The sequence below is a fragment of the Panthera onca genome, chromosome D2, assembly GCF_046562875.1.
Source record: "Panthera onca isolate mPanOnc1 chromosome D2, mPanOnc1 haplotype 2, whole genome shotgun sequence".
Classification (NCBI taxonomy): Eukaryota; Metazoa; Chordata; class Mammalia; order Carnivora; family Felidae; genus Panthera; species Panthera onca.
Window position 1 is genome coordinate 48,027,235 of NC_138349.1, and position 141,006 is coordinate 48,168,240.

At 48.2% G+C, this 141,006-nt stretch overlaps 5 protein-coding genes and 1 long non-coding RNA gene across 9 annotated transcripts in view; 4 read left to right on the forward strand and 2 right to left on the reverse strand.

The window, feature by feature from the left end:
- The window catches only part of DYDC1 (DPY30 domain containing 1), a 15,856-nt gene extending 12,185 nt beyond the window's left edge, over positions 1-3,671 (forward strand). For all 3 annotated transcript variants that reach the window (XM_078434475.2, XM_078434477.2, XM_078434476.2), the window contains 3 exons: positions 237-293; positions 945-1,049; positions 3,481-3,671. In XM_078434475.2, coding sequence (XP_078290601.1) covers positions 237-293; positions 945-1,049; positions 3,481-3,510 — 192 coding nt within the window. In that variant the 3' untranslated portion in view covers positions 3,511-3,671. The remainder of the gene's footprint in view (positions 1-236; positions 294-944; positions 1,050-3,480) is intronic.
- Positions 3,672-28,890: 25,219 nt separating this feature from the next.
- MAT1A (methionine adenosyltransferase 1A) lies at positions 28,891-47,146 on the forward strand. The gene is made up of 10 exons (XM_060642345.3): positions 28,891-29,190; positions 29,289-29,659; positions 33,422-33,499; positions 34,297-34,419; positions 37,235-37,347; positions 37,768-37,911; positions 42,172-42,390; positions 43,937-44,119; positions 44,467-44,600; positions 45,273-47,146. Exons 2-10 carry the CDS (start codon positions 29,566-29,568, stop codon positions 45,373-45,375), a joined length of 1,191 nt encoding a protein of 396 aa, XP_060498328.1. The 5' UTR covers positions 28,891-29,190; positions 29,289-29,565; the 3' UTR covers positions 45,376-47,146.
- An 18,220-nt stretch (positions 47,147-65,366) lies between these two features.
- On the forward strand, positions 65,367-68,900 carry LOC132685242 (pulmonary surfactant-associated protein A-like). The gene is made up of 5 exons (XM_060642350.3): positions 65,367-65,490; positions 66,270-66,464; positions 66,748-66,867; positions 67,589-67,666; positions 68,356-68,900. Exons 1-5 carry the CDS (start codon positions 65,487-65,489, stop codon positions 68,730-68,732), a joined length of 774 nt encoding a protein of 257 aa, XP_060498333.3. The 5' UTR covers positions 65,367-65,486; the 3' UTR covers positions 68,733-68,900.
- Positions 68,901-76,614: 7,714 nt separating this feature from the next.
- MBL2 (mannose binding lectin 2) lies at positions 76,615-81,986 on the forward strand. Of its 2 annotated transcripts, none has more exons than XM_078434473.2 (5): positions 76,615-76,742; positions 78,486-78,660; positions 79,073-79,189; positions 80,549-80,623; positions 81,534-81,986. In XM_078434473.2, the coding sequence occupies exons 2-5, from the start codon at positions 78,495-78,497 to the stop codon at positions 81,905-81,907; spliced, it is 732 nt and encodes a 243-aa protein (XP_078290599.2). In that variant the 5' UTR covers positions 76,615-76,742; positions 78,486-78,494; the 3' UTR covers positions 81,908-81,986. The 2 variants fall into 2 exon arrangements, with proteins under 2 accessions (XP_078290599.2, XP_078290600.2); XM_078434474.2 differs by having other exon boundaries at positions 76,640-76,766.
- A 14,187-nt stretch (positions 81,987-96,173) lies between these two features.
- On the reverse strand, positions 96,174-108,182 carry SFTPD (surfactant protein D). The gene is made up of 8 exons (XM_060642351.2): positions 108,075-108,182; positions 105,580-105,781; positions 100,822-100,938; positions 100,432-100,548; positions 100,020-100,136; positions 99,627-99,743; positions 98,925-99,008; positions 96,174-96,694 (listed from the first exon to the last, which is right to left on the reverse strand). The coding sequence occupies exons 2-8, from the start codon at positions 105,776-105,778 to the stop codon at positions 96,318-96,320; spliced, it is 1,128 nt and encodes a 375-aa protein (XP_060498334.1). The 5' UTR covers positions 105,779-105,781; positions 108,075-108,182; the 3' UTR covers positions 96,174-96,317.
- LOC132685244 (uncharacterized) lies at positions 101,564-104,889 on the reverse strand. The gene is made up of 2 exons (XR_009613006.3): positions 103,673-104,889; positions 101,564-102,016 (listed from the first exon to the last, which is right to left on the reverse strand). It is a non-coding gene; the product is annotated as an uncharacterized LOC132685244 (long non-coding RNA).
- Positions 108,183-141,006: the final 32,824 nt, after the last annotated feature.

Genomic DNA, 141,006 nt, shown 5'->3' on the forward strand with positions numbered 1-141,006 from the left:
AAAGAGTCGTGTTCAATTATAAATAAAACATGGTTTTCTATTAGTGTCAAGTGTTAAATGAGACTGTGAGCTGCAGTTTTGTACTAAATGTATTCAGGTCACCCTTTTAAAAGTGATGACATGTTTGCTGTTAAACTGATCATAGCACTATGTAAAATAAACCTTCTTGAACATTAAACATGGAATCAAAATGGAAAGTATATTCAAATATTTTTCTTCATTTTTATATATTGTAGGAGATGGGAATGAATATAGAAAACATACCTACGAGTGAAGATAGTTCACATTCAGAGGTGAGAAGGAAACATTATTCTGTGTCACGTGAAATGAATGAGTGTCCTGGGGGGCAAAGCTTAACTTTGATGCATTAGGAGCTAAACTTTTTAATAAGGAAATTATCAAACTTGATAGTCCAAGTATGTGTTCTAGTAACAACAGTTCACAAGTACAGTGTTCTTTAGAGCAAAATCTCAAAATGGATAAAAATTGGACTTTTGGTTTGCGTTTGTATTTTTTATTTTTTTTAAATCTAATTCATTGTCAAATTGGCTAACATACAGTGTGTGCAGTGTGCTCTTGGTTTTGGGGGTAGATTCCCATGATTTATGTCTTACATACAACACCCAGTGCTCATCCCAACAAGTGCCCTCCTCAATGCCCATCACCCATTTTTAAAAACCAGAATGTCGTGAGATATTTATTGACCATATGTTTACTTCCAATGATACATGTTAATTTTCTGTATTAAATTAAATTTCTTAAATTTAAGTAAGTTTTAGCATTTATCTCTAGAATTCTCTCTCCATTAACAGGTGTTGGTTCATTCCATTAATTAATGATGCTGAATTTTGATGTAATTCAGAAATCTCCTACCAAAATCAGAGAAAATTAACGTATTCATTTTGAACTCATCTAATGTTAGAAATGAATTTTAATGATTGTAGGATATAACACCAGACTCAGGCAAAACGCTAGCTGAAATTAGCGATCGGTACGGGGCACCTAACCTGAGCAGAGTGGAAGAACTTGATGAGCCAATGCTGTCTGATGTAAGTATCCTTAAGAAAGTGTTTTGTGAAAAACAGATTTGTTTGTTTGTTTTGTTTTACTCTGGGAAAGCCTAGCGCCTATGAGGCCTGGGTTGGATGGCAAATGGGCCCTTACTGTCATATAGAAAGAAACCAGTTCCCCGAGTGCGACCATATTCCCAATCGGCCTTCTGCCCTTTTGTGGACCTGTGCTGCTGGCCACCAGGGGCAGGCTGGGCACAGGTCTGGCTCCTTGCAAATGTGTCAGCACTGATGGGAAAGTAGCTGGAAGCTGGAGCTGAGGTCATGGTGTGCCATATGCAGAGGGTGATGTATATATATTTTGGAGTTAGGCTTTGAAAATCTCAAAATCTCTTCAAGATATATATTTAAAATCATTTGGTGAAATACATAATCTTTAAGTTAAATGTTGGGGGCCAGCTTATTGTTTCTCAGGAGCAAACACTAGAATGAAATAAATATCCTAATGAAAGTGCATGCTTTTACAGTATATAAGTACACATGCTTGTTTAATAAACACATGGTGTTTTCTAGGTACCAGGCATTGTGCCTGATGTTGTTGTGAATAAAACAGTTTTTTTTTTCTTTTTTTTTACCTTGTCTAGGGGAGAAACAGGCGATTGGACAAGCAATTAATAGTCATTGTTAGAGGGAACAAGTGGTTTATTGCCCAGAGCAGTAGGCTTTGAGAATGAACAAGGGAGCTATTAATCTAAGCCGGACCTGCGGGTATAGACCAGGACTGTCCTGGCAGAGGATGTATTTAGTGACCTAACCATGCGCACTGACAAAATGGGACAGCCAGCCCAGCGGAGGAGCCCTGTCAGGGAAGGCTTCCTGAAGGAAGTTGGTGACTGATTGCTGGGGGTGCGAGGGGGAGGATGTGAGAGTACAAGTCAGCTAGAGACCTGACAGGGGAGAGTTGGGGGTGTGAGGCAGGGAGGAGGAGAGACCACGCAGGGGAGGGAACAGGAACCAGGCTGTGAAAGGCCTGGTAATTTGTGCCCAGATGCCGTAGATTTTATCCTAAAGGCAATGGAGGCTGATGCTATCAGCACTGCATTTTAGAAAAGCTCTCTGGCAGCAGCACGGAGGGGAGGATGGAGAGAGAGAGGTGAGGACACCCATTAGGAGGCTAATGCAGTAATCGAGAGAGAGATGGCATTGGTGGCCTATTCACAAGGGGGAACTGGAAGGGCTTGGTGCTAATCAGTTAGTAGAGATGTTCCATTAAATGTCTGCTGTGTTTTGGGACCACGCAGGGAGGTAGCGAAGACAAATGCACAGAACAGATGTGGCTCCTGCCCTCGGGGCGGGTGGGGGGGGGCGGCGTGGGCCAAGGGCAGGTGCTCTAAGAGGACAGACCTAGCCTGAATGAGTCTTCCTGAGGAAATGAAACTTAAGGGGTTAGTCTGAGCTCAGCCCAGCAGACAGGGAGAGCAAGACACTCCCACAGAACGGAATGGCCCAGCTCTGACGCTGGCTGGGTTGTGCAGAGCTTGGAGATGGTGCAACTCCAAGCTGGAGAAGTGGCTAATGGCCACATCACACTGTGCTCTGTATGGCAAGTGCAGTGGGATTCACTGAAAGGGTTTATGTGAGGACTGGAGATGTGGCTTTAGAGGGGAGAGAGAGGATTTGAGTGGGCACGCGTGGAAAAGAGAGACCACTTAGGAGGTTTTATAATTGTCCAGATGCAGGATGACCAGGGCTAGGATCAGGGTGTAGACAGCAGAGATGGGGAGAACCCAGTGGATTTGATATTGGCTGGGAGGATAAGGGACAGAAGAAAGTCAAGGTGATGCCCAGGTTTCTGCCATGGGCAACCAACCGGACTCAGAGCTTAGCCATTTGTTGAGGTGAGGAACGTAAGAAGAGGAAGTAGGTTTTGTGAAAATGATGGCTTCCGTTGTGGACATGTTGAGTCTCAGGTGACCCTGACATACGCAGATGTAAGTGGCCAAAGACCAGTTGATGTGCGGCACAGGTTCAGAGGACAAGAGAGCTGTCCAGGCAGGAGATAGGAACGTAGCAGTCGTCGGCATATGAGCTAGGTGAAGCTAGGAGAGGGAGTCGGGTACCTAGGAGAATGTGCAGAATGTTCAGGACGGGGCTCAGGCACATCCATTACACATTCCATCATTTAAGGGGTGGACACAGGAGGAGGACCCCTACAAGAATGATAGGGATAACAGTAAGAAAGGGGGGAGGGGAGCAAGAGAAGGAGAAGAAAGGATGGGTTGATAAACACTGTGCTTGAGAACACCGTTATCATGCTGAGTTTGGATCTTACTTGAACTAATTCGAAAACTATCGAAAAGCTTCATTTACATAGTCACATAGAATTGACCCCAACTCTGATTTCTTTGGCTTGTACCTTTTCACAGTTCTGATTGTATTAAAGTATATTTACTTTTTATTCTGCTTTTAGGTTGCATTAAACATTGATCAAGATTTGTAAGATCAACCAACCCAAGAGCAATACATTTTTCTGCTTGTTTCAAGTTTCAAAACATGAGGTTCCCGACTGTATTTTTTTCCTCCAAACCTGAACTCTGCTTTTTTTTTTTTTTTTCTAAAGACAGCTGTATAAATGGGCTTTCAAGGGTAGCCTTAACAGGTTGTTTTGGATTCTCCGATGCAACTGGTTGTTTGTAGGATTCCTCAGAGAGCAAGAGCGAGAGTTTGCCCAAGCAACCGGAAGGCGCAAATGGGAGATGAGCTGAAAAGACTGTGTGCGTGTGTGTGTGTGTGCGCGTGCGTGAGAACAAGATTGCCCGAGGTGAAGGTTACGGTCTGTGAAGAGTGAAAGGGGCTGCCACTGTGCAGGACTTGGGAGTGTTCGACATGCCTTAGATCTGAGCTCCCCCCTTCAAGTGGACTGTGAGGATTTCTCCAGTTTGCTCGGCAGTGATACTTTGTAGGACCATTAATTCATGCTTACTGGTAGGGCTGGATGGGCAAGGATGCCAAGTTCTGGGGTACCAAGACCCAGCATTTCTTCTGGGTCAACCAGTGTGAGCAGACGTCCTGGTGATACTGTTGGAGAGACGCTCTCGCTGGACACAGGCCATGCAGGGGGCTTCCTCGGGTGGGCGCTGGGTGGTCCACGGGCCCTGACTGCTCTCCTGGCCCCTTGGAAGTTTCACACCCAACCTTGAACTTTAGGGAGAACTTTGCTTCCTTTTTAAAATTCTTCCAAATCTAAGTCTTTATTCTGAATCCTTTGTTATTTAAGGAAGGGTATAGGCATGGAAACATAAATGCCAGGAAGAGGATACTTAAATAAAATTTTAGGGGCTCCCTGGTGGCTCAGTAAGTTAAGCATCTGACTTCAGCTCAGGTCATGATCTCGTGGTTTGTGAGTTCAAGCCCCAGTGTCGGACTCTGTGCAGACAGCTCAGAGCCTGGAGCCTGCTTCAGCCTCTCTCTGCCCGCCCCCCCTTGCACTCTGTCTCTCTTTCTCAAATGTAAATAAACATTAAAACAATTATATAAAAAATAAATTAATTAAAAATTTAAAAGATCTGCTTTTGGTCATCATATATCTTTCCTGAGGCAATGAGAACAGAACAGCCTAGTTGCTTAAATGGGAAGAGAGAAAGGGGGAAAAATAATGGGGAAAGCACTGGTTTCATTAAAAAGAAATGTTAGGGGCGCCTGGGTGGCGCAGTCGGTTAGGCGTCCGACTTCAGCCAGGTCACGATCTCGCGGTCCGTGAGTTCGAGCCCCGCGTCAGGCTCTGGGCTGATGGCTCGGAGCCTGGAGCCTGTTTCCGATTCTGTGTCTCCCTCTCTCTCTGCCCCTCCCCCGTTCATGCTCTGTCTCTCTCTGTCCCAAAAATAAATAAAAAACGTTGACCAAAAAAATTAAAAAAAAAAAAAAAAAAAAGAAATGTTATCTCGTCGTATCAGTTCTGTATATTCTTTAGAAAGAAGTCCCAGGTGCCCTGGAGAGATGGTTTCTGGGTCAGTTGGGCCACCAGGCACTGTGTCCCCAGCATGGATGACCTGTCTCAGTCTGCCAGGCAGGTGTCTAAGGCAGCGGGAGAGCACGTGTCCCCCCGCCCCCCAGCCTGGGCCTGTGAGGGCACCCTTGTGGAGGGCTGGGGGTGGAAGGGTGGGCTCAGGGGGCCCTTGGGCTCAGCGCAGCCCAGGCAGTCTGGTGCTGGGGCTTGACAGCAAGAGTCTGTGAGTGCCGGTTAGTCGCGGGGTGAATCACTGTGGCTCTGGGACACAGGGTAGCCCTCTTGGAAGCATCCCCAGCCAGATCTGAGCATAAGAGGGAGGAGGTAGAACGGGGTGAAAAAGGAGATGACGCTTTTTCTCTCAACCTTCTTCTATGCCAAGTAATTTTGGATGAGATGTGAATTCTATCTTCTTGGGTGTTGGATATTTTTATCCCTGTAAATATTTGTGAGCTTTGTTTCTGGATGCCATTAAGGTACTCGGGAATAATTTGATCCTTTCTGGTCTTGCTTTCAAGAAGCTTTGTTAGGTGGGACCAGAGAAGAATTGAGTCTAGGGCAAGTTTTGTCCCACCATTAAGGGCACACACTCTAGGGACGCTGTCCCATGTTGAGTGAATTATGAGAACTGTCACTTTGGCTGTGGAAAGAGACACTATCTTCATTGTATTTTTAGACCACTTTACTGAGGTATGGTTGACAGAAAGGTAACTTACTCCCACCTCTCTTTGAGAGAGCTCGTGTGCCCTCCAGTCATCTGAGAGTTTCTTTCCTTGGCTTCTTATCACTTCTTCCTCCCCATGCATTTATTACTCAGCTGAGGACTCAGGGGGACCCTCTGGAGGTACCCCTGGACTCCGGGCTCTGAGACCACTGGGCTTCACCCACAAGGCAGAGCGCTGATGCGGTTGCAGGGAACACTGTTTCCCGTTCCTCAGAGGTCTTTGTCCTCTGCTGCCTCAGGTTCACTGTCCCAACAGCTGTTGTTTCGCACCAAACGGTGCTGGTTTTTCGTCATTTCACAGGTGAGGGCAAGGCCTGTCTCTGTTGGTCCACCTTCGCCTGAAACCAGAGTTCAGATGCCACAGACTTTTTCTCATGAAAATCCCTGTTCCTTCGCTTCTTCAACTTGCCTAATTTGGCGAAATTTAATGTGGTTACTTTCTGAGAAGAATTTAGGGGGTTTGGGAAGTATCAAATGACTTGTGTCTCTTAACCTGCTTGGAACCAGGCCGAAAGGGCCAAGCGGGAATCAAGGAATCAACTTTACAGATGCTAAAAGGCCACCAGAGAGTGCAGGACACCAGGCCAAAGCTGAGTATCCTGTTCCTCCTGGCTAGTTTAAGGAGAAGCCGCTGGAGAATGATAGTTCTCTCTGTGTCAGCTGAAGAGCCCGCCTGATCTGCTTCTCACGTGGAGGACCGAAGCACGGCGGGGCTGTGGCGGGTCCTGATCCCCGAGGCTTTCAGGAGCGAGAGCTCGAGAGGCCAGGTTGAGCGTGAGGCCTTTACCCCAGACCCATTCACCCATCTCCTGAAAGAAGGAAGAGGAGAGGGTGCAGAAATTGCCTGGCTCCCTGTTCTGCCACACGCTTCTCTCCTGGGAAATGACACTTCTCAGTATTATTTTGCCTGACGTAAGTGACCAAAAACCCTGACTTGGAAACAGGCTGACACCCTTGATGCAAGTGGCTTAATGGATCAAATGATCTCTTGTCTCCCACGAGAAGTCCAGAGAATGGGCAGGCCGCAGACGCGATGGGTCAGGGCTCTGGCACCCTCTCTCTTGGCTCTGCCTTTCTGGTCTCCACCGGTCTCATCCTTGGGCTCTTCCCAGTGTGGCTGCTGTCAGTAATTCCAGGTGCTATATTCAGCCATGACAGCATCTCATGGAAGAAGAGGGGAGAGTCCTCCTGGTGTTTTTATTTATATTCCTAGAAACTCCCCGGCAGACTTGCCTTTCTGTCTCACTGATTATGATTGCATTCTACATTTACTCTCTCCAATTTCATTCACAAGGAAGATAAGGAATCATTACACTGTCGTCTTACTGATTCATTGGTTTATAGATTCATTTATTTTCAATCTATGTCAAAGGGTCATAAGTAGTCACCAGGGTGGCATAAGTGTGGCCCCTAGAGAACCAAATCTAAGTGCCATCTCTGCAGTTAACATAAACCTGAGAATGAGCGCCTCTAAAATTTTGCTATGGGGGAACTCTGATTGCCCTGCCCTCCTCCTGGCCCTGCCATTTACTATGGGGAATAAGAGTAGGGCATGACCTTTGCCCTACAGCACTTTTGGGTCAAGTACAGCTTGTGTGCACATATAATAGGAACTAAGTACCTGGTGCAAATAGAAGCTAAGAATTTAGGGGTATAAGATTGGAGCCAGCTTCATGAAAGCGAGGACATTTCGAAAGGAACCTTAAAGGAGAGGTAAGTTTTCAGTGGGTGAAATTCATGGAAATGCGAAGGAAACTGGGCCAAAGACAGACGGGTAGGAACCTGACTGGGGAGGGTCTGAACACCAGCCTCCAAAGTCTACACTTGACCCCAGGGAGGGATGTGTGGGAAGACCCAGGATGGCCTTTGAGGACTTTTCACAGTTTCCTTTCAGGATGTGCAAGTGAAATTCAGATCATGTGGCTAAGGGCACGGATTTTGGTAAGGAAAGGAAAAAGACTGAGGTGATCTTTTGGAGAAGTTTGGTGACGAAGAGAGAGCGACTGGAGAATGTAGCAGGATTGAGCAGGGATGCCCTCCTTGGAAATGAGGCTTTGCTTGTACTCTGGCAATAGGAAATAGGAAAGTTGGTGAGCCCAGAAGTAGAGACTGAAGGTGTGGCTCAGGAGGGTTCGAGCAGGGATCCAGGAGTACTAAATGTGGGTCAAAACTGACAAGAGGGAGGAGAGCACTTCTGAAATTATGTTTTCCCCCTAGGAGGGGGAAAATGTAGAGAGAGAGACATTTTAAGTGAAGGGGATGAACATTTGAGGGTAGTGGAGCAGCACACACAGTCTAGGATTCTCTACTTCTGATCCTTTTGGTAAAGAAGGAGAGAAGGGCAGGGGCTGGTCAGGTACATGAGTGAGGATGCATTTAAAACATGTGCTGGGCGGGGTGGGGGGGCGCCTGGGTGGCTCAGTCGGTTAAGTGTCCGGCTTCGGCTCAGGTCATGATCTCGCGGTCCGTGGGTTCGAGCCCTGTGTCGGGCTCTGTGCTGACAGCTCAGAGCCTGGAGCCTGTTTCAGATTCTGTGTCTCCCTCTTTCACTGACCCTCCCCTGTTCATGCTCTCTCTCTGTCTCAAAAATAAATAAATGTTAAAAAAAATAAAAAAACAAAAAACATGTGCTGGGGACTACTGACAATAGCCAAATTGTGGAAAGAGCCCAAATGTCCATCAACTGATGAATGGATAAAGATGTGTTGTGTGTGTGTATATATATAAAGGAATATTACTCAGCTATCAAAAAGAGTGACATCTTGCCATTTGCAACAACATGGATGGAACTAGAGTGTATTTAATGCTAAGCAAAATAAGTCAGAGAAATATAAATATCGTATGATTTCACTCATATGGGGAATTAAGAAACAAAGCAGATGAACATAGGGGAAGGGAAGCAAAAATAAGATAAAAACAGAGAGGGAGACAAACCATAAGAGACTTAAATACAGAGAATGAACTGAGGGTTGCTGGTGGGGTGTTGGGTGGAGAGATGGGCTAAATGGATGATGGGCATTGAGGAGGGCACTTGGGGGATGAGCACTGGATGTTATTATGTAAGTGATGAATCACTACATTGTATTCCTGAAATCATTATAACCCTGTATGTTAACTAACTTGGATTTCAATTTAAGTAAAAAGGAAGAAAGAGAAATGAATAAACAGCATGAAGTGAGGAAGTGGGTACAGATTTATGAAAAAGATGCTCTAATGCGCGTTAAAATCATTTGGATGGAGTGGTGAAGCTGTTAAAATATAAACATTTCTGGGTCTCAGTCTTAGAAGTTCTAACTTAGTTTTAGTAAAAACCAGAAATGTGCATTTTAAAGAGCATCCCAGTTTTAATAAAGGCTGGACTATATTTAAAAAATTGGCAATGAAAAAGAGGAAAGGTAATGGGGGAGAAGCCTTTCGGCTGGGGGGTGGGGGGCAAACACCTTGTAATTTTAAACTTGCTTCCCCTAGAAAGCTTCTTCCCTGTGGCAATAACGTGTCACCCAGCCAATACGAAGACCAGCCTGCTTAATAGTTGTTCTTTTCATTGTAAATTGTATAATTGCCTTTTGGTATCATTGCCTTTTGGGCATCTTGACCTAATATATCCTAGGGCCTGATGACCCTTGGATAAACTCAACTTTGATATTTTAGCCTTTAATGAATATCTATTGTTTAATGCTTAAAAAAAAATAAATTAAAAAAAAATAAATAAAACATCTGCCGGGGGAATGGACCACAGAATGATTGTTGGACAACTCTTTGGGCCCAACGGAAGTTCATGCAGTCACAAAACACTTGATAGGGGCGCCTGGGTGGCTCAGTCAGCTAAACATCTGACTTTGGCTCAGCTCATGATCTCGCGGTCCATGTGTTCGAGCCCCGTGTCAGCCTCTGTGCCGAGAGCTCAGAGCCTGGAGCCTGCTTTGGATTCTGTGTCTCCCAATCTCTCTCTGCCCCTCCGCCCCTCTCAAAAATAAATAAACATTAAAAAAATAAATTAAAAAGCACTTAATAGATGCTTACTCTCTGCCTCAGTTTCCTCATCTGGATAATAAGTAATAGTGCCTGCCTCTTAGTATTGCTCTGAAGATGAAGTGACTCAATTCATGTGAAGTTTTCATAGGGGTGCCTAGCCCTTAGTAAGCACTCAACAGGTAGTGAAGTTATCTTACCTGCCAGGTACTGTGCTAGGTAAGTGGAGTCTGCATTAGAGCTCTTCAGTCCTATTCCCCAGTGCCCATAACAAACTCAACGGTAGAACAGCATCCATGGGTAATGGAGGCACGCTAGAATTGAGGATTGGCAGACTGTCACAAGACCGGCGGGATCTGAAGTCAAGTGCGAGCAGCAGTGGAGTGTGTGGCTACCATGTTCACCATTAGCTGGGTGTCGGCACTTGGCTCTAGGCCAGGAGGTAAGTGGCATTGTTCAAAGCAGATTCCCAGCCAGGGAATGGTGGTGATGGGGGGGGGGGGGGCGCGGTGCTCAAGGTAGGCGAGGAGACAAGAAGGGGCATAACTCACGGGAGGCGTCTGCAAGAGTTTGGCCCAGCCAAGCAGTCAGTGTTTAGGAAGGCTGTGGCCCTTACAAAGAACTTGACCATAAATTAGGAACAGCATCAATGCCCATTGTCCAGCTTTGATCCCAACTGGAAGGGCTGGGGCAAGACAGAAGGGGGCTTATGACTGGGTGAGAAGGCTTGAAAATGGTGGAGAGGGGAGAGGACTAACAGGGAGCACTTTTTAATGCCGGAGGCTCTATCAGGAGTTCGTGGGACTGTGGGTATGAGCTTGTGTTTGAATGTCTGGAGGAATGAAATTTCAGAAAGTAACTACGCAGAGTTGTTCACTAATGAGCCTTGGAGCTGGCCTTGCTGCCCCATGCGGTTTGACAGAGCTACTGAATGTGTGTGGGATACTAAGAGCGTTAGAAAATAGCTTTGTCTAAAATAGAGTTGACTCTAGTTTCTTAGTAGCTTTTTCCCTTCCTCATTTCTTCAGCACGATAGGTAGCTTTGTTACTAACCAAGTGCCCAATCTAGAAGGTGGGAGTCATCCTTGACCCTCCGTGCTGCTTATACTTCGAGCCCAATACAGGGATCCTGATACCGGCTCCTTTTTCTCTCATGTTCCACAGCCACAGGTGATCGGTTTCTTAGCCAAAATATAAGAGATCAGCTTGTATAACACATTGTTCAGAGTCCTGTGCCAGCTACCTCCAGATTAAAGATTGTAAGGGCTTATCCCAATTGCAATCAATGGCCATTCACCCTTTATCTAATTCTTCTCATTTCCACAGATCCCTCTGAGCTGGCTTCCTTCTGAGGACTATGCTAGTTTCCGAGAACACAAACCAGTGTGAGAGGCGGTCAGTGCCATTGAAACGCACTCTTCCAGATGGCGGGCAAAGGCACAAGCAAGCAGATAAATCAGGACACAAGCTCCAAAGGGCCAGTTTGGTAGGTGGTGCCATTAACTTTTTACATGGAGAGACGCCACCTAGAGCTGCATGGAAGTGAAAGACTCAGAGCAAACGACACCCACACAAGAACAAAGGTGCAGAATTGATGGTGGGTGGGCAGGAGGAACATGTGAGCAGAGCAGTGAAGATGGGAATGCCCTCAGGAAGCTTGAAGAATAGTAGGTCTGGGCAGGGTTCTGGGGGAGGGAGGTTGAGCAACGTCAGGTCTGGACCAGGTTGTGAAGCACATTACATCCCAAGCTAAGAAGTTTAAACCGTGTCTGCTGACAACGGGAGTGGAAATGAGATCTGCACGTGGACAAACTTCACTGGGAATGAGGGATGAGGATGTGGCCCTCTGTCACAGGGAGAAGTTTTAAGAGGTTTTAAAGGATGGTATTTAGGCTGCTGTTGTCCTAGTCTAGGCCTGAGGTAATGAGGGTCTGAGCCTGGGTCGTGGCAGTGGAAATGTACTCCATGAACATTTGTCTTGGGTTGACCACGCACGCGCCAAGAACTGAACTAGGTTCTTATGGGGAACATGAATGTGAGCGATTGATGGTCCTGCCTCCCGTCCCTCACAGGGAGAAAGTGAGTGATGGGTCTGACACATTCCAGAGGTGGACTTGGAAGCTGATTGAATGGACGTGGAGGGCACAGGAAAAACCTGGACCTGGAACCTTGACAGGGCCATTGAGGGCTCGGGGAGATGAGGCGGGGGCACTGGTGTGAGGTAGGGATGGACATCTGGCCAGCTGGGTGTGTAGCTCGGAGCTCCTCTCTGCTGCTCTCACTGACCCAGGGAGTGGGGTGGCAGGGCCGGGTGGGGGCGGGGGCGGGGCTTGTGTGGGAGACAGTGGAAGTGACATAATTGATGTTTTTTTAGGAGACCAGAGTCTGAGCCCCATGACTGATGTATACAAGACAATACCATATTCCAAAGTGTCATTAAAGATACTCAGGGGCGCCTGGGTGGCTCAGTCGGTTAAGCGTCCGACTTTGGCTCAGGTCGTGATCTCGCGGTTGGTGAGTTTGAGCCCCGTGTTGGGCTCTGTGCTGACAGCTCAAGAGTCTGGAGCCTGCTTCGGATTCTGTGTCTCCCTTTCTCTCTGTTGCTCACTCACTCTCTCTCTCTCAAAAATAAAGATTACAAATTTTTTTTTTAATATTCAAATGTGGTCCACTAAGAACACAAATCAAAACAAACAGCACAAGCTTTAAAAATTTTGTGAAAGGTTAATTAAACCAAGAATTCAGGTATCTGTGGTATGTTGAATCCAGTTTGTTTCTAAACGTGTATTAGATTGTAACCTTCTGCTGCCACTAGGTGTCACAAAGATTCAGTTTTTAAAAGCTCTACCTCTTGAGGCTGAGGCTTTACAAGATTTCTTTTTGTACAGATAAGGTTTTCCAGTATTCACAAATATAACGAACTTCAAATCTTAAAATCAGTATGATGAAATACTTAGAATATGCACAAGAGCACACACATTAATATAAGCCATATGTTTTACCCCAACTCAGGTTTAACAAATATTAACCCTTTACCCTATTTGACAGCTTAAAAAAAAATCTTACAGTTGATGTTCTGTTTGTACTCCTGTATCCCATCCCTCTCGTATCTTGCCCGCAGATAACCACTATCGTAATAAGATCAGCAGGCGTACTTTCCAGACATACATCCCTGATGTCTTCATACAAGGGTTTGTGTGTTTCTCAAAAGACAATGTAGATTTTTGGGTGAGATTTCAACTTAATGTTATGTGGTGTCCTGCTGTAAGTGCCATTCTGCAACTTGTTTTTTCTCGTTCAGCATTATATTTTCTTTTTTTTTTTTAATTTTTTTTTAACGTTTATTTATTTTTGAGACAGAGAGAGACAGAGCATGAAGGGGGGAGGGGCAGAGAGAGAAGGAGACACAGAATCGGAAGCAGGCTCCAGGCTCCAAGCCATCAGCCCAGAGCCTGACGCGGGGCTCGAACTCACAGACCACAAGATCGTGACCTGAGCTGAAGTCGGACGCTTAACCGACTGCACCACCCAGGTGCCCCTCAGCATTATATTTTCAAGATTTATCCCTGCTGATTCATGTAGATCTCATTAATTTTAACTGCTCTATAATGTCCCATAGTACCTACTCTTCTATTGGCCACTGTTTACACTGTTTTAAATGCTTCATTTTTTATACGTTCATCCTTGTACACATCTCTTTGTGCAAATGTGTACATTTGAGGAAACCTGGATTGCTTTCACAGTGTCCCTTTACTCTGTCCCAGTAAAGCCAAGATCTGTCAGACCACCTTTGTAGACAATGTATCCAGAACCATGACCCCAGTATTCTAGCAATGTCCTGTTGAAACAGGTGGGAGCTGAGGTGTGAGTTTCTCTGGGGCAGCGGTTCTGAACTTGGGCATGGGCCGCAATGTGCTGGAGGGCTTGCTTCTTAAAATGCACCCCCAGGAAGGAAGGCAGTCTTGGGCTGGGACTAGAGAATTCCATTTCTTTCTTTCTTTCTTTCTTTCTTTCTTTCTTTCTTTCTTTCTTTCTTTCTTCCTGTTTTGTTTTTTATTATTTTATTTTTTTAATTTTAATTTTATTTTTTAAATTTACATCCAAATTAGTTAGCATATAATGCAACACTGATTTCAGGAGTAGATTCCTTAGTGGCCCTTACCCATTTAGCCCATCCCTCCTCCCACAACCCCTCCAGTAACCCTCAGTTTGTTCTCCATATTTATGCGTCTCTTCTGTTTTGTCCCCCTCCCTATTTTTATATTATTTTTTTCCCTTCCCTTATGTTCATCTGTTTTTTTTCTCTTAAAGTCCTCATATGAGCGAAGTCATATGATTTTTGTCTTTCTCTGACTAATTTCACTTAGCATAATACCCTCCAGTTCCATCCACGTAGTTGTAAATGGCAAGATTTCATTCTTTTTGATTGCCGAGTAATACTCCATTGTAGATATATGCCACATCTTCTTTATCCATTCATCCATCGGTGGACATTTGGGCTCTTTCCATACTTTGGCTATTGTTGATAGTGCTGCTATAAACACGGGGGTGCATGTGTCCCTTCAAAACAGCACACCTGTATCCCATGGATAAATGCCTAAGTAGTGCAATTGCTGGGTCGTAGGGTAGTTCTATTTCTAGTTTTTTGAGGAACCTCCATACTGTTGTCCAGAGTGGCTGCACCAGCTTGCGTTCCCATAGAGAATTCCATTTCTTTTTTTTATGTATTTATGTATTTATTTATTTTTTAACATTTATTTATTTTTGAGACAGAGAGAGACAGAGCATGAACGGGGGAGGGGCAGAGAGAGAGGGAGACACAGAATCGGAAGCAGACTCCAGGCTCTGAGCCATCAGCCCAGAGCCTGACGCGGGGCTCGAACTCATGGACCGCGAGATCGTGACCTGAGCCGAAGTCAGACGCTCAACCGACTGAGCCACCCAGGCGCCCCGAGAATTCCATTTCTAACCAGCTCCCCAGCAGTGCTGCTGCCAGCAAGCATACATTGGAAAACACGCGCTGACGTAGCCATGGCCAGCCTGTGCTCTGCCCGGCGCCCACTTTCCAGCCACTAGACAAAGCTAGATTGCTTTCCAAAGGGGTCACGTGGGTTTCCTAGGTCCTCCTATTGGCAGGGCACGGGCGTTCCTAGTGTGCCATTTCCTTTCCAGTAGTGGGTAATGTCGCACTGGATATTTGATGGGCACTGGATATTGCCCATCACAGATGTCTAATGCGGTGGCTTCTTTAGGGTTAATTTGCATTTCCCCTGATTAGTAGCGAAGTTACAAATCTTTTTGTGTGCCTTGGACAATGGGTTTGCTCTTCTGGGAATTGTGTGTTTGTATTATTTGCTTACATTTGCTATCGATTTGCTTGTCTCCTTTCTTATTGACTTTCTTTGTCCATTATATGTGTTGGGAAATCTCCCAGGTGGTGGGTTGTCTTTTAACTTGGTTTATGGTGTTTATTGTTGGGCAAAAATGTTAAGTTTTGTTTCAGTTAAATGTACCTTTTTTCCCCCATTTACGCCTTGTGCTTTTTAAAACTATCTTAACAAATTCATGAAACGTTATTAGTTGTCAGTCTGATTTAAAGATTATCTTTATAACAATGATTTCACGTATTTTAGAGTTCTCAAATTAATTGCTTTCAAGTATAGTCAATAATCAAACTGACAATTTAAACATCAGGTAAAGCATGGGGTCCCTGGCTGGTCCAGTCAGTGGAGTGTGTGACTCAGTCTCAGGATTGTGTGTTGGAGCCCCACCTCAGGTGTGTAGAGATTAGCTAAAAATAAAATCTTAAAAAAAACCCCAGGGGGCGCCTGGGTGGCTTAGTTGGTTAAAAGCCCAACTTTGGCTCCAGGTTATGATCTCAGGGTTTGTGGGTTTGAGCCCTGCTGTGCTGACAGCTCAGAGCCTGGAGCCTGCTTTGGTTTCTGTCTCCCTCTCTCTGCCCCTCCCCAACTCATGCCTCTGTCTCTGTCTCTGTCTCTGTCTCTCTCTCTCAAAAGTAAACCAACATTTGGGGTGCCTGGGTGGCTCAGTCAGTTAAGCGCCCGGTTATGATCTCACGGTTTGTGGGTTCGAGCCCTGGTCGGGCTCTGTGCTGACAGTTTAGAGCCTGGAGCCTGCTTCGGATTCTGTGTCTCCCTCTCTCTGCCCCTCCCCTGCTCACGCTCTGTCTCTCTCTGTCTCTCAAAAATAAATAAAAATGTTCTAAAAAATTAAAAAAACCCAAACATTTAAAAAATCAGGTAAAGCATAATTAATCAGTTAGAATAATAAAAACAATTCTAGTTCATTGCTTGTACATCAGCGATAATGCTGGAATGATTTTTTAAGTGCTAAAAATGAATCTATTGCAGTCTAAACATCACAACCTATTTTTCCCCCCAGTTAATATTTTTGGCCTTTTAATTGAATGATTAACACTTTCTTCAAGGACACAGGAAGAAGAGCTTTTGGTCAGAAGTCTCCAAAGTCTAAGTTAGTGCAGGAGAAGTAAAAGGGGGAAGGGTACACAGGGAGTGACTTCCAGCATAGCTAGGCTGATGGTGGTCCGCAGATGCGATTTTATAAAGAGTCACGAGAAATGCTGACCCGTTTCAGGTTATCTCCCTGTGCTCACCCCGGCTGGGGCAACACCAGCTAGACATTTATTTGCATCAACACTATTTTGGAATTCAGTTAACTGTGACGTTATGGTTTATTTGTTCAAAAGGAAGAGACAGCACTTACCATGTGCCCTGCGTGGTATGCAAAAAATGCTTTGCATTACCTCTAATCCCTTTGTAAGGTAGATATTATCCCCATTTTACAGAAGCAGAAATGGAAGTTCAGAGAGCTATTTAAGCTTCTGAGATTCTCCAAGCTGATCATTGAGAGAGCTGATATGCAAACACAGATTTTTCTGGCTTTAAAATTGTCTTGTTACCTCTGTGTTCTCTCAGGATCATTTCTCCAGAGCCTACTCTTTGTAGGTATTATTAGTTACTCATATTTTAGTGTAAAGTATAGCCTAAGCTGTTTTGATAAACCATAAAACTAGTTGAATTGGATGTACGAGGGGAATAGCTGAGCAGGTGGGCTGGTGCTGGAGGGTTTGAACTTGGCCTTAACACCTGCTGAGAGCCTAAAGAACTGGTACCTGCAGACGGCACAGGGGGGGGGGGGAGGGGGTGGGCAACCAGACAAGAGGAAGTTCACTTGCTTTGCCCTTTTTCCTAGGGTGGTGCTTCCAAATTTTAGTTTCCCATAAGTTACTGGGGACTTCTGTTAAAGTATAGATTCTAATTCTCAGGTCTAGGGTGGACCCCCAATTCCCGGGTCTAGGGTGGACCCCCAGATTCTGCATTTCTGACAAGCAGGCAGGTGAGGCTGAAGCTGCTAGTTAGGGGACCACACTGAATACCAAGGGCCCGGGTCGTACTTGGCCATGTATGGTGGAGAATGTGCTGGACAGGGGTTGGGGGGGGAAGGAAAAGTGTTTAGACCCTTGGGTGGCTGGAGGAGTTTGAGGACAGAGCAGCTGTGCAGCAGTTCTAAGGAAGGTGGCTCCCATCTAAGGATGGTAGGGTCTATTTGGCCCCTGGGTGGTGGGGGTGGGTGGGTGGTGGGCACAGTGCTGGCAGTGCCTTTGGCTCACGCTGTAGATTCCAAGCACAGGCAAAAAGCGAGCAGCGTCACTTTCTCCTTTATGGCATCTGACGATTCACTGGGCGCAGAGCTGCAGGAGACAATCCCTCATGGCTCCAGAGCCAGCGGAAGCAGTTCGCACCGAACAGTGGAATTAGGGATGTGTTTGTCTCACCCTCTAAGGACCCTTTGGGTATAGTTCTGGAGCACTCGATAGCAAGCTTTCTGCAAATGAAGCTAGGAAAAGCTTCTTCTAAGCTCTGGTAGCAGGAAGCATTAGAGCGGCTGGCAGATAAATAAGTAACCACAATTGTTGGTAATTTTTGTTATTTTGAATTAGGAAAACATTGAAGCAGATTTAATAGGCATCTTAGTGTGGGAAAAGGAGAGGATCCTTGGAAGAGCCAAGTTTGAGTGTGGTGTCACTTAGCACTTATGACCCAAAATAAATCATTGAATCTCTCTGGGCCTCAGCTTCCTCCTCCGTTAAATGGGGACAGTACCCTGCCTGAGTCATTGTGAGAGCTGAATGACATTTGTAGAGGAGTGCTTTGTAAATGGCGACATTGTCTATACGTGTTTATCAACATGGAAAATTGGTATCGGAGACAGAGTAGGGATGGAAGGCAGCCCCTACATAGGTTTTTATTTAATGTTTAAAAATCTTTTTTTATTTTTTAATAGAGAGTACAAGCAGGGGAGAGGCAGAGAGAGGAAGACAGAGGATCCAACGTGGGCTCTGTGCTGACTGACAGCAGTGAGCCTGATGCGGGTCTCAAACTAACGAATCAGGAGATCATGACCTCAACCAAAGTCAGACGTTCACCCGACTGAGCCACCCAGGTGCCCCCATGTAGGCTCCAACCCCCAAATGAGACAATGTTATAGACACTTCCAAATGTGAAACACTTCTGGTTAAATTTTATTTTTGAATGGGAGGGTCTGTTTGGCCCAAATGACCTAAATAATTATTTTAGTTTCTTATTTCACTTAAAATATTTAGACCCCACTAACATCATTCGTGTGAAAATATTTTTCTAGGGCCAATAAGGGAAGGCAAAATATCAAGAGAAAACTAAAGCCAGCTTATTTTATGACTCTAGTTTTCTTTCTCTACGATTTTTGCCTCTAAAATGTTCTGCCTCCAGTTTACTTGTTTGGGACAGAGATTTGTTTAGTGAAGAAATTGTATTCTGGGGAAAAGACAACCTGACTTCTGTCTCTACCATAGCCTTTGTCTGTATTGTGAAACCTCAGGTCCGTGATTTAACCCCACTAAGTAAAGTGTGGACTGACGTCACATGGCTCTCTGTCAATCCCAAATCCCAGATTTCCTGCCTGTGCTGTTGAATTGATGACGATGTTGAATTGATGTGAGTTTAACAAAGTCGATTGAGACCACCTTCAGTTTTTAAAATAAAACGGATTCACACGGACTGGCTAAGGCCATTATGATTTCATTTCACAGTGGAAAGTGTGTGCATACATGTAGTCTTTAGGGGGGCTGACAAATGTCAAAGTGCATCCTAACCATGGTCTAAGTTTAGAGTTGAGGGGTGATGGATTCCTTGAAGCCCTATACGCTATATTTGACATTCGTGTTGTTGGCTACGAGTTGCCTCATATATTTGATTCAGGATCTTTCTACTTTAAAAATACTAAAAGTCATTGTACAGCAAAGCTCTTACCAGCCAAGTAGAGGATTCTGTAGTACTCACAGGTGGTGATTTCCCACCTAAGGACAACTGGGTTTGTGTAATCCACCCCTGCCTTCCCTGCCACCGGGGTTATCCTGCGTTGGGAGACCAACTGGCCAATCACACGCTGCCCTCCCATCCCACCCAACTTCCTGCTTTGTCCTCTGAGATTACTGGCTAATTTGAAACACACCCGTGTTGGCTCCATTTTTACTTCAGTTGGATATTTACCTTGGTGAGTGTGTTTGCTTATGTAAAATAAGTCCTGTTTACTTAGTGACGACAACCGTCAGAGTATTGCATATATAACAGAGAATCCCGTATGTATAGAAACCCTTACAGAAATCGCCGTATTTATCAGGGTATGGGATCCTTTTCATGTTTCTATATCTATAGGAATGTTTACTTTAAACTTCTTGGATGCTCATTGAATCCATCCTGACCTGTTGAGCAAGACGTTTACTTGGAAGAAGGCCTGGGGGTGCACGTAAAAGGCAGCACTAGTATTTGCTGGGTGGGGGACCAGAGTTCTCCCGAGGGCGCCGGCACCCACTCAGTTAGACTCAGCGTCTAACACACCCTGGGAACACATAGTGTTTGTGTTCCTTGTCATCATTACTCTACCCTGGCATCTCGAGTATTCACCTGGGGCCAGAAACATAGACGTCACCTGGGAGTCCTCCCACTGCTCTCTTCCTACATCCAGTGAGGTCTCAGGTCCCGCCTCCACCTTCTGACTGTGTCATGTACTCTGGGACTCCAGGGTGGATCTATCTAGTCCGGTCTCCACACGACAGCAGTACCTTGCAAAATGGTTTCGGTAAAAGTCTACATCTGATCACATGTCCCATCTGTGCACATCATTTGCTTTTGAAACTCTTCCTTGGCTTCCCTTTGCCATTAGCAAAAAGTCTAAACTCCTTGCAGGACCCTCCGAGCCCTTCATGATCTGGCCTCGGCCACCACCTCCAGTCTTCCCTCTTGCCGTCCTTCCACCCAGGCTCCGTGCCCCAGCCTCACTAACAACTTAAAGTATCATGAAGCGGGCCCCTGGGTGGCTCAGTCGATTAAGTGTCTGACTTCAGCTCAGGTCACGATCTCACTGTTCGTGGGTTCAAGCCCTGTGTCGGGCTCTGTGCTATCCGCTCAGAGCCCAGAGCCTGCTTCAGATTCCGTGTCTCCTTCTCTCTCTACCCTTCCCCTGCTTGCGCTCTGTCTCTCTTTCAAAAATACATAAACATTATAAAAAATTAAAGTGTCATGAAGGCTTCATGCCCTTGCTAGCTCGTGGGCCTCGGTAAATGTTCTTCCAGTTGCCTGGAACATTTTCTCCCCGTATCGCCTGGCATATTTGTTTTTGTCAACACTGCAGAGGGCCTTCCCTGTTCTCGGCCTACAGTAGGTGTTTAATTCGTGTCCAGACAATGAATGAGTGGAATGTGAGGATGGGAGGGTGGGTGGATGTGTGGAGCCCTGTGTGAGTGGGGCACAGCCTGTCCTACCTGTGCAGCTACCGCTGAGATAGCACCCAGCAGGGCACAGTGCTTTCCAGTCACATCTCTCTCCCGGCACTGCTCTGCCTTCCGGGGAGCCGACAGGTAACCTGGCTCTGTGGCATAAGCCTAGACTCAGGGTAGATATTCTTGCTCCCGCCAGGAAGCCCGGTCTCCTGCTAGGGATGGGCCTTATTTGGCTCCAGAGCCAAGCCTTTTGCCCCTCCTTGGATACCCTGCTCCTTGGTTGTCGAATTGCCAGACTGTATAGTCTTCAGCTCAGGTTTTTAACTTCTCAAAGATTGTTCTTCTATAATGATTCGAGAAGATAATTTTTAACTTTGAAAGTAGAGACTTCTTCCTTCAACCCCTTAATGTTGTTTGTTTCATTTTCCACTGCACTATAAGCTCCTTGATGGCAAGGAGCCTGGTGGGTTTTGTTTGCTGTTTGTATTTCCAGAGACTAGAGCAGTGCCTGGGACATGGTAGGTGCTCAGTCCATAGTTCAGTGAGTTACATGAATGAATACAGGAATGAATGAGCCAAGGCAAATATTTCGTTTTTTAAAAGAAAAAATTTAGGGGTGCCTGGGTGGCTCAGCCGGTTGAGTGTCCGACTTCAACTAAGGTCATGATCTCATGGGTCGTGGGTTCGAGCCTCCAGTTGGGATCTGTGTTGACAGCTCAGAGCCTGGAGCCTGCTTCTGATTCTGTGTCTCCCTCTCTCTCTGCCCCTCCCCTGCTCACTCTCTCTCTCTCTCAAAATAAACATTAAAAAAATTTTTTTTCAAATAAAAGAAAAAATTTAGAACAGTTTTAAATTTGCAGAATTATTGCAATGATAGCACAGAGTTTCTGTATACCCTGGACCCAGTTTCCCTTATTATTAACATCTTATGTTAGTATGGTATAACTATAGTCATGAGATCCTTTTCCTGAGCTCTATCTCTCTGTGGGCTTCCCACCTTTTTCCCACTCTGGGCCTCCCCTTTTTGGTCCTTTGTCCAGAGGCTGGGTTTCAGTTACTCTCCTCTGCTGCACACCTTCCACGACCATGCCTGCATCCGTGGCCAAGTGGCAGGAGACGCATGGAGAAGAGCGGTAGGGATTGTCACCACTTTCTTGAGAATCACAGCTCCTCTGATGAGAGAATTCCCCCTCCCTCAGAATTTTAGTTGCTTGCAGACCCCAACTGCCAATTTTGTCACCAAGGAATTGTCTGGGAGCTGGGGCTCAAGAGAATAGAAGAAAGAAAAAGAAATACAGAGGATTTCCCTCCACTCCCTGCGGTCAGAGAAAGGGAGCCTCTCCTGCAACTTTCTTTGTGTGGTCAGATGCCCACTTCTGGGGTGGCATGCCCTTGGATCCAGGATATGGGAGGAAAACAGTGGGACCCTCACTGCTTTTTCAGTGTCCCTTTGCATTTTTGGTCACCCCCCCCATTTGCTTACGACTGCTTACTTTTCAGAGTCTGCAAAGAGTTATTCCATGCATTCCGTCCAGGTTTTATGGCTGTATTCAGTGGCAGAGTCGAGGTGGAATATGTTGTGCTCATTCAATCCCACCTGGAACTGGAACTCTAAATGTTTAATTAACTTTAAAATTTTTATCTAAATAATACACACAGGGCCTATCCCTATATAAACATATGAATCCGTTTCCTTCAAGAGAAAAATACACCATGTTAATTATGCTTACCAATCTATGAATGGAAGGACCATAGTATTTTTTTTCTTCCATTTTCCAAATTTTTCCACAGTTACCACAGATTACACCAACATTAGACCCAATAAATGTTGTTTTTTAAAAGAAGCCCAATACAATTGAATGTTGTAGTTAGAAGCTCTCAGCACCAGTTAACACAAAACATTTTACTTTCATATTTATTTTAGAAACCAGCCTCAGGAAGCCCAGAGGTTTCGGGATGTTTAATTGCTTTCCCATTTGGATAACACTTTGCTTATGCCAGTATCCTACAGAGGTTTGTAGTAAGTTTTGAAGTTGGAAAATGTGAGTCCTCCAACTTTATTTTTCCTTTTCAAGATTGTTCTGGCTATTTGAGATCCTTTATAATTCCATATTAATTTTAGGATAAACTTCTACATATTTGGAAAAGAGGCCACTGAGATCTTCATAGAGATTGCACTGAGGGCGCCTGGATGGCGCAGTCGGTTAAGCGTCCGACTTCAGCCAGGTCACGATCTCGCGGTCCGTGAGTTCGAGCCCCGCGTCAGGCTCTGGGCTGATGGCTCGGAGCCTGGAGCCTGTTTCCGATTCTGTGTCTCCCTCTCTCTCTGCCCCTCCCCCGTTCATGCTCTGTCTCTCTCTGTCCCAAAAATAAAAATAAAAAAACGTTGAGATTGCACTGAATCTGTGGATCACTTTCAGTAATATGTAATTTTAGCAATATTGTCTTCTAATCCATGAATATGGAATGTCTTTTCATTTACTTTGGTTTTATTCATTTCAGCAGTGTTTTGTGGGGTCCAGTGTACAAGTCTTGAACCTCCTTAGTTAATTTTTTCTTAAGTATTTTACTCTTTCTGATACTATTATAAATGGAATTTTCCTAATTTCCTTCTCGAATTGTTCATTGATAGTGTATGGACATCAACTTATTTTTTTGTGTGTTAATTATGTACCCTGAAACTTTGCTGGATTAGTTTATAAGCTCTAATAGTTTATTTTGTGTGGATTCCTTAGGATTTTCTTTATACAAGATTATGTTATCTGCAAATAAATAGTTTTACTTCTTCCTTTCGAATTTCAGTGCTTTTTTTTTTTCTTTTCTTGCTGATTTGCTCTGGCTAGAATTTCCAGTACAGTATTGAATAAAAGTCATGAAAGTAGGCATACTTGTTTTGTTCCTGATCTTAGAGGGAAAGCTTTCCATTATTTACCATCGAGTATGATGTTAACTGTACATTTTTCATAAATGTCCTTTATCATGTTGAGCAAGTTTCCTTCTAGCCCAAGTTTGTTGAATATTTTTACCATATAAGAGAATCAGATTTTTCAAATGCTTTTTCAGCCTCAAATGAGAGGTGTGTTTTTCCCCCTTCATTTTATCACTATGGCATATTACATTGATTTTCTTATTTTTAACCAGCCTTGCATTCTTGGGATAAATCCTCTTTGGTCATGATGCATAATCCTTTTAATATATTCCTGAAATTTGTTTGCCAGCATTTCATGGAGGATTATTTCATCTATATTCATAAGGGATATGGGTCTATAGTTTTCTTCTGATATCTTTGTCTGACTTTGGTATCATTATAATGTTGGCCAAGTAGAATGAATTAGGAAATGTTGCCTCCTCTTATTTTTTGGAATTGTTTGATAAGACTGGTGTTAATTCTTCTTTAATTAAGTGTTTGGGAGAATGAATTGGTGAAGCCATCTGGTCCTGAGCTTTTTGTTAGAACGTATTTTAATTGCTGATTCAATCTCTTGACCTGTTATAGTTACATTTAGATTTTCTATTGCCACTTGAGTCAGTTGTAGTTCGTGTTCTTCTAGAAATTCATTCCATCTAGGTTATCTAATTGGCATGCAGTTATTCATCGTATAATCCTTTTTATTTCTGTAAGGTCTGTAGTAATGCCATCACCTCTATTTCTGGTTTTAATAATTTAATCTTCTTTCTTAATTCCCTGGTATCCATGGTAGCTTAAAAGAAAATCCTGTACTTTCCCCATGTATCTCTTTTCCAACCTCTTTCTTTCCAGGCTTTTTGGTCTTTTTATTACTTGTCCATGTATTATCCATTGCCTCAGTCGCTTGTGGCCAACACTTTTGCCTTGAAATGCTTTCTGCAGATGACAGCTGGGAAGCTGCCCCTCGCTTGGGAATGTTCTGGGTTGGAACAAAACAAAAGCCAGCCCTTATACCAGTCCTTTAGGGAGCTGCTAGACAGGTAAAAAGGCAAACAAACAGAAAACACAACCTCAGTTATTTGAGAATAAGGTTTGTTTTGCTCCCTTTGTACTAGCAACCTGCATTGGAGGTATGGGTTACCATCTTCATGGATACCATCAATCTGGGGAGTGAGGGACAAGGTGGGAAATTTAAAATATAACAGCATTCTCTTAACTACAGTGTGACAATACAAAGTATCACAGTAAGTGTGACAGCCTCTTTCTTTAGTAAGCTTCCTATAAATTCTTGACTGGATTCCAGAGTTTTGCAAAAGTTGATTCAAACAGTTTTTTTCCCCCACATTATTAGTTGATCTTTGTGGCAGGATGGAAGCTTTGGGTTCTCTTCTCCACCATTTTCAGTGATATCACTTCCTGCTTTTCCTTTTTGAATCCTTTATTGAACCTTTACCTATTCCTAAAAAGTAAATGTTACAAACCTTGTTTTATTTTTATTAAAAGGGATATTGTATATTCTCTTTTGGCCCCTGCTTCACTGAATATTATTTCAATTCATCCATATTTTTGCAGGTGACATCGTGGTTAATGTTTTGACAGCTGAGTGGTATCCTAGCATAGGAGTATTTCTGGGAGATTGTCTAGCTCTTCTTGTGTAAATATTTTGTTTGCACAGCTTAACTGAGGTGAGGTAGTGTACGAGACTGCTCATTTTTTCTAGGTACCAATTGGCAGGCTGCTTTAAGGCACCTACTATGTGTAGCATGGTACCACCACTGAAGGGTATGTTGGTACGGGAGGGTGGGCCCAGCTGGTGCCTAACTCAAATGTGAGATGTCAACAATGGGCGTAGAGGTGACTGTTTGTGGACATGAAAATGGAAGGGGAGAATTCCAAAAACACGACTGAGAAAGAATCGTTGGCAAGCTTTGTGGGAAATTGGATACAGATGATAAACGATCGGAAATTGAAATAAGCTGTCAGGATCACAAGTCTCAGAAGCTGGGGTGTATGTGTTTGGGGGAAGGGATGATTCCAGTTAGAAAAGCAACAGGGTTTTGAACAATGACAATGCATAGCAAGATTCACATTATATGAATATCTGAGCATTTGTTCCTCTTTAGTTTACTCCTGGATCCAGGCAGGAGTTTTACCTCTTCTCTCTGATCTTGGAATCCTTTTCCTCTATAATCTAGCTTTCATTCCTGTCAGATAGAAACTCCCGTTCTCTTGCCTCTCTGCATGGCTACTTCCTGCCCTGAACCCCAGCTCCTGCCTTTCCCGGCCCTCCCCTTCCCTGCCCAGTTACCCCACACCCCCCAGGTAAAGTTGGGGCAATGCCCCGCTGCACCAGCTCTAACCCACACTGTGGCTTCTTGGCTGGTAAAGCCCCCAGGTCCTCACTGCCTCCCTGCTGCCTTGGGGTCCAGCTCAAGTTCTGCTTTTTCCATGAAACCTTTCTACATTTCTTTCTTCCTTTTCAGAAGAGCTGTTGTATACGGAGTGCATATGTGGATTTTTTACTGAACCAAAGTCGTATAGTGTTGAAATTACCTAAAATTAAAAAAAATATATACAGTCTGAATCTATTTATCTCTCTTTCGTAAATAAGTTATTCACGTTCCGGATGATGTATGTGGGAAGACTTTGTGTTTAAATTAATGAGGGCAAAAGTAGTAAATCCTTTGAAAATATCCCATGTGGTTATTATGTCATTGATGTTTAAGGGAGTTTCTCACCAAAGGTCAGAAATGTTTGCACTTGGGTGGTTCAGTCGGTTAAATGTCCGAGTCTTGATTTTGGCTCAGGTCATGATCGCACAGTTCGTGGAATCGAGCCCTGCATCAGGCTCCGCACTGTGGCATAGCCATCAGGCATGACAGTGTAGGAGCTGGCCAAAGGCACTATCAGACCAGGTGCTCTCCACTAGTTACCTGGGGGTCGGGTGCCCTCCAAGCCCCTTCATGAAACTGGTCAGTGTGGCTTACACAGACTGCTCATTGGAAACACAGCCGTTTGCTTGGTATTTTATATTCATTTGGTATTTTATATTTTAGTATCAGGGGTAAATCTGACCAAAATGTTATTTGTTTTCAAAGCCAAGTTTCTTCATAGGCTTGTCAGCAAAGCTTCAGAGTTGAAGGTTGCTGCATAGAGGTGAAATCAACTGTGGGCCTTTGACACCTTGAATTGGACTTAGGTAATCAGTGGGGGTGGGGGGACATTAGGACAACTCATGCGTAAGGGAGAGCGGGACAGCCTGTGCGTCAGGGAGGTTTTAATTTGAGTTTATGACGGCAAATTAGGGATACAAAGTCCCCATAGATTCAGTTTTCTAAGTAATTAGATCTTGGCCAAGGTCTGCCAGTTCTCTCTAAAGGGAGCAGATTGAAACCACTATTTTAACTCTGGGTTCAAGTGCTATTTCTTTTAGTACATTTAGTACAAAATCAGGTAACATTTAGTACAAAAGGGATATCTTTCGACTGATTCAGCACTATTAGGGCCTTGCATTTTATCTTTTTACATAAGAAGATCATACATTGGGTCGCCTGGGTGGCTCAGTCAGTTAAGCGTCCAACTTTGGCTCAGGTCATGATCTCACGGTTTGTGGGTTTGAGCCCCACGTTGGGCTGTGTGCTGACGATTCAGAGCCTAAAGCCTGCTTCGGATTCTGTGTCTCCGTCTCTCTCTCTCTGCCCCTCCCCCATTCACCCTCTGTCTCTGTCTCTCTCAAAATAATAAATAAACATTAAAATTAAAAAAAAAAGAAGAGCACGTATTACGTACATGGAAGGTGCTTAAGGAATATTTTATCGAAGTCTTATCGTGCACCAGCTCTGTGCTCAATACTCATCCTACTGCAATGGCCACATCTGTTTCTCACAATGATGCCTACTTAACCTGCTTTACAGATGAGGGAGGTTAAGAAGCCTGCCCCACGGTGGACAGTGGGTTAGAGGTCACACAGGACTCCAGCCCTGAAGCCCACACTCTCATCCACGGTGTTCTGTGTGCTGCTTGTTAACTAACCTCTGTCTGCTGAAAGAATATAAGGTGGCCTAGATTTCGTGGGGATGTCATACGAGACTCACACATAAGATGGGGACTGAACTCCGTGCTTCCAGATCCTTCCCTCACTCTGAATTTGTGTCCAGGCTACAGAAGCCTCCTGCATATGTTTCTGGAAACACCACTTCTCTGTGTAGGACATGCCCCTCCACTCCATGCTTTTAGTCATTCTGGAATTCAGAGGGCAGTTGGGCTTTGCTCTCTGACTTACTGCCAGCTCTAGGACCCTGTTGAGTACTTGCTACTTAAACCCCATCTTGCTCTTAAAGCAGAGTTAGAACGTAATGGCTATAGTTCTAGCTGCTAGGCTAACCTAGGTCTACAGTTCACATTAAACATTAGCTCATATTGCCTCCAGGTTTGAAACCAGTGTACCCAGAAGAAATTTACAAAGGGACAGCGATGTTGAAATATTTTAAGTGCAAACAGGAGGACGCCTGTGTGCTGACAAGGACAAGGCTATGTTGTCTAAAGTCCTTGTTTGATCCTCATTTTTCCATCCCTTCCCAGTGGCTTTTTCTCTTCGAACCTTCAGCAGTCTTGTGCCTGAGCAGTCCAGCTCGCTGTTTGTTAAATGGTGAAATATGTGTATGTAAAACCTCTTACTTTATCCCGTGAGGAGGTCACTTTAATATAGTTTGAATTCCCTGGATAGTTGGTGCTGCTGCTACTGACCAGGTGGCAAAACTCAAAGTTTAGAGCACCAGGAAGAGAACTGTAATGCTCACATTCTAAGTAGAGAGGGGATTTGGGGCCACCGCATCCTACCTTTTGCTTCCCACGGTCCAGTATTTTTGATGCATGAGCTTTTGGCTGCTTACATTTTATTGCTTTCTAGTGGGAACTGGTTTCTCCACCCATTCTCACTGTCTGTGATCTCAGTTCCTCACTCTTCCTGCAGCCTGAGGTCTGAGAGTGGGAGGGAAGGAAGAGAGAGGCACTGTCATGTAGAGCATGAATTTGGCTACAGATGTAACCCAGTTCACTTCTTTTCTTGGTCAAAGCAAAAAAAAAAAAAAAAAAAAAAAAAGTGCGGGAATCATGTGATCAGAATGTTGATCAAGTGTATAGGACTGAATAGGTCGAAGTTTAATGTATCTTATGGAAGCTGGACTCAGATAATTTCCCTGTAATGAATCCATCTCTGAAGAGTCTTTTTCCAAAAACAAAAAACAAAAAGTAAAAAAGCATTGTCTTCTGTAACCTGTCCAGATACTTTTTAATGTGACCGCTGGTGTCTTAGAGAAGCCGACAGCTTAGGTGCTTTCTATCAGCAGAGAAATGTGGGCTCGAAAGCTTTTCCCCTAAACGAACATGTTGTGTAACGTCCACGCTGACTCAGAATACAGGTGCGTGCTCTAGCTCTGAGAAGGTAGAAGAAGGGGGAGAGCCCAGCCCAGACAAGGTGTGGGGGAGGAAAGGCAGCACCCAGTAGCAAAGGCCACCCTGTGCCGCAGCCTTAGCCGAAACTGCATCTCTGGGAAAGGGCTCCTTGCTGCCTGTTTGTATCCCTGAGTCACCACAGACCCCCACCCTCCAACGTGGGATGTTAACCTCGGCCCAATATGGAGATTAGCTGCAGAGCCGAAGCAGAGTCCCAAAGGAGCTTCGGTTCTGCAGAATCTGTACAGCCTTCTTCACCGTGCACTGACCAGACGTTGGGGCTCGGGAAATCCGAGCTGAGGACCGGAATTCCTCAAGGTAAGAAGACACCCCTCCCCCCCCCCCCCCCCCCAGGAAATGGACTCCTCCAATTTTCTCACATGATTATTCAGGCCCTTTCACTTTTCCATATATAGGAGTCACTCAGGAGCGAGCCATGACCAGCTGGAGAGAGTGACACGTCGGTACTCAGGCCCGCCCTCCTCACCATCCTCACCTTCCCCACCTTCCCTTCACGTGCGCACAGGCAGTTCCCCAGAATCGAGCCCTGTAGCTCTGCCAAAGACAAGCCTGTTGGGTTCCCGGGGGAGAAAAAAAAAAAAAAAAAAAGGCAACCACACAAAACCACTTCAGGCAAAGTCAACAGCGTTGAAATCGTTACCTTGAAGAAACCCAGTGGAGAAGCGTGCAAAGATGAATGGCCCGGTGGACGGCTTGTGTGACCACTCTCTAAGTGAAGAAGGAGCCTTCATGTTCACCTCGGAGTCTGTAGGAGAGGGACACCCGGGTAAGTAGGTGGCTGTGGACCGAGGACAGCCTGTGCCGGGGGAGCCATTTTCCCCGGGGCCTTAAAACCAATCCGTGTTCGTTACCGTGAGGGGTCTCTGGAGGCACCATAGGAGGCGTCTTTTAATTCTATTAATTTACTAATTTACTAGTTTTGGAAAACAGTCACTGATTAGGAAATGAGAAGTTGTCAGTTAATGAAGCCAAGCGTTCATGCTGCCACCCACAGCCAGCATCTCTGCACGATGAGGCCGCTACAGGGAACACACGTTGGGTTGACTAAACATATTACACGTCTAACATGTATCGGATATCAGCTTTATATATTGGGGGGCAAGACAAAGCTTTATCATTGAGCGACTTAAATCAACAGAGAATGTTCCAGTGTTCCCTCCAACAAGACTGTGGTCACTAAGTGTTGCACGTAAAGCATGTGTATAGTCTAGGAACGAACAGCACATTCCAGTAGTCGCTGAGACAGATCTCCCGGTCCTGAAAGCCTCAGGTATATTATCTATGAGCAGTACAGATGACCTCCTGAAGAGGAAGAACATTTGAGTATTTTCTGGTGCTGTGGGGAAATGGGAGAGTCTTATGTGCGAATGTGAGGACCATGATCAGCCTCAGGCCGCAGGTCAGTGGTTCTCAGACATCAGGGAGCATCAGCATCACCCAGTAGGCTTGTTGAGGCAGAGTGTCGGACCCTACCTCCAGACTTTTCTGATTTCGTAGATCTTGGGTGAGGCTCAAGGTTTGCATTTTTACTAAGTTCTCAGGAGATGCTTTTGCTGCTGCTGCTGTGGGAACCACACTTTGTGAACCACTGCTCAAGAAGAATCTTGGGGGCTGGGCACACTGACTTATTCTTTATGCACTTTTTCAAAATTCATCTGAGAAATTAAAGTTTTGGTAACTTATCACCAAGGCTACCTTCTTTTCATCTGCCTCATCCATGTTATTTCAGAGCTTGTAACTCAGCTGTAGACATCTCCTTCCATATGCTTTAGCTGGTGGTTCTCAACTGGGGGTGGTTTTGCCCCCTTTCTCCCAAGAACATTTTGTAATGTCTGAAAACATTTTTGGTTGTCTGTCATAACTCTGCTGTGAGGGGTTGGGGGTGCCACTGGCATTTAGTGGATAGAGGCCACGTGTGCTTCTAAACATCCTGAATGCACAAGACCATCCCCCCTGCAGCAAAGAATTTTCTGGCCCCCAATGTCAGTAACAGTTTCTTACCGCTGTTAAGAAACCTTGGTTTAAACTCAGTTTTGTATGTGACTTAGCTCAGTTCGAAACAAATAGCCCCTTTCATTGTGTGTAACTTTATAAAGTCTCCGGGTGCTTGGGCACTCGGTGGCCAGAGGTCCCATAGTACACACCGCGGTGTGCTCAGTGGACAGAAGAAAAATTCTAGCCAATCAAATGGCCGTGTTGTCTATTTAATGATAGCCTTTCAGTCTGTCTGACTCTCCTTTCAGTTGCCACAATCAATTAACTGTCCACTTAAGTCAGCTTCCTCTAAGCTTGAGGACTTGTTGCTTGTCATTCCAGTGCTGAATTCTTCCACCAGCAGGATAAAATGAATGCTTTTTCAACTTCCAAGAAAACCACCTATGAGCTATCTTACAGCCACTGAGTGATACTTATAGAAATTCTGAAAGCCTAAAGAAACAGTTCAGAAAGAGCCTCCTTACACGTTATTTCAGTCTGCGGAGCTGTCTCAACACCCTTGCTCATCTCGGCTTTATCCCTAATACCCCTTATCCCAGTCCCCCGTGTGGACTGGGGACATGTGACCTGCGTCCTTGAAACAAGCAGAGTCATCCGTGGTCAGCATGTGAGTAACCCTAGGAGTCCTGATGGAGATATTTTAGTAGCAGGCTTTCATTAGTAGGGGTGTGCAGAGGCCGTGGCATCAGACAAACCTGGATTTACAGCAGGGATCTGCCACTGGAGTGGGGTGCCTAGAAAGCCCGAAAGTTTAGTGGCAGTTTCTCAAGGAAAGGTTAGAGAATTCACCTTTAATGGCAGATTAACATTTTAAGTTACATTGACGTGAATGTTTTAAATGATGCGCTTAGGACAGCAGAGCGCTTGATTCTGGATCTAGATTCTTCATATAAAAACCAAAAAACAAAAACAAAATAGGAGGACACAAGGAAACTTTTGGAGGTGACAGATATGTTTCTTACCTTGTTTATGGTGATGATAACGTGAGAGTACTCACATGTCCAAACTCCTCAAATTATATACTTTAATTTTATGCAGATAAGTTTTGTACACCAATTATACCTCAATAAAACTGGGAAAAACTGTATTAATCTATTAAGAGCCAACTCTGGAGACGCCTGGGTGGCTCAGTTGGTTGAGTGTCTAACTTTGGCTCAGGTCACGATCTCATGGTTTGTGGGTTTGAGCCTCGTGCACTCTGTCAGTGCAGAGCCTGCTTGGGATTCTCTCTCTCCCTCTCTCTCTCAGCCCCTACCTTGCTCTCTCTCTCAAAAATAAGTAAATAAACATTAAAAAAAGTCAACTCTGCGGGTATTTTGAACATTAAATGAGATGTAATATGTATAAATAGGTGTCGCTTTTATTTCTGAATCTGTAAACATTGACTGTTTGCACAACCCCAAAGCAAGAGCGGACTTTTCCAGAGTGCCACTGAGGGGTCTGCATGCTCAGCCATGTGGAATTCTTAAGGCAAGTAGTGGAAAAATAAGGTCAAATCCCTGCTTCTGTTGAGCTGTGGTCAGCCCCCACCTTGACTGAGGTCAAACCCAGCTAGAACATCTAGCCTTCAGGGCTGAGTGGCAGTGGGGATGATCTGAGAGCTGCCTGTGGAAATGTTCAGTAGAACAGCAATGATGTGTAGAGGTTCTCTTATGGAGTTTCTACAGCTGGGGTGGTGGATTCGGGCTTGGTGTTGTGTACACAGTATATTTCAGCTCATGGAATCTGCAGAGAAATGTATCTGTTTGTCCCATCTGATTTTACGTGTTGGCACCTAATCTTACTGACATCATTAGCTATTTTAACTTCTTTTTTTTTATAATTATACATTTTAATGATCATATCCACTTGTTAAATATTTTGATATCTATCTATCTATCTATCTATCTATCTATGTATATATGTACATATTAATGTTTATTTATTTTTGAGAGAGAGAGAGAGTGTGCGAGTCAGGGGTGGAGCAGAGAGAGAGGGAGACAGAGGATCTGAAGCAGGCTCCTCACTGACAGCAGACAGCCCGATGTGGGGCTAGAACTCAGGAACCACGGGATCATGACCTGAGCTGAAGTCAGACACTCAACCACTGAGCCACCCAGTCCCCGCAGCTATTTTAACTTCTATTTCTAGGAGCTTTCTAGATTTTAGACTTAAAGGGAATATCTTAAAGAATGAGAGACTTTTTAGTAGGAGAATGTGTGTGTGTATGTGTGTGTGTGTGTGTGTGTGTGTGTGTGTGTGTGTGTATCTGTGTGTGTCTGTGTAAATTGCTATAGTCTTTTAGAACTGATTTTGGAACGTATGTCTTTTTTGGGGGAATGCTACGACTTCATGTAATATACATCATCCAAAATTAGGCAGAAATGGGATGAAATAAAAATTTCAAAATTTCCTAATTATGTATATTTAAAGAAGTGTCCTCTTTGGTAGATAGATTTCATATGTAAGCTTACCAAATACCTGATTATTTTGATACTTCAGTCTGTTAGACCCACTATCTCTGTGATTCTTATACATGTTCCTTCTCCTCCAGACAAGATCTGCGACCAGATCAGTGATGCCGTGCTGGATGCCCATCTGAGGCAGGACCCCAATGCCAAGGTGGCCTGTGGTAAGAGATGTCTACTCCCTGCTAAAGACCTCAGTGGGCTGGGCTCGAGGTCTTTGCCTGTGCTGAGGCCCTCGGAACAACAGAGAGCCAGGGGCTCCAGTGCCTGGAGGACCCCCGAGGTGATCACGGTTGCAGCCGAATCAGGGCCTTGGCCAAGGTCATGGGGCAGGGGTGCCCAGAAGGGAGACCAGAGCCCCTCTGTCCTCACTGTGTGCTGCACAGACGGCTCCTTCCCTCTCCAGTGCCTCCCTAGCCCCTGCGTTGAGCACCACTGGGACCTGTGCCTTCTGAGGGTACACTTCACCCTGAGATATATCTTTGTGAATGGCCAGTGAGGAGGTTGGCCCGCCCTGATCTCAGGACCTCAGCCTGCGGTGGAATATTAGCAACAAGGGGCGGGAGAGGCCTCCCGGAGGCATGTTGACAGCATTCTTTATGACAACCACCTGCCACCGTTGTCTCACTTTGAGCCACGCGGCAGTCGTAACGTCTTCATGTACAGTTGGGGAAGCCGAATTAGGCTAAATAAGTGGTCCAACACCACGTGAGAAGGACGGGGTCACTGTGAAAGCGAGGTGTGACCGGGTCTGTCCAAAGCGTAGTTCTCCGGGCAGCATTCACACACGGTCAGCACTTCTGCCGGGATTTACTCTGCTTGTCAGCATTGTTCCCTCATTTCCGGCACCCATGCCTCGTAAGACTCTTCGTGAGTCCCTTTATCAGTGCTGTGCGGGGGTCCAGGAGTGGCGCTCCCCTCGGCTGGCCCGTGGCCGCTGACCTTGCCCCCTCTCTCACAGAGACGGTGTGTAAGACGGGCATGGTGCTACTCTGCGGAGAGATCACCTCCACGGCCACAGTGGACTACCAGCGGGTGGTGAGAAGCACCATCAGGCACATCGGCTACGACGACTCCGCCAAGGGTGAGGCGGGCCCCCGGGTCTGAAATGTGTGGGTGCCCCCGCCGCCGTGTCAGATCCGAGGCTCTCTGTCCTCTGCCAGTGCAGATACCAACTGGGAGAAAAGAACATTCCTTGGCCTGCCTGGCAGGTCAGGAGTCACGGTCTCTGGCAATAGCATGGCGGCCCACGGGATGGCGCCCGGTTGAACTAGCCCGTGTCCATCTGTTGTCGCCTCTGGTCTTGGTGCTGGCAAAGGCTTTGGAAGAGAGAAGCACCGAGTGAAGGGAGCCGCCCTCCACTGGGGAGATGTTCTCTGCCGGGCGTGGGCGCTGGTCTTTGTATTTGTCCTCTTCATCGTTTGAGGCCCTCTGCCGTACTCCTGCAGACGAGGCAACTGAGGCTTGGAGTCGTAAATAATTTGCACGAGGTGACAGCCAGTAGTAGGCGGCCCTTTGGAGACTCCTGCACTTTCTGCTTCAAGATGCCGCTTCTCTTCTAGACCAGGAAAAACAAAGTGACTCAGTCCAGAACTGGTACTCGTGGCAGGTGGAAGGAGACAGGCTGGCCGAGGTTGGCCCCAGTGATAGGCAGTGTGGGAGCTTGTATCCCAGGGAAGGGACCCAGGCCCTGGCAGGAATCGAGGAGGAGCGCCGTGATCAGGCCGGGGTGACAGCTGGAAAGAATGGGGGATGGGGGGGACTCACAGCAGAGTCCAACATCTAAGACAAGGTAGGGTGGGAAAGGGTCCGGTTTGGAGAGGCACCAGAGGACAGGGTGCGAGAGTCAGATGCTGAGGGCCTGTGCACACGGGCTTGCCACTTATGGGTTCTTGAGGGTGACGTGTGCCACCTCTGTGGGTCGGGGCAGGCTGGAACGATGTGCTGCATGTGTGTGAGTGAGAGTCCCTCGCCGCTGAGGGTGCAGACACACAAGCTCCGTGCAGCCACCTTCTGACCCGCCTAGAGTACTCACTCAGCACACGGAAGTGGACACAGAACCAATGAGCACAGGCTCATTCTGCCAGTCAGCACAGTGTTCTGGAGGAAGCACACTGTCCCAGACCAGCAGCTTCCCAACATGTCACCATGCACAGCTACACCTGTTCTACCAGGAAAAGGCGGTTATTTAAGACGTGTAGACCTTATTCAAGAACAAGCCTTGTTCTGCACTAGGTAGAAGGGAAACGTCCCAGGAGGCAATGTGTGCTGGCAGGAGAGAGCGAGAGAGAGCCCAGCTCTGCTGCTGACTGCATCTCGGCACGCCCAGCTTGTCGCTGTGCCTGCACCCAGAGGACCCCACACAGCGACACAGTGCGGTGGCTGCACTAAGAGGGCCCCGGGCTAACCGCCCCGCACTGCTCTTGGCTGTACAGTCGCTGCTCCTCTCCCCTTGGTCCCCTGAATTCTGTTTTTCCAAATCGCTTGGAGCCCTTGATGGATTCTCAGGGCTGAGAAGCTTCACTGTCCAGAGAGCGATTAGGGAAAATGCAAAATATTTAATGCACAATCGGTGAGTCCTTGGCAGGCCTCTAAAGATGGCTCATTGGTTTGTGTGTTCAAAAACATTCGCTGGGAACAGGAACCTGCAGAGGACAAAGGCATCCTGGTGCTTCTGGAGTGGGGGCACTGCCTGGCATTAAATGGCGCAGTATGGGGTGCCCAGCGGCGAGTCGGTGGGAGGGAGGGAGGGGGGAAGGTCCAGGGACGTTTATTGAGAGCTGATCAGATTTGAGCGTGTGGGGATGGGGAGCTGGAGGAAGAGCATTCTAGACAGAGACCTAGCGGAGGTAGGAAAGTGTGCCGTGCAGAAGGCTAGCCCCGAGGGAGCGTGTGTTGGCTGGGGCAGTTCAGCCGGGAGGGGCTGGGTGGACCCGAGGCGTCTCAGTTCTTCACCGGGCAGCAGGCCCCACGTGAAGCATGGACATAAACAACAGCCTGGATCTGGGTCAGTTGGTTGGTTTTAGTAAAGCTCACACTGGCAGCGTAGGTAGAACAGACTGGAAAGAGAGTGACAGTTACTCGGCTTGTCACCAATACTTGGCCTGGTAGTAGAACCTCTGTGAGTTTCAGCCCCTCAGTCACGCAGTGCCCACGGCCGGGCCCGGCAAGGCCCGAGGGCCCACAGGGAGAAGATCGCGCTGTCGGTGCCCAGTGGCCCCTTCTGGGGCTCCGGGGGCGGGGCTGCCACTCACCAGCAACGAGTTCTTCCCAGGGGCTGGGAAGAACAGCTTCCATGTGTGTGCCTGAACTTTGGGGGTGGGCAGACGTGGCCGTGGCCTCCAGAGGTGTGGCTTTTCCATTTGGCTTCAGGCCCTGTGCAGAGCTTGGGATCAGAGGACTCTAGCTCTGGGAGCCTCTCTGGATAGTTCACGTGCACTGTCTTTGTTCAGTGTGTTTCATACGTGGATTACGCCTAGGCTTCCGAACAGCAGTGCTGGAAGGTGATTTTCAGCCTGGGTCTTGGAACGTGCCTCCAGAAGGGTAAGGGGGCAGGGCCACGAGTCACCCAGCGCAGCCGCAGCCGTTATCTGGTTTTCATCTTGCCGTTCTGTGTAGAATATAGATTTCTAATCTAGGTATAATTTAATGTAGTAAAATGCGCCGTGGAGGATTTTCTTCGACCAGCCTTCCAGATGATAACATGGGATGGACACATGGCCTTCCCCATCCTGGGCCTCAGCTCTGCCCAACAGGTCCCAGACAGATCCCAGCTGGTTAGAGACCGCCCACCCCCACACGAAATGCCGTGTCGGGAGCTGAGCAGTCTGCCAGGACGCTGGAAGCCACCCTCTGTCTGACATGTGTCCCCACGAAGGCCTGCTTTCCCTTCTGCTTAGGCTTTGACTTCAAGACCTGCAATGTGCTGGTAGCTCTGGAGCAGCAGTCCCCGGATATTGCCCAGTGTGTACATTTGGACAGAAACGAAGAAGACGTCGGGGCCGGAGACCAGGTGACCACACGTGGAGTGCAGGGTCAGGGGTCAGGATAGCATTGTCTGTGTCAGCCCTGGCTCTGACCTGCACTGAGTTGACAGCTGGGAAGTTCATGAGTAATGGATTGGACACGCTGTGGGGTAGACCCCCCTCATCCTAGCAGGAGCTCCCGGGGGGAGGGGTCCGTGCGCCTGGAATAAATTAGGACACCCCTGCTTCAGGGCAGCGACTTGAGGGCACGGCCTGCTTGTGGAAGACTGTGGTCGCCGATGCCCAATTTGGGCTTGTCCCCCTCTCCCAGAGCATTGTCTTGTCTTCCTGTCCACAAGTGCCCCCGCCTCCCCGTGCAGATGTTATACATGCACAGGGCACCCAATACAGCCACGCTTTAGATGAGAAGATAAAATGCGTATTGCTCCGTTGACGCTCTCCTCCAGGGTCTGATGTTCGGCTATGCCACCGACGAGACAGAAGAGTGTATGCCCCTCACTATTATCCTCGCCCACAAACTCAATGCCCGAATGGCAGAACTCAGACGCTCTGGGGTCCTCCCCTGGCTGAGGCCTGACTCCAAGACCCAGGTGAGCCTCCTCCTGCCCCCCTCCCGTGGAGCCCCAGACACACACTGGGGACCCAGACACCCCTCTGGGTCCTCTTGGTACTTGTCATTGTTGGCATCAAAATGGTCAGTCCGGGCACTCAAAATATTGTTGGTTGTGAAAAGAACTATTTATCTGAAAACTCTTCAGATCTACATGTTTTCTCCCCTAATGTTTATTGTGAAAAGTCTCAAAAATACAGAAAAATGGAAAGAACAGTTCTGGATTTTTTTTTTTTTTTTTTTTTTTTTTTTTTTTTTTTGCCTTCTTAGCATACGTTGACTCTGGCAATGTGGTTCCCTGGTTCCTGCCACACATTTACTTCTTAATTGGCTGCACACTTTTGGTCACTGCCCGTCCACACCCACAGGTCTCCACACCTTGAGCAAGGTCTGAACGCCGAGTTGACAAGGGCCATCCGTGCCTCGCTGTGACCCTTTATCACTGTTTCTCGCAAAAAGGCTTTCCCGTTGCTGTTTTGGACTCTCTGTTCCCATGGGCCCTGACCTCTCTGCTCTGGACCGTGGGGAAATCCTCACCGGAGTCCACATGTGAAGGCCGGCGATGATGCAAATGTTAGCGCATGTGGGTGGAGGCGCCCCGTCCACCTCCCCTCTCCACGTCCCTGCCCCGTGTCACCCTGGCGGCCCTGTTGGCCCCTTTCCCGGGGCTTCCTCCCCTGGCTCGTCTCCCACCCCCAACGGGTCCTTGGCACTTTTGCACACCCTATCCCCTTCCTGCACCCAATTCCTACTTTGTCACACTCAGCCAAAGCTTTCACCTGTAGGGTGTCTGGACCAGCAGCCCTGCTTCTCATTCCCCCTACACACATGTGTGCTGGAGAGCCTTCGTGTGCAGCCTCATGGTCACCTCCTCCTCGGCTCCAGGGAGGGCCATGGTGCCCCCCCCCATCCTACTCAGCACCCCCTCTGTCTCCACCCAGCCTCGCTCCATGTTTTGCCTAGAGAGCACCTCTTCTGCTCCAGCCTGGTTCCCAGGCCACAGCAGGGATCTGCGCCGTGCCCTCCCAAGGACTTTCCCTGTCTGGAAACTCCACTTAACTCCCTTTGGACTTTTAATTTCCTAATACTGGCTCAGAATCCTTTACAATTTTCTGCTTCCCGCAGGGGGAGAACCCCCCGCTTGTTATGTTGGCATCGAAGCCCCTTATGGTCTTCCAGTTTTACCTTCCTCTACCTCCCCACCCCAGTCCTTGCTTAGTCTGAGTTACTTCACTCCCTAGTGCTTTGTGCCTCTCCTCCCGCCCTTCGCCTCTCCTGGGATCTGCTCGGTTGCCTCCTGTCTGTCAGTGGCCAGGAAGCTCCCACCTCCCGTGGTTTCCCCGGTGGCCACCACCAGACGGGGCCTTCTCTTGCCCCCGGACTTGGAATTTGGCGCGTGCGGTTGTATAGCTCAGCATGGCTGACCGTGACCGTGACCGTCCCGTCGCCCCCGTTGCACAGAGGCGCGTCCACCCGACCGCAGGTGCGAGGCCACGCGGGGCACAGGTTGCAACTGTCTGAACCCGGGACAAGGACTTGCATGTGTGGCCTACAGCCGACCTTTCCTGGTGTTCTCCACATGCCTCCATCATCAGCATTCCTCGGCTGCTCTTCGAGGTCCCGGGGCGGGAGAGCTCAAATACGAAGACTGCAGTGGTATCAAAGGAACGGGCACACGGCGGCTGGCGCGCCCGGCTCCATCGGGAGGCAGGAGGCATATCTGCAGAAACCGGAAGCCTAGAACAGAGGCTGGAGGAAGGAGAGCGCTGGGGCTCCCCTTTTCCTTGTGTGGCAGTGAGACCCAGAGGCACCGCGGTGGGGCCGGCTGAAGAGGGAAGGCCCTTGTCATCCCGCTCAGCAGTGGAGGGGTGGGGGCGGGGGTGTGCTCCTCCGGGGTTTCTCCTCCTGCAGGGATACATGGAATTCTCTTAATGCTACTTTGGATACCAAAGTCCGCCTCACTCCCCTGCCGCGGGGGAGCCGAGCCCCGGGCATCTCAGGGGCAGGGGTGCGGGTCTGGCCCCACCGCCCGAGGGCCCCTGCACACAGCTGCCTGGAGGTGAGCGGCACCGTGCCAGGACGGGTTTCTAGGCCGGCTCCATGGCCTGTTTGTGAAGGACTCTCATCATCTGACCAGAGTGTGAACTGTGAACAGGACGAGTGTTTCCACCCGAGCAAATTCTGGCTGCTGATATTGAGAACCGAGCGGCAGTACAGACGGCTATTTTTGTACCTGGTCAGAGTTGTGTTTTCCGTGGTGTGTTCCCCACCCCGCCCCCCATCTTGCTGACATGATGAGCGAAGAGGCATGCTCGGAACCCTCGGCTCGGCCACAGCCCTGTGGTTCTGCGTGGAAGGAAGGCTGCCTGGGCTCATGGCTGGCAGCGGGGGAGCGGAGGAGGCGGGCCTTCTCCCAGGGCCTGATGCTGATGCAGTGGATCTGGTCCCAGAGCCGGTCACAGGGCCTCCCCTCCTGGGGGCCCCCGCCCCAACTCCAGCAGCCTGTCACAGCTGTGTGCACGTAGCCCAGGATTTAAAGGTTGGTCTCGGGACACAGATGTCACTGTGCACCTGCCCCTCGAACGAGGATCAGACATCACATGGGAAGGGCTCTCTCCCTTCCTTCTTCAGGATCCCACCCTCTTGCTCTTTGAACCAGGCAGGGCACAGAGTGGGAGTTTGATGCAGGCCCAGTGTTTGGCGGATATCTGAGGGGCCTCGGGCGGGCAGAGACCCTACTGCAGGCACGTCCCCGAGGAGGCACTGTTTGCTGTCCCGTGGTCCTCCCAAGGCCCTGGGGTAGGAAGTAAGGCTGCCTGCCAGGGACACCTGGCATAGCCGCGTTCCCACAGGCCCCACACACCCCAGGCCTCCTCTGGGCACTGCTCTTGTGGGTCCACAGTGCCCTGGGTGGCACTCGGGCCTGGGGCTCCCTCCCATGTGTCCCTCGGGATCTTGAGTGACAGCCTTCTGCTGGGCAGAGCCCCAGCTACCAGGCCACAGAGCTCCAGGTCAGAGCCCGGCTCTGCTGGCTGTGTGGTCTTGACCAAGGTTTTCATGTTCTGAAGCCCCAGCTCTCCCGTCTTTAACACAGGGCTGCCAGCAGCTTCTCACAGCTTCCGGCACGGCTTCCCGCATACAGAACACTGCAGTCCGAGCCGGTTTCCCTCCAGCCTCATCCGCCATCCTCACTGTCCCCTTCCCTTTCGTTCCGCAAGCCCGGGGTGCCCAGACCGCAGTCCTCTGTTACCAGTCAGACCAGGCTGTGGCATCGGGTTCTCACACTCACTGACGTGTCACTATAGCACAAGGTCTCTGAGGAAGGATTTTGTCTGTGCTGCTACGGGAACGACACCAGCTTTGGGATCAGGCAGAACCGAGTCTGGCTCTTTGGCTTTCCGCTGACTGCTGTGTAACTTCAGATGAATTGCTTCGATTCTCCCGGCCTGGTTTTTTTCTCATTTGTGAAGTGGAGATGATAATGCCTGTCTTGCCGGGATGGCCGAAATGTGAATTGATCATGCGCAGATGGCCCCACCGGGGTAGAAGCGAGCATTAGAACTGCCCCTGTGGCTCGACCTGCAAGGGCACCGCAGGCGGGTTCCTTCCCTCCAATGTGCTCTCAGCTTTTTTTCCTTTCTTTTGCTCAAACACCCGGAGGCTGGCCTTCCCAAGCTTGCTGCTCCATTTCTGCCAGCCTGACTTGAGCCCTTCTCACCCTGTCCCTACAGCAGACCAGTCCTCTGGCCCCACACACTTCCAGAGCTCCTCCACTGAGGGACTGGGGCAGCCGGCGTGGCTCACGGACACCTGTGCTCCTTGGCAGGAGCCAGGATACCTTGGCTCTGTGCCACGGAGGGTCAGAAAAGGGCTTTGGCCAGGGGGGATTCGTGGCACCCAGAACCCGCTGAGATAGAAGGGGAGGAGGCTAGTTGGGTGACAAATAAAGAGGAAACTCTGCAACCCTGAGTCTCTAAGTGGCACTAATTGTGGTCATAGCTGGGAATAGCTTATGCCTCATGCCCAGTCATCCCCTGGCACTGGGCAGCTACTCAAATACAAGAATGTGTCAGATTAACTTTTCTGGAGGTCCTTGGAGGACAGGAGGCACCCCCCCCCCCAACCTTCGTTTGGATCCTGGGAGCCCCACCTGCCGTCTGACTGTCTGTGCGTGGCCGCAGTGTGTCCTCAGTTCAGGGAAGGACCTCACAACGTCTCCCCTGCCCTTGTGACCCGACAGGTGACAGTTCAGTACATACAGGACAACGGCGCGGTCATCCCCGTGCGCATCCACACCATCGTCATCTCCGTGCAGCACAATGAAGACATAACGCTGGAGGACATGCGCCAGGCCCTGAAGGAGCAGGTGATCGAGGCCGTGGTGCCAGCCAAATACCTGGACGAAGACACCGTTTACCACCTGCAGCCCAGCGGGCGGTTTGTCATCGGAGGTCCCCAGGTGCGCCCTTGCCTCAGAGCAGATCTCTCCTGATTCGTCTTTGTTACTGGGGTTGCTCACCTCCCTGGGCGCAAAGGAGGAGGTGGCTTTGTGTGACTCAGCCACGCCCGGCCCTGGACACAACATGAGGTCAGCTCACACTCCCTGGGGCCTGCTGTCCATGTGTCAGTGCAGGAGGAATTGGGGACATGTCCCCAGGACTCTCCCACCTCGTGCAGCCTGGCCCTCCCTCTCCAGACATGTCATACTGCCCCATGCTGCCGCCTTGCCCTGCTGAGATGCCAGCTCACCTTTGCGGATGACTGGCCTTTCCCAGGTGCCATCACTGGGTCTTTGCCACAGGTTATGTTCAACTCGTGTTGGGGCAGGTTTTAGGCGGGGACCCCTACTGTCCCCTTTCTCCTGTACGGCAGGAGAGAGGACATAGAGATCGGCAGAGCACGTCTGAGAGGCTGCTGACCTCTGCCAGGGGCGCCTCAGAGGGGATGTGTTACTGCAAAGCGGAGCCCCCGTAACGGGTTCCGTGACCAAATGTAGTGCAGAAACACAGGGGGAAAGAAAGGCAAAGCTTACTGTCATTTCTTGCAGGACTTCCCAAAGCCTAGATGTGCTAGTGGGAAGTGTGGATCTCTAAGCAGGGGGATAGAGTACGTGGTCTTTCCCCAAAGTACTCGACACGGAGCCCCTGCCCTTTTAAAACATCATTACTGGGACCCCCAGGTGGCTCTGTTGGTTGAGTATCTGACTCTTGATTTCAGCTCAGGTCAAGGCCCCAGGTTCATGGGATCGAGCCCTGAGTCAGGCTCCAAGCCTGGGATTCTGTCTCTCCTGGGGCGTGGGTAGCTCAGTCTGTTAAGCAGCCGACTTTGGCTTAAGGTCATGACCTGGTGGTTCATGAGTTCAAGCCCCACATCAAGCTCTCTGCTGTCAGTGTGGAGCCTGCTTTGGATCCTCTGTACTCCCCGCTCCTCTCTGCCCTCCCCCACTCTCTCTCTCTCTCTTTCTGTCTGTCTCTTTGTCTCTTTGTCTCTTTCTCTCTTCTTCTTCCTCTGCCCCTCCCCCCTTCAAAAAAACAAAAAACAAATCATCATTACTGCCCAATGTCGCACAGAGTAGACACTCGAGGGAACGCCAGCCAGGGCCACGGCCCAGGGTGTGTGTGTCGAGGCTCAGGGCCCTCCTGCAGCTCGGATTTCCCCATCACAACTGACTCATAAAAACAGACTGAAGTAGGAGCTGGCTAGGATTCCAGAGAACCTCTGTCCCCTCGTTTGCACTTTCTGATGAGGCTCTGGCAGGTTACCTGGGTGCTGTAATGGGTCAGTGACTGAACTGGGGTGAGTGTGCAAGGTTTCTGGCTGACTCCCAGCTTTGGGGGCTGGGAGTGGGGGGAGGCGGGTCTTTGAAAAGTGCCCACGGGCAGCTTCAGGGCCCCCTTTCCCCGTTAGTGCGGTGGCCATCGCGGTGCTGCAGCCGCCCGTCCGCCCTGCCCTGTGGGGACCCTGGCTCTCATACCCCCCCTCCATTTCTTCCTTTCTGTCTGCAGGGGGATGCGGGCGTCACTGGCCGCAAAATTATCGTGGACACCTATGGCGGTTGGGGGGCGCACGGTGGAGGGGCCTTCTCCGGGAAGGACTACACCAAGGTGGACCGCTCGGCAGCTTATGCTGCCCGCTGGGTGGCCAAGTCCCTGGTGAAAGCGGGACTCTGCCGGAGAGTGCTCGTGCAGGTGGGTCAGCCCCACTCCGACCACCCCACCTCTGCCCCGGCTGAGGCCGTGCTGGCCTGCGGGGGGGGCCACACTCCTTGCCAAAGACTGTGACTGTGTGTTACATGGGGCATCGGGGCATGTACCCTGAAAACCTCAGGGAGGGAAAAAATGTTCAGGGAGAGAGGCACATACTGAATTTGCTCGCTGTGAAGATGGTGGAGATTCCTAGACAGGCGAGGTTGGGGAGCGGGTCGGGCCAGGGATGGGTGGTTCCAGCTGCCCCTTTCTGAGGGCATCGGGATCTCTCTGAAGGGCAGACCCCCTGCACAGAGGCTTTTGTCCCTGACCCTCGTCTCTTCTGGAAGGTTTCCTACGCCATCGGTGTGGCTGAGCCACTGTCCATTTCCATCTTCACCTATGGAACCTCTCAGAAGACAGAGAGAGAACTGCTAGATGTGGTCAACAAGAATTTCGACCTTCGGCCCGGGGTCATCGTCAGGTAAATCACTGCCCCATCGCTGCCAGACGGGCCCTTCCTCCCCCCCTCACCCAGATGTCTGGCTCCTCTGAAAGAGAAAGGGAAAAAAAGGACTTTCAGCCTCCCCGGAGCAGGAGGGCCTCCAAGCTCCTAGCCCAGCTCAATGCACACCCCAAGGGCAAGATGTCTGCTTTTCAGGTTGAAGGGGGTGTCTAAGGTCCCTGCTGGCCCAGAGACGCTGACCATCCAGGGGGGCCATCTTTGAGCAGGTGGGGGGTTGTAGGAAAGTAATCACAAGGCTGAATGCTGAGAATTGAGCTGGCGGGTCTGGTCCCATTGGCCCGTGTTTCTGAGGCCGCTCTTGCCTTGCGGAGCTTGGCCGTGTGGTTGGTCTGCACCAGGCCAGTAGAGTGGCAAGGAGAGAAAAGGAGGAAGGCACAGCAAGGCCAGAGTTCAGATTCTGAGTCCTGGGTGTGTCTGTGTAACCAGGCTGTCCCCGAACCTCTGAGCCTGTTTCCCAGGGGCCAGTGACAGTCACCTCATGAGATGTGGTGTGGCATAGACAGGAAATGTATGGGAAATTGCTCTGAGCAGTGACAGTCCACACTCTGTTTGTTACTCCTGTGCTCGAAATTCAGAGAAACTCTGCTCCTTTTCCACTGAAAATGACCCTTTCCTCTGCTGACTGTGCAGGGACTTGGATTTGAAGAAGCCCATCTACCAGAAGACGGCGTGCTACGGCCATTTTGGAAGAAACGAGTTCCCATGGGAAATTCCCAAGAAGCTCGTGTTTTAGAGCTGGTGGGCGCAGGGCCTGCCTCGCCCTGGAAGCTTCTGGATTGGCACCTCTTGTCCAGGACCCCAACTCTCAGATGTCCCAGACCCAGGGCCCTGACTGCTCCCCCCACCCCCCCGCCGCTGCAGGGAGTGCCTTCCCCACCCACTGCCCCCTCCTGGACCAAGCTGCACCCCTAGGGCTAGCCCTGTGCTGTCGTCACTGTGAATGGCAGGGGGCTTGCTGGTGCCTGGGGTCAGACCTCCTCATGGCGGTAGTCACACTGTCCCCCTGCTTTTCCCTCAGACTGAGGCGATGTTAATTTAGTGGAAAAACCACCCCTGTGAAGAGTAAATCCCCCCACGCCTCCCCCATGGCTGGTCCCCTCCTCCCTCACAGATCTCAGGGATCCTGGGTGTGCTGGCTGTGCCCTTCCCATCTGTGGCCTGTGCCCTGAGCCAAAGGCCTTCCCGGAGGCATCTCAGGCTAGGCATCCGGCAGGGACAGGAACAGGGGCTGACACCTGCTGAGCAGCTATGGTGTGCGAGGGCCCGAGCCAATTACCGACCTCGTTTCTTCTTCACCGCAACACGGTGAGGTGACACCTCATTCCCACTTTCCATATGGGGAAACTGAGTCGCAGACCGCCTAGGTAACTTTCCCAAGGTCCTACAGCCACATGTGTCAGGACCCACACGTGATCCAGGGGCTTTGACTCGAGAGCCCGTACGCAGCCCCCAACCCTGTTCCCATCTCATGCCGGACGGAGGCCTGAGCAATGAGCACGCGGATTGAAAAGCAGCTCTGTGGCCTCTGTCCTGAAGACCTGAGCTTGCTGCTCACCTCTTGGTGAGCCCTGGGCAGGGATATGTGAAGTCAGGACAGAGAAGCAGCTTGTCCCAGCTCAGGTGGCCAGCCCCTTAGATGGGTCCGGAACCCCGTAGCTTCCAGCCCTTCTCTCTTTGGCCTCTTGGTCTGAATGCTGTTGGAATAAGTATGTGAGCCCCTCAGACGCCCCTTCCAGAGAGGCCACTCGTAAGGGCCCAATATCTAATGTTAAGTAGTGACCCAGGTGGCGGAGCTGAACTCCTAGTGGTAGACAAGTTGGCTGAAGTGTCATGAGAAGATTCTGCCTTTGCCAGGTGGCTCCCAGGGCACAGCACTCAAGGGGCCTGAGTGGTCCTCGGTGCGCTAAGGTCTTGGAAGCTGCACGTTCACCTGCCTTTCCGTCCCTGGCCAGCCCTGCCTCCCCCACCTGTCAGCCTGGGCCGCTGACAGCAGTGTCTCTGCCTTCTCCCTAGCTGCCCAGACCACAGGCTCAGGTAGGGGCCCCCAAGGGTCCCATAGAGCACTAAGGCCTGGGCTTTGGTCCAGGGTCCATGGCGCTGGTTCTGGCTGAACCAGGCAGCCCAAGAACCCTCATCAGGGGAGCAGATGGCCTGCATCTGGGCTCTAGGCCTGACGCACAAAGACCCCAAGCTTTTCTCCTTACGTCAGGGAAAAGGCAGCTCTTCAGGGGAGAAAAAGAAGGCCGATTTACCACCGAAACCTAGAGCTCGTGTCCACTCCCAGCAAGTCTCAAGCTCCCTCCAGGAGAGGGAGGCACAAGCTTGCAGGCGGTCAATACCTCCCACCCAAGCCCTATTCAAAGTGAAAATTCAGAATTGCATGGTTGCCCCTCCCCCACTGGAGATAAAAGATCTTTTTTTGGACATTGTTGATATGAAACTCGAACCTTTATGTGTTGATAGTTCCCGCTGGGACAGTGAATAAACAACTACTCTGTGCTCGGTTTTTGTCTGCAAACCTTCAGACGTACCTCACAGGAGCATCTCTATCCCCCCCAGCATAGAGGTGCCCTCTGCTCTGTGCCCCCACCCCCCGCCCCCCACCACTGGAGCCCCCTGTTCCTGTCCAGGTGGGCTTCTCCAGCATGCACTAAGCTTTCCTCATCCACCAGCTACTGTGTTAAGTCACGGCATTTCCCTATTTATTCCCCACCGCACTCCGCTGAGTTTCACGGAGAAAACCTGAGGCCCAGAGGGTTAGGGATGTGACCGAGGGCACCTGTCTGGGAAGTGGCGCCCCGGTCTCCTGAGTGTGCTCTCTCCATCACCACGTGCTGCCGCCCAGGGCCTCGTCTGCCCTCCCTGCGTGGGAGTCAGCTGCAGTCAGACCGTCGTGAGGGGGGCACTGCGGCCATCGTTGTTCAATGACTGAATAACCGAAGTCAGAGGAAGTGAGTGAATGAGGGGTTTGGTCTGCAGAGAGACAAGCCAAGCCTTTAAGTGGGTGTAAATGGGCACATTTCCCTCTCACACGTTGTGTGAGGAGAATTCACAGATGGAATTTTTATTAGAAGACTGTCGGAGCAGAAGGAAGGCCCTGCAAAGGCAGTCCTGAGGGTTGGTGAGGGCAGGGGCAGGACTTCCTGCTCCAAGCAGGCCGCAGGGAAGGGAATCCGCTCTGGAGAGACATCCGGGTCCAGGCTGAGGGGACAGCCACGTGAGGAGGCTTTGAGACGGGCTGGTCCCGGGTGCCAGGAAGGGCAGAAGAGCAGCGGAGACCTCGGATGTGGCGGAGAGGAGAAAGTCAAAGTCACCGTCTTGTCTGAGACAGTCTGTGACGTGAGCAGTCACTACATGGGCCGTTCCGCGACATATTTTTCCTAGAACATCATCCACATTTTGTCAGAACACAAAAAGGCACGAGAAACTTCGGAATGCTTGCCTGAGAGGGGAGGTGGTGAAGGACTGGGCTTTATTGGCACCAGAGGTCGAATAGTGAGAGCAAGGAGAAGCCACTTCTGGGCCACAAAGCCCTCAAGTGTCATAGTGCCATGGAAACGTGGCAGTGGTGAATTGGGGGTGGGGAGGGGCGGCCAGTGGGTAGAAGGAAGGCAGGACAGTGTAGTGTTCTTGGAAGCCAAGTGAGGATGGTGGGTTTGGGACCAGGGAGGGCTCACCCGTGTGAAACACTGATGGGGTCGATGACAAGAGGCCTGGAGGGTCTGCAGACATCACCCTGTGGAGGTGGGTGGTGGCTGGGAAAAGGAAGGAGAGTCATTAGGAAGATGTAAATATGGCCGTATTCCCCACCTCAACTGTAAGCCTTTGGTACCCCTAATACATTCTGAATAAAGTTTAGAGTACTAACTAAGCTGTACTGCCCTACGTGCCTGCCCAGTGTCCGTCTGTCTGCTCTTGTTCTGGACTCCACTCCTCACCACCACACTCCAAGCTCCCTAGCTGGTATGGCTTCCCCAAACAGGCCCAGCTCTGTCTTGCCTCAGGCCCTTTGCACATGCCATTCTTTTATGACACTCTTCTGTCTTCGAATGGATGCTCTGTCTCATCCCGTAGGTTTCAGATGAAACTTCTGTCTTTCTGAAAAACCCCTTCCTTGATAACCTCCCATCTGTACTCCCATTTTTAGTTTCTTGTTCAGTGTTTAACACAATGTGCAAATATGTGTTTCCTTCTTTAACCTCCTTGGGGCCCACCCCCCCTCATGACTCCTTCCATACCTACCACCCTTCCTTCTCTTCCCATAGTGGTTCCTCTGAGTCCTTCCAACCTCAAGAAAGACACTCCAGAAAGACACTCTCAGGGCACCTGGGTGGCTCAGCCAGTTAAACATCCAACCTCGGCTCTGATCATGATCTCATGGTTTGTGAGTTTGAGCCCCGCATCGGGCTCTGTACTCACGGCTCAGAACCTAGAGCCTGCTTCGGATTCTGTGTCTCCCTCTCTCTCTGCCCCTCCCCCGCTCATGCTCTGTCTCTTCCTCATAAATAAACATTAAAAAAAAAGACACTCTCAAACATCCTCCATAAATTATGCCCAACACCATCTTTATCTGCCGCTGGGCTATGAAAAGCTATGATTCTTTATGGATGTTAGTGCTTGATTGTTCATGCCTGTTGTCCCCATAGGACTCAGAATTGTTGGGGTCTTACCTTGTCCGCTCTGTTTGCCATTTCATACCTGGGTCCCATGCAGGGCTTGGCCCAGGGTAGGTGTTCAATGTGATCATAGCAGAGAATGGATTCTAGATGTGTCCATCGCTCCTGCCCCCTGAGCTCCCCTTAGCAAAGAGGTTTTGTAAGAGATGAGGTTCCTACTTGCCCTCCGGCAGGGTCCGTGCCAGGCTCAGGTGCCCCGAGATAGAAATTACAATCATTCAACAGAATTTTTTCAAAGCATTCCTTATAAGAGTATAGCTCTGTGACTGTGACGACTTCTACAACAGTCACTCGGCATTTTAACATTTTGACACTAGATGTGGACGTGGGATGAAAACAAGATGACAAACCCCATTTCCCACGGAGATGCCAGAGGAAGGTGACATCAGGCGGGAGGCACTCGGGACACTCCTGTGGCAGGTATTGAGGATGGGGAGGAGGGAGCTTGGTCCGAAAGGTGTTTTGGAGTCGACAAAGGATGGAGGAGTGAGGAAATGAGAATTAGAAAGAATTTGCATCTCAGCAGTGGTAGGTTGGGGTGAGAGGCTTGGGGTGGGAACTTTAGAGGAAATTTCTGCCTGTGACAAATTCCCCAGAGTAGGCGTGACCCAGGCATAGTGTAAGAAGCAGTGGACATGACAGCCAAGGTATAGAAACAACCTAAGTGTTCATCAACAGACGACTGGATAAAGAAGATGGGGTACAGATGTGCAACGGGAATATTATTGAGCCATGAGAAAGGACATCCTACCATTTGCAACAATTGGGATGAATCTTGAGGGCATTATGCTAAGATAAGCCGGGCAGAGAGAGACAAATGCTCTACGATATCACTTTATGTGGAATCTTAAAAAACCAAACCCACAGGCACAGAACAGTCGCTACCAGGGGTTGTGGGGTGAGGGAAAAGGGGAGATCTTAGTCACATGGGACAAACTTCCCGTTAAAAAATGAATACGTTCCAGGGATCTATTGTGCAGCACGATGGTTATAGCTGGTGATACTGTATCATGTACTTGGAAGTGGCTAAGAGACTAAATCTTAAGTGTTGTCAACACAATCACGGAAACGGTAATTATGGATGTGTTAGAGGCGTCAATCATTTTGCAGTACGTAAGTGTATCAAATCAGCATGTTGCCCCCCTTAAACTTACACAATGATACCTGTCAATTATATCTGAATAAAGCTGGGGGGCAGGGGAAACGCAGTGTGACAGACACCTGGTCCCTGGGCTGTGAGGTCTTCTGCCTTCTTACCATGACACCTTCATGAGAGAGATTTAGAAGAAATAAGGAAAAGGCCCTGCGTTCTGGGTTTGGTTCATGGAGCCCCAGATGCAGAAAAATGTGAACAATTCACCATGGGAAACGGGAGACTTCACAGCCCCAACATCTGCATCAAGGAGGGTAGTGGACGTCCCCTAACAGAAGGAGGCTGCATTGGACCCATGTGATGTGGCTCTCACAGGACAGTATGAAACTCAGAAGTTGCAAAGGAAATAAACTCGCCAAATCTGATTTCATAAAAATGAAACTTCCCGTGCACTGGAGAAAAAACACGAAGGCAAAAGAAGGGACGAATGAAGAACTGTTTGCAATTTCCATTTAATGGAATCAGATCAATGAGACACAGCAGAATGCCCGGAGTAAATGGAAAAAGTACAAGGACAGGGGTACACAGATAGAAGGAAAGGGATGGGACAAACCGCAAGAAATGAAAACTGCTCAACTACCCGTCTCAAGAAATACACACTTTAAAAAATGCAATATTGTATTTTGGCAAACAGATGGCTGAACATTAAAAAGTTCTTAAAATCCAGAGCTGGCAATGAGGTAAGAGAGTGGGCATTCCCAAATACAGGTGACTTGGAATGAACTTTCTGGACGGAACTATGGTTCTTTGTTCTGAAAATTTAGGGGCCCCTGGGTGGCTCAGTCGGTTAAGTGTCCAATTGCGGCTCAGGTCATGATGTCATGGTTCGTGAGTTCAAATCCCGTGTTGGTCTCTGTGCTGACAGCTCAGATCCTGGAGCCTGCTTTGGATTCTGTGTCTCCCTCTTCCTCTGCCCCTCCCCCCCCCTCAAAAATAAATAAACATTAAAAAAATTTAAATGTCATGTTTGCCTGGTTTGGGTCAGAGGTTCCATCAAGATAGAGTGGGTCAGGTGTCATGCCCCGGCCTGAGGAGGGCAGGAGGTGAGGCCAGTGTGTGCCGAATTGAGGTAAAGAGGTGGAGGGGAGACTCTTGGGAAAGCTCAGGTCTGTTCTTGGCCACAGAAAAGCGGGGCTCCCCTCTTTTTGCCAAGGTTGAAGGCCTCCCTCTGGGGTGTTTGCAGGAGCCCCCACGGGATGGCCCTGGGAAGCAGGGGCTGCAAATGCAGAGGCAATCATGGCAGCCTGAGAGGCCCGTTGAGATCCCCAGGTTACAGAGCAGGAAGCTGAGGCCCAGGCAGGCGAGGCCACTTCTGAGGAGCCCCATTCAGGAAAGGGCAGACCCTTTCCCAGGGCAGGATGGGGACCTCAGGCGTGGCCGGCACAATTCCCTTCTACTTCACTGAGGGAAGCAGCTGGATTGAGCCCCACTCGGCACTGGGCCTCGCCTGCTGCTCCCGAGGGACGGTTCCCAGGGTTGTGACGATCCCGAGGTCCAGCCTCCCTTTCAGTTATGAGCTGCACTTGTTCTCCAGCAGCAGGACCAGCCTCGGGACCCCAGCAGAGTGTGAGCAGGGGCGGGGCAGAGAGGGAGGGAGACACAGAATCCGAAGCAGGCTCCAGGCTCCGAGCTGTCAGCACAGAGCCCGACGCGGGGCTCAAACTCACGAACCGCGAGATCATGACCTGAGCCAAAGTCGGACGCCCAACCGCCTGAGCCACCCAGGCGCCCCTCATGTCCCATTTCTAACTTTCTCAGCTGCACGTTGGGTCCAGTGGCTTCTAGATCCAAACTTTACTCAAGAGGGAGCTGTAAAAGTTCCACGTGGTTGGAACTTGTGTTTTTCAGTTTTTTCACTTGTGTCCAGAATAATCTCTGTCATTTGTACTTTTTCAAAAGAGTTTGAGGTTTTCATTGCAGGCCAAAGTGGTGAACTTTTATGTTGTCACCTGACGTTATCAGGATGTAGATTTTCATTTATTTCAATATGTTAAATATTTTTAAATTACAGAATGTATTTATATTTTACATTCTGTAATTTAGGTATTTCTATGGACACGAATTTTAAGCTTTCCTTAGGAGCGGCTGGCAAGAGAGGAGAAAAGTGCAATAGCAAATTATGGCTTTGTCTTTCCTTCCTGCCTGCCTTCCTGCCTTCCTGTCTTTCTGCCTTCCTGCCTTCTTCCTTCCCTTCCTCTTTTCCTTCCTTCTTGCCTTCCGGAGACAGTTTGTGGAGCACTGAGCCCCCTGCGGAGGCCGCCGGGGACATGGACCGAGGAGCCCAGCGGTGACGTGTGGGTAGGTGCTCACCACATGGCCAGTGAGAGGAAGGGCTTTCCAGGCAGAGGGAACAGTGTGGGCACAGGATGAGGTGGGTCCACTGGGGCCGTATACGGGGCGGGTTTGAGGGTGTGTGACTTTATTGTTGCTGTTCCCCCCCTCCCCCCGTAATGATGGTCTGCCCTGGTTGCCAGGTTCAGGGGTGGCTCTGGTGGAAGTCCTGTCTTCTCACTCTTGTGGCCCAGCCGGCCGTGGGGGCCACAGGGACTCTTCATCAGCCCCGGAACTGGGCTATTAGAGCAGTGGACCCGGGAGATGCTGTGGAGCTTTGTGGCAGGAGAACTTTATGATGTGAGACTAAATCTTGGTATCCATGGATTTCCGTGGGAGATGGCGGGGGGTGTTGTAGTAGGTGCCCCGCTAAGAGTTCTCTTGTTTTTGACAGACTTGTTCTACCAGTGAAAGAAAGACATTGTGTACAGAGGGACGAGGAACATGCCCATAGCAGTTCCGCATGAGTTCCAGAAAAATGTTTTGCCCTAGAAGAAGATGAGAGCCCAGAAGTACCTGGTGTCCTGGACGTGTCCCAAATAGGCCAGAGCTACCAAAAGTGATTCAAAGATCTTGAAGAAAACTGGAAAGAACTCTTTCTTCTTGTAAGAGTCAGATTCCGTCTCTTGCGCTGAAAACTCATGATGGTTTGGCTCGGAGAGCAGGAGGCTGAGAGAAACCACATCACCTCCAGACAGGAGGTGCGGACTTGAGACCAAGAACACCTTGGGAGCACCTGCTCCCTGTCACTTAGTCCTCTTTTGGCCACCAAGCGGTCCCCTGGCCCCTGTCCTTCCTCCATTCCTGAAGGCTGTGTTTCCGGTGAGCTCACATGTGGAGGTCATGGCAGAAGGGTGTTTTCTTCCATGCCTTGCCTCCAGGAACCCTGAGGGAATCCCGGAGCTGGCTTCCCACTGATGCAGGTTGTCGAGCAAGATAGTCAAGAGAGAATTCTTGAGACATTGCACGGTGCAAAAATATGCCTTTTATAACACAGGGACAGGACCCGTGGGCAGAAAGAGCTGCACTGGGCTGGTGAGGAGTGACTGATGATAAACTTTTTTGTTAGCAGGTGTTAGGGATGATGTACGTCTCTAAGGAATTTCTGGGTGCTGAAACGAGTGTCTATGGGACCTTGGAGGTCTGGCTGTTGTCAAGATAAGGTTGCCTTTAGTCTCTAAAGAAACATCAACACTAAGGCAGCCGTGAGGTCCTTAAGAATGTCATGTTCTGCACACCTCAGGGATTTATCAATGGGCTGCAAGTTGTAAGCTTTAATTTCAGCTGCCTTTCTCTTGACTTTGTTCTCCTCCTCACCAAGAGGGGTCGCCATCCTCCTCGCCCTCCCTCAGGGGCTTCCCGGGACACCTTCATCCAGAAAATGGAAATGAGTTACCTCTTGGCTTCCCTGGGCCCGCAACCCGAGTCTGCTGGTGCAAACCCCGAGTCACCATGAAATCTCTTTCTTTTGTTCAAATGCGGTTTAAAAAAAATTATCTGTATCTGTTTTTATTTTTTTTTAACTCTTGGGGCATCTGGGTGGCTCAGTCGATTAAGAGTACGGCTCTTGACTTTGGCTCAGGTCACAATCTCACACTTCATGAGATCGAGCCCCATGTCGGGGTCTAGGCTGGCAGTGGAGAGCCTGCTTGGGATTCTCTCTTTCTCGCTCTCTGCCCTTCCCCCACTCACACACATGCTCTCACACCCTCTCAAAATAAATAAGTGAACATTAAAAAAAAAAAAAAAAAAAAAAAAAGAATGGCCGGACCCTGCTGACTGCATGGAAGGCATGTGTGTGGAGTGAGGGGCCCAGGGGTGCTCCTGGTGGTCTGGGCCCAGCAGGGCTACTGCCTTCTTGATATCGGGGCCCTGGGCCAGGGTTGAACTGAGCTCAGCTACTCAAGGCAATAGAAGGTAAGTACAGGCTGGGATTCTCAGCTCTGTTCAGGTGGAGAGGCATCTGGGCCATTGGGGCCCTCAGTCTTTTCATTGAGACTGAAGAGCCTGCCCCAGTGTCACCACCACCTGTATAATGCATATGCCAGGGACGTTGGGGGCAGCCTGTGCCAAGCTCTGGGGCGTCTATAGCCTCGGGACTGGGGGTTGGGTGTGAGTTGCTGTGCCCGGCAGCCCGGCTGAGCCAGGATTAAGCGTGTCCAGGGCTGGATGCGGGTTATGGCCAAAGCAAAGCTGGAGCCTCTGGGTGATACAGTAAGCAGTCCTGGGACCCGAGGCTTGGACAAGATCCACCGTGCAGAGTGATAGTCCTGGCAGAGGCTGTCCAGGGCTTAATCCACGGCTGTGGGTATTGTGGGCAGAGAATGCACTGGGTTCTTCAGGGACACCATGCTTAAGATGCTCTGGGGTCAGCTGGAACAATGTTTGAACCAGGTTCTAGAACCTCCAAGCCGTGCCACTTGCGGTAAGTTATGGCCGGTCACTGGGCCCGCTTCCTCCCCTTATAAGGGAATCTTTAAAGACAGACCCTCTCCTGCCAGAGAGTCGATGTAAAGGGTCCAGCTAGCATCTGGTACCTGACAGTTGCTCAGGAAACAGCAGCAGTTGACGTTAGGCTTCTCCAGGGACAGAGTACTGAGTCAGCCTCTGTGGACAAATAGAGGTGGGACAATTAGCCAGGAGAACCCTGACACGGAGAGGCAACTCAGGGCAAATTCTCTGGATCTATCATACTAGGACATGAGAAAAGCGGGGGAAGCGGGGGAGGATTCTCAGGGATATAGCCTGGGAGAGTCAGAGCATTAAACTGTGTCTCCTGGTCTCTCACGGCACCTGAACAAAGTAGCCCTCTGTGAGGGTGGAATGAATGAACAGAGAGGGTGGGTGATGAGTGACGTTTGTCTGACCGTCCTTTCCATTGGCTGAAGTTCTTCATGCAGCCACCAGAGGGCAGAGCTGACTTGCACATACCCTGTGGGCTGGCAAACGGGCTTCCTGTTGGGAGTTCTGAGTGCTCCATGGGGGATGACGAGCCTCAGGGCTCAGGGACCTCCCTCCTTCACCATGGAACAAGAGGCCATTCAGAGCCCCTGAGAGGTCAGGACTCCCTCCCCAATATTCCATCTCTCTAGAACAGGACAGTCCAGATGAGACAGATATTCATATATCAGTCTGACCAGATCTCTCGGGGCTTTGGTGTGCCTGTGCCCCGTCTTTGCCCAGGGAGTGCTCCCCATTTCTTCTTTGTTAGGAAAGTACTTTTCTCAGGGGTGAAGGATCATGCGCGTGAATCCTATCCCACGCAGGGCTTGCAACCAGGGTCTCTCGGCCAGGAGGTGTCTTTATGCCCATTTTAAAGGTATAAAAACTGAGTCCCATTGCAAGGTCATCGTTATCAATGAGACCAGAGCCCCAGTTGAGCGTGGGGTGGAATTCATCGTGTGTGTGCATTCTCCACGCGCCCCCTCCCCACCCCACCTTGGTGTGATAATGGCCGATGACCTTGATGGGAGATGGGGAAGGATGGCCGGGCACTCAGGGGCAGGGAGAAGAGGCGGCTGGCATCAGGCTCTGCTGAACTGGGAAAGGTGATGGCTGGGTCTAAAATACTTCTTCCTCTTACTGGGGGAGGGCTGCAGGGTTGGAAAGCAATCCTTGCATGAAGCCCCCAGGACCCTGCTGCTTGAGGACACAAGCCCATGTCCCCACCGCGGCCTAGCCTGTCATTCGTGGAGCTCTATAATCCCCTGTTCAGGATTGACCTGTCCACCTTGACCACAGTGGGCATGTAGGTGGCCGTGGGCTCCGGGACACATCCACTGAGGTGACCGAGGCTCTCTACTCCTCCCGAGCAAGAGGGAGACTCAGAGGGAGCCGGTGGCATCCTTTTCTCCAGGGCTGGTGGCCCCTCCCTGGGGAATTGGCCATTTTACACACACACACACACACACACACACACACACACACAACCCGACCCAGACACTCCTGTACTGACACAGGCAGAGACACACGTGGACAAACACACAGTTGATATGACATGTGTGTTCCCCACGCAACCCCTAACTCCCCAGACACAAAAGTCACACAGACACCCACAGACATGTCCTCAGGACATGGCTTAGGGACAGTGCTGCTGAATTGCCTGGACAAGGCTTCTCGGTGGAAGCACACGTGGCTAGTGGTCGATGTCCCTGCAGTAGTCCCCAGCCATCGTTGTCCTGAAGGCCCACGTTGAAAGTCCCTCCAGGCCTGGCCCCCAGCCTCGGGCAGTGTGGGGCCCAGGGCCCAGCGCGTCCCCTCAGGTCTCAGGTGGGAGCACGGCCACGTAGCTCGGAATTAGAGTCCCGGCTGTAGCAGAGACCAGGCCTGCCCTCGGTGTGCAGGGGGGGCTCAGTTCCTCTGGCTCCGGCCACATGTGAAGCACAAATCCAGTTTTTTCTATTTATATTCTTACTCATACTTTTTATATTAACACCATTCCCCGGAAAACCAAGATGTCTTCGCTTAAAGTTGCTTCGGGTAAGTGCTGATCGGAGGCTGGAGTCTTTGTTTGTTTGTAGAACCCCTGGGTCACTGACTGCCTGCTCTGGCCCCGACCCCAAGGCCCTCTGGCGTGACACACAGCATGGTCTCCTCGTTAGGGATAATACAGACGCCAGGAAAGCCCTGCTTCCCCCGGCGGAAGGTGAACCCTGAGCCGGTGTGTGGGTCCCTGACACCCTGTACGTGCGGGCAGATGTCCCCACACCGGTCCTTCTGCCAGGCCTCGGTGTGAATTACCACCCCTGTCTCCTCCAGAGCCTGCCCTGCCCTGTTCACCTGCCTCCTGAGTCCTTGCCCATGTCCTGTTCTGCCGCCCCTTCCTCACCGTGGGCATTCGCACCCCGGCTGGTACCAGGCAGGCACTCGGGAAATACCGGTGAAGTCCATCTGGTCTAGGAGGAGGGGTGGCACGGGCCTGGGATGAGAATGGCGGAAATGGTCAAGCCTTCTCGAAATCCACTGTGTGGCCCTCGCTTGACTGTTTCCTACAGTTCCTTGAATTGCGAGTACAGCAAAAAGAGAGGTGATATCCTTGAAAGTAGGTCCTTGGGATGCGACCCCGAGGGTGTGGCCAGAGCAGCCATCTGTCACTGCGGCCAGCTAACCATCTGTCACTGTGGCCAGCGGGCTCCGGAGGGTGGCAGTGGAGGAGGGGCCTCCGGCCGGGCGTCAGACCCACCACCGTGAACATCCTGGGTGGCGGCCAGGTGGGGCTGTGAGTCTCTGTCCTCATTGCCTCGTTTCTCTCTTCACCTCACGGGGGAAAGGGGGCTTTGCCGGGGGGGACTCACGGTGCTGACGCTGCTGGTGGCCAGAGAGAAGCCGTGCCTGAGAGATGCCCACCTTCAGGCCTCCGATGCAGGCCTCCGACGGCACGTTGGTGCTCCCAGGTTGAAGAGTCCGGGGGATGAGGGAGAGCCAGACAAGGGGACGGGGAGAGAGCGAGGCACTGGCCAGAGGGCAGGAGGTGTGAGGAGTCTGTGCCCAGGAGTGAGGTGAGGGCAGAGCTTCCAGGAAAGGGGGCACGGCCCGACGTGAGGTGATGCCGAAGGCCCGCGACGGCAGGCAGGGGCATGGCCCCCTGATTCGTCCCCAGGAGGTCTCGGGTGAACTGGATAGAGGCAGAGTAATTTAAAATAAGCATGTAGGGGCGCCTGGGTGGCTCAGTCGGTTGAGCGTCCGACTTCGGCTCAGGTCACCATCTCACGGTTTGTGGGTTCGAGCCCCGCATCAGGCTCTGTGCTGACCTCTTGCTCAGAGCCTGGAGCCTGCTTCAGATTCTGTGTCTCCTTCTCTCTCTGCCCCTACCCCACTCACGCTTTGTCTCACTCTGTTTCTCAAAAATAAATAAATGTGAAAAAAATTTTTTTTAATTTTTTTAAACATTTATTTATTTTTGAGACAGAGAGAGACAGAGCATGAACGGGGGAGGGTCAGAGAGAGAGAGGGAGACACAGAATCTAAAACAGGTTCCAGGGTCTGCGCTGTCAGCACAAAGCCCGACGTGGGGCTCAAATTCACAGACCGCGAGATCATGCCCTGAGCTGAAGTCGGATGTGTAACTGACTGAGCCACCCAGGTGCACCCCCAAAAAATTTTTTTCTTAAATAAGCATGGAGGAGGGCACCTGGGTGGCTCAGTCGGTTAAGCGTCTGACTTCGGCTCAGGTCATGATCTCATGGTTCATGAGTTCAAGCCCCGCATTGGGCTCTGTGCTGACAGCTTAGAGCCTGGAGCCTGCTTCAGATTCTGTGTCTCCCTCTCTCTCGACCCCTCTGCCCCCCACTCGTATTCTGTCTCTCTCTCTCTCTAAAAAATAAATAAAACATTAAATTTTTTTAAATGAATAAAAATAAAATAAGCATGAATCTGATTGCTCTCATATCTGACATAGTAAACTCAGTTCTCCTTCTGAATAAAATCCAAGGCCCCCCTGCACTGGCCAGTGCCCATCTTTCTCTCTCTGCCTTCATTCTGGGTTCTTCTTCCCCTCTCCCACCACACCCCAGCCGCCTTGGTCTTCTTTTGTTTCCCCAATAGGCCATGCTTATTCCTGTTCTAGGTCCTTTGCATATATCATTCTCTTTCTTTCTTTCTTTCTTTCTTTCTTTCTTATTTATTTATTTATTTAGAGAGAATTCTAAGCAGGCTCCATGCTCAGTACAGAGCCCGATGTGGAGCTTGATCCCATGACCCTGGGATCATGACCTGAGCTGAAATCAAGTTGGCTGCTTAACGGACTGAGGCAGCCAGGCGCCCCTCACATGCCGTTGTTTTTTGCCAGGGATGCTCTTGCGCTCCATTCAAATGGCCACCTGCCTCTCGCCCCGCAGGCTTCAGCTGAAATGTCACCTGTTCTGAGGGGACTCCTTTCCAGACACCCCTCCTAAAGTGGGTCCCCTAATGCTATCTTCTTCCTCCGAACACTTAGCTTCCTCCTGTGTGGCCCACACACGTGTCGCATATCCGCCCGCTTAGCCTGCCCACAGCCGCCCCTCCTAAGACCCAGGCCTCTTTGCATGGGGCCCCTCGCCCTTCCAAGTCAGCCTAAAGTCACTTCTTAGACAGATCTTGAACACACTAATATATTAACCCCAGTCCCATCTCTTGCTGTTGACACAGTAGGGGTTTCCTTTCCAGCAGTTACAAAGGGTGGAATTCGTATGGGGCAGCCTGTGACCGTGTGTACCCTGCCCTCTCCAAGGGACCCCAAGCGTGCCCCTTTCTGTCCACTGCAGATGACGGTATTCAGTGCCAGACCTGGATCCCACGAGGGGCTCAGTTCATCGTTTAGAAGGAAAGAGTCAATCATCAGCATTTCTCCCTGTCTCTCTCTGTCTCTCTGTCTCTGTCTGGGTCTGGGTCTCTCTCTCTCTCTCTCTTTCAGCAGCAGACCCCTCTTGGCTGTGTGTCCTGGGGGATGATAAGGACTCTTTATCGCATGCTGAATCAGGACACGCCCACAGAAGGTGGATCACACCCAAGCTTCTACAGGTAGAGTTTGCCAGATACAACACAGGATGCCCAATTAAACGGAAACGTCAGATAAACACAAATAATTTCTTAGTCTAAGTCCCAAATGTTGCATGTGACACACTTATATTAAAAAGTTATATGTTTCCAGGGTGCCTGGGTGGCTCAGCTGGTTAAGCATTTGACTTCAGCTCAGGTCACGATCTCACGGTTCGTGGGTTCGAGCCACGCGTTGGGCTCTGTGCTGACAGCTCGGAGCCTGGAGCCTGCTTCAGATTCTGTGTTTCCCTCTCTCTCCGCCCCTCCCCTGTTCATGCTCTGTCTCTCTCTGTCTCTCAAAAATAAATAAATGTTTAAAAAAATGTTGTCACCACAAAAAAGAAATGGCGAATATGTGAGGGGATGAAGGTGTTAACCCAAGCTACAGGGGCAATCATTTCACAATATGTGAGTTTCTCAACACCTAAGCTCGCACAGGGTTATATGTCAAGTATATTCCAATAAAGGCCAAAAAAAAAAAAAAAAAAAAAAGAGCCTAAAACATGATGTGCTTCTCCAGAGTTCAGAAGGCACACAAAATTGTATTAAAAATGCTGATGGTGGAGAGGAGGATGAAAGGCTATGCTGACAGAGTGTGAAGAAAAAAAACAAGTAATGTGAATTTTTAAACAAATTGGACTTTTTAGGTAATAGAAATAGATTCATTTGTCACGTAAATTATTTTTTTAAATGAAATGACATTTATTGCCAAGGCACCAATGTGTGTGTGTGTGTGTGTGTGTGTGTGTGTGATGTGTTGACGATCTCGGGAAACAATAGCCTGAATTCTCTTTTCCTTCATGTTGTCGAGCTATCCCCTGGATTCCTGAGATTAGACCTTGACTATATGGTTAGCTAGTAAATTAGCTTCTCGATCTCTTTGTCTGTAGGTACAAGCAACATAAGCCCATCCCCCTGACTGTGAGAATATTATGGCAGAGGATTTAAAATGGATGAAAAGAGAGGTGGGTAATAAATAACGCTGCGCGGGTGCCCCAGGAAATTCAGGAAACCTCCTTCAGCCTCAGCTGACTTAATTCTCAAGTGAGGATTTACTTCCTGTAGATCTCAGAGACTTTTTGTGATGATCCAAACTGACTGCTAGGGGGCGCCTGGGTGGCTCAGTAAGTAAGCATCCGACTTTGGCTCAGGTCACCTTATGATGGTTCCCCTTGAGTTCAAACCCTGCATCAGACTCTCTGCTGTCAGTGCAGAGCCTGCCTTTGGATCCTCTGTCTCCCAATCTCTCTGCTCCTCCTCCACTCATGCTGTCTCTCTCTCTCTCTCTCAAAAATAAGTAAAACATTAAAAAAAAAAAAAAAAAAAACAGACCTAGAAAATTCACAAAACCTCCTTCAGCCTCAGCTGAAGGAATTCTCAAGTGAGGATTTACTTCTGTACATCTCAGAGAGCTTTAGGGATGGATGATCCAAAATGATAGCTGGCTCCAGGCAGCCCTACGGACTCCTTACTCAACTAGAACCCAGGCAGCGGGAGAGGACGGGGTGGTGAGGAGTTTCCTGAGCAGTAATTCAGTAGAGGTGTCACATCTGCCTGGAAGTGCTCACCCAGACCTCAAGGGTTGGCCCATCCTTCCGGAAGTGTTCGCTTTCTGGCTCCAACCACGGTGAGTGAGGAGATGACCGCACGGGAAGGTGTCCTGTCACGGGGAGGACAGGGTGGAGTGAAGGTGGCTTCGTATGGGCCGCCAGGCCCCGGCAGGGTGAAGAGAGTGTCCTCACAAAGAGGGTGTCCCGGAACAGGGCTCAGAACCAAGAGAAACAAATGTGTTTTAAGGGGGAGGACAGTTTGGGTGATGACCTCATTATTAGCAACGTGCTGGCACATTCTCTGTAAATCATGTTTTTAAATTCTCTACGGATAACGCACCCCCCATCACCTGTATCCTGAGGTGACAGCTGCCCCATCCTCCTCCGTCTGGCCTGTGTTTGGTGTGCCTCAAGCATGAATCCACGCTGAGATGAATACATACGTGAAATAAAAAGGGCAAGTTTGAGGAGAAGTGGGATCTTTATGCAGTACTGGAGTAGTTTCCACAGAAGGGGTATTAGTGCAAAAGACAGACAGAGCTAACGGTATGGGAGGAAAGTCTGGCCCACACCGTCTTAACCACATGATCCGAGTGACGTCGTCGTTACTGAGCTGAGTTGAAACCGGGGCACTGGCTAGAACACAGCATCGTTTTCGGATGTTCCTGCCGGTGTTGCAGGACCTGACTCTAATCCTGAGGCAATACATCAGAAAAACAGAAACCGAGAGACATCCTCAACTAACCTGTTATCACCAAAAAGTGTCAAGGTCCTGGAAGTGAAGGAAAGACTTTGGCACTGTTTCAGATTTCAGGAGATGAGACATGAATACTCAATGGAACACGCAATCTCAAACTGGAAGCTTTTGCCATAAAGGACACTACTGGGGGGCATTTGGCAAATTTTGTGCAGGGCCTGAAGGTTACGTGGAGTTATGGTATCAGTGTTAATTTTTCTTTTCCTTCTTCCCTCCCTCCCTCCCTCCCTTCCTCCCTGCCTCCCTTCTTCCCTCCCTCCCTCCCTCCCTTCCTCCCTTCCTCCCTCCCTTACTCCCTCCCTCCCTTCTTCCCTCCCTCCCTTCTTCCCTCCCTCCCTTCCTCCCTCCCTTCCTCCCTTCTTCCATTCCTCCCTCCCTCCCTCCCTTCTTCCCTTCCTCCCTCCCTCCCTCCCTCCCTCCCTTCTTCCCTTCCTCCCTCCCTCCCTCCCTCCCTTCCTCCCTCCCTCCCTCCCTTCCTCCCCCCCTTCCTCCCTTCCTCCCTTCTTCCCTTCCTCCCTCCCTTCTTCCCTCTCTCCCTCTCTCCCTTCCTCCCTCCCTCCCTCCTTTCCTCCCTCCCTCCCTCCCTCCCTTCCTCCTTTCTTCCCTCCCTCCCTTCCTCCCTCCCTTCCTCCCTTCCTCCCTTCTTCCCTTCCTCCCTCCCTTCTTCCCTCTCTCCCTCTCTCCCTTCCTCCCTCCCTCCCTCCCTTCCTCCCTTCTTCCCTCCCTCCCTCCCTTCCTCCCTCCCTTCCTCCCTTCTTCCCTCCTTCCCTCCCTCCCTCCCTTCTTCCCTCCCTCCCTCCTTTCTTCCCTCCCTTCCTCCCTTCTTCCCTTCCTCCCTCTCTCCCTCTCTCCCTTCCTCCCTCCCTCCCTCCCTTCCTCCCTTCCTCCCTTCTTCTCTCTCTCTGCCTCTCTCTCTTTTTTTGTGGCAGAAAGGCATTCAGAACGCTCCAGACAGGAGAGAAATCATGATCAAAGAGACACAGGAAAAGCACCTCCAGTTTGGGGAACTTGGAGCATTCTCTGTCAGAAAGTTGCAGAAGGGGAAGGGTCAGGGCCCAGGTAATGAGACGAAGAATGAGGTAACGACGGATCATTTTATGAGACTTTCGGATGCCACATTTTAAAATATCGGCATCAAGCGGCACAAATGACTTAAAGGATGAAATAATATTTAAATATTTTAAAAACAGTATTTGCATCCGTGTGGATTTCTTGACCTTGATGACTACATCGAGGTTGTAGAGGCAAACCTGTCCGTGTGAAAGACAAATTAAAGACCGGGATGACGGAGTGTCCTGTTGGCAACCTGGTCTCATGGGCTCAGGAAAAAAAAAAAAAAAATAGTACTGTGCCTGCAGTTTTTCTGTAAGCTTGCTATTGCGACAAAATAATAATTTAAGAAAGCAAATCAAGGCTCAAAGAGTTATATAACACGACCAAGGCCACGTGGATAAAGTTATATAACATGACCAAGGCCACATGGATGATACGTGGCTGGCCCAAACTGCAACGCAGGTGCGTCTGACTTGTAAATCCCCACCCTCCCCGACGTGGCCCTGGACAGCCCCGCTGCCTCCCCCAAGTCCTTCTATTTCTACCCAACAAGACCCCTGTCCCTGTTCCTTCACCTGCAGAACAGTCGTCCCTCACCCAAACCGCGTTGAGGTCCTCCCGACGGAACTGTTTTCCCCTACCCAGCCCTGTGCTGGCTCCAGCTCCCCCATCCCGCCAGCCAGCACGGCACCCACGGTGGGACCGCACAGCAGGCAGCCGCAGGGCTCCGGGGGAGCTCTGGCTGTTCTCGCACTCTTCCCAAAGACCCCGAGATTTCTCAAACCGCTTACAAGAAAGCACGGTGATTTTTTCTTGCCTTGGCTCCCATTGTTAGCACCCCTACAGGTAGAGATTCCCTGCTGATCGGGTGCCTTGAATCGGGGATCTCGTCACTTACGGCTTCATATGCTCCTCTGTCACTTAATCTCCATTGCAGCTTACCAGACATCACCCGTGGCCAAAACCAGAAACTGCTGCTCTCCTGTGACTTCCAGGCACGGCCCTGCCTCCCCACAGCTGAGCCTGCCAGGACAGAGGAAAGGGGAACATGGAAAGGGTTTTCCTGCGACTCCGATCCATGTGCCCACTGACTTAGCCACGGGCTCCAGAAGCAGGAGCTGTGAGGCTGGGGTGGGGAGTAGGGGATGTGTATGGGCCGCTCGGTGGTGAGGCATGTCCCATGACATACACTTTGTCCTAGTTCCACCTGACCACCCTCTTCTTAAGCCATGGCCTCTGTACTGCCTGGAACCAAATGGCCCCCTCCCAAGAGCTGAAGAGGCTCTGGAACCGGAATGGCCCCCGGAAGGAGTCACATGGAGACATTCCCGTAGGTCTTCGCTCCCCTGGGAACAGAGTACAACCCTGGTATGTCGTCTCCTGCTGGTGGGCATCTGGGGGATGGTGGTGGTGGTTCTACGAATGTGTCACCAGCCAGGACGGGGCCGAGGCCCAGGAGGGAGAAGGCTCCCTTTGCTGCGTGCCCCCGCCGGTGCCTATGTAAGTGTTCTCCCCTTTCACTGCTGGGGAAGTCAGAGTCCCACCCCATGAGACATTTCCCTGCTTACGGGCCTGGAGTTTCTCTTTAGCCGGTTTTCTAAGTGCCCCTCCAGCCTGAGTGCCCTGAGAGGGAATGTTGCTGTGTAAACAAGATGGCCGCTTCCTGACTGGCCCTTCCCCAAATAGAGGCCCTTGTGACAGGAGCCTCTCTGGGGTGGAGAGGAAGCCTGGTAGCCTGCATCCATATAAATGGTGCTGCCCACCTCTCCACTCTGACCTGAAGGCAGAGATCCCCGTGGGCTCTGTTGGATGGGTAAGTTTAGCCCCATCCTGTCTTACCCAGTGCACGGGTTACAGGCCATGAGAGCCAGCCCAGCAATCACAAACACAACTAAGGGTCAGCCTGGGAAGAAGGGGGCCTCCGCATGCACCACGGGGAGGTGTTCCCAGAATCATAACTATGGATGCAGGAAGATGGGCTTGAGAATATCCTTATACTCCGCCATGCTCCTCGGCCAGATCCACTGTCCCTGGAAACTCCCTGCCAGTGAAGGAGAGGACAGCCTGCCAAGGAGAAGGGGACTCCCCAGCAGCAGGGGTGGGGGGTGGGTGGGATGTCCTATCATCGACACTGGTCATCTATTGTTTATCCTCAGGAACATGGCCCCTGAGACCCCGCAAGAGGGTAGCTGAGAGTATAGGAACAGAGGGAGTGAACCCCAAAGCCTGAGAGGGACAGGTCAGGATTGTCTCCAGGGCGCAGAAGTTTTAGCAGAAGTCAGGACAGGTGACACGAGTTCCTGCGGTCACACAGCGAGGTATGACCAGAGATTGCATTAGAAGCCAGGCCCCCTGACAGCCCAGGCCCTCCCCACCAGCCCAGGTGCCACACGGCCTCCAGCCCGAGAGGTGAGGCATGAGACTGCAGAGGAGGCCGGGGGTTTCCAAGGATAGTTGGGGTCTTTCTCAAAGTCCTGTCTGTACCTGCCCGAGCCCTCGGGCCTGGCCCTGTGCCTGAATCTTGACAAAGCCCAGCAAGGGGGAAACCTTTGCAGATGCTTCAGATGGGCCGGTGGCCCTTTCTTTCCGCAGGAGGAACCACTGCAACAGAAGCCATGTTGCTGTCCTCTTTGGTCCTTACTCTGGCCTTGCTGATGGCTTCCGGCACGGAGTACAAGGTGAAGGAGGTCTGTATCGGAAATCCTGGCATCCCGGGCACTCCTGGATCCCACGGCCTGCCGGGCAGAGATGGGAGAGACGGCATCAAAGGAGACCCTGGGCCTCCAGGTACTGAGTGAGAGGCCCGAGCCTCAGCCGAGGGACAGTGACCTGCCTTCAGGAGGCCCACCCGTCCAGGGCTCTGGGCTGGTCCAACGGTCGGCCGGATGGTGGGCGCGGCGGGCGGTCCCTGGGGGGCCTTAGACTAGAGCAGCCCTGGAGAGTCTACCCTCAGAGTGCCCATGAGGTGACAGGTGAGTCAGCTCGGCTGATAAGGGAGGTCACTTCACATCAGCCCCAGCCCAGCTGTGGGTGGTGGATATGACAGATCAGTGTCCCCTTCTCTTTCCAGGCCCGATGGGCCCGCCTGGAGGAACACCAGCCTACTCCGGGCCTAATGGGCTGACGGGAGCCCCTGGCGTCGCTGGAGAGCGTGGAGTACAGGGGGAGCCTGGCGAGAGAGGCCCTCCAGGTGAGCGGGCCGCATCCACACGGGCACCGCGCCCACGTGACCAGCTACATGCGGGATGATGGGGATCAGACAGAACCGTGGAGGTCCCCGAAAGTCATGGCGCTCAACCTAAGTGAGAGAAGATGAGGCCGGGGAGAGGAGCCGGAGATGCCTAAGTAGTGCGCCACAGGGAGGGACTGTGGGTGCCGAGGGTGCTCCACACATCGGGATGGGCAGGGTGTCAGGGGTGGGGTGGGGACAGCATGGGAGGCAGGGAAGGCACTTCCTAGGGCTGAGGCACTGGGGGGCATTGTGAAAGGTGTAGGGAGCTAGGTGGGGTCCAGGCAGATGAGGTGAATGGGAGCCCCCCACACAGAGCGGAACTCCAAAGCTCAGAGCGGTGACCAAGGTCAATCAGGAGGCTGCAGAAAGAGCCAGGTTTGCTTTTGGTGGAGGGTGAGGGAAGGGAGCTTGCGTCCAAACCGGAAAAATCCATAGGAGTGGGCAGACAGAGCCATTAAAGGACAGGCAGGAAAGACGCGCAGGGAGGGGTCCAGCAGGTGCAGGGCTGCGTCAAAGGATGCAGCGCGTGTGGACACATACTCCAGGGCCTGAGTGGTGGGGACGGACAAGCAAAGGGCAGAATGCCAGGCTTGCAGCTGGCAGCATGCCTGCTTGGCAGCTAGTGGGGGGGGGGGTGTTTGTTGGCTCGCCCTCATCTTGGGTGGGAATCTCTTCACAGGGCTTCCAGCTTCTCTAGATGAGGAGCTCCAAACCACACTCCGTGACTTGAGACATCAGATCCAGCAGGCCATGGGAGGTAAGGGGGCTCCCCAGGGCCTCTAGCACAGAGGGTCTCCCATAAGTTCCTCTGCTGCCCAGCATCAGGCTCCAGAACCTAGAGCCTTTTTTTAAGTTTATTTATTTATTTTGAGAGAGAGAGGGACAGAGAGAGGATGCATGAGCAATCAAGGAAGAGGCAGAGAGAGAGAGAGGGAGAGAGAGAGAATCCCAAGCAGGCTCCATGTTGTCAGTGCAGAGCCCAACTCGGGGCTCGATCCCACGAACTGTGAGATCATGACCTGAGCCAAAATCAAGAGCTGGACGCTTAACAGAATGAACCACCCAGGTGCCCCCAGACCCTAGAGACTTGACAGACAGGTCTTGGGGGAAAAGAATGAAACTTTCCCTTTCCTGATGTCTTTGAATGACTCAGAAAGCCAGAGGTAGACACAGATCAGTTCCCTATGTCAGGGGAGTGCAAGGTCTCTGCCTATGTTGCTTTCTGTCGAGCCCCAGGAAAATGCAGTTGTTAAATGGGTGGAAAATAAGTAGGTGTTAAATGGGTGAACAAATGAATGGGATGACGAGAGCATGGAGGGGAATTTGGGAAGACTAGGGTTGGTAGAGGGAGGAGAGGCAGAGAGGGTGTGAAAGCCGAGAGCCCGAGTGAGGGAAGGGACTTAGATCTAGAGTGGTCTGTGGCCTGACTCGGTTCTTCTGCTCCAGTCCTAAGTTTGCAGGAGTCCATGCTGGTAGTGGGAGAAAAGGTCTTCTCCACCAATGGGCAGTCGGTTAATTTTGATGTCATTAGAGAGTCATGTGCCAGAGCAGGTGGCCGCATTGCTGTCCCGACGAGCCCAGAAGAGAACGAAGCCATCGCCAGCATCGTGAGGAAGCACAACACTTACGCCTACCTGGGCCTGGAGGAGGGCCCCAGCCCTGGAGACTTCTGCTACCTGGATGGGGCCCCCGTGAATTACACCAACTGGTACCCAGGGGAGCCCAGCAGTGGGGGCAAAGAGAAGTGCGTGGAGATGTACACAGACGGGCAGTGGAATAACAAAAACTGCCTGCAGTACCGCCTGGCCATCTGTGAGTTTTGAGCGGGCGCCCAGGCCACAGGATAGATAGGGCCCTGCCTTGCCTTTCGGCCTCCATCCTGAAGATGCACCTGATCTCTGAGATGCTCCTTTTCAACAAAATTGTATTTGTGGCTGTTAGGGCGGGAGGCATGCTTAGCCACTCCACTCCCCCGACAGGCCCTGAATCCCCACCCACATCATGAATCAGTCTGACACTCCCCCTGAGCCCTTCCCGGTAATGCATTCTGGGCCCCGCTCCTAACTTTGCCCTTTGGAAGAGACAGAGACTTCCTTCTTCCTCTTCTTGTCCAGTCCCTTCATTTCTAAATAATTTTTTTTTTTCAACGTTTTTTTATTTTTATTTTTGGGACAGAGAGAGACAGAGCATGAACAGGGGAGGGGCAGAGAGAGAGGGAGACACAGAATCGGAAACAGGCTCCAGGCTCCGAGCCATCAGCCCAGAGCCTGACGCGGGGCTCGAACTCACGGACCGCGAGATCGTGACCTGGCTGAAGTCGGACGCTTAACCGACTGCGCCATCCAGGCGCCCCAAGTCCCTTCATTTCTAGATGGCAACAGTGAGGCCCCGGGATGGAAGTTCCCTCCAAAATCACACAGAAGGTGGCTGCTTCCTGGCTTCCCCTACTCTTAACTCTGCAGACTACCACCTGCCCAGCCCCATCAAGATTTAGCAGTTCTGGTCAAGCATAATGATAGAGACAGGTGGAATTCTGGGGAATTCCAAATGCGGGAGCTAAGGACCCATTTGGGATTATCCGGTCTCTGTCTCCGTGAGGTCAGAGGGCAAGGTGGTGTCCCAGCGTGGTGGAGGCCAACCTAACCCTGACGATTGGCACGGATTATCCACTTCCTTGAGTCTTGGGTTGCCTGCTCAACTCCCTGACCTAAAAGCAGCCAGTTTACATCACTAGGGAAGATCTCATCCCTGACCCCAGACATAATCCAAGCTCCTTCCTGCCGATGGACATATCCCCACACCGTTTTGGGTCTCCGTAAGTTGCTCACACCATCCACACCACGAGCTATTTATCGAGCACGTAAATAGTGTATGTGCCGAGTCTGGGTACCCAGAAACTTGCCAAGCACTTCTAATACACCTTTTGGAGTATGATTTCATCTTTACCCAACACCATAGGCCCAGCCTTATTTTCCCCATTTTTATACAAGGACACTGAAACTTAGAGAAGTTAAGTGTTTTGAGTTTTATTACTTGGGGCAAGTGGCAGAGGCTGGATTCACACCTATCTACCTGGACCTGAGGTTTATGCTCACAACCACGTCACCTCTTGCCGGACAGAGGCGATTTCCGTGTAATAAATCATGACTGCGTTAACGTGAGTTTTCATTGCTTTGGTTTCAAGAAATAACACGTTCCCGGGTGCTTGGGTGGCTCAGTCATTAAGCATCTTACTTCAGCTCGGGTCATGATCCCACGGTTGGTGACTTAGAGTCCCTCACTGGGTGTGCTCGAGCCCTTAATTGGGTGAACATGAACCCCATTTCAGGTGAGCCCTGCTTCTCTCTCTCTCCTTCCTTCTCTCTCTCTGCCCCTCACTCACCTGTGCCCTCTCTCTCTCTCAAAAAAAAAAAAGAAAGAAAGAAAGAAAGAAAGAGAGAGAGAGAAAGAAAGAAAAGAAAGAAAGAAAGAAAGAAAGAAAGAAAGAAAGAAAGAAAAAAAGAAAAAGAAACAACACATTTCTGTATTTTTGTAAATCAAATGAACTCTGGTTCCAAGCCCCCACTTGCTGAAAAATGGACCGTTGGGGTCTCAGGTAAATGCCTTCTTTGTTGGATGGGAGAGGTGACCTGCTTCCAACTGGTGCAGCTGTATGTTGTACACACATATGGTACGAGCATATGGTGAGCTACAAAAAACACCTGGAAGAACATATGGGCGTCGTCATTGAGGGCTGGTGTTAAGATAATGCCTGATCTAAGTCCTCATGGTCCCTTGGTGGGTGGTAATATCACGCCTTCCATTTTCCGCTTAGCCACCTGGATGTTTTCCATAGCCCAAAGACGATGGCATTCGGGGCTCTGTCCCAGCCTCTGTGAGCCACCTCAGCCTCAGGTCTACATGAAAAGGGACCGAGTCCCCGTGCTCCAGGGATGTGTGGGAATCAGACTGCGTCTCTACTTGCTTGAGGGGGCAGGAGACACGTATGTGCCCCATCTCCAGAAAGGTCCCCCCTTCTCCTACCTTTACATCTTCAAATGCTCTCGCTCACTGCATCTTTTCTTGGGCAAAAGAGAGCTGTGGATCAAACCCCACCAGCCCAGGTGGAAATGAGTCGAAATATTTCTCATCTTTCTTAAATGTTAAGTTTTAATCGGGCCACCCTACCACGTGGGCTTAGGGCCCAGCATACGAATTATTGGGGCTTCCCCAAAATTCAAAAAAGCAAAAAAGGGAAGCATATTGTTGCTATTTTATAGACGAACAATCTAAGCCTCTGGCAATTGATGTCTTTCTTCTCCTTTCTTCTTAGTGTTATTTTTATTTACTTTATGGTTTTATTTGCTATGGTTACTGTATTATTTTTTACCACTTTAAAGTAAGTATCCCTGGTTTATAAGGAAGCTATTGATTTTTTGTTGATCTTATATACAAACATCTTTTTGGATTCTCATTTTGCCCTTAATATTTTTGATATAATTACCTTATATTTTGTAAATTCTATGAATGTTGTTACAGATGACAGAAATTCTGCCCGTTCCTTATAATATTTATATGTCTTAAACATCATTTTAATCTTCTGTATGGGCCAAGAGCCCCCATACATTGTTGAAGATGCTCAATGATAAATATCTTTTGGGGGCACTAAGGGTATACGGAAAACCATTAATAATAGCATGTGTTAACTTAATCTGTTAACATTGAAAGTCATTTATCGCGGTTAAGTCATTTCCCACACCTGGGTACTGGCATCTAGAGCCCACAGATGAAAATAAGAGGTTTTACGTGCCTCACCATTTAAGGTTGGAGAGACATCCCAGGAATGGCACCATGGAACCTGAGAGGGCTCACCATGGGTGGTTTGGTGATTCTCCTCCTTTTGGTCAGTATAAGAAGGACTAAAGAGGGGAAAGGAGGGCGACCCACCTTGGATGCCATACCTACTTCCATAGTGGAAACTATCCCTTCCATAGGCATGGGGAGGGGACTCTCCTAGCCTCCTAATCTTAGCGAGTAGGGATGCCCAAATTGCTTTGCCTTCCCTGGAATGCGAAGGGGGAAATTTTCCTGTTCTACAATCGCTGATGTGCTGACCCGGCTGGGGCACGGGGAGGTGGAGGGGAGAACGGACCCGTGAGCAGGAGTGTTCCAGGGCAATGTGGATTGCCACCACCTGGATAGGGTTTCCCAGGGCCTGTATGAATGTCAGTGTCATGGAAGCAAGCCAGGTTTAAACTCTACTTATGAGCAGGTTGCCCCTGGGAACACGAAGAACAAGAACCTCTGAAGTGAAATATCCACTGACCTGATGTTAAGGGTAGGGAGCACACAGCTGGAGGCTCTCACAGAATCCTTTCTTGAAGACCCAGCTTCTGAGAGGAACTGTCATTGGGAATCAGTCATACAAAGGGATCTAACAAGCAGTCAGGGGCGGGCTAAGAAGCAGCAGTGTCCCCACTGACATGTGGTTCCTCCCGCGAGTGGCTATTGCCCACCTTTGGCACCATCATTCTCTCCACCCCCTACCTGCTCAGGGAAGCAAGAGAGAAGGCCACTGCCCACCCTTCGCTTCAAGAAACCCCAGCCTCAAGCCTGGCCCACACCCTCTGGCCAGCATGGTGATGAATCACAGGTGAAATGGAGATCCCAGTGACAAAACTGGAGGCCGATCATCATTTGGACTGGGTCTTAAATCAGCCCTATAGGGGCACCTAGGTTGCTCAGTTGGTTGAGCATCTGACTCTTGATTTCAGCTCAGGTCATGATCCCCAAGTCGTGGGATCAAGCCCCACATCGGGCTCCACACTGAGTGTGGAGCCTGCTTGGGATTCTCTCTCTCTCTCTCTCTCTCTCTCTCTCTCTCTCTCTCCCCCCCAAAATAAAATAAAATAAAATAAATAAAGTAAAGTAAAATAAAATAAAATAAAATAAAATAAAATAAATCAGCCCTAGAAAGTTTGCATTGCCGGCATCTGGGGGAAAAAAAGTATGAAAAATTGTAAGACCATGTATTAGTTTTGAGAACAGGGTGAGCTTCAAGCTTCCAGATTGTGCACATCTGCATTAAGACTCTCAATCAAACTTGTTATATATTAAATTAGTTACATGGATTTGTTTTTTGATATTGAACCATCCTTCCATTCCTGGGATACACCTTACTTGGTCAAATTAGTGGCCGATACTCTCATCACACTTACTTGGTGCCAGATTCTACACTTGGGTTAACTCATGTAATCCTCATCGACCCTGCTATGGAGATGCTGTTATTATCCCCAACTTACAAATAAGAATATTGGGGCACACAGAGGTTAAAGTGCTTTGCCAAAGGTCATGCGGCCAGTTCAAGGAGGACTTGGGCCATGAATACAGGAAGTCAGATTCCAGAGACTGTGCTATTAACCAGGGATGCAGGGCTGGACTTTAATAGTTACTTCTGGCTTTCAGGTGGGTTTGTGTGTGCTCCACATCATCTAATTATTCTGATATTAGTGGTAGCGGGGACATATTCTTCCCATGATTGGAAAAGCCAAGAAGAGGCCGGATTCAACCTGCACGTGCATTTAAAGCACCGCTCCTTTGTGTCTGCTCACCCTCACACGGCCGAGCCAAATATCACAGGGGTTGGGATGTAGGGGACTCTACATATCCCAGTGGAGGCTCTGCAAAATACCATGGCCAAGGGCATGGATATAGAATTCTATGACACGGAGAAGTAAAATAGCAGGAACAATGATCCAAACTACCATGGTCAGATTTGCCAAGATTATTTATTGTGTTTTTGCAAAGAATCATTTTTAAAAATTGTATTATTAGCTTCAGAGTGATTTCTTTATTCTACTTCATTCATTTCATTATTTAAATCTTTCTTTCTCCTTCCTTCCTTCCTTGCTTCCTTCCTTCCTTCCTTCCTTCTTTCCTTCCTCTTCCTCCCTCTTCCTTCCTCCTTCCTTCCTTCCTTCCTTCCTTCCTTCCTTTCCTTCCTTCCTTTCTTTTCTTTTCTCTTCTCTTCTCTTCTCTTCTCTTCTTTTCTTTTCTTTTCTTTCTTTACCATCTTTTTAAAAATATCAATTCATCAGGGCACCTGGGTAGTGCGGATAGTTGAACGTCCGACTCTTGATTTCAGGTCAGGTCATGATCTCATGGTTCTTGGGTTCAAGCCCCACATCAGGCCCTGCGCCGACAATGCAGAGCCTGCTTGGGAATCTCTCTTTCTCTCTCTGTCCTTTCCTTGCTCGCTCTTTCTCTCAAAATAAATAAGTAAAACTTAAAAATAATAAAAAATGAAAAATATCAATTCATCTGTAACACAGAGTCAACCATACTTGGAGGACTAGCTTTGAGGCTTGTTGTACCAGGCAGCTTTCTTTCTGCTTATTTCCTGCTGTGTTGGGTGATTTTCACAAAATGAACTCAAGCTTACCTGATCTCCAACTGAGAAAATCCTGAGGTGCCCAGGATGCACGTCCCTATGGTGCACCAGGTTGTGATGAGCTGAAACTCATCTTGAAACTCAAGATGAAAAATCATGTTTCATCTTGACCTTAATAACAAAATTCAATAATAATCATGGGGGCACCTGGGTGGTTCAGTCAGTTAAGCGTCCGACTCTTGATTTCCGCTCAGGCTGTGAGATTGGAGCCCTTGAGTGGGGCTCTGCTTAGGATTCTCTCTCTACCTCTCTCTCCGCCCCTCCCGACTCATTCTGTTCCCCCCAAAATAAATAAACCTTAAAAAATCATCATCGTCATCATAGCAGAATAATAATAATAGCATACATTAAAACACAGACCTACAAGAGGACAGACGTAAGAATATGCATCTTCAAGGGAAGACCTTCCCCACCGGAGTTAAGGCTTTCTTATTGTCCCTCTGCTCATCCCTCCCTCCTCCAGTCGTGTTCTCTCCCCTACTTCCCAAGCCACCTTTCCTCCAGTCTGGAGCATGTAGGGTTCTGGTTTTATGTAATTCTCTCGGTTTTAAATTCCCACCTTTCTGGGAGGTCTGCCCATTTGCTGCATGGGTTGAAAAGTGTTTGTCCTCTGAGCTCGGGGCCCTTCAAAGTTGTGTCAATGGCACCAGGAAACACAGCCCTGAGAGGGGTCTTCTGTACGATGGGCCCCAGGAATCTGGGAGTCACAGCGCATAGTGACCTTGAGTACACAGAGCTGAAGACCCTTGAGAAGCCAGAACAGCAATCACAAGGCAGAGTCAAGAGGAAGTGGCCCCGCCCCGACTCCTCACCAGGGAAAAAGCAAACCTCTCGAGCTGTTTGGTAAGGCTAAGTGTTTCAAAGAGTGAGTGTAAGTTTGCGGGGAGGGCGGGAATCAAAGGTCAGGTCAGGGACTTGAAAAAGGCCACTTGATCAGGCTCGGGAGATAAGACGCTACTGGAAACCCAGGCACGGAGGAACCGTGGATTGGTCTGGTGCCTGCTCCTGCTCGGGGTCTCTGCTCCTCCCAGGGGACTCTCTCAGGGGACTCTTCCTGTGTGCCCAGCCCTGGGATGCGCCCTGGGATGCGCCCTCGGATGCGCCCTGGGAGACAAGCCAGGAAGGTATCTGGGAAAGTGGGCACTGACGTGAGCCATGGCTGGAGAGCAGTCGGGCAGGCTGCTTTGAGGAGGTGATGCGGAAGGACTCGTTCATCTGTAATTGTTTATCCAGCACTCTCTCTGCTTCCAGGCACCCTTCTGGGTGGGGCCACAACAGCTGAGAACCACACCCCCGTTCTGGAGAAGTTCTTGTTCTAAAGGAGTGCGGTGGTCAAGGAGTATACAATTAAGTAAACAAGACAGTTTTACGGGGAGAGAAATTATAGGCAGAGAATTAAACCAGGAAGACACGATAGAGTGGCCACTTAAAATTAAATGGTAAAGGAAAGCCCTTGCTCCAGAGATAATATTTAATCTGAAATGTGAATGACAACAAACAGTCATGCAGAGGTAGAGGGAAGTGTCCTAGGCTGGAACAGCAGTGCAAGTGCCCGCATTCAACTTTGAACTTGAGTGATTTACAAATACTTCCTCCCCTGTGGCTCCCTCTGTGACATGGGTGCCTCATCCAAAGATGACATTTTTTTTCTTAAATTTTTTTTTAACGTTTATTCAGACTTGAGAGAGAGTGTGAACAGGGGGAAGGGCAGAGAGAGAGGGAGACACAGAATCTGAAGCAGAATCCAGGCTCTGGGCTGTCAGCACAGAGCCCGACGCGGGGCTCGAACTCACAAACCGTGAGATCATGACCTGAGCCGAAGCTGGACCCTTAACCGACTGAACCACCTAGGCGCCCCCGAAGATGACATTTAAAGGGAGGCATGAGGGGACTCAGTGGTTAACCACCGCCCCCCCCCCCCCCCCCCCGCAGTAAACCTAACACAAATGGAAGGATGAACTAGTCAGAGCAGCTGACACAGAGGTGTGTGCCTGTTCACGTAGGTGTGTGTGTACGTGCGTGTGCATACGCGTGAGGTCACATGCTTGGTAGAGCGTCTAACGGTGTCTCTTCTAGAAATGAATATCTGGAGGAAACTAGTGGCTAGACTGTGAGTCTGGAGAGTCAGAGGGGTGGAGCTGTTGGGGTGGGAGCATGGGAGGGGGCAACGGAGGGAGGACTTTAGGGTATTAAAGTAGTGAGCTGTCCAGTGCTGAGCCTCCGACCCCACCAGCAGCCCTGGAGAGCTGCCCAGTGCACAGCGGCTCTAAGGACAGTTGTTTATTAATCTGGGGTTGAAGGCCAGTCCGGCACTGTCCCTGGTCACCAGGTTAATTGGGCCTGACGTTCCTGGGCTGGAGGACCTGCTTCCCTGCCATAGCCTCAGTGCTTTGAGGAGGCCCTAGTAAGTCATTCCTGGAGGACAGAGGTAAAGGCCCCGGGCCAGGGGTCTGGCCACTCGACTTGATCGTGTGAGGTCCGGGCAGGGACTTTGGTGGGGGGTTCAGGTCCACTCGGGGCCTCTATCTCCAGCTGACCTGGGGCATTTGAATCCTTCCAGGGTCCACTTGACCTTCTGTGAACTAAAGGGTGGTCTTTCCAGCCAAAGAGAAGAATGGAAGTGGGTGTGTCCGCCAGCAGCATGTTTAAGCCTTGACTTTGGCCTCCAGCGTAATTAGGGGAAGTTAAAAAAAAAAAGAAAAGAAAAAAGATAGAAAGTGGAAAGGAGGAGAAGAATGTGATCAAGAAATTTCTCCTCCAGGGGTGCCTGGGTGGCTCAGTCGGTTAAGCATCCAACTTCAGCTCAGGTCATGATCTCACCCTCCGTGAGTTCGAGACCCGCGTCAGGCTCTGTGCTGATGGCTCAGAGCCTGCAGCCTGCTTTGGGTTCTGTGTCTCCCTCTCTCTTCTGCCCCTCCCCTGCTCATGCTCTGTTTCTCTCTGTCTCAGAAATAAATAAAAACATCAAAAAATTTTAAAAAGAAAAAAAAGAAAGTTCTCCTCCAACTTATTACTTCTCACTGAGTCCTGGAGGAAGGGAAGGGTTAAGGCGGCTGACAGGCCAGGGAAGGCAAGGGCAGATTCAGGAGTTAGGGAGCAAGGCCCGGGGGCACTGGGATTAGAGCCTCGAGAGGCCCATGGTCAGCCCAGTGGCTGCCAAGGTTTCCTGGAAAGGGGGCCAGCTTGAGCAAAAGCTGGATGAGAATCTGGAGGTGGGTTTAGGGCACAGAGCTGGGGAGGCGTCTGGGCAGCATGCAGAGGACCCTGCCAGGAGAAGGAACAGAGCGGACAGCATGCCAGCTCCAGCGTGAACAGAAATTTTAGGAGCCTGGGTTCTGGCTGGCAAACGTGACCTCTCAGTGGAAAACCTCAAGCCAAAGGAAGGAGAAAATCCGTCTCATCTGGCCAGGATCGAGGACCGAAAGAGGTTCTGTTCTGAGGGTCAGAACCCTGCCTCAGGGCACTCTGGGTCCTGAGCCCCCACCAAGTGCCTGTCACAAAAGAGACACTTGCTACAAGATGATTGACAAGCTGTGGGGGAAACAGCTGTATACGATCCTGAGGGCGGATGGGGCCTGGAGTGAAAGACGGACTTTTTACATGAAATGAGAGAACAGATGTCATAAACTGGGTCCTGCCTCATGTCATCTGCTAGAGTTTGTCTACCTTTAGCGCCCATGGGAAGGGGAAGAAGAGGGAAAATGAGGTTCCCTTGGCCCTCAAGACTCCTCAAGGGAGTCAAGAAAGAGAGTCAAAGCTCACACAGGCGATCAGCTCTCTGCCTTTGCCAGGCCACTGGGAGCGGGGCTAATTTGTGATTTCCAGATCCCATGGGCCCTCATGCACAGGGTGGCCTAACCTACCCAGGCTTGAGCCCACAGGGGCACTGGAGCCCCAGGGAGAATGGGCCCCTGTTGTGTTACGCTTGTGTATATGACTCTGTTACATTACCTTTGTTTTAACACCTCTACGACTTTTTACTTGTGTGTTTCCCCTGTGGTGTGAGAGTAACTCAGAGCCGAGGGCTATAATAGTCCCCTCTGGGTCTGCTGCCCCCAACACAGGGTCCAGCGCACCAGAGGTGATAGCAAAGGTTGACTGAACAAGATGAGACAGAATTATTTTCCTTGACTTTCTCCACTCTAAGGTGAGGACCATGTTCCTGTCTTCATCACTTCCTGTCCTCCTTCTGTGCATGCTGACAGCATCCAGCTCAGAAATAAAAATCTCCGAGGATGCCCTGAAGACCTGCTCAGCGATCACCTGTGGCATCCCAGGCAGAGATGGACGAGATGGACCCAAGGGAGAAAAGGGGGAACCAGGTACAGGACAGGCTGCTTAAATCTTTACCCCCAACACCAGACTGTTCCCCGTAAGGGACCCAGCGGAGACAGGACGAGGCTCACCTGTCATCGTGCTGGGTAGTGACTCACTCAGAATCATTCCTGTGAAAGGTCATTCTCTCCAAAGCAAAGATGCTTCTCTGGTTCTCTAGGATTCCACGTTTCCACCCCAGAATCCGTGATGCATGGTTATTTGCAGTCAGCAGGTGTCCTGCCTGTTCAGGGAGCTGGCCCGGAGGACAGGCTGTCCCCTGGAATGCAGGAAGAGCTTTTTTCTTGGGTCACCACTGGTTCACTGGAGGTTTTCTGGGGTCATTGTAAATCGAACTGAACTTCTGGAAAAAGGGAATGAGCCACAGCCCTGGATCACTTTTCTTTCCTCTTACAACAGGGCAGGGGCTCAGAGGCTTGCAGGGCCCTCCGGGGAAAATGGGGCCTCCAGGAAACACAGGGCCTCCTGGGGCTCCAGGAATAAAGGGCACCAAAGGAGACCGTGGAGACAATTCAGGTAAGGAGCTCACCCCAGCACAGTGTGGGCCTAGGGAACCCGGGACCCTGGGGACTCCTGGGCCAGGTGGGAGGTGGCCCTTTTCCTGCTGCCCCATCGGAAGACGCTCGACTCCTGCCCATCCAGCACACGTGTTTCTGTGAACGTGCTGCCTGAGTGCAGCCTTCCCAATCCTGCCGGGTCACCCCCCCCAACCCCAGGCCTCTGTGAGACACGGGCCTGCCTCTTCCTCAGCGGATGTAGTCTGCAAGTGCCTCCAGGCTGACAGGCAGGAACGATGTCCTCTCGAGAGTGGGGTTTATGTCTATCGTCAAAAGCGTGGCGTGGAAACGGTGGGTATCCTAGGACCCCTGAATCCCGGGGAATGTCGTGGCAACCCCCGTTCAGGGTAAAATGAAGTAAATTCGGTGACAACAAAAGTAAAATGATGACCTCTTGTTAATATCTGCCAGCTGGCCCATCAAAATTGTAAAAGTATTAAGAGGTTTTCCTGGGGGTACCTGGGTAGCTCAGTCGGTTAAGTGTAGGACTTTGGCTCGGGTCACGATCTCACGGTTTGTCGGTTCGGGCCCTGCATGGGGCTCTGTGCTAACGGCTCAGAGCCTGGAACCTGCTTCGGATTCTGTGTCTCCCTCTGTCTCTGCCCGCCCCCCCCCCCCCGCCACTCATGCTCTGTCTTTCTCTTTCTCTCTCTCTCTCTCTCAGAAATAAACGTTTAAAAAAATTAAAAAAAAAAGAAGTTTGCCTAGAATAAGAAATGAAAGAGAATGATTAAGAAAAAGTTATCAAAAAGGAGAATAATGAGTTGGGCTTTTTCTTGTAAATAATGATAATATTGCAACATTTTAAGCAATATGTGAACAACAGGATCCAGAGCCATAATAATTTACAAGGTTTTTTAAATGTCTATTTATTTTTGAGAGACAGAGTATAAGTGGTGGAGGGGCAGAGAGTGAGGGAGATACAAAATCTGAAGCAAGCTCCAGGCTCCGAGCTGGCAGCACAGAGCCCAACGTGGGGCTCGAACCCACGAACCATGAGATCATGACCTGGGCCAAAGTCAGATGGCTTAACCAACTGAGCCACCCAGGCGCCCCTACAAGTTTTGATTATTATTATTATCGCTATTATTATTATTACTATTGTTAGTTCTGAGTCACAGTTTACAAGAGCTACTAAGAATATCTCAGAAGGCAGGAATGCAGGGGTTTTTTGCTTCTTTTTGTTTTCTTATTTTTTAGAATAAGCATACTCTTCAGTAAAGCTTTCTCCTCCCCCACTCTGCTTTGGCAAAATACTCTCCTCTCCAATTTAGGGTTCCTCTTCCCAATAAATACCCTTCTCCCTATTGCTTTGTAGTTGTGGAGACTAAGCTGGCCAACCTGGAGGCAGAGATGAGGAGACTGAAATCGGAACTGGACCATGTCAAAAAGTGTAAGCTTGTTTTCTGCCCCCAGTGTGTTCTTGGCTGTCACCTTTTTCTTCAGAATGCCCTAGGTTTCGGGGAGGGTAGACGAGAGCTACCATTTAAAAAAAAATTTTTTTTTAATGTTTTTATTTATATTTGAGAGAGAGACAGAGAGAGAGAGAGAGAAAAAGACAGAGCTTGAGCAGGGGAGGGGCAGAGAGAGAGAGGGAGACACAGAATCCGAAGCAGGCTCCAGGCTCCGAGCTGGCATCCCAGAGCCTGATATGGGGCTCGAACCCACAAACCATGACATCATGACCTGAGCTGAAGTTGGACAATTAACTGACTGAGCCACCCAGGTGCCCGAAAGCTAACATTTATGAACACTTATCACACACCGCGGCCTGCGCTAGGTTAGCATTATCTCGTAATATGGTTTCATTCAATCCTCCCAGTGGCCCTATTTGTGCATATTATACCCATTCTGTTTACAGGTGAGGAACAATAGGTCCGGGAAGTGTAGGTAATTCACTCGCTGTCACACAGCTAGGAAGTAACAGAGGAAGGATTGCATGTGAAGGTCTGCGCCTCCAGAATCCTGGCTCTTTGTCCAGCAATCCCTGGTCTCAGATGGCAGTCCATCCACGTCTGGTGCCCGAGCCTGGCAGGGTGGCCCAAGCACCCTTCCCTAAGTCCCCTGTACTGGGACGGTTTATACAGACGTTCCTCTCGAGGGCGGGATGTCCCAGGAGAGTGCAAGCTTTCTGCTGGGGGCTTGCTCTGCAGCTGAGGAGTGCTCCCTTACTAGGATCTGACCCCATGGTTGAACACGGGGCTATTTCTCGGAGTCCTGAGTTCCCAGGGAAGGGCTTTTCGCCTAGTTTCCTGGGCCGAGCTCCAAGCCCAGTCAACCTATCCCTTCCATTGTGATTTCAGTGCAAGCCTTCTCCTTGGGCAAAACACCTGGGAAGAAGTTCTACGTGACCAACGGTGAAAGAATGACTTTTTCCAAAGTGAAGGCCCAGTGCGCCGAGCTCCAGGCCACCGTGGCCACGCCGAAGAACGCTGAGGAGAATAAAGCCATCCAGGATATGGCCGGCAGCCCTGCCTTCCTGGGCATCACGGACGAAGTGACTGAAGGCCGGTTTATGTACGTGACGGGAGGGAGGCTTGCCTATAGCAACTGGAAGAGGGATGAGCCTAACGACCACGGCTCCGGGGAGGATTGTGTGATCCTCCTCCAGGACGGGCTCTGGAATGACATTTCCTGCTCTTCCTCCTTCCTGGCCGTCTGTGAATTCCCAGCCTGAGGAGGAGGTCGCCTCCTTGGCTTCCCACTGAGCTCTCTGCTGCTCTGAAAGAGAATTCATGGCCCATTTCCCCACCGCACACCACGGTGTTGACTCATTCCTTCAGGGGGATGGATTGACAGGAGGGAAATAAAGGGATATGCTTATGGGGATGAGGAAGTGACAAGAAATTGACAGCCGGGCTCGAGGGTTTCTGGTCCAGTCTGTAGTGAAGGACACCCTCTGTCCTGCCTAAGAGCACAGCATCGGGTCAGAGTCAGCCATGGAAAGGGCCAAATCACACCCTTCCTTCTGCAGTGAGGACACCGCAGCCTCCCAAGGCGGCCAGTGGAGGCCAGTCTGCATCAGAGCAGTAGACCTCAGCCTCCGGGAGACCCAGCTCCTTCTCCCCCACATGTTACCACTATGGCATGTTGCCAAGCTCTCCTGCCCTACGTGCCTTCCCATGGCTAGGCCAGCCCTGTCTGACGTGGGTGCTGTTTTTATTTTTATTTTTTAATGTTTATTTATTTTTGAGAGAGAGAGAGAGAGAGGGAGACACAGAATCTGAATCAGGCTCCAGGTTCTGAGGTGTCAGCACAGAGCCCGATGCGGGGCTCGAACCCACGAACCGCGAAATCATGACCTGAGCTGAAGTCGGACGCTCAACCGACTGAACCACCCAGGTGCCCCAGGTGCTGTTTTTAGTTGTCCGTGAGTTGCACCAGGAAATCTTTCACCACCAGAGTGTAATGTCCGGCGGTGTCCCGCATCGGTAACAAGGATTAGACCAGGAGTCCCTTCACCCTGCCCAACCGGCCGTGGCCTCCCTATCATCACTAGGGTGATCTTGAGGACAAAGGGAAGCCTTCCCTCCCTGCATACTTTTAGGACAATGATTTGACTTTGTGATGTATGCCAGCATCACGGAGGAGGCCAGGCAGGCTGTGTCCCTCTCCACAGGGCAGGTCTCAATCCCTTCATGTTCAGCACCCCCTTCCTTCTGTGACATCCTCGCCTTAACATGGGTCCACACCATCCATTATTATGGAGACAAGAGGAAAACTCCCCAAAGGTGAGTTTCACACCCTGTCAAACTATGCAGTGTCATCCAGATCACGGGTGCCACCCTGTCGGATTATGCAGAGGCACCCAGTCAGCAAGTAAAACCTCCCTCCGAGCAGGGTTCTGTTGCCCTGTTGGCCAGCAACGCTGCTCATGACCAGGACTGGTTTCCAGCAACCTCGGGGTAGGTGGAGCTGAGGTTATATGGAGCCCATGCAGCAAACTGGGGAAGGAAAGTGAATTCCAGCTTCAATGTATGCCATTCACAAAATGAGATCAGAAAATATTTCACGAACGGACCAAGGGCCACTTTAACCTACTGAAATATTTATGTAAAAATGAGCTTTCTTTGTATCTGAATTGCCAAGAGAGAGCACCTCATATTTAGTAAGTGTTGGATGAGTATTTGTTGAACGGGTACAGCAAAGAATTACCAAATAGATGAGAGGATTGGACACTGAGAAGTGAATAGAGGGTAGGGTTCTCTCCCAGGCGAGCAGGACCATCAGGGCAGGGGGGGATCGCTGGGAGGGGACTTACTGCCTCATTGGCACTGGCAGGGGGAGGGTGGCAGGATTGGGTCCTTGCCTCTAAGGATTAGCTCTTCACTGAATTTTTAGTAAGGCGCTTCTTCAGACACTGTACCTGGGGGCACCGAGAAGAATATTCTCGTGGTGTAGAGCAGACCAGGTCTCTATTTTCAGTGCAAATCCACACTGCTTACCAAAAGAACGGGAAGTGCTTACAGTTTAGAGGCACATGTGGAACCACAGGTATGGCAAATAGAAAAAGGAAAGACCAGAAACTTTTGAGAAGGAAAGAAGATACGCATAGAACAGCTCCAAACAAGAGAATTCCCATCAGCAGGCATGAAAGTCACACCCGGATTTTCTCATGGCTGAGACAAAAATGAGAAAACGGACAGGTAACCATTAGGTAATTCCTTCTATTTTACGTAAGGGGGTGGGGATCGTGTCTACCCTTTGTTTATACTGTGCATAAAGGCCAGTGGTGTCCAGCTGGAAAGTGGTAGAAGGTATAGTCATGTACTTCCCATGGATTGTTTCCCAGGGTCTACTGATTGCCTCCTTAGTTCAGGGAAAGGCAATAAAAATCTACAGGACAAGCTCAGATTCTTCCATCCCGTTTAGGATTCTTCCTCGCTTGTTCTTCCCTGATCTAGAAACTGGTCGTCTCTTCAGAGCTCCTCTCTAAAGGTAACCCCTTGCTGCCCTACTTCCCTTGATCTAGAACTGAGGCCCCAGCTCCCTGTACCTCATCAGCTGGCAGCGGGGTGCCGTGCAAGTTAGCTCAGAGGAGTTATCTAAAGATACAGGATTCTCAGGGCACCTGGGTGGCTCAGTCGGTTGAACATCCAACTTTGGCTCAGGTCATGATCTCACGGTTCGTCAGTTCGAGCCCCTGGTCAGGCCCTCTGCTGTCAGCACAGAGCCTGATTCTCAGATCCTCTGTTCCCCTCTCTCTCTGCCTCTCTCCCTCAAAAAGATATAAACGTTTAAACACTGATAAAAAAAAAAAAAAGATCTAGGATTCTCATGAGAGTCCAAAGATAGAAACCGCAATTCTCCAGGCTTCCCAGGACCTGGAACAAGAGGGAAATTATGGATTTGCGGTGACTCGCCAGACAGTCCCTCTCATTCAAGGGCTGAGGACAGGCAGTCTCCTTTACTAAGGAGCATGCAGTCGTTGATCTCTCTCACACGAGGGACAGACCTTACAGGCTTCAGGCAGCACATTCCTCTCGAGCCCTGTTGTCGGTTCTGATGTCTGTTCTCTGCCATCGCGTTTCCCAGGCTGGTTTTTTTTGGACCAGGGAACTGGGAGATTTCTCCAAGCTGCAATCTTCCTTTGCTGACTCATGCCAGGAGCACAAACCTGAAGGTCATACATCAGAGTGTTCCTGGAAACGAAGCTGGTATTCACACCTCTGGGGAGCCGGGGCCCTGACCCTGGGGTCACGCCTGGGGGAGGAAAGAGGCCTGACTCTCTGTGTGCCCTGTTAGGGCTAAAGGAGAGGCGCTTGGTGGGTGGGAGGTTCAGGATTTGGAACCGGGAGCTTGTGGTTTGAGGTCAGCTCCCTGACTAATGCACCGAGTGGCCCTCAGTCTTCCTATCTGTAAATTGGTCTGTAATGGCTTCTCCTCTGGAAAGTTGGATGAATCAAAGGTTACACAGAGGTTCAGATCTGCAGGGCCTATTTTGAGCGCAAAGTCGTAGGGCCTGAGAACTGTTTTCAGCTTTTGCTACCTGTCAATCAATTTTGTCCAAAGGAATTGTAGCCTAAACACTTACCACCCATCTCTCAAGTCCATTGAAAGCCAGTCTGAGTAAGTTAGAAGGACAAATACACCTTGCTTTCAGGACGGGAACTTTGAATTTAAATTACATCTGTAAGTCAATGGTCTCCTGTGGAAGACTGGACACAACCAACGTAACTGTGACTTGTTTCCTGGGCCAGAATGAAAACAACTACAAAAGTTCACAACATTCAAGGCCCAGGCTTCAGCCTGAGTTCCAGATCCAGGAATCGCAGGGCCTGTAGGACAGTCCTTCTTCAGAGTTCTACCGCTCTGCTGTTCTCACTTTTAGCCACGCCCAAGCCAAAGCTGGGGACTTGGGGTACCAGCCGAAGACCAGGCTTTCACATTCATCAAATCCCCTTCCTGCCTGGGACCAGCGTGCCTCCCTTCTCTGTGGCTGTCAGAGATCGACCAGCACCAGGGGTCAGTCGGACCACATGTCATGGAGACAGCCTCTGACCTGGAAGGTTATTTGCTCATGATTGTGTAACTGATCTGTGGTTTGGAGCCTGCCGGGAATCGGGTTTTTTTTTTGTTTTTTTGTTTTTCCTTTTTCTCATTAACCAGGAAGGATTGAATGTCACTGTGGGGCCTGACCTGGAGATGTTGGGAAGTGGATTTTGCAAAGCGATGCTGTCCTGTGACCCTGAGTGGCTGGTGAAGTGCTGGAAAGGTAGGAGGAGCTCCGGGCAAGGAGTTTGGGAAGGAGTGCTCCCCACCCCGGTAGCAGCCTGTGTGGGGGAGGAGACAGTGTCCCCAACTGTGGAACAGTGCTTTATCCAGCCAAACACAGGGGCCGTGCTCTAAAGAAGGGGGATGCAAGTAGCCATTTATTTGCTAAACCAATGCCTTGGGCTAGGCTGGCCTGCGCCAACCCAAGGTCCAGCGTGCCCTGTCCTGCAAGACAGAGTGTTCATGCCACTTCGTGCAGCTTTTCAGGGTAGTGACCAGCGGAACTGCCTGGAATGCTTGACAAAATCATGGGATCTCAGCTCCACTCTGGATCCGGTGAATCAAAGTTCCAGACATCTGTCATTTTCTCAAGATCCCTAGGTGATCTGGATGAAACTCACTGGCCCAAGAAGTATCATCACTACAGCGCTTTCTGCCTGTACCTCAACTTTGCACGGAGGCCTGGAGCCAGGAAGCCAGGGATTCTCCATTCCTTGCAGGCCCTTCATGAAGTGACAGACGTCCTGCTTAACTGCATATTGTCAGAGTCCAAATAATCTCCTTCAGTGATCGATGCCCCACTAGTGAAAAGCAACTTCTGACCCCAATCCTTCCCTATGCATTTCCAGGGTCTTACTTTCCAGGGTGTGACTTTAGGGAGTGGGTCTGGGCCTGGAACAGCTCTAGGGAGCTCAGAGAAGGCGAGGCACTGGGCAGGTGAGACTCTGAATGGGGAATTGTGTGCACATGGATTTGGGGGTGTTTATACATATTTTTGTGCCTGTGCGAGTGTGTGAATATCAAATAGAAGCCAACAGACCCAGTCCTTGAAAGACCCAGCATCCAGCTGTTAGGGGGCTCCCCCCAGCCTGCGTCCAGGCCTCTCTCTGCACACCCCTCACTGAGGAGCGTTGGCTCAGGGGGTCCCTAGGGCTCCGGTTGAGGCGTGTGGGTGCTTGGTCCCGGACAAAAATGGTCCACGAGTGGCCCTGAGCTATGCGCTGGGGCCCCTAGGACTCAGCAGAGATTGTCTACATGCTAATATGATCCTCCTCCCCTGCCAGGTCTTGGATCATTTGTCACCACTATCTCTCCGCCTAAGTCCTTATCTGACCACTGAATCTTAGATTGCCTCAACCCCCGTCACCATTACAATGCTCCCTTTTATTTTCTTGTTAGCAATCCTAGTCACTGAACTCACCTCAGCCATGTACTTGCTCAAGTTATATCTGTGCAACAAAGCCATTAGGAAGACTCTGGATCCAGATGGCCTGGATTCAAACCCTGGCTCTACCACTCTGTGGCCATGTGACCCTGGGCAAGTCACATACATGCTGTGCCTTTGGTCCTCCTCTTGGTGAAACCGGGATAATAATAGTATCCAGCTCACAGGGTTGTTGTGAGGGATAAATGACCTGATACAAGGAAGGCACTTTAGGGCGGCCCTGGCCTGCAGTCAGCACCGCGCAAACATTTCTTCTTGCCGCCGCTGTGACTGTCGCAATACCGTATCATCCACCCCTGCAGTCCCAGGGCCTGCGAAAGGGCTGGAAACCGCGTACACATTCAGTGGCTGTTGAATGAACGAATGAATGAACAGATGAATGACTGAATCTCAGTCCTCCCTGCAAATGTGTGGCCAGACTCCCTTCTCTGGAACTTGACTCAGCTCCAAGTTGAACCCAAGAGAGAAGCGGCCAGACTTATTTTGGAATGTGGATGTGGGCACGGCCTCCCTTGCCCAGTTTAGCGGCTTTGTGCTCCCCGGGGCTGTGGCATCACGCTGCCCTCTGCTGGCTGTCCCCAAGACGGGGCTAGCAAACCCGGAGAAATGGAGAAATCGTGTAGTAAGTTCTGGGAGCAGGGGCCTCATGAGCCTTTTGCCTGCAACTTCAGGACGCTCCTCCTTTCCTTCCCTCCCCTTTTGCCCTGGTTGCTACCCCCACCTTGAATGCCTTTCCTAAATGCCGCTAACCCTTTAGGGCCAGATCCAGATGGATCCAGAGGGCCATACTCCCTCTGGGTAACCACAGGTGTCCGGCAAGCCCTTAGTACTAGTGTAATTCTCTAATCCTTGTCTGTGCGTCTGTCTCATTTCCAAACCTAACTGTGAGTTCTTCGAGGCAGGACCCGGGGGCCACCCCCACCCTCCTCCTTGTCTGCGTCTCAGATCTCTGAGTCCAGGGCAATTTCAGAATCCCAACAAGGACGAGACTGTACTGCTAGCCCTTTGGAGGGTGGGTTTGTGGAGTTCTCACGGGGCTCCCTGTGGACTTTCTGGGTATCTCTCTCCAGTCCAATCAGAATCAAGCAAATGACATATTGGACAAAGGGCTAGTATCCAAAATCTACAAAGAACTCACCAAACTCCACACCCGAAAAACAAACAATCCAGTGAAGAAATGGGCAGAGGATGTGAATAGACACTTCTATTCATGAATAGACACTTCATTCAAAGAAGACATCCAGATGGCCAACAGGCACATGAAAAGATGCTCAACGTCACTCCGCATCAGGGAAATACAAATCAAAACCACCTCACGCCAGTCAGAGTGGCTAAAATGAACAAATCAGGAGACTACAGATGCTGGCAAGGATGTGGAGAAACGGGAACCCTCTTGCACTGTTGGTGGGAATGCAAACTGGTGCAGCCGCTCTGGAAAACAGTGTGGAGGTTCCTCAAAAAATTAAAAATAGGTCTATCCTATGACCCAGCAATAGCACCGCTAAGAATTTACCCAAGGGATACAGGAGTGCTAATGCATAGGAGCACTTGTACCCCAATGTTTATAGCAGCACTTTCAACAATAGCCAACTATGGAAGGAGCCTAAATGTCCATCAACTGACAAATGGGTAAAGAAGATGTGGTTTGCATATATAAAGGAATACTACTTGGCAATGAGAAAGAATGAAATATGGCCTTTTGTAGGCACGTGGATGGAACTGGAGAGTGTTATGCTAAGTGAAATAAGTCATAGAGAGAAAGACAGATACCATATGTTTTCACTCATCTGTGGATCCTGAGAAACTTCACAGAAGATCATGGGGGAGGGGAAGGGGGGAAAAAGTTACAGAGAGGGAGGCAGGCAAACCACAAGAGACTCTTAAAAACTGAGAACAAACTGAGGGTTGATGGGGGGTGGGGGAGAGGGGCAAGTGGGTGATGGGCATTGAGGAGGGCACCTGTTGGGATGAGCACTGGGTGTTGTATGGAAACCAATGTGACAATAAATTTCATATTAAAAAATAAAAAACAAAATAAACAAAATATTCCTTTCATAAAAAAAAAAAAAAAAAGAATCAAGCCCTAGGCTTTTTATTCCCCCATTTGCCTACCCCCCCCCATCCACTGTCAGCAGGGAGGTTTACTTGTGATTTTGGTGGTGACCCCACAAAATCAGGCTGAGGACCTGTAAGTCAGGAGGCTTGAGAAACTGCCCGGGGGGGGGGGGGGCCCTTGGGCACCAGCAGAGCACCCCAGCACACAGCGATGGGGGACCTCCTGCAGGTTTCAGACAGAGAAGACAGTGCCGTCCTGCTGCCTGTCAATCTGTATGGTAATGCTGTTCTCCCAAAGCTGGAAGCCCAGCTGATGGAGGCACCAGGATCCTTGCAGAGGTCCCAGGGGGGGCCCTTGCTTGGCTCGCTGTTGGGGCTCAGGGGCAGACTTCATGTGGGGCTCCCTCAGGGCCTGCAGAGCGCTGTTCTCTTAAGGCAAGAATGGCAACCATTAGCACGCAGGCTGCCCCTCTCCTCCCCCATGTTGGTGGCAGACAAAACTAATCAACTGCCTCCTCCTCGGCCTGGATGAGACCCTGAAAGCCGTTTAGCCCTGTGGTTGTTACCAAGGGATCTGAGACGGTGTGCGGAAAACGTCTACCCCTGCCTCGCGCTCCTGACATGTCCAGCTTCCTGCTCACATAAGAACCTATGGCCTTGGGGGGCGCCTGGGTGGCTCAGTTGAGCATCTGACTTCGGCACAGGTCATGATCTTGCAGTTCCTGAGTTCGAGCCTCGCACCGGGCTCTGTGCTGTCAGCTCAGAGCCTGGAGCCTGCTTCAGATTCTGTGTCTCCCCCTCTCTCTCCCCCTCCCTTGCCTGCGCTCTCTCTCTCTCTATCTCTCAAGAATAAATAAACTTTAAAAAAAATTAAAAAGATGAACACTTACGGGGCGCCTGGGTGGCTCAGTTGGTTAAAACGTCCAACTTTGGCTCAGGTCATGCTTTCACAGTTCTTGAGTTCGAGCCCCACATCGGGCTCTGTGCTGACAGCTTGGAGCCTGGAGCCTGTTTCAGATTCTGTGTCCCCTTCTCTCTCTGCCCCTCCCCTGCTCACACTCTGCCTGTCTCTCTCTCTGTCTCAAAAATAAACATTAAAAAATTTTTTTTAAATAAAAATAAAAAGATGAACACTTAGTTCAATTATTTTCAGTTCGTGCTTTAAAAATTTTTTTAAATAATGGAAGTGAAGTATATTGGCCTTTGAATATAGCTTTAATTCTAGTTCATAGATTTTTGGGCACTTACTGTTGTTGAATTTAGTTGTTTTAATTACTACTAAGATTGTGCATTTTAATACTATTGGACATTTCAATACCATTGGACATCAGTATTCCTTCTTTACTGGATTTTTGCTTCTCATTCTTATCCCATTTTTTTCCTACTTACTCATCAGTTTCTTATTGTTTTTCCTATTATGCGCTTTGCAAATAAATCAACATTTTTAATTTTCATGTATGTTGGGTTTGACTTTTTGGCAGAAAAGTTTTATGTAATTTTTTGTGTGGTCTGATGTATCAAAATTATTGTTTTGGGCTTTCTTTTCTGACATCATTCTTCTTTTTCAATTTTAATTTTATTTAAAAAAAAATTTTTTTTTAACGTTTATTTATTTTTGAGACAGAGAGAGACAGAGCATGAACGGGGGAGGGTCAGAGAGAGAGGGAGACACAGAATCCGAAGCAGGCTCCAGGCTCTGAGCCATCAGCCCAGAGCCCGACGCGGGGCTCGAACCCACGGACCACGAGATCGTGACCTGAGCTGAAGTCGGACGCTTAACTGACAGCCACCCAGGCGCCCCTCAATTTTAATTTTAGAGAGAAAGAGAGCACATAAACAGGGGAGTGGGGCAAAGGGAGAGAGGCAGAATCTTAAGCAGTCTCCACACTCAGCACAGAGCCCAACACGGGGCTCAATCCCATGACCCTGGGATCATGACCTGAGCCGAAATCAAGAGTTGGATGCCCAACGGACTGAGCCACCCAGGTGCCCCTCTGACGTCATTCTTAGGTAGCTCTTGTCCCCTCTAAGACTATATAAATCATCGCTTGCACTTTTTTCTGGTTTTGATTTTATATGTAACTAAAAGAATCTGATTTTATTTTTCATCTAAGTGTTAAACCATCTAACTCAGCATTATTCATTGAGTGTCACTATTTTCCTACTATTTCGGTCTTCTATTTTTATCATGTGTAGATGAAATACTCGTATACATGTGCATCCTCGGACCTGGGTTTGGACTTTGTGGGTTATTACATTGTTCTGTCTATCCCTCTGTCAGTATTATACAAATTAGCTTAGTTATACAACACCCTTTGACATAAGATGACCAGGTCCATTCTCATTATTTTTAAAAGTAATTTTTCTCACTGTTCTAGAATGTTTATACTTTCCTAACAGCCTGGGAATCACTTGATGAGCTCCTCAAAAGTCTTGGGATCGCGTCTTTGGAAAACTCACATCTCTCTGGGTGAGTGGGCGGGAGGTCAGGCATGTGGGCGGCCAGGCATTGGGCTTGCTCAAAACCCAGCTCAGGTGTTTCCTCCTCTTCTTGTGTTGACCCAGCCCTCCGGTCACAGAGTACCTTTGCTTGGCCTGAGGTTTCCACCTGACCTTCCGACCCTGGCCTGGGCCCAGTCACTCACACCCGAAATGCCATGTTCTGGGAAATCATAAAATGGCAGAAAGGCTGGTGGTGAAGGCACAGCACTATTTCCTCAGATCAAAGGGCCTGGAAACATCCTGAAAACACTTTATTCAGCCCTACAAACAGACTTACAAGTAGGAATTAAGGATTTCATTCACTCAACTCTTTCATTTACTTACTCCGTTCATTGTGTCAAGGTACTAAAATATATGAAAAGTACGATTTTGCTCAGGCAGGGCCCTCACGAGTCCCTCTGTGGCTCAGAGTCGTTCAAGCCAGGCAGTCTGAGAGAGACCACACTGCTTAAGTAAATGGGGGGCAAGGAGGTTAATATTCAAAGTGTCATGGATAAGGGTGGGCGACGAGCGCTGCAGTAACAACCCCCAAATCTCACTCAGAGTCCAAGTGGATCCAAGTGATCCCCTTGGGTCAACAAGGATAGTTGTTCTCTGTGCATTCGCTCAGGCTTCCAGAATGCTGGGTTGCACGACTTTACATCCGCCAATGCTTCTGTGATCATGGCGGCAGCAGAAGGGAGGCCATTTGGGAAATGGACACTGGTCCTCATCTGTGTCTACCCAGAAGTGACGCATGTCACAGACCTGCCTTCATAGAGCCTCTTGTATCGAAATATTGGTGAAAATCAGTAAAATCTACCACAAAATACCTGCTAGTAGCCATTGACAGGCCTAAGAATCGCAGACAACTCGCCTGAACGATGAGTGTCTGAGTAGCCTGGGGACTGCACAGAAGACGGCTCCCTATTGCCCCGGTTCACAGGTGTTATTATGGCCTATTCATTCTTAATCTACTTATAGAGCATCTCGATGGCCTGTTGCTGGGACACAATTCTACAGCTTATCTCTGATGTCATGGATGTGCAGGGCTGCAGCGTCTCTGAGGGCATAAGCAGCCATCTCCACCTCTGTACCCAGTGCCTGGACAAATATTTGACCTATAAATTCGTATTTTACTCCTCCTAATAGATACCTGGTTTCTCTGCTCTTGTGTCGAAGGCAGAGGCAACTGGAAAAGTCCAGCACACCATTCACCTTGGGTTGAGGACATCCAGAAGGTAAGAGTGATGGAGAATGCCCTGAACTTAAACAACTTCACTGTCAGGGTTTTATATCAAGGGGATTCCGAACAAAGATAGGATCCTGGAAAGGCAAACAGCAGAGGGCTCCCCACTGCCTGGCCGTTGGGGGATGGGGGCTGGTTTGGTGACAGGAGGGTTGAGAACCAGGCGGTAACCTGAGAATCTTCTGTCAAACCGAACAGGGGCTTCCCTAAGAAAATGTATGGTTGTCCCCTCTCCACACATGGAAGGGCCCAGCCTGCTCCCATGATGCGACCTGGCATTGGGAGGGTCACAACATATGAGAGCGTTAAGAGTCACACAGCCCTGGCTTTACTTGGCACCTAGGCTACCAAGCCAGGGACCATGGCTACTACGGTTGGGACGAGGCCGAGAATGGTTGACCTTTGCCCATGGCTGTGTTGACCTTTGCCCATGATGTAGGTGCAAGGGAGGCCTCTATGCTCAGGCATGGGTTAGGGCTTGAATTTTCTGAAAAACTTGCCTCAGTTCTCTGCCTTTTAGAGCCCAGCTGGACCTCCGTACTTGTTCTCTGTGCTGGAGAGCAAACCAGACCCCCGCAGCCCCACAGTGGATCTGAAGCCTCCTCCCATAGGGTGTGGGGTCTCAGCATCCCCGGCCTTCAACACCACAGGAGATTTCCCTCCTTCCTACTGAGTCACATAGTTCTGCACTCTTCTTTCCTTCCCTCTTGTCAAGAAACAGGCTGGGCTTAAGTGTTGGGATGGGTAGTGATTACTTTTAGAAGGTCTGCCCACACCACCGTGACCTTGCATGGATCCCGGGGGCCATATTGCCCTGTGCGGTCCCACCTTCCGGGATTAGGTCATTGGACTGGAGGTGGGCATCTGAGACAGACTCATTTTTATAGGAGTTTTGAACTGATATCAAGCAAGAGTTTCTAATCTCCGTGTGGCGATTTGTGTGACACACGTTTCCTCACGCTTGGGCAGTCAAGAGACTGGGAAGAAGAGGAAGCTGGTGTGTAAAGGAGGACGAAGCAAGGATGCAGAGAGGGGTAGAAGCCAAGGAGACAGCTCGATGTTGCCTGCGCTCCCCCCGACTCCCCTCCCCCATCCTCCCTGGGCCAATTTAGAGCTCTCTGCTCTTAAAAAAAATACTTCTGGAGCGCCTGGATGGCTCAGTCGGTTCAGCATCCGACTTCGGCTCAGGTCATGATCTCATGGTGTGTGAGTTCGAGCCCCACACCGGGCTCACTGCTGTCAGTGCAGAGCCTGCCTCAGATCCTCTGTCCCCCTCCCCCGCTTGCACTCTCCCCCCCAAATAAAATAAACATTTTTCAAAAAAATAAACAACAAGAAAAAAATGCTTCTCCTTCGCTGAAGCTGGATCCAGTTGTTCTTATTTGCAATCATAGTAATAATAAGAATAATTAATAAAAGGCCTTTCTAAGCTCCCTCGGTGAGTGTGTCCGGTGTGGCCTTCCTGTGGAACTGACGTATCGCAGAAGCCGCCAGAAGTGGGGGAGAAAGATCTTGGCAGAGAGCCTGACCCGCCTGCTTTTGTTTTTAGGCATCCTGTCCTATCTACCAGATGAGGCTGCGGGGGTGGTGGGCAGAGGACTGGGGGATCCATTCAGGAAGGGCCAGTCAGGGCAGATCTCATGGTCCCAGAAACAAGGGAGAGAGTGGTTGGCTTCCTGTGTAGGGGAGGGGCGTCTGCTGCCCTCCCCTAGGAGCCTGTGCTCCACCCCAGATGTCATTCCAGTTTCTTTACACGTTTTTACGGTACCTGTCACGATGAGCACAGGGTGATGTATGGAACTGTTAAATTACTTACTATACTATATACCTGAAACTAATATAACACTGCACATTAACTAATTGGAATTAAAATAAATACTTCATTAAAAAAAAAGAAAAGAAAAGAAGGGGCACCTGGGTGGCCCAGTCGCTTAAGCGTCCGACTCTCGATACAGGCTCAGGTCGTGATCTCGTGGTTCGTGGGATGGAGCCCCAAGTTGGGCTCTGCTGACAGTGCAGAGGCTGCTTGGGATTCTCTCTCTCTCTCCTCTCTCTGCCCCTCCCCCGTTCTCATTCTCTCTCTCTCTCTCTCTCTCTCTCTCTCAAAATCAATAAACAAACATTAAAACAACGAAAATAACAAAAAAAAATTTTTTTGCCGTTACTGTGTCAGAAAAATCAAACTAAGCTTCGACCTAAAAATGTACAGGCCAAAAGCATAAGCTTTGAGGTCAGTGTCCTTTGTCATGACCGGGCTGTAGCATTGATACTGACTGTGCCCATGTGTAAGTCCCTGCTCACTCTGTGTCCTGATTTTCACGTCTGCAAAATGAGGAGGCTCTGACTGGATTACCTCTGGTGCAAAGCAGGGAAAGGACATTCCTGCAACCGCCAGGCAAGAGGAGGGTTGGGGATAAATGTGAGCATGGTTGGACACCCTCCATGCCTGAGACCTCAGATGGAACCAGGTGGTGCGGGTGGAACTCCCTCCTGTGAACCAAGAGGTGGTCGTATGACGCAGAGAGAGAGAGATTGAGATCCTGGGCCGTGCAAGGATGAGGACCAGTCTACTGGGCATAAGGCTGGGCAGCCAGGGGAGGCAGATGCTCCCTGCCAGGCGTCCATCCCACTGCTGCTTCCCCAGCCCCGGGCTTGAAGCCAGAGGCAGCCACTGAGGCCTGTCAGCCCAGGGGCTCCAGCTTGCGTTTGGCTAGAGGAGCCTGGAGTTCAGGGAGGGGTCCGGAAGAGGGATGTGCATGGGGGAGCTGTCAGGAGAAGGAATTCGAAGCCTTGGACAGAATGAGCTCCACTTGGAGTGAGAGTCCGGCCTGAAGAGAATGGAGAGCAGAGGCCAGCCCTGCACCATTAAGTGGTCAAGTGGGAGGAGGGAGGAGGAAAAGAGGTAGCTAGTTGGGTGAGACCAAGGCAAGCAAGAGTGCTGCCCTGGAAGCCCAGAGGAGGAAGAGTGAAGGTCCGGGGTTGGTCAGCTGGTCAAACAAGGCTGACAGTTGGGGAAAGGGAGGAGGGGGGAAGGGAGAGGAGGAGGGAGGGGGAGGGGCCTAGAGGGAGCCACCTGATTTTGCCACGGGGAGGTCTTGGGGACCCAAGTTTATCCCTTGCGACTGGGAAAGCAGCTGGCCCCTTCTTCCTCTGACAAGTCTCCCACGTGTGAAGCCATTTGACTCTGAGAGAGGCTTTCCGCAGGGACCTCCCCGACTGCTCTGTGGAGAAGCCCTGGCCAGCAGAGGCGGCGCCATTTTATTGGGGCATCGGCAGCACACAGGTCTGGGCCCCCACTCGTTGGCCAGGCCCCCACTCGCTGGCCAGGCTCCCGGGTGGAGCACGGCCCCCCACCCCGGTGGCTCAGAACTCGCAGACCACCAGGCGCTGCTCTCCGCAGGCCTTGTCGTTCCACTTGCCATTGGTAAAGATCTCCACACAGTTCTCTGCGCCGCCATTGTTGTTGGGCTCCCCTGGGGCCCAGTTGGAATAGACCAGGGGCTCCCCGGTGGGGTAGATGAACTTGCCTTCCGTCTTGATGTCGGTTATACTCAGGAAAGCAGCCTTGTTCTCAACGGTGACCAGCTGCTGCAGGGCGTCGTTCTCGGCCGCAGAGCGTGGGGAGGCCATCTGTCCCCCGGCCTGTATACACACCTGCTGTGCGTCCTCAAAACTCTTTTCAATACCTCCTGTCTTGAAGATCTTCTCCCCGACACCTCGGCCATTGGGGAAGAGCTCCACTAGGAGAAGAAGACAGTCAGGTTGGGGTTATGGCAGCACCAGGCCAGAGCTCCGGGGCTCTGTGACCTTTGTGCGACAGCCCCCACCCGCCCCGCCCAGCATCCATGTAGGATATCAGGGCACCCGATAGGACAAAACTGAGGCACTTGGTTCCAGTGCACTGGCTTCACAATGCAGCCTGGGAGGAACTCCTGTGGTCCGTAGTTATAGATGAGGACACTAGAGCCCAGAGAGGTTAAGTAAGGGGCCCGGAGTCACCCAGCAAATGTACGTTTAGGACTGAACCTTGTTTGCTGGGACGCTAGAGCTGGAACGTGCTCTTTCTGTTTCACCCCACGTTGTGTGCTGGGGTCAGTGGGAATTGCAATGACTTTGGTGAGTGATGGCTGGGGCAGTTTCTGATGTGCGTGTGCTGGGGGTGGGGCAGGGGCATCTGAGAGCCTCACTGTGCTAATCTCTGCACTCACTGCAGCCCGATGTTGGCCCCTCGGGATGCATGTGGGTGATGCCCCAGCCAGTCAGCCTCTCCAGGGTGCTGGGTGAGGGGATGAAGGCACCTGAGAGGTGGCAGGGGACAGAGGGGATCAATTCTGGGAGAGCCCTGTTTGGGAATCGGAAGCCAGGTGTTCCGATTGCCACCCCATCCTGGCAATGACTGCCTAGGTGGAAAAAGGAAAGTTACTTCCCTTTTCAGGGTTTCTAATTCCTCATTTCCGAAGCGGGGGTACGCTTCATAAAAACATCAACTATGTGACATATCACGTGTCTAATCTTCCATCCCATCCCCATCCCTTTGGCTTTTGGGCTCAGGCACGGAAATCTTCAGGGCCGCCGAGAGGGCTGTGCCCTGGCCTCACTGGGCTGGTTAGACCTCAGGGTGCACCCCGAACCCCTGTCCTTCTCTGAGTAGCTTCAACTAGGGCTCGGGGGCAGATTCTCCACAGGCTCAGGACGGACGGCACTCGGGGCAGCCCTGGACAAGGTCAGTGCAAGAGTTCATGTGCCGCTACTGGCTTCTATGTTCCATGCATCTGGGTGGGCACACGTGTGCATACATGAACACATCCCTGTATTCTTCTGGAGGTACATGGGAGTACTTACCGTCTGGACGTGTGCGTGTACGTATGTGTGTGCTCATGTATGTCATGGTGTGGGGTGAGTGATGGTATTTGAGTACACACATGTGGCCGGCATCTCTGGACATGTTCCACTTCGCAGCGGTGTGCAAAGGAGTGAGTGAACACATGTGCAAATTTGTTGTGGAGGGAGTGAGACATACCCAATACCTGAAACTCCCATCCTTGGTTCTTAGGTACTTGGTACTTAGGAGCCAAACCTGTGTCTTACCCAGTGAGGCCCCTTTAGGATCTACTCCTTTGGAAATCGCTTCTTTTTTTGGATCAGGGAGATTTGATGAATGATGGAGACCCAAAGCTGACGTCAGGGAGAGCTGATGAGGAGGGCCAGTCAAGGACCAAGGTGGAGATTCCAAAAGGCACAGGGTACTCTGCAGGATTCCCGGATTAGGAAGAATCCCTGATTTAAACACCCAGCAGGGTGCAGGGAGAGCTCAGCACTGGCTGGAGCCTAGAGGTGGTCAGTCCCCTTCCAGAGCCATGGGCATGTCCAAGGTGACATACTTGATGGCCACATAGCAAGGCTAGGCCCCCACCAGCCTTGAACCCCGAGAGCAGCATCCCAGCCCCAGCCCTCAGGACAGTGTCCAGATTCTCTGCTGCCTTGGGCTGTGAAACAATATCTGGACACTCACACGCCGGGTCCCACAGAGGTAAGAAATGCATCCTGGGTTGGATGTCCCCTGTCTATCACAGGGAGCAGCACAGGGCAGGCAGGAGTGAAGGTCTGTTGAACTGCACAGGTCTCAGGGCACTGATCGGGTCATAGGTGGCTGTGATGTTGGGGGTGGGGGGGCATCCCGGAGCCTGATAACCTCCACCAGGCTTCCATCACCCCCATTGAACTGGTGATATGGCCACACCCTCCTCTCTGTCTCTTGCATCTACTTCCAGATCCTGGAGTATAGGGCTGCCTGCTCTGTCTCAGCACTACTCTCAGCCCCAGACCCTGCCCCAGAGCCAGATCCGGCTCTAAATATGGTCCCAACCTGTTCCAATCCCAGACCCAGACCCAGCCAACTCCAAACCAAGGCCCAGGCCCAGTCGGAGGCCTAGCCTTGGTGCCTGGCTCGATTCGGATCCAGGAACGTACCTTTCCTATACTGAGAGAAGGCATTCTGGAGGTGTTGGACCTGTCCACATAAGGCCTCCACCTGCTGCCTCAGAGCAGTGATGTCTGCAGAAGAGAGAGGTCGAGTGAAGGCAAGCCCAGCATAGCCTGGGATCAGCTCAGAGCTTGGGCCTTAAGGGAAAGGTACCCAGCTGCAGGCACATATAGGGGACGGGATAAGGAGCTGGGACCAGGCCCTAGCAAGCCCACATCCACTAACACAACTAGCCCCTGTTGCCCCCAGATTTCCTATACTTCTATGAACAAACTGTCCCCGGAGCAGGTGCCTGCACATCACTGACACTGAACCTGTGAAAATTTAACTCCCAATTCTGGGGATCTCATAGCACCTTCTTTGGGGGGACAGGAATATACTTTCATCAGTACTTCCCGTCCACTGGGTTATTTGATAGTCAAAGCTATCTTTTGAATTGGGAAGGGAGCTGTGTTTTCTCTGGTGATCGGATGGAAAAGCTGCTCAGGGCTGCCCTCCTGTGAGTAAGAGTCTAAAACCAGAGCCTCATTCCCCTGCCTTCCTTCCCGCTAGCGCTAGCGTTCCTGCTTCCCACCCGCTCCCTGTGGTTAATGGGGCCGAAGATAGGCTGTCCTGAGATAAAGAAGGCCACCTCCCTCCCCCTGTCCCCACCCCGTGGCGGCTCCCAGATCTAGCAGATGCTGCCTTACCAGGAAGCCCGCTCTCTCCCTTTGCTCCTTTGTCCCCAGGAGCACCTCTGTCCCCCTTCGGTCCTGAGGGCCCTTTGGCACCTGGAGGTCCTGGCGGACCCGTGGCTCCAGCAGGCCCTGGGATCAGAGAAGAACTGGGTGAGCTCTGTATCCACTTTCCAGCATTGTCACCCTCCCAAGACATGGTCTGTCCACCTGGCCTGCGGTCCCCCCTCCCCGATACAGACTCCTCCCCGAACCCAGCCATGCACCCTCCTTGGACATAGACTTTCCCTACCACCCAGTAACACCAGCTCCAACTTGATGAGTGGCGGTGGGGGAGGGGTGGCCATCACCAGCATCAGGGATGCACAAGGGAACCGGAGCCCCGTCCTAACTCCTTCCGTCACTCACCCACTGCCCCAGCATTTCCAGTGGCTCCACGCTCACCAGGGGCACCTCTCTCTCCTTTAACCCCTGGGGGGCCTCTCGGCCCTGCAGAGCCCTGCATGCCAGGCACACCCACATCTCCTGAGGAAGGAACAAATTGGAGCAAAAGCTGCCGAGAGTGGACTTTTCACCCTTCGCTCCAAGGGGAGAGAGAACCGGTGAGAAGGTGCTGCTTACTGGCCGGGGTTCCTCCACGGAGGCGAGCAGGAAAACGCCATCAATGTGGGAATGTGGGGGAGAAGGGGCCACGACAAGGCCTGCCCAGCGCTGATGGTCTGGGCATTTCCCGGCACTCGAGCCGGCCTTGGGTCACACCCTGGACTGTGCCGTACTCCTCCCTTCTCCCTCCCAGACCGGCCACCTACCAACCACCTACCTTTGGGCCCAGCCTCTCCTTTGGGGCCTGGTGTGCCTTGAGGTCCTACATTTCCCTGCTTCCCTGAGGCACCCTCTCTGCCAGCTGGACCAGGCGTACCTCGAGGTCCCGGAGGTCCTGGGGAAAAGGACCAGCATGGTCAGTGACACTAAATCCTGCTGGAAGTGGGAGCGTCCGAAGAGAGGAGAGCAGTGATAGAAGTCAAGAGAGGCAGCATCGTCATAAAAGGTGAGGTCAACAGGAGTTCAGTCTCCCCTGCAATAACCCGGTACCACCTTCAGAACAACCTTCTTCCTTCTTCCTGGGGTGGGATCTGTGCATATCTACTGGCATGTTCTAGAGGCTGCAGCACCACCTGCAGACATCTGCATTCCATGCCCAGCTGCTCACCAGATGGTCCAGAGTCTCCCTTTGGTCCAGGCTCTCCAGCAGAGCCATTCTCCCCTTTGGGCCCAACTGGGCCAGCCGGTCCAGGCGTCCCCGCTCTCCCTACAGCTCCTGGCGAACCTGTAGCAGCAGAAGAAATGGGCACAAACCTTAGGCCCAGAGATGAGCCAGCTGCGTGCACGGTCAGGCCCCTTGCATTCCTTCAGGGTTCTACAGGGTGTAGACGTCCCACTTCCACACTTCTTGGTACAGTGGTGGTCCAGGAAATGGGTGTCCACACCCCTATCTTACAGGTGAGAAAACAGGCTTGCTGGAGCTGGCTGTGAACTCAAGCCAAGACCCATCTGACTTTCCACGCAGGGCACCTCCCCCTGCCCCAAGACCACGGTATATACAGCAGGCAGTCTGTCAGCATTTAGCCTTGATCATGGACTCCTTGTTCTCCCCTTCCCAGAACCAGAGTTTATGTCAGAAATGACACCTGGCACCGATCATCAGGGAAATGCAGATCAAGACCACGATGAGATGTCACCTTACCCCTGTTAGAATGGTTATTAGCAAAAAGACAAGAGATAACAAGTGTTGATTAGGATGTGGAGAAAAGGGAACCCCTCATGCGCTATTGATGGGAACGTAAATCGGTGCAGCCACTGTGGAAAACAGAATGAAGGGTCCTCAAAAAATTAAAAATAGAGTTTTACACTCAGTTCTGTTCATTTGGTTATTCTTTTTTTTGTTGTTGTTGTTGTTTGTTTTTTGTGTTTTTACTGAGGTGAAATTCATGTAATATAACATTAGCCTGTTGTAAAGTATACCATTGATTGGCAGTTAGCACGTCCACAGTGGTGTGCAATTACCTCCTGTATTTAGTTCAAAATCACTTCGTCACCCAAAAAAAAACCCATAGCCACTAAGCCATCACCCCCAACCTCCCCTTTCCCCAGCCTCTGGATAGCACTACTCTGCTGTCTCTATTTCCTATTTTGGACATTTCATATAAATGGAATCAGACAATAGATGACCATTTATGTCTGGCTGTTTTAACTCAGAGTGACATTTTTGAGGTCCATCCACTTGGCAGTGTGTCTCAGGGTTTCATTCCTTTGTGTGGCTGAGTAGTATTCCACTGTGTGGACAGAACCCGTCTTGTTCATCCACTCATCAGTTAATGGACACCTGGGCTCTTCCCATCTCTGGGCTGTTGGGAATAAAGCTGTTATGAACATTCACGTGCAAAAAGAGAAAGAATGACACCTGACAGGTGCCGCTGACTTGTTCATTCACTCATCTGTTCACTGAGAAACCATCTGTGGAATATAACCGGGCAAGATGCAAATGTTAGCACCAGAACCCGGTCTGCAAGAGATTTGCAATAGGATTTTAAACGGTGAGGCACAAGTAATGAGTGAGGAAGAAGATTCGCAAGATGCCCCTTGTCCTACCACATCATCACCCCACCCCAGGACACACACATATGGCCAGAGCTGTCTTCCTGAGGGAGCAAATGGGACTTCAGGGTGAGGAGGATTTAGAGAGACTCGCAGAGGGAAGAGGACATGTCAGACTTGGAGACTTGTGCTCCAGGAGGGGCCAGGCCTGCCTGGGTAACACTGTGCTGGTGGTGGGGGTGGGTGCCTGTGATGGGTGACTGAGAGGCTCTGCGCTGGGCATTGTATCCTGCCTCTAGTTATGATCCTCACCAGGAATGAAATGGAAGCATGGAGGGTTACAGGATGGGCCCCTCACCGCATATCCAATAGGGCACCATGCTGGGCAGAGATGTCCTATCCCTAGGCTGAGGTCCCCTTGGGCTCCACCCTGGCTGGGATGGCAGCCGGTAGAAAGAGTGTTAGAGGTCTCCCATCCATGGTGTAGAAGTCCTGGAGACCATGAAGGGACTCCCTCTTCAACAGCAAGCACCCATGCCTCCCAAAGCACTAATTTTGCATCCCAGTGTCCCCCAAAGGCCAGCCCTGTGCCTTAACGCCACCTGAAGTGAAGCTTTGTGGACCCGCGGTCTGGCCAGTCTGAACTGCACTAAATTCCTCCTTTCCTTACATCTTACAGTCATTCATTCCACAAGTACTCACTCGAAACTTCTACTGTGCACAAGACACCATCGGCAATGCGGGGACACAACAGTGAAAAAAGCAGACACAACATCAGATCCCTCTTTCTCTTGGGGCTGAAACCCAACTGCACAGAGACAGATCATAAAAATAAAAATGTACAACATACGGTTTATTAGAGCAGAATAAGTGCCATTGAGGAAAAATATAGCACAGAGAGTGTCAGAAGGCAGGGGTAGTGTCTTCCAAGTAGTGTGGTCAGGGACAGACTCGTGGAGAAGGTGGTCTGTAAGTAAGGCCGTGAAGGAGCCGAGGAGTGACCCACAGGGACAGCTATGGGAAGAGCAGTGATAGGGCCCTGGGGTGGCAGGAGGCTGGATGTGGTTAGGGACCAGCAAGGAGCCAGTGTGGCCAGAGGAGGTGAGGTCAGAGGAGTATGCAAGGGTGAAGAGTGTCCTTGTGAGCTGCTGAGGGGTGTGTGGTTTTACTCCGGGAGATACATGCCTATATACACTAAATCCTTCTGGGCAGGAATCTTGGAGATGCTGAGGAATAAGAGGACTGTCCCTGGAAATACAGGCTGCAAAGCAGTGTGGGGTCTTACTGGACCTCCATGATACACCTGAGGCATTACCGCATTGAGCCCTCTCCACCCCCTACCTCTGCTCAAGGCTCTCTTCTCTCAGGCTTATCTTGTCCTTTACAGCAGGTTCTTGGAACCCTGTGCATCAAAATCTGCAGGGGACATTGTCACAAGGGCAGACTCTGGCCCCAGTCAGACTTACATGGGTCAGGATTTTGAGATGCTCCAAGCTCGGTAGGAAATTCTCAGACCCATAATGGTTGAGTGACTAACATGCCTGCAATTCAGGAGCCAGAGTGCAGCCTGGTCCCCTGGCCCATCTGTGCATGGTTCTCTCTCCAAGCACCAACCCAAGGCCGGGCTTGGAATGTGCATGGGGCGAACCACCTGCAGAAGAGAGGGAGGTCTCAGCCACACTCTATGCTTAGGCTCACAGTGTGACCATAGGAAAGGGCCCCCCAGGATTCAATTCAGGGCCCCTTTGAGAGCTAGAGAGAGCGGGGATTCTCCAAGATGCTGACACCTTGAATACGCCTTCCGAGTTCACTTCCAGGGGCTTTCCCTGAGTCCCGGGCCATTCATGTCGGTAGCCACTTTCTGTCTGTAAAGGACAGATAGGTACTCACTTGTCCCTTATCCTACAAAGCCTGGGGATGCTACCTATTCTTTCCAACTTAAATGTTGTTAGTTTCCTTCCTCCCCAACCAAAATGCCAACTCCCAAAAGATAAAGACCACGGTTGATAGCTCCATAGCCCTAGCCCAGAACCTGGGGGTCCCTTGTCCTAGATGCTGGCTCACTGAATTCTGACTCCTTGCCACTGGACTCAGATCCTCCCCTACGGGACAGTACTTCTCAGATGATTCCCTTAAATAATCAGTACCTGTGGAAACCTCACGAGAATTCACCCAATTGGTCCAGCAGAAAGATGTAACTTTATCCTAACAACCTGACAAAAAAGAAAGCCTTGGCTCCGTTATTTGTCACTATGTAGTAGATATTATTCCCATTTATAGATGAGCAAACTGAGACTCAGGGGCACTGGCTTGTCCCAGGGTGGGTCCCTGCTGTAGAAATGGAGCTGGTAGTCAAGCACAGATCTGTCTGATGCAGAAGCTCGTGTCCTTTCCCCTCCAGACTGGGTGTCATTTAGCCTCTCCGTGTCACAATTTTCTTACCTGTCAAATGAGATTCATATGTTCCCTGTAAGACTTCTGGTAGGATTAAATGAATTACTCAGTGAACGCCCAAGCACAAGGCTGGACACAGGAATGTGAGCTCCCTTTCACTCTCTCTGTAATGTATTAGGACAGATCCTTGTGATCAGATCTGAGTATGGGGTCACAGAACCTCTTTCTTTCCTGTCCTTCATGACTATTGAAAAAAATATATATTTTAAAATTTGAATTCAAGTTACTTAACATAACTGGAGTTATGTTACTTACTCCATAAGTGGAGTCTGGGCTTGGGGAGCAGAACCCAATAATTCATCTGTTACGTAGAACCCCCAGTGCTCATCCCAACAAGTGCCCTCCTTAATGCCCGTCACCCATTTAACCCATCCCTCCACACACCTCCCCTCCAGCAACCCTCAGTTTCTTCTTTGTATTCAAGAGTCTCTTGTGGTTTGCCTCCCTCTCAGTTTTTATCTTATTTTTCCTTTCCTTCTCCTGTGTTCATCTGTTGTGTTTCTCAAATTCCACATATGAGTCAAGGCATATGATACTGAAAATATTTGACACCCTGCACCGACCCTATTTAATCTAGGTGACCAACTGTTAAGTCCTAGAGCAGGGTTCTGGAGAGCCACAGATTCGATTTACCCACCATTTCCTCATTTTTGGAGTGGGAGGAAGGAGAAGGTGCCAAAGAAGGAGACAAGTCAGCTGGCAATGGAGGGAGGCACCTGGGGGCTCAGAGCAGCAGTCATTTTCCAATCGGTAAGGCAGTGTTTCAGATGGACCAAACATCTAGGGGAAACCCATCCGCTCAGGAAGAAGAAGTCCACCTCTGAGCCTTCCGTAGCAGAACATCCCAGTACTTCTGGGTTGGTTACAATTCCAATGCCCACCCCTTTCCACTAGGACAAGCCAGTGGTCCCAGCTCTACCTGGATCCCCCTTCTCGCCCCGGGGGCCCTCTCTCCCATCCCGTCCATCGCGACCAGGCAGGCCGTTCTCCATGGGGCTACACATGACCAAGGTGCAGGCGCTGGCAGCTGTTCTCTGGAAATAGGTCTTCATTTCTGTTCCCAGTGACCTCAGGGGCTGTGTGAACAGCATCAGCACGGAGAGAGGGATGAGAAGCATGGCCTAGGCAGGTGAACAGAACGAGAAAGGACATGCTCTTGGTCCCAGGACATGGGTTAGGGCTTGGCCCAGCTCCTGAAGGTCAGGAGAAGCACCTCCCCACCTGCCCTCCCTCCATGGGGCTGAGAGAAGCAAGTCTCCCAAAGCAGTTTAGGGACCAGGTGGGCATATGGTCTGGTCTGGGAAAGCATGAGTTACCCAGCTGGAACTCAACTATAAGTTCGCAGGAGAATCCACCTATTCTCAGATGCCCGTGTTGTCCTTTCTTGTGACTTCCCTTGGGGACTGCCGTCGGCACAGGGGTAGGATGTAGAAATCCTCACTGAGGCCACATGTCACATCAGGAAGGATTCACTGGGTGCTTCCGGGAAGGACCTTTCCCATCTTTGGACCTCCAGCTCCCTGTCTATACCGTCAAGGTGGTTGGCTTAGCTCTGACAGGGCAACCCCTTTTCCTCTCACTTGCTGCCTTGGATGGACCAACACTCTTGGTGTCTGCAGTGTGGTTCTGGAAAGGAGCTAGGATCCTGAACGCTTAGTGATGTCTGTCCTGAGCACAGGCTGGGTGTGTGGTTGCGTGTTTTCCAAGCGATTTGCCATCCCTGGACTGGACACCATCTCCATGAGGAAATTCACACGCAGAACCCAAGTGAAAGTTCTCAGAGAAGCTAACTTAGCAGCTGGAGAGCCCCTGGGGCATGCAGCATTCTGCTCTGACCACCTAAAAGAACTTGAGAGAAAGGCCTCATGGAGGAAAGGGCCACGTGAGGTGGGTTCAGTCAAGGGAAGGCTAGTTCGGGGATAGGGAGAGCAGATGTCCAATAGGGCTTCCAGGCACCATCTGATTAGCACTTAGGGACTAAGTGAGACCGGGGGCAGGTACAGGGCCTCGGTCACCTCCACTCTTGGACTTCTTTCCTCTCTCAGAGAGAAACGGTAAGGTTATGAGCATGGGAAGAGCTTGTGGGAGTTGCAGAGGCTAGGAACAAAGCCTGGGGGACACGTGCAAAGGAGAAGGGGGTCACCAGGCAGGCTGAGGTGGTGGCAGGGGAGGGGCTTTCCTGGCCAGAGAAGTGCCTTCTCCAGGTTGCTGGTGACCCTGGGCTGGACGATCCCTATTTTGCAGGAGCCTCTTTCAGTTGTGAATTCGCCACTTGCCTGGGCTTCCTGGGAATCTCTAGAAATACCCAGGTGAGCTCCCTTATTGCGGCAGAAGCTCAGTCATGAGCACTGAAGGACCCAGGCCAGAACGAGGGCATTGTCCCCTGGTCCGCAGCTACAGCACCTCTGGGGCTCTGCGCCCCGAATCGGAGGAAGAATGAAAACCAATCGACATTCTGCCCAGCAGCTCAAGGCACCAGCACCCACTGTAGCCGGAAGGAGCCGTGAAGAGAGGTGACTCACAGGTTTTCAGACCCACGATTCAGATGCGGCATCTTAGCTGGGGCTATGGAGGGAGTGGGCAGAGCTGCAGCCCCCTCAGCCCACGGTGTCCGCGCCAAGCTTTCTGATTCAGATTTTATTGAGAAAAAAAAAAATGACTCCTCTGAAAACTGGTTGGAAAATTAGTGACTTAGCCCAGTCAGTCTCTTTTTTAAAGTAAAGATGTGAGACTAAGGGAGAAGCATGAATGTCCACATCCTACAGGCAGTTGGTACCCGGCTGGGCTTAAAAGGCAGGCCTGTGGAGACCTGGTCTGTTTCTCCTCTACCACCCTCCTTTCTAAATAGATCAGGAATTGGGGCACCTGGGTGGCTCAGTCGGTTAAACGTCCGACTTTGGCTCAGGTCACGATCTCGCGGTCCGTGAGTTCGAGCCCCACGTCGGGCTCTGGGCTGATGGCTCGGAGCCTGGAGCCTGCTTCCAATTCTGTGTCTCCCTCTCTCTCTCCCCCTCCCCCGTTCATGCTCTGTCTCTCTCTGTCTCAAAAATAAATAAAACGTTAAAAAAATTTTTTTAATAAATAGATCAGGAATGGAGGGGAACAAGAGAGAAGTTGAAATTGCCTGTTCCCCTGGGGCTTCCAGACAATGGCATCTGGCATCTGGGTGGGTATCATCCAACTGACCGCCCTCCACAGCCCAGAGAGCAAATCTCCCACTGAGCATAGGGAGCAGTGAGGGGCGAAAGAGCACTCCTCATCGCCTCACCCCGTCCCCCACCTTTCACACTTCCTAGACCAGAACAGACCAGACCCTGCCTCCACAGCACCAGTTGGATAAACCAGCCATATGGGCAGAGAGATATTCATCGGGCATTGAAAAAAAACAAAATGAAGGCAAGGATAGAGACTCACAGATGCTGCCTCTCGGACTCCAGGATCTCCAGGCAAATTAGCCTTTCCTTGGCAGGCACTGGCTATTTATGCCTGCCCTGTCACCTGAGCTGCCCAGCCCTGGTCTTTGAAGAGCTCTTTTCAAGAAGTGGGGCCATTTCTTCCTTGTTGACTCACTCTCACCCCACTTGGGTTCTGGAAACCTGCCACTGATATTCATAACACTGCACACATATCACCTTAAATGTTATACGGCACTCTCAGTCCGTGATCTCACCTGTACCTCCCTAGAGCCCTGTGAGTTAAATGGCATTATTCGTGTCTGTATTTTACAGATGTCCGAAAATCTGAGCTCCAGAGAAGACCGGCAAGCGGCACAATGATCTACGTCTATTGTCAATGCGCCCCGCGTCTGCAGATTCCAAGATCCAGGACCTGCTGTGCCCCTTCTCTTCCTCCTTCACCTCAACTTTACTGCCCAGATATTGGGAAAGAGCTGGCAGTTCCTTGGCATATCCGGGCAGGGGTGGGGCAAGTAGAGGGGCTGTGGAGGCTGCAGCCTGTGGGGCCACTCTTGCAGGGTCACTCTTTTGCTTCCTACTTTAGATCTTGGAGACACCCCCACTTGCCTTTTAGGGGGTGGCCTTCCCTTAACTTCCTTGACCTTATCTCCCACCTTCTTGGCTGGAGCTTGCCCTGTGCATTGCTCAGGTGACCAGTTTGGATTCCTGAGTTGCTGATACACTGTTGTAGCCATGTCCAAAGAAACTCTAATGTCCAGTTGCCCACCCTCCTGCCTTTGATAGCAAAGGAAGTCTCTGCTTGCTTCTAGATTCTTGTGTCTTTATCTCTTGCATGGATTCTTTTCCTAGATCCACATGCCAGCATCCCCATGTGTCCAAGCTTCTCTTTTAGCCCCTCCATTGGGGGTGCTGATTTGTTTTCAGCTTCTGATGCTCCTGTGGCATCCCCTTGTGTACTGCTGAATCTATAATGCTTCAATTCATAGGGAAAGGTCTTCTGTTTCCTATGCTGAATTTTTTTTTTGAGGCGGGATCCATAATAGAGCTACCTGAGCCCCTAAAGACAGAACTCTTTCATTTTTAACCCACAGCCCTCTCCATTCTAGGATGTTCATGTGCTCCTAGAGATCTAGATCAGCATGGGATTCCATTTCTCTCCCCAAACTTGGCAAGGTTTTTTTTTTCCATCACTATTTCTTTAAATAGACTTTGTTTCTCCATCTAGCTCTCTTTCTTAGGATTCCCCCAATGCATATATTATTTCTTTTGATGATGTCCCATAAATCCTATAGGCTTACTTACTTACACTTTTTTTTCCCTTCTCTGACTGGGTAATTTCAAAAGATCTACCTTCAAGTTCACTGATTTATTCTTGTACTTGGCCAAGTTTTTTGTTGACTCTCTTGAATTTTTCAGGTCAGCCATTGTATTCTTCAGCACTAGGATTTGGTTGTTTTTTTTGTTAGTTTTTTTTGTTTTGTTTTGTTTCGTTTTTTGGGTCTGACTCCATATCAAGGGCAACAAAAGCAAAAATAAACAATTGGGACTGCATCAAACTAAAAAGGTTCTGCATCGTGAAAGAAACCATCGACAAAACTAAAAGACAAACTACTAAATGGGAGAGGATATTTGCATATGATATATCTGATAAGGAGTTCATATCCAAAATATATAAAGAACTCATGCAACTCAATAACAAAAAAAACCCCACAATCCAATTAAAAAATGGGCAGAGGATCTGAATAGACATTTTCCCAAAGATGACATACAGGTAACCGACAAGTACATGAAAAGATGCTCAACATCACTCATCGTTAGGGAAATGCAAATCCAAACCACAATGAGATACCACCCGACACCTGTTAGAAAGGTTAGTGTCACAAAGACAAGAAATAACAAGTACCAGTGGGGATGTGGAGAAAAAAGAACCCTCGAGTATTGTTGGTGGGAATGTAAATTGGTGCAACCACTATGGAAAACAGTATGAGGATTCCTCAAAAAATTAAAAATAGTTCTACCATATGATCCAGCAATTCCCCTTCCGGGTATCTCTCTGAAGAAAACAAAACACTAATTTGAAAACATATATACACTCCTATGTTCAATGTAGCATTATTAACTATAGCCAAGACATTAAAACAGCCAGATGAATGAATGAATGAATGAATGAAGATGTGGTATATATACATACAGTGGAATACTACTGGGCCATTAAAAAATAGTGAAATCTTGCCATTTGCAGCAACAAGAATGGAACTTGACAATATTATGCTAAGTGAAATAAGTCAGACAAAGACAAATGCTGCAAGATTTTACTTACAAGTGGAATCTAAAAAAAAACAAGTAAACAATACAAAACAAAACCCAAGCTCATAAATTCAGAGAACAGAGGATGGTTGCCAGAGGGGTAGGGAATGGAGGGTGAAATGGGTAAAGAGAATCAAGAGGTACAAACTTGCAGTTATAAAATAAATAAGTCACAGGAGGTAAAGTATAACATGGGGAGTCTAGTCAATAATATTGTAATAACTTTGTATGATGACCGATGATAACTAAACATGGTGGTGATCAGTTTGTAATGTACACAAATGTCAAATCACTATGTTGTGCACATGAAACTAATATAATATTGTATGTCAATTATAGTTCAATAAAATAGGAAACAAAACTGAGTGGAAAACACAATTGTTGATTACTATTATTTAAGAGAATTTACATTCAAGAAAAGTGATGTCAGCATTATGGTGGCAAGAGTTGCTCTCTTTTTTTTTTAATTTTTTTAAAATGTTCTTATTTATTTTTGAGACAGAGAGAGACAGAGCATGAGCAGGGGAGGAGCAGAGAGAGAGGGAGATACAGACTCTGAAGCAGGCTCCAGGCTCTGAGCTGTCAGCACAGAGCCTGACGCGGGGCTCGAACTCACGGACTGTGAGATCATGACCTGAGCCGAAGTCGGACGCCCAACAGACTGAGCCACCCAGGCGCCCCATCTTTTTTTTTTTTTTTTTTTTTGATTAACAACTAACTGAACATCCATAACCAAACAAAAGTGCCCCTGCTCATTACAGCAGGACCCCTGAGAGGTTTCTACCCACCCGTGCATCTGAAAGTGGATGGGTAAGACCTGGGTGGGGGCGGTGGGTCCAAAGGAGTCCTTGAGCCTGCCCCACCCCACTCACTGCAATTGGGGAAGAAAAGGGGCATCTGGAGAGTACTAAAATGAGCACCCATTAGAGAAAGAGTTTGTGGAGGTCCAGCCTGACTGATGGGAGAGTCTTGTATGCCAACAGAGTCAAACAGGAGGCAGAGGAGAGGGAGGAACTCACCAAGGTAGCCCCCCCACCTCCCTGCCCTCCCCAGTGCAACACTACAAGGCTTTTACCAGCATAGCAGCCACCTCACTCAGGAGGGGAGGGGAGGAAAGCACTGACCTCTCCCATAGAGGAAGTGGAGAGCAAAAGTAGCGAGTGACTGCCTGGCTGTTCCAGGTGTGTGGGTTGTGGCTGGAAAGATCCGCTTTTCTCCACCAGCACTCAGATTTCGGAGGAGGGACCTCTGAAATGGAGAGAGAGGACAGGGGAGGAAGCAGGTGAGAATATCAAAGAACACTGAAGGAATGCATTTCCTGCCGTCTGCTTTGAGACAGGAGCAGGAGGTCCATTCACAAGCACACGGGTGGGGATGGGGGGGTGAGTGTGTGGCCACTCAAGGATCCTCCCACCAGGCCCACGGCACCCTCAAAGCCCCAAGGGCTGATCTCTGTGTATGCAGAACTCATGCGTGAGCACCTTCTCTGGTAGGAAGAACGCACCAACTTAAGCTATAGAGCCACCTTCTGGAATTCAGAGGAAAGGCTTCTAAAAGTCAGCTTGTTGAATTGTGTGAACAGCAATAATAAAAGTATAAAACCTTAAGTAAGAAAGGCGTCTGCTACTTCAAGTACAAACGCAGAAGCACCTATCTTCAAACACTGAAAAATTCAGGGAAATATAGTATCACACACACACAAAATAATAATTCTCCAGCAGCCAAACTCAAAGGCATGGAATATTGCAATCTAATTGATAAACAATTCAAAATAGCTGTTATGAAGAGATTCGATGAGCTACAGGGAAACGCAGAAAGACAATTCAATGAACTCAAGAATAAAATTAATGAACAGAAGGAGTTATTTACTAAAGAGATTGAGATTATAAAAAAAGAACCAAATGTGGTGCCTGGGTGGCTCAGTCGCTGAAGCACCCAACTTCGGCTCAGGTCATGTTCTCACATTGTGTGGGTTCGAGTCCCGCATCAGGCTCTGTGCTGACAGCTCAGAGCCTGGAGGCTGCTTCGGATTCTGTGTCTCCCTCTCTCTCTCTCTCTGCCCCTCCCCTACTCACACTCTGTCCCTCTTTCTGTTGAAAATAAATAAACATTACAAAAAAATTTTTATAAAAGACAAATATATTAAATAATCATCATAAAATAAGTAAATGAACACACAATGTATAAAGATGTAATTTACGAAATGAACATAAATAAGGAGGGATGGGACTGTATAGGAGCAGAGTTTTGGTGTGCAATTGAAAACTACCTTGGTATCACTTCAAACTAGGTTGTTATAATTTCAACATGTTAATGTATTTACAGGACAAAGGACAAAAACTGCATGATCGCTCAATGGACAGACAACAGGCATTTGATAAAGACCAACATCCCTTGATCATAAAAAAACAGGGACTGCAATATATTACTTTTCACTTGTACAAGATACACCATTTTTAGAACACAAACTTTGTTTTTTTAGAACAGTTTTGGATTTAGAGAAAATTTGCAAAGTTAGTACAGAGAATGCTCATCTATTCCTCAGCAGTCTACCCTATTATTAATATCTTGCGTTCACACGGTACATTTGTTACCGTTAATGAACCAATTTGATACATTATTAACTAAAGTCCACACTCTTAGATTTTCCCTAGGTTTTAAGTAATTTTATTTTTGTATCCCTAGGGCTCACCATGGATACGTCATTATTTTCATAGTCATGCCTAGGTTTGTTAGTCTCCTCTTGGTTGTGAGAGTTTCTCAGACCTTCCTTGTTTTTGATGAGTGTGACAGTTTTCAGAGTTCCTAGCCAGGTTTTTCGTAGAACGTCCCTTTATTGCATATTTTTATATTTTTCTCAGGATTAGACTTGGGCTAATGACTTTTGGGGAGGGATACTGTAGAGGCAAATACTTTTTTCATCATATTGTTTCCAAGGTACTTACTATGAACAGGATTTTTCACTGTTGGTGGTGATTCTGATCACCCCGCTAAAGTCAGGTTTCTCAGGTTTCTTAACTGAAAAGTAACTATTGTTTCCATTCTTTACTGTATTCTTTTGAAGAATATCACTATGAGCAGCCCATACTTACGAAGTGGAGGGTTACAGAGGTGCCTGGGTGGCTCAGTCAGTTAAGTGTCCGACTCCTGACTTCAACTCAGGTCTTGATCTCACGATTCGTGAGCTCGACCCCTGTGTCGCGCTCTATGCATGAGCACAGAGTTCCTGCTTGCAATTCTTTCTCTCCCTCTCTCTCTGCCCCGCCCCTGCTCCTGCTCTCTCTCTCTCTCTCAAAATAATAAACATTAAAAAAAAAACTTAAAAAAAAAGATGTAGAGGGTTATGATTCACCTCCTTGAGGATGGAGTATCTACATAAATTGTTTATAATTCTTCTGCATGGTCTATTCTCCATTTATTTACTCAATCATTTATTTACATCAATATGGACTCATGTATATTTATTGTGTACTTTGAGTTGTAGTCCAACTACTTTCTTTACTTTGTTGCTCAGATTTTTCCAGCCTTCCCTTTTGAAAGCTTTTTTCTTGATTCCTCAATTAAAAGCATTCATAATGGAAAGAAAGAGTTAAAGTGTCTCTACTTTGCAGATGCTGTGATCTAATGTACAGACGATCCTAAGGAACAACAACAGCAGCAAAAAACCATGTAATAAACTAGTTCAGCAAGGATGCAGGTTACAAGATCAATATACAAATATTGGTGTATTTCTATACACTAGCAATAAATAATTTGAAAATGAAATCAAGCAATAGTCCATTTATATTAGTATCAAAGTGATTAAAGTACTTAGAAAAATATCAGTAATTTTTGATAGGTAGCTATTGATGTGTGTGCATGTGTGGTTTGTTGTCTTTAAGAAAAAAATTAAGGTCAGTAATTCTATGAACAGCCTTCCCACATGCATCCTCACTAAAATGGAAATTGTTTTTGTCATAAATCTGTGGCTTGATTTCTTTTGTTAGTTCTGAAAAATTCTTAGTATCTCCTTAAAAATTGTGTCTACCTCGAGGCATCTGGGTGGCTCAGTCGGTTAAGCATCTGATTCTTGATTTTGGTTCAGGGCATGATCTCATGGTTTGTGAGTTCAAGCCCCACATTGGGCTCTGCGCTGCCAGCGTGGGTCCTGCTTGGGTTTCTGTCTCCCTTTCTCTCTTCCTGTCCCCTGTTTGCTCTCTATCTCTCTCTTAAAATAACTAAAAATTAAAAATTATGTATATATATGTATATATATATATATATATATACACACTCTGACACATATTTATGTGGTAAGATTAGAGAACACTAAATTAGTCCTTTATCACCATAACTAAATAATGATGCAACAATTTATCTAAGGTGATCTTCCACTGACATAAAATAAAAAAACCTTTAAATACTTCGCTCAATTGCTTCAAAGAGTCTACCCAGACAATATTGCTTGTACCATTCCCCAAATTTACCTTTAATTCTGTCGGTGAGTGAAAAATATAATAACCTCATAAAAACATCTCTATTGGAATTAAACAGAGACATTAGGGAAAGGGCTATGCATTAAAATTCTGTGTACAGAACTTTTCCTTACCATGACAAAGAAGAATTTTGCTCCCGACCCATTAAGTGTAACATATTTCGGGTATCATCCATCAATCATCTGCTTTTGAGGTCGTTCCTCTCTTTGGAAGAGCACAAAGCACTTTGAAAACCCTACAGTCACTATTGATCAGCACCAAAGGGCAGGTCATTGGGTAACAGGATGAGAAAAACTCACCAGTGTTCTGTTGATTAAAATCTTTGTAATGTGAAAAGGATAGGGGCGCGATGAGGAAGGAATTGCCTAAATAAAAGAAAACAAACCATGTCACCAGCCAAAGGATGGTTTGGGTGGCTTTATTCTCTGGGGACGGTTTCTTGGCTTTCTTGCTCTCGTGCCAGCCCTGAACGTTCTTCTGAAGTCTGTGTAGGACAATCACCACGTAAATACTGGTCGAGACCATAAGGAACACAAAGAGAAGGTCACAGGTGGATATGATACTTATAAATGTAACATGGAGTCCTCTGTTATGCAGCATTTCAGAGAAAATCCATGTCCGAGAAAAGTGACATTTTTTTTGGTGCCACACTACCTCTTATGACCTTGATGTTGAGCCACATGTTGAAGAAGAAAGAAGACACAATCAAACTGGATATTTCACATTTGAGCCATACCAAAATGCACGTGCTGGGACTGACAGCGCTGGCCTGGGATATACTCAGGAGACATGTGAAGCGGATGGAAAATCCACGTGTGACTCTGTACGTGAACATCCCTGCCTTACATCCAACATCATCTAGAGCACACTTAACTCCAAAAGCAAACAGCACTTCTGGGGTGCCTCTACAAATTACGATAACCATATTACAAAAAGTCATATGGGTGAGAATATCATCTGTGGTCTTCTTCTGGCATCTGTCAATTAGGGAAATATGAACATAAACCATGAGCGGCATTGAGTTCCCTGAAATCCCAATGCAAGTTTGGGAAAGGAACAAAATTCCAAAGACCACGTTACTCGCAAACATCTTTTGAGTCTTTGTTAGAGTTAGAAACAACGCCTAGGGAGGCCCACAAATACCTAGAAGTAGAATTAGAAATCAGCTGATAAAATCGATTGGTGCACAGAAAATTAAATAACAGTGGAAAATTCTACCAGAGGCAAAGAAAAAACCACCCCCACTCTTCAAACACTATATGGTACATATAAGGGAACATTGTTTTTGGCATTTATGAGATTTCAACAGAGACAGATTATAAAATAATCAGAAAGAATTATATCTGCAAATATCACACGATTTCATTTGCTTCCTCAAGAGAGTAGGCTGCAGAGAAAAGCAAAATTTCATGACCAACGCACGGATGAAGATGGTGTTAGGTAGGCTATGCTTTAAAAATAGGAGTGTCTTGGGGCGCCTGGGTGGCCCAGTCGGTTAAGCATCTGACTCTTGATTTCAGCTCAGGTGGCGATCTCACGGTCTGTGAGTTCGAGCCCCACACTGAGCTCTGCGCTAACAGTGCGGAGCCTGCTTAGGATTCTTTGTCTCCTTCTCTCTCTGCCCCTCCCCCACCCACTCATTCCCAGAAATAAATAAACATTAAAAAAAAAAAGAGGAAAAAACAGTGGTATGGTGGTTACCAAAGACTGGGGGCAGGGAGAGGACAGGAAAGAGGAGTGTTTAAGGGTACATATTGGAAACTACTAGATACATAAGCCCTGAAGATCTAATTCACAGTGCAGGGAATACAGACAGCAAAACTCTACTGTAAGCCTTAAACTTGGTAAGAGATTAGAATTCAATCGTTCCTACCACTAGGAGAAATGATAATTATGTGACACGACAGAGGCGTTATCTACTGCTACAAGGGCAATCTTACCGCAGTACAAATGTATCACCTCAATGCCTTATACCTTGACACTTACGCAATGCTGCATGTCAATTATATCTCAACTTATTTTATTTTCTTAAATGTTTATTTATTTTTGAGAGAGAGGGAGAGAGTGGCGGAGGGGGAGAGAGAGACAGGGGGACAGAGGATTTGTCCGAATCAGGCTCTGTGCTGACAGCGGAGAGCCTGATGCAGGGCTCGAACCCGTGAGCCGAAGTCAGACGCTTAACCTTTTGCACAACAAAAATATCCTTGAAAGATAAATATTACTTCGTGTTCTCAAATTGCATCGTGCCCACTGTTCAACCTTTTCAGTCTTTTGCTTTCTCTTTTTTGCAGCTGAAGACATGAGAATGAGGCCAGTACATACAGAACTAGCTCATCGCTTATATCTGCAAACATACCAGTTTCACACCATTGCAAACAGCGTGCAGCGGATATCGTTTACGGTCCATCTGTGCGCACCTGTGTGCAAGCATTTATACGCTAAAACACAAGCGGCGGGATATCCCAACTGTAGTATTTATTGTCCAAGTCCAATCGGCAATAGTTATTATGCCTAATGTAAACCTCACGTTCGTCAATCATCTAGGAAATGAAAACATTCATGTGCTGATGTGCATGCACACCCAGATGTTAATGGTACAGATTTACCTGAAAAGATTCTGATGTGATTATCTGACCCCATGGATACCGTGCCATTAGTCTTATTTTTAAGTTGTTTCCTGGGATGATTCTGTTCCCCGGGGGGTGATTCTCAAGATAGGTCAGAGGTGGGAGCTCTTAGCATATCACTCACAAGACACCTTCCCGGATTTGCAGCATATATGTAGAAAGAGTTCTACAAGTTACGAAAACGAATCTGATATTTGCCAATTGGAATAATTTAATTTTTAATTTTTGTATAGAGGGTGAGACAAGTGTCCTTTTATTCTTTTCCATGTGGATATCCAAGTTCCCCTAACGCCCTTTCTTTTTAAGTCTATACTTTTTTTTTTTTAAGTTTATTTTGAGAGAGAGAGAGAGAGCATGAGTAGGGTAGGGGAAGAGAGAGGGGGGAGAGAGAGAATCCCAAGCAGGCTCTATACTGTCAGCACAGAGCCCAAAGTGGGGCTCACAGATCATGAGATCATGACCTGAGCCAAAACCAAGAGTCCAACCCTTAACTGACTGAGCCACCCAGGTGCCCCTAAAGTCTACATTCTTCAGTTGAACTATCTTGCACTGGCATCAAACTCTATAGACCATAGATAAGTGGGTTTATTTCTAGATTCAAAATTCTGTTCAGTTGATTTATGTAAGAACCGTGTCAGGACCACACCGTCTTGACTAATGTAGCTTTGTAGTAAGTTTTGAAATCGGGAAGTGTAAGTCTTCCAACATTGTGCTTTTTCAAGATTGTTTTGGCTAATCCGGATTCCTTGACTTTCCAAATGAATCTAAGGATCAGCTTGTCAGTTTCTGCCAAAAAAAGGCAATTGAAATTTTGATATAGAATCCACTGAATCTGTAGATTTCTTTTGGGAGTGTTGCCGTCTTGGCAGTATGAAGTGTCCCCTTACAGGGACACATGATGTTTCTCCATTTATTTATAGCTTCTATACTTTCTTTTAATAACGTTTTGTAGTTTTCGTTGTGCAAGTTAAATCGGCTGTTAAGTATTTTTCATACAACTGCGTATAGATTTGTTTTCTTAATTCCATTTTGCATTGCTCATTGCTCATGTATAGAAATATAATAGATTTTAAATTTCTGGATAAAACCTTTGACGTGACAAAAGACCAGGAAGTGGCACTACTTAGCAAGAGCAGAAACAGAAAATCCAAAGCCTTCTTGCTAAGAACCTACCTTTCCCAGCAAACAGTGGGACAATGTTATATACTTCTGACACTAGGAAGCCCGAAATATGTTATTATTGGTTCCTATGCTAAGCATTCTTCACAGAAAATTGGAAAACATGCAGAACTGTTTACCCTCTCGAGGAGCGCTGTTGCTGAACTGCATTTCAACTGAAGAGTTCTTACAGTGAGTCCTAAGATGAGGCCGTCCTGTCCCTGGGGTTTTCAAACCAAATCTAAGTGGAAAAGAATGTGAATCACTCGGTCTATGTCACTCCAAACATCCAGCCAATCGGACAAAACTGGTTTGGCATCTCCTGGTGGGATAGTATCCATAAGAGATAGGCACTTTAGGGATGATATTCCTTTAGGAATATCACTTTAGGAATCCTTTAGGAATGTCGCTTTAGGAATGATATTATCATCTCTCTTCTTGTCTTTAAGCTTATTTATTTATTTTGAGAGAGAGAGTGTGTGCAGTGGGGAAGGGGCAGAGAGAGAGAGAGAGGGAGAGAAGAGAGAGAATTGCAAGCATTACAAAAAGGTTTTTTTAAGTACTTTTATTCAAAATAATTCAGTATAGAATTTTATTTCAAACACTCTTGTGAATCATGTTTGAAACATTAACTACAAAAAAGACTAGCCTATCAACTGGGAATTCTCATGAGTTCTTACTGCCTGGTTTTCTCAAAACTATAATGTTAATTATTTTGCTACATATAATCATTAAAGACATCGCATCATCATCGTGCTGATGCAATAATCTATATTCTATAATTCTATAATCTCTATGATTTCATTCTCTCCTATGGGGAAAGCTTGAGCCAGTCTGTTATCCCTCCCCCATCAGTGAATACACACAAGCAATGTTTCCACTGTTAGTAAAAATTATAAGCAGAATTCTTGGTTTTGTATGCTATTTTTTCATTAGACAACTGGAAAAAAAAACTTGTTGGCAAAGAGTTGACCTAAAAGAATTGCTCAAATATTTTTAGCATAGCTTTCTCGTTACCTTGACTCTGAGGGAGAATGAAATAGCAATTAATGCCAACCTGAATTCTAGACCCCAGAATGCCAGTTTCTTTAACCAGTTGTCCCCAGGTAGCTATTCTGGGTTCTGTTCAAACCGTGACTGGAGAGTATCCTATTGTCTCGGGTTCAAAACGATCCTCCTGGGCTGGGCTCCCTTTGTAATGAGTCTGATGAAGAAAAAAGTGATAAAGGAGAATGAAGGATATGTTTACAGTTTAAAAACTGCAGTGTGAGGGGTGCCTGGGTGGCTCAGTCAGTTGAGCTTCCGACTTCGGCTCAGGTCGTGATCTCACAGTCCGTGAGTTCGAGCCCCACATCCGGCTTTGTGCTGACAGCTCGGAGCCTGGAGCCTGCTTCAGATTCTGTGTGTGTCTCTCTCTCTCTGCCCCTCCCCCGTTCATGCTCTGCCTCTCTCTGTCTCAAAAATAAATAAACATTAAAAAAAAAATTAAAAACTGGTGTGAGCACATACTTTGTTTATTCCAGGTTGAAAGTCTGCACATCTAATAACGACTATCTATTTTTACTTTAGGGATACAGATTAAGCCATGTTAACATGGACATATTAGTACAAACATATGTTTGGAAAGGATGGTAATCAATAATATAAGTGTGCAAAGCAAGAGAGTACAGCAAATCCACAGTATTACCTGCAAAGAAAAGAGGAAGCGATAGAAACTAGGAAAATTCACGAAACTAAATGAAACAAGTAAATATCATGAAAAAACTTAAATGTTAATGTAACAAAAGATGGTACTTTGGAATAAATAACGCAGTTTAAGAAAATTAAATATAAAACACGAGGAACTCCATTTATTCCTCCAACTAAAATAACACTTCAGGTTAAAGACTCATTCATATAGGGGACCCTTAACTGTCATCTTACATTTGAAATTCCAGTATCTAGTTTCAAAACACTCATCATTCGCCACTCCCAGTTTACCATTTAAAAACCTGTCCCTCCGATCATGTCTGTGATTTAAACTGTCACAAATTCTGGGAAGTAATTAAGGCCTTTGGCATCATGAAGGAAAACAGCAGAGAGGCTGAGGGGAACTTAATCATTTGATGTGCTGAACAAAAGAGAGTCATCTACGTTCCAGAGACTGCTGGCCCATTAAGCATCTCCCAAGACACAGTATTAATAAAACCTAGGATGCCCCACCCATTTCTTAAATACCTTTCTATTTAATTGTGTCATTAATTGTTTAATGTCTTTAGAAAGAATTTTGAAGAAATCAGATTAAGGGGAAGTTGAATTTTAAGTGAAAGTACAAATTCTACTGCGTAATTTTGCATCTATCATAAAATCCTTCCAAATATGACTTGGGTTCTGTGCTTTCCAGTTTATGAACTATTTACTATAAACCAGTATATAGACACTTTGTTCTCAGGTCCATTCAAGTTCTCTTGCTTCCTAATTATGCTGGCGGGACTTGCTTAATGTCTGCCTCATTTTGTATTTTTCACTTTGCCTCAGCTTTTCTGGAAACCTATTTTTTACCATCAATATGATGATCTGGTGGATGTGTTAATATGACGGGTCTAAGCTTTTTGGTTTCTCTGTCATACATTAATGCAGGTGTCACTGTGAAGGCATTTTGCACACATGATTAAAGTATAAAATCAACAGGCTTTTAAAAAAAATGTTTTTGAAGAATAACGGTATGGGAAAGAATTTTTTACACATGAAATGAAAAAAAGAGAGTGAGGCCAAATCACATCTATGTATGCAATGATTTCAATATTGTTAGATTTAGGTAAGAAGTCTGGAAGGTTACTAAAATGTTCACAGTGGTATCTCTGGATTAAGTAGCGTTGTAATTATCTTCCTTATCTTTCTATGTATTTACTAAATTTTTTTTAGGATAATATATTACTTTTAAATTGGAAAAAAACCTATTAAAAATTTTAAAAAAGTCCTGGGGCGCCTGGGTGGCTCAGTCGGTGAAGCGTCCAACTTTGGCTCAAGTCACGGTCTCACAGTTCATGAGTTCGAGCCCTGCATCGGGCTCTCTGCCGTCTGCACAAAGCCAGCTTTGGATCCTCTGTCCGCCTCCCCACCTCCACCCCCAACCCCATGCCCCTTAAAAATAAATAAACATTTTTTTTTAAGTCCTATCATTGTCCATGGCTCATCTTAAATTATACTTTTTTCTGGAAACATTCCCAAGGATGTGACAGGCATTTCAAAGATGTGGCCATTAACATGACAAGTTCCTGTAACAGTCAGATCTGGTCCCTGAGCCTCAGCCCTTGTGTTTCTTTTGCAGACACCTCTCAGTCTGTCTTGCTTAGAGTTACTTAATAAAGTGCTCACCTGCTGCCCTCTCCCCAGTTCATCCTCCAGAGGGGGACCAGAGGACAGGGACAAAGTCTCTTTTTTGGTCCTGTTTTTCTAGGGCCAGGCACAGTGAATGTTTATTGTATTTGTCGAATGTGATCGATCAGATTAACCATAAAAGTTTTAATTGGGTTCAGAAGATCGAGGCCAGTGGAACTTATAGTCTAGGATGAAAAGACTCCAAGATTCGGACCAAGACCCTGCTTTTCACCATGACCTCTAAGAGAGGGCTCAGCCCCCTCTTGCTCACCACTCCTTGCACGCACTTGACCTTCCTCGGTCTCTGGGCCACGATACTCCTTGCAACTGCAGGGCCTTCACTATTCTTTTTGTCCCCTTCTGGCCGGCCACACCCTTATTATCTGGCAAGGTTCAACTCTGTCATAGGCCGGTCTGGTCCCTCCCAATAGCACTTTCTGCTTTTCCTTCTTGACGTTTGCACAATTGTCACTCTGTATTTGCGCCAACAATTGCCTTATGCTTGTCTTTCCTTCTTCACTGGAGTCTCCAGACGCTCAGGTCTGTCTTGATTATGGTTGGTTCTAGCATCTGGCATAGAGCTTGGCACAGTCACGGGCTGAGGTGGCTCCCTGACATGTGGAAAGGCTTGCATGTGAGCACAACTGGGACTCTCAGGGAAGGTACCTGATGCCGCAGCCTTCCCTGAGCCCCCTCCAGATGCTGGGAAGACAGGCATGCACTCATTCTGCTTCCTCCACTTAAGAGACGTGGTCTCATTTCCAGGCAACAATTCTGCCTCCACGGGGACCATGGTGCCTCTCAGAAAAAGCTCCACGGGGCATGCTGGGCCCCTCCCGTGGCCTCAGTGCCTTTCGACCTTAAGTACCAAAGTAGAGCCTAGAAGAAATGACATTCTTTGGGGGTCACCAGACAGGGAAATGGCAGCCAGGTGCACCTGGGTAGCCCTCCTTTGGGCCTCAGGTTGGCAGTGATCTTGGTTAGACTCCCAACTTCCCCAAAGATGAGAAGGTGAGCCGACCTCTGGCCTCCCAGTTGACTTTAACTAAAAACAGATGATCCAAGATAACTGGGTGGGACTGACTCAATCAGTGAATGGTCTTAAGAGCAAAGCTGAGAACTCCCAAAGAAGGAATTCCCAAAATGGATAGCAGCTTCAGCTCTTGCCTGCATTTCCAGAGGTCCCTCCCTACAGATTTTATTGCCCCTTTTTCAACTGGAGCAAAATTCCCATGTATTTTAGAAGGGCATAAAATTCATTTTCTTAATGAAATGTTCCAAGAGGCTTCCCGTTCCTTCAGGTTGGAAGCCTCAAGGGTACCCACAGGACAAGATTCCTCACATCAGAGACGTGGGGAAGGTATTCGTCCACGTGCTCACGTGATGTGCAGAAACTGCGGGAGAACCCAGTGCACTCAAGAGACAAAGAGTCAGAATGTTTCCTGCATGTGGAAGAAGAGAGAGTGGCCCCAATGTTTCTCTATCCTTGAGTGGCTATTAGTAGTCTTTGGGAAAAAGGATTAAAGCGATAAAACAAAGCCTTCTCTGGATTTACTTCTCCTTGTTCTAAAGCTATTTATTAGAAGTGGAGACCAATCAATCCAGTCTTTGTGCTCAATGTGAGGTACAGCACTTTGTTCAATGACTAGAGAGACATTGCAGATTTGTCCACTCTCAGTGAGGGGTGAGATATTCCAACCCTACCAGCAGAATGACATTAGATGCCAAATCTTTCAAGGAAACTGTAAGATTTCTCACTGGCACTGTAAGATTGGTATTCTTTTTTTTTTTTTAAACATTTATTTATTTTGAGAGACAGAGACAGAGTGCAAGCGGGTGAGGGGCAGGGAGAGAGAGAACAGAGCCTGATGCGGGGCTCGAACCCACCAACTGTGAGATCATGACCTGAGCCAAAGTCGCACGTTTACTCACCAGAGCCACCCAGGCGCCCCAAGATTGGTATTGTTAAAGTGGTAATTCTTAAAGCTATTTATAGAAGAAACACCAGAGCCCAGATTAAAGTACGATGTTTTTCCGGGAGTTCAGATATCCTTTTTTTCAATTTTTTTTTTTTAACGTTTATTTATTTTTGAGACAGAGAGAGACAGAGCATGAACGGGGGAGGGTCACAGAGAGAGGGAGACACAGAATCCGAAACAGGCTCCAGGCTCTGAGCTGTCGGCACAGAGCCCTACACGGGGCTCGAACTCACGGACCGCGAGATCGTGACCTGAGCCGAAGTCGGACGCTTAACTGACCAAGCCACCCAGGCGCCCCCAGATATCCTTTTATGTGCAAAGGAATGTCCCTACAATATGCCAAATCAGTACTTGGGACTTTTCTTGAAGCAGAGTTGAAGGGTGAGACCCCAGTCTGCTAAAACATTATGAACTAGAATGCTCCAGGGCACATACCATGAATATATCAGCCATGGCTCAACAAGGAACTCCACTATGAACCAGGTCAGAGCCCTTATAGGACATCCAGATCCTTTTTGGACACAGGTCTTTTAAGAACGAAACATCAGTTTGATAAAGCTTTGATGGAAGATTGCACAAACATTCTCAGGGAGTGGACCAACAAGTCCATGGTACACAATGGCCACATGGAAGCATCTAGACCTTTGTAGTTCCTTGTGCCCCAACTTATTCTTTGTAGTTTGTGCAGAGTTCATGCATTATCCACATCTTTTTTTTTTATGAGATCTTTTTTTTTAATCTTTTTTTTTTGAAAGACAGAGCGAGAAAGGGAGAATGAGTGGGGGAGGGGCAGAAGGGGGGAACAGAGGATCTGAAGCAGGCTCTGTGCTGACAGCAGAGACCCCGACGTGGGGCTCAAACTCATGAACCATGAGATCACAGCCTGAGCTCAAGTCCAACGCTTAACCAACTGAGTCACCCAGGTGCCCCATAAAATCTCTTCTGATGATAGCAGATTCATGTCATTTTTCAGCTGAGTCTCTTTTCAGTAAGAAACAATGCCGCAAGGAGGTCAAGATGTGGTCCCAAGACAATTTTATTCATAAAAAAAAAAAAAGAATTTTACAATGCCTTTCGCTAAATCTTTTCAAAGAGAAATATTTGCTTACCTTACAACTAGAATTTCTATCCTTATTATCGAATGGAACATACTACAAAGTAATTAATAAAAACTTTGCACAAATCATGTTTGCTTCCCTGCTCTTCCTTCCATTTGTGTCTGTCCAGCCGATTATAAAACCCTGACTTTTAAAAAATTGTAGAATGGACATGCAAATAGGCAGATATTCCTGATGCACCTGTTTCTTGGGGTATACCTCAAAGACTTTGTGTTGGTTTCTTCTGTTATTGAAGAAATGAACAGCAGATCTGTGACCGCCATTTCCGCAACACTCTCGTGATGGGCTATCAAGGCATGAAGTGAATGAAGACAGAGGATCCAGATGGAGCCCTTACTTATAAGTTGACAGAAATTTCCTGTAGGAATTCCTTGTGACATCTTAGCTGAGCCACAGATAATAGCCTGGACCTGATCCAGCATGCCAGAACTTAACACTTCTGGCCCCCAGTTCTCAGGCACAATGGCCAGAGAGTGACAGGACTCCCTGGTTGGGTCCCCGTGCTGCACTCCACACACCAGCTGGGTGTAGTGTTCTTGTGGAAGAAAGCTACAGGAGTCCCAGCCTGGATTCTGACCCGTAATCTACCAGCTCTCATTTGGATGACTTTGTCACAGGTGGGTGTCTGAGAGCAGCAGCCCGGACCTCCGGGGTGCAGGTGCCCTCAGACAGCCCTCAGGGAGCAGGATCTGCTCACCACTGGGTCGCCAGGCTCCTGACCTGGTCCACAAGGACCTCAACCCACACGAACCCGACTCCTAGCAAACGCCCCCCCCCAACCCTTGGCCTGCATAAGTCCTATCCACAGGGAAATAAGGTCCAATAATACTACCTGGGTCTTTCCAAACCCTCCAAAGAAAAAAAAAAAATAGAAAGTGCAGATATGTATTGTAAAATGCAAAATACACTACCACATATGCTCTAGGCATAAAGGGGATATTTTCAATGACTTTATGGCAATAAATTTGAGAATTCAGGTGAGATGGACATATTTTGGGAAAATTTCACCTTGCCATAAATAGCAAGGAGAAATGGGTGTCCTATCATCATTTAAATATGGGATTAGTAGTTCACACTCTTCCCATAAAGAAAACGTCAAAACAAACAGATTCATTAGGAAATTCATTTAATGAAGGAATAAATTTTTACACAAAATTTTAGAGAATAGTAAGAGTTAGCATACATAATTCCAAGACTAGCTTAACATGATCTAAGCCCTTAAAGATAGTGTCAGTAAAGAAAATTACCAGAGGCCATTTCATTCATGAGCATAGATGATTATGATTAACATTGATGATTAATTTTATTAATACTAATCAAAATATTAGCAACTCTACCCCAGCAATACATAAGGATACATCATGACTAATTGGGTTATTCCAAGAACACAACATTCTTTAATAGAAGAAAAACATATCTAAATCACTACATTTATGTTACAGGCTATAGTATCAAAAATCATATTGTGGAAATCATTGGAAAAAATTAAAACTTCAAAATCTAAAAAATAAGAAAAAAACTTCAAAATCTATACAGGAGGAGGAAGTAAACTGAGTCAATTAGAAGTAAATGAACTCCTTTGGCAGAAATTGATAATACATAATATAGTAAATACCATACTGAATGTGAATTGGGGAAATATAGACAATGATGCCACCCCTCACTATTGTAAATCAGTATATGTATATATATATACTGATTTACAATAGTGAGGGGTGGCATCATTGTCTATATTGTCTATATGTATATATTGTCTATATGTATATATATATACTGTATGCATCTGCATATACTGAAATATATATATACTGTATATATATATAAATATATATATATATATACTATATGCACCTGCATATAGTGAAACTATTCTTCATAATAAGTTACTCTTTCCTTTCCCTTCTTGCCCAAATGCAACCCTCCATAATTCAATATAAACCCAGTCCATGTTTTTGTTTTTGCTGCATATGTATGTATATCCAAGAATAATCAATATTATTTACTGCTAGAGTTATTTCATTCTCATAAATATCATACTATAAAACTAATTAGGCAACTTGATTTTTCACTGAACATTGTATACCAGAACTCTCAACTATACAGTCCTAATCCATTATTTTTAATTGTGCTAGATTATTACCGTACATGATATTTCTTATTTGGGGCTCTGTTCTCTAAGTACATACACGTTTTTTTAAAGGATACATCCAGTAGCAGAGTTTCCAGACATCTACAACTTTAATAAATATTCTTAGTGGTCGCGCAAAGTGACTGTGCAAATCATGCTCATACTCAACTCATTCAGAGTTGCTGTTTCTCCTCCTACTCTCAATCTTACTGTAGTCACAGAAGGGAAATATTTGCAAAATGAGGCCGATCTGTATACCATATTGCCTTGGAAAGATGTAGGACACACGCCTTATTTTGCAGTCAGCAGGACACAATTTGGGTTAAAATCTAAAATATGTAAAACACATTATACAGTGGAGGAGAAAGCATACCAAACCGACAGAAAAAGCTCTGAAATACGTGAGAAATGGTTCTGTATTCTAAAGCTCAAAATTATGAAAACCATCTCAAAGTCGGAGGTTCATAGATACCAGGCTTTTCCTCAAAAACTCTGGTTAACAGCATGGCATTTGGATGCTCCACCAGGAACTCTCAGATCTTGCGACATCTTGCTGATGCACATCCACGTTCTGGACCGATTTCCAGGCAGCAGCTCTCAGCCAAGGGGGACAGTGAGGGCTGCTCACCGGCTCAGGTATAGGATCATCCACCGCACGCGGATGCAAGTTCCTGCCTTAAATGGTCTCAACCAAGGGTTTGCCTCTTGGATGCAAGGAGACCAGGCTGCTGTTGTCAGGATGTCCTTCGCAGTCAGGGCTCCAGCAAGGACATACGGCCGCTGCCCTGGTTCTGTCGGGGGAGAGAGCTTGGCGGTAGCAGCCTTGCTAGCCTCATCCAAAGGCTACTGCAGGGGAAGGACCTTCATATCCTTGTACTTTTCGTTGGATCTCTGGTCTCTGAGGGGCGGGGTACACTAACTGGGGCAGGTGCATCAAAGAGCCTCTTTCTTCTGAAGCGCAAACTGCTCTGGGTTTGGCAACTGCCGTTTGATGGTGGGCTTCTGCCTGTGTTTGTTGGTTTTACGCTCCATACTCTAGCCCAGCGTTCTCCAGGCACTGTAAATGCACAGTCAGGGGTGGAGCGCTGGGGGACACTGCTGCCCTACCAGAAGGGATCCACAGCTCATGGGGCCTTCCTGCAGACAGTGTTTATGTGCAGGCTTTGGAGAGGCCTTTGCCTTGGGCTGCTGTGTGGACGACCATGGGATGACCTATGGGTGTTTTTTCCTGAAGCTTAGAACCATATTCTAGAGCTGCGTTCTTGGTCCCGGCAGCAGACCTTTGCAGACCCCTCATCCCAAAGCCTATCTTGCTCCAGCAGCATTAGCAGAGACCTGACTCGTTTGAGAACATCCACCCTGCTGCTCTGACTGAAGGGAGGCCATCTGCTATCCGAAATCCCCAGGATTCAGGCACGGGAGCTGATTCTAGAACACGGTTTGTCTTGATAATTCTGAACCTGAGGCTGCTACCGAGGACATCAGTAACCATTGTGCTGCTGTCCTTGACACAGTGAGTAAGGACAACAGGCCTGCTGCTGCTGCTGCCTCTCCCCCTGTGTACCGCAAACATGATGCAGGATGCGGACCCTTGACTCCCAGCTTTCCTCTGTCCCTGCCCCATAGTTCTCCAAATACTGCCCAGAAAAAGTAGAAGGATGAAACGAGACTGCTGAGTCATAGCTATAAAATGGATAGTTAGGATAAAGCCTACTTCCCGTGTCACCTTGGTACTCCAAATCATAGCTCTGTTCCTTTGCAATGCCTGGGACCACGGCATCCCCTGAGCCAACCTGTTGACTGGGAGCCCACTGTGTCCCCGGAAAAAAATAGCCAGCCCCTTCTGGAAGAGCCTCTTGGGTAGAGAAGCAGGTCTGCTCAGTGGCCCTGGGAGATTCTGCCTGGGGGTCCTGGACGCTTAAACGTGAATGACTCTGCACAGGGAACAGACGTAGTTTTCTAGCAGCAAATATTCTCTGTCTCTCTTTTAGTGGCAGTCGGGCTCTTTTGTTCTGGAACCAGTTCTAAGGAGAAAAGAGACTCGTGATTTATCAAGTTGACTTATCTGGTATCATTGCACAATATATTTCCATAATGTGGGAGAGAATGTTGTAGTTAAGCCTTGCCTCAGTATCCTCACTGACTTTCCTTCTGACCTTAAGTGAGACACGGAAGATCAAGGCCGTCTTTCCGGGGGCTGCACGTGTGATCAACAGGAGTCACGTGGTGCACAATTCCAAAACCCAACGGCCGTTACCGTCTACAGGGGCCCTTCTGTACGTGCAAACCTAGGCCTTTCAAAATCTCCCCCGACCTGTTCACAACCTACTGTGCATTTAGACAGAACTCTCTCCCAGCTGCTCCCTAAACACAATGAATTTTCCCCACACTACAATTTAATTTTACTCAAGCTGCCACACCAGAATGAACTCTCAACTCAAGGTATTCTAAATTATGTTCTGAAATTTATTATTTTCAAAGGCTACCCATAAGAGCTTGACTCATAACGTGACTGCCTATTTCATGTAACCCTAAGCATTCCCTTTAGCACCTTCAGTCTCCCATTTTTTTCCCTCCCTAAAATGGGGATAGTTATTCATGCCAATCATAATCTCCAGGACTTTGGGGGAGGTGGAAATGATACGATGCTTTCTCCGACAATCCATTCTAATAAGCCGTGGCTGCTGTAGGTCAGTCAGTCACGCAACATGGGTAATAGTGTCTGTGGGAGGGGGCCTTTTGCCATCTGCTCACTCCTAGAGTCTCCTCTGTCTCCAAGTTCAGGAATGCTTTAGGCCGTTAGTAGCACTGAAGCTAAAAGGACCTCTGATCCACTCACGATCGATTGCGTAAAAACAAAACTCCATGCACAATGAATCTGACACCTCCAAATACTCATTCTCACAACTGAACAACATAGATAATTTTACAGAAAGCAAAGTTGCAAAAGTTAACTTGTCAGAAGTTACAGGGCCAATCGGAAGATCATCTCATGAGGACTCAACTAAAAACAAGTGTGCTCCCTTTCTCTAGTGTAACAGCCTCCCAGCATCCTCCCGTAAGCTGTGCTGGCTTCCTGACCACACACGGGCATTTTCTCCAAGCACATGCACCTCAAGTCAACTCAGTGTAATTTCAATGGCCATATGCGTGAACTTCCTGTTAGGAATCTGCTTATGAAACAATCCCTTTTCTACTTATTTGTGTGAAATCATGGCCTTTTATCTTCCTTGCAATGTTTCCAGTTCAAACTTTGATAATGTACCATCATGACTTCCATAATATTTGCCTATACTTTAACCTCCAAAGCTCCCTGTGTCTTCCAATTGTCGAGCAAGTAATAAATCCACCAAGCTATGGACGGTAACAGAAGAGAAATGACAATTTTCCTAATTGTGTCTTAAAAAATACTGTAATTTTTTAATAATCTCATGCAGCTTTCACCAATCATTTCCAAAGTAATGTCAGGGATTCCCTGAACAAGATATGGGTCCACACAGCAAATGGTTATGAAGCACTCACGAAAGCTGTGAGGTATGGTGCCAAGTCGGGGGGGCACAATCAAGACAAACCCTTTCTCCTGCACTTCAGACCTGTGTATCCTACTGTTTACTTACTTTCTCCTCCTGGAGGTTTAACTGGCATACCAAATGTGTCTTATGTCCAAAGTGAAATTCCCAGTGTCTCTGGCATAAAACCTCCATTTGCAGGCCTTCCTTCCCTTAAAGCCAACTCTTATCTTCCATTTTGCTTAAGCTGACATTTTGGAGCCCTCCTTATGTATATGCAATGAGGCAGAATGCAGAGATCTCTTAACAAACTATCGGCCCCACCTTCAAAATAACAGAAGTGCTTTCCAGCTCTCTATACTTCCACAACCAGTACCCTGGTCCAGATCATCATTGTCCCAATTCTAGATCATTGCAATAGGCTCTTAACTGGTCTCTGCTTCCAGACCTGCTTCACGATTGTCTATTTTTCCATGAAACACACAGCGTATTCATACCCACATTGAAATGAACAAGAACAGTGACCCAGATGTCAACACTTTTTCCCAGGTGATGAAATGCTATTAAATTCTTTCTTAATTCTTTACATTTTCCATATTGTCTACAAAAGACATAAATGGAAACCTTTGAATATTTACTTACGTCAATTACATATATTTGACAATATAGTTGTTCAGCCAGTTTTTTTCGAATGGTAAAATCAGGATACGGATTCTCTTCAAATGTGTAATTAAGTACGTGCAATTCATCCTTAGTAAATTTACGTCTGGGTTTTCCGTTTCTCCTTCCTGTTTTCATTTCTTTTACTTTGTTATGACCATCTTCGACTTGAGATCCTGAAAAACCTATAAATGGAAAGACAAAAGCATTGGGGAATACTGAGGGGAAAAAAAAACAACACTATTCGCCGGCTAACCATTCATAAAATAAGATTGTTGGAAAGTAGAGCCTTACCTCATGCCTACTTATAATAAGACTGCTAATGAGTTAAAGGCCTTTAAAATTATAATGAGAAAATGAGATTTATGAGTCAAGGTACGGAATGACTTCCTTAGCAAATGACTTCCTAACAGAGTCATAGCTATAGAGGAAAAGACAGATTAGAAAATGTTAGCCTCATTAGTAGTTGAAGAAATACAAAATGAATCAGCTCACACCCATGTGGATAACCAACAATGTCAGTGTATGAGGTGGAGTGGAGGAAGAACAATGAAGGTTAAAGAAAGTATCGGGGCACCTGGGTGGCTCAGTCAGTTAAGCATCCGACTTTGGCTCAGGTCATGATCTCAAGGTTTGTGAGTTCGAGCCCCGTGTCTGGCTCTGTGCTGACAGCTCAGAGCCTGGAGCCTGCTTCAGATCCTCTCTCTCTCTCTCTCTCTCTCTCTCTCCCTCTGCCCCTCCCTCACTCATACACTCTCTCTCTAAAAGGAAAAAATTAAATTAAAAACAAAAGATCTGAAATCAACAATCTAACTTTATTTTTTTATATGAAATTTTTTTTAACATTTATTTATTGAGAGACAGAGAGACACAGAGTGTGAGCAGGGTAGGGGCAGAGACAGGGGGAAACACAGAATCCTAAGCAGGCTCCAGGCTCTGAGCTGTCAGCATAGAGCCCAATGTGGAGCTCGAACACACAAACCGCGATAACGTGACCTGAGCCGAAGTAGGACGATTAACCGACTGAGCCACCCAGGTGCCCCAACAATCTAACTTTATACTTCAAGAGACTAGAAAAAGAAACTAAATCCAAACTTAGAAGACAAAAGATCTAATGAAGATGAGAGTAGAGATAAGCAAAGAATAGAAAATAAATTGAAAAGATCAACAAAACGAATAGCTGTTTTTTTTTAAATGATCAACCAAATTGATAAATCTTTGCCTAGAATAACTAAAAAAACATACTAAAAATCAGAAATGAGGCCACTACAATTAATTCCATAAACATAAAAAGGATTATAAGAGAACACTAACACCAACAAATTGGGTAACCCAGAAGCAATGGATAAATTTCTGGGAAACACAGAACTCATCAAGACTGAATCACGAGGAAAAAGAAAATCTGCACCTAAAATTAACATAATATTGTATGTCGACTACACTTATTTAAAAGAAAAGTAGACTATTAAAAAAGAAAAAGAAAAATCTGAACAGACTGAAAACAAGGAGAGTAATCAAAAACCTCCCAATAAAGAAAAACCCAGGACCAGATGGTTTCACTGGAGAATTCTACCTAACATATTTAAGAAGAATTAACCACAACCCTTCTCAAACTCTTCAAAAAATTGAAGAGGGAACACTCCTAAGCTCATTTTTACAAAGCCAGCATTACCTTGATACCAAGGCCAGATAAAGACACTATGCAAAAAGAAAACTACAAGCCAATATCCTGATGCATATAAATGCAAAAACTCAAAATATTAGCAAAATGAATCCAACAGCACGTTAAAAGAATCATATACCGTGATCAAGTGGGATTTATCCCAAGGATGCAAGGATACACCAGCTTAACAAAATAAAAGATAAAAATGCTATATGATCCTTTCAATAGGTGTAGAAAAAGCATTTGACAAAATTCACCCATTCAAGATAAAAAAAACCCCCAAAACCACTCAACAACACAGGAATAGATGGGAACTACCTCCACGTAATAAAAGCCCTATGAAAAAATCTACAGCAAACATAATTCTCAATGGTGAAAGACTGGAAGATTATCCTCTAAAATTATCCTCTAAGATTAAGAACATGGGGTGCCTGGGTGGCTCAGCAGGTTGAGCAGCCAACTCTTGATTTTGGCTCAGGTCATGATCTCAGGGTCGTGAGATCAAGCCCTGTGTTGGGCTCTGCACTGTCAGTGGAATTCTCTTTGCCCCTACCCCCACTCGAGCACGCTCTCTCTCTCAAAATAAACTTAAAAAAAAAAAAAAAAAAAAAAAGAACACAAAGAAACAAGGAAAGAATACTCACTTTCACCACTTCTATTCAACATAGTACTGGAAATTCTAGCCAGAGCAATTGGGTAAAAAAAAGAAAAGTCATCCAGACAAGGAAAGACACCGTAAATGATGTCTGTTCACAGATGACATGATCTCATATGTAGAAAAAGCTATCGATTCTACCCCCAAAAAAGTTTGTTGTTGATTAACAAACTGAAGGTTGCGGGATACAAAAATCAACATGCAAAATTCAATGCATTTCTATACACAACGAACAGTCTGAAAAGAAAATTAAACTATCCCATTTATAACATGATCAAAAGAATAAAATTGTAGGGCATCTGGTTGGCTCTTGATCTGAGGGTTATAAATTGTAAGTTGGTGTGTGACTCTTGATCTCAGGGTTGTAAGTTCGAGTCCCACTTTGGATGTAGAGATTACTTAAACAATTAAAATTAAAAACAAAGAACAAAATTGTTATGAATAAACCTAAAGTTAAAAAGAAAGAATGAAATTGTTATGAATAAACCTAACCAAGGAAGTAAAAGACCTATACACTGAAAATTATAAAACACTGCTGAAAGAAATTAAAGATACAAATAAATAGAAAGGTATCTACGCTCATGGATTGGAAAACTAAATACTGTTAGGATGTCTATACTACCCAGTGATTTACAGATTCAGTGCAATCCCTATCAAAATCCCAATAGCATATTTTGCAGAAATAGAAAAATTCATCCTAAGATTCATTTGGTATCTCAGGAGACCCTGAAGAGCCAAAACAACCCTGAAAAATAACAATTTGGACATCTCACACTTTCTGATTTCAAAACTTACAACAAAGCTGCAGTGATCAAAACAGTGTGGTTCTGGCATAAAGACAGACATGTAGACCAACGGAATAGAATAGAGCCCAGAACTAAACCCTCACATATATGGTCAAATGATTTTTGACAAGAGTGTCCAGACCATTCAAGGGGAAGGGACAGTCTTTTCAACAAACGGTGTTGGGAAAACTGGATATCCACATGCGAAAAGTTGGACGCTTACCTTACATCATATACAAAAATTCAGAAATGGACCAAAGATCTAAAAATATAAAACTGCTAGAAGAAAACAGGGCAAAATCTCATGACATTGGGTGTGGCAATCACTATTTCTTAGAACATCAAAAGCACAGGCAACAAGATTTAAAAAGTCCTAGTATATCAAAATGTTTAATTATGCATCAAAAGACACAATAACAAATTGAAAAGGCAACCTGAGGAATGGGAGAAAATATCTGCGTATCATATCTAACAAAGGGTTAATATCCAGAATATATAAAGAACTCCCACAACTCAGGTCACCTGGGTGGCTCAGTCAGTTAAGCATCTAACTCTTGAATCATCATCTCCTGGTTGGTGAGTTTGAGATCCCACATCGGTGCAGCATGGAGCTTGTTTGGGATTCTTTCTCTCTCTGCCCCTCCCCTACTTGTGCTCACTCTCTCTCAAAATAAATGAACTTAAAAAAATAAAAAATAAAAAAAGAACTACAACTCAACATTAAAACAAATATGATTTTCTAAATGGGCAAAGGATTTGGATAAACATTTCTCCAAAGATATACAAATGGCTACAAGCATATGAAAAGATGTTTAAGGGGCGCCTGGGTGGCTCAGTCGGTGAAGCGTCCGACTTCAGCTCTCAGGTCGTGATCTTGTGGTTCATGGGTTCGAGCTTCGGGCAGTGTGCTGACAGCTTAGAGCTTGGAGCCTTCTTCAGATTCTGTCTCCCCCTCTCTCTTACCCTCCCCTGCTCACAGTCTGTCTCTCTCTCTCTCTTTTTAAAAAAATGAATAAACATTAAAAAATTTTAGAAAAGATGTTTAATCTTACTAATTATTAGGGAAACGCAAATCAAACCCTTAAAAGAAAAATTCCATCCTAGTTTGTCTCTGCCCAACGTGTGCCCTTTAAACTTTTGACGTAGTCTGCTTTCTGTCAGCCCCAGGTTTCTGCTTTTGAATTCCTGAACTAACCAGAAAGTTCCTTTTTTCTTCCTTCTCACTTTTGTTGTTTCTCCTTTCCCAGGTGAAAACAGGGCACACATAAGTGAGAGCAGGGCTAATTCTCAGTAGAGAAGCCATTGGCATTTGGGGACAATTCTTTGTGAAAAACTGTCTCATAACTGCCACATGGAATCCCTGACTCCCTCCTACGAGGTTGCCTATAGCAACCCTCTAGTCATAGAAATAACCAAAAATTGCCCCCACACATTTCCAAATATTGGCTTGGCTCTAGGGATTTCCTAACTGCTGCCGGCTGGGTTATCAGACTTTTGAGTCTCCATTTCTCCACATGATCACATGGTCTAAGAGGATTTATGATAGGGAGCCATTAAAAAATTAGGTGAACAATTTGGGTAAAATATTTTGAATAAATCCCAGTTCATACTAAGAACACAGTAAATGTTGGCTCTGAACCCTTTTCTCCCAGAAACTCAGATGGTACAGGATCCTTGACCATTTTGTTTTCCAGACCACCCATAATCCAAATCCAAAGATGACCGTTCACTGAATTCAGGAGAGGGAGGAAGGCTGGCAACAACAGAGCATTCTAGAGGCTGATTCCTGGCCCTGGGTCTCTATCCATATCAGCTCAGTAATGTGGGAAAAGACCCAGGCCTCCCTAACCTGTTCTGAAATAATCCCACAAGAATCTACAAAGACTAAGGATTGCTTAAGGAAAAAAACTACCCTGGAATTTCCAAATCCAAGCTTCTTTCCGAAGAGCTCCTCCTCACTTGTCAAGCAAAGAGACAGCTTCAGAATCTCAGTCTGCAGTGAGGGGATTGCTCGGGGAGAACAGCTCACAACCTGTAATCCCCAGATTCTTCCACTTGTAGAAGGTGTGGAGATGAGATTAGCTATTCTATGGGGGGGCGAATCCAGTGGCCGAGGCAATTCTTGAAAACACAAATGGTAATTTCCTTCTAGTTTCCCATAAATGTTTCGTCAGTGAAGATTAAGACAGTATGGAGAGATCCCTGAACAAACTGGAAGCTAATCAACCCTGAGCAATGTTGTTAATCTCACCTGGGCCGAACCCAGTCCCATAATCCACAGAAAGAGCTGGAAGGGAATTAGGGGAAGAAGCCCCAGTTTTTGTAAGATCCATCTCTCCCTGACAAATCTTTCCCACTTTCTTGTGACCATGAGCATGTCATTTCACCCCTTGAGACAGTGCTCCCCCAAGAATTATTTGCTCCCAGTGTCATAATTCCTATTTAGGGTGCTAGGGAAGTTATTAATATTTTACCTTGGGAAGTACTAGAAGTTAGAAGACAGTAAGTGCATTGCCCAAGGGCATGAACGGAAGAAGCAGAGGCTGAAGGTCAAATCTAGCCCTCAGGCCAGATATTCAGGGGTTGGCCCTGCAACTCCTAGGGCCTCAGATGAAGGAGGCAGATGGATTCCCACGACCTTAACCCTATCCAAGTTCACCGGAGCCCGGGAGCTCATTTTACTGTCAAGCTAGTTGTTTTTGGTGTTTTTTGAAGTACGTTTTCAATATAATACAGGAATATATTTCAATATAATACAGTAAACAAATAATCAGCCCTGGGACGCCTAGGTGGCTCAGTCGTTAAGTGACCGACTTTGGCTCAGGTCACGATGTCACTGTTCATGAGTTCGAGCCCTCCTTCGGAGGCTCTCCACTCTCAGAACCCAGCCGGGCTTCAGATCTTTTGTCTCCCTCTCTGCCCCTCCCCCTCGCGTGTGCACTCTCTCTTTCTCTTAAAAGTAAATAAATAATAACAATCAGCCATTATCCCACCCACTCTTCGGAGTTAATTTAAAATCGAATAAAAATCCCCCACCCTTGGGGCGCCTGGTTGGCTCGTTCGGTTAAACATCCAAGACTCTTGTTTTTTGTTTTTGTTTGGTTTTTTTTTTTTTTTTTTGAGATCGATCCCTGCAGTAGGGCTCTGCACAGACAGCTCTGAGCCTGCTTGGGATTCTGTCTCTCCCGGTCTCTCTGCCCCTCCCCCACCCACGCTCTCTCTCAAAACAAATAAACCTAAAAATAGCAAGCAAGCAGACATTCTTTTGTATCATCATAGACCCTTGGGAGCATGTCTCTGCAGTCCACCTACCTGTATTCAAAACCTGGCTGTGAGGCTGACGGCCCATTGGGCTACTGTCCTCCCAGGCCACACTCTGCGTCTTTGGCTGCTCTCCGGGCCCAGGGATGAAGGCCATTTCCACAGCAGTTTCAAGGAAGACTTCCTGAAGGCACTGCAGCTGGGCCACCACTGCTCTGGGATCACTCTGGTCTCTGAGACAGAGATGGCGATGGGACCAGTGGACTGCTCGGTCCCACCAATTTGTAGTTGAGCGGCCTCTGACAGATGACTCACACACCCCTCATTAGCATACAATGCAAAAGGACTCCTGGCAAGGCGGGAGCAGACCACGGAGACTTCTCACCTCAAATAGGGTTCACCTAGAAAAAGAAATGAAAGCCAAAACCCCCATATATCCTTTCTCAAAGAACCAGAGCATCAAAATCTCTTCCATGTCCCAGGCTTGGAAAGTTACAAATTATTGTTGAACTTCACAAAATAAATCGTTTGTGAACTAGGAAAAACTAAAATCCCAGGGCCACTTTAATTCTTCCAGGGCAGCTCTTTGGGTTTGGGAAAAAGAATTTTTAACTTTTTATCGTGTTAACTTTTAAACATACGTGAAAATGATGAGAGAGGAGTATGATGAGCCTGGTGATCCGATCACCCCACGGGCACTGTCTAGCAACATGGCCCCTCTTAGGTCAGGAACCCATCCATGCCCTGAACCCTGATATGCTTTTGTATATCGAAAATAGAAGAAATCAGGGTGCCTGGATGGCTCAGTCAGTTGAGCATCCAACTCTTGATTTCAGTTCGGGTCCTGATCTCAAGGTTCACAAGATGGAACCCCAAGTTGGACTCTTTGCTGGGCGTGGAGCCTGCTCGGGATTCTGTCTCTCCTCTCTCTACCCCTCCCCTGCTCTCTCTCTCTCTCTCTCTCTCTCTCTAAAAAATAAATATGCAGAGCCTGCTCGGGATTCTGTCAATAAATAGGGTGCCTGGGTGGCTCAGTCGGTTAAGCTTCCACCTTCGGCACAGGTCGTGATCTCACCGGTGGTGAGTTCGAGCCTCGCGTCGGGCTCCGTGCTGACAGCTCAGAGCGTGGAGCCTGCTTCGGATTCTGTGTCTCCTCTCTCTCTCTCTCAAAACCAAATAAACGTTAAAAATATATATTTAATAAATAAATAATATAAATAAAGACCAGAGCCTCTCAGAAAGTCCTACTGCCCCAGTCCAGTGTACGGCAACCATAGATGGTCACATCGGTGACCTGAGCCGATAGGCCCGCACTTTTAAAAGATGAAAGCACAGACCCTACAAACACCAGTCCATCAGGTAGGCTGCCTCCCACCAAAGAAACTCACCAGATGGGAGTTCAAGGAACCTTCCAGCCAGGGTCTTTCTGAGTAATAGCTTGATGAGCACGGGAGCGGCAGTAATATACCCCTGACGGGCCCACCCTAGCCACACCTTTTTCACACGGCCCCCCTGACACGCCCAGTTCCAGACACGCCCGGTCCAGACATGCCCCGCCCAAGACATGCCCCGCCCCAGACACGCCTCTTGATGACTTCACCAAATCCACCTTTTCAAAACCTGGTTTCCGTTCACTAAGCACAAACTGAATCTACCTTTTTTTTTTTTTTTTTTTTTTTTTTAAATGTTTGTTTATTTATTTTTTGAGAGAGAGAGAGAGAGAGAAAGCACAAGTGGGGTAGGGTCAGAGAGAGAGGGAAGCAAAGAATCCGAAGCAGGCTCCAGGTTCTGAGCTGTAAGCACCAGATCCTGACTTGGGGCTTGAACGCATGACCTGTGAGATTATGACCTGAGCCAAAGTCAGACCCTTAACCAACTGAGCCACCCAGGCTCCCCAAATCAACTTTTATTTAATTCCCATAATACCCTGACAAAGTAGGTATTATTTTTTTCCCCACTTCGACTTGAGGACACTGAGGGCAAAGAGATTTAGACCACAGAGTGAGCCTCGGACAGGGGCAGCTGACCTCTGACCTCATGTTTGTCACTATCACCCTATGGCTCACAGATGATCCACATTGCTTGATATATCCCTGACTAAGGCCTACTGAGATTAGACGGAGGAGAGACCAGAGACTAATATTGAATAACGATTATGGACCTTAGATCATTTGCTAATTCCTCTTATCCTTAAAACAATCCTTTGAGGGGCGCCTGGGTGGCGCAGTCGGTTAAGCGTCCGACTTCAGCCAGGTCACGATCTCGCGGTCCGTGAGTTCGAGCCCCGCGTCAGGCTCTGGGCTGTCCGTGAGTTCGAGCCCCGCGTCAGGCTCTGGGCCGATGGCTCGGAGCCTGGAGCCTGTTTCCGATTCTGTGTCTCCCTCTCTCTCTGCCCCTCCCCCATTCATGCTCTGTCTCTCTCTGTCCCAAAAATAAATTAAAAACGTTGAAAAAAAAAAAAATTAAAAACAATCCTTTGAGAGGTGCCTGAGTGGCTCAGTCAGGTGAGCGTCTGACCTCAGCTCAGGTCATGATCTTGCAGTTCATGGGTTCAAGCCCCACACTGGGCTCTGTGCAGACAGCTCAGAGCCTAGAGCCTGCTTCGGATTCTGTATCCCCCTCTCTCTCTCTTCCTCTCCCCAGCTCATGCTCTGTCTCTCTCTCTCTCTTTCAAAAAAAAAAAAATTTTTTTTAAATAAATAAACATTTAAAAAAATTAAAAAAAAACAAAAAACAATCCTTTGAGATAGTTGAAACCTCCATTTTACAGTTGAGGAACACTGCAAGCCACTGGTGTTTTCTACACAACTGTAGGACTTTGTACCTTCCCAAATGTTTGGGAGAAAGTTTTTTACGCTCTAAGTATGGAAAACATAACACGTGCTTGACAGATGTTTCAGATGATTTTATCCACCTTCAGAGGGGTCTACATGTTCCCCTGTCTATTCAACCAAACTGCTACAAATTTATGTAGCAGGCCCAAAGAACAGATTTTTCATACATTATCTCAAATCGTAGTGGCTTAATGTGGATATATATTACTTATACCCAATATACCTATGAGGGTACCGAAGCACAGATAGGTCAAACTCTAAAAATAAGAAAATGCCTAGAGAAACATAAAGTAGGTGAAAGTAAGGGTTTTATTGGGCGAATTAAGGGGTGCCTGGCTGGGTCAGTTGGTAGAGCATGCAACTTGATCTCAGGGTTGTGAGTTCAAGCCTCACGCTCCAGAGTTCAGCACA

What these genes read in the sequence shown, in the direction of transcription:
- SFTPD (XM_060642351.2), bottom strand. Translation starts at nt 105,778, where the DNA reads ATGCTTCTCATCCCTCTCTCCGTGCTGATGCTGTTCACACAGCCCCTG. An exon ending in GGGCGAGAAGGGGGATCCAG is followed by an intron (nt 100,939 to 105,579) that starts GTAGAGCTGGGA and finishes CTGCTGCTACAG; the next exon opens with GTTCGCCAGGAGCTGTAGGG. An exon ending in TGGAAATGCTGGGGCAGTGG is followed by an intron (nt 99,744 to 100,019) that starts GTGAGTGACGGA and finishes CTCTGATCCCAG; the next exon opens with GGCCTGCTGGAGCCACGGGT.
- LOC132685242 (XM_060642350.3), top strand. An exon ending in AGGAGACCCTGGGCCTCCAG is followed by an intron (nt 66,465 to 66,747) that starts GTACTGAGTGAG and finishes TTCTCTTTCCAG; the next exon opens with GCCCGATGGGCCCGCCTGGA. An exon ending in GATCCAGCAGGCCATGGGAG is followed by an intron (nt 67,667 to 68,355) that starts GTAAGGGGGCTC and finishes CTTCTGCTCCAG; the next exon opens with TCCTAAGTTTGCAGGAGTCC.
- MBL2 (XM_078434473.2), top strand. Translation starts at nt 78,495, where the DNA reads ATGTTCCTGTCTTCATCACTTCCTGTCCTCCTTCTGTGCATGCTGACA. An exon ending in GGGAGAAAAGGGGGAACCAG is followed by an intron (nt 78,661 to 79,072) that starts GTACAGGACAGG and finishes CTCTTACAACAG; the next exon opens with GGCAGGGGCTCAGAGGCTTG. An exon ending in AGACCGTGGAGACAATTCAG is followed by an intron (nt 79,190 to 80,548) that starts GTAAGGAGCTCA and finishes ATTGCTTTGTAG; the next exon opens with TTGTGGAGACTAAGCTGGCC.
- MAT1A (XM_060642345.3), top strand. Translation starts at nt 29,566, where the DNA reads ATGAATGGCCCGGTGGACGGCTTGTGTGACCACTCTCTAAGTGAAGAA. An exon ending in GGCCTGACTCCAAGACCCAG is followed by an intron (nt 37,912 to 42,171) that starts GTGAGCCTCCTC and finishes GTGACCCGACAG; the next exon opens with GTGACAGTTCAGTACATACA. An exon ending in CGGCCCGGGGTCATCGTCAG is followed by an intron (nt 44,601 to 45,272) that starts GTAAATCACTGC and finishes CTGACTGTGCAG; the next exon opens with GGACTTGGATTTGAAGAAGC.